This window comes from Pinus tabuliformis, chromosome X (assembly GCF_031772625.1).
Source record: "Pinus tabuliformis cultivar Carrire ecotype Pingquan chromosome X, CPIR1, whole genome shotgun sequence".
Taxonomy (NCBI): Eukaryota; Viridiplantae; Streptophyta; class Pinopsida; order Pinales; family Pinaceae; genus Pinus; species Pinus tabuliformis.
The window spans coordinates 145,845,641-145,989,819 of NC_142308.1; the positions used below are offsets into that span (position 1 = coordinate 145,845,641).

The 144,179-nt window shown below is 41.6% G+C and overlaps 2 protein-coding genes across 7 annotated transcripts; both read left to right on the top strand.

The window, feature by feature from the left end:
* Window positions 1–13,711: 13,711 nt before the first annotated feature.
* LOC149138877 (uncharacterized) lies at window positions 13,712–79,810 on the top strand. 6 transcript variants are annotated; one of them, XM_089447167.1, is made up of 4 exons: window positions 13,712–13,884; window positions 14,206–14,538; window positions 16,647–16,932; window positions 78,068–79,810. In XM_089447167.1, the coding sequence occupies exons 3-4, from the start codon at window positions 16,827–16,829 to the stop codon at window positions 79,528–79,530; spliced, it is 1,569 nt and encodes a 522-aa protein (XP_089303293.1). In that variant the 5' UTR covers window positions 13,712–13,884; window positions 14,206–14,538; window positions 16,647–16,826; the 3' UTR covers window positions 79,531–79,810. The 6 variants fall into 6 exon arrangements, with proteins under 6 accessions (XP_089303293.1, XP_089303294.1, XP_089303291.1 ...); XM_089447168.1 differs by having other exon boundaries at window positions 13,712–13,880; window positions 16,639–16,932; XM_089447165.1 differs by having other exon boundaries at window positions 13,712–13,880.
* On the top strand, window positions 79,526–84,447 carry LOC149138878 (uncharacterized). Its single transcript, XM_089447164.1, has 2 exons — window positions 79,526–82,024; window positions 82,379–84,447. The coding sequence occupies exons 1-2, from the start codon at window positions 79,796–79,798 to the stop codon at window positions 83,771–83,773; spliced, it is 3,624 nt and encodes a 1,207-aa protein (XP_089303290.1). The 5' UTR covers window positions 79,526–79,795; the 3' UTR covers window positions 83,774–84,447.
* The last annotated feature ends 59,732 nt before the right edge of the window (window positions 84,448–144,179 follow it).

Below are 144,179 nucleotides of genomic sequence, written 5' to 3' on the forward strand. Positions count from 1 at the left end.
GTGTGTGAGTGATAATAGTCCTTCATTGGGCTGTATGAGCTGATGACATGGGTCTACTGGTGACCTAGAATATGCACAATGCTACCAGTGATTCCATATTTAGGATGCTTTTAAGCTGTAGTAGTTGCAATTACAACAACAACATATGAGAGGGAGTTGTAGTGCAGATCCGGGGTTGCCAATAGTATGGCAATGTCAATAACAACAAAGATGAAACATCAAAGTTTTGCAGTGGTTGGTGGGCAGTGGCTAGACATCAACAATGTGACAAAGAGTGGTATAGAGACAGGGTGTTATGGCAGGGTGTGCAACACTAGAACACAATCCTCGCTAAGAGGGAGTGTTAGTTTTTGTAGCATCAGATGTGTTATAGTCTTGAAACTTTGTGGAGATGCTAGAATACATGAGTTCTACATAACCCACAAATCATTTCTAGAAATTCCACCTTGAAGTGTCTCAATTAGATTATTAGCCGATTTTTAAATATTTCCTAAGTCTAAACTTAGGGAGTATGGTTAATTAATCAATGTTAATTGAGATCAGATGTGAATCATCTAGAAACTCACACAGATCTTTAGGAAATTAATCTAGACCATAGATTATGCTTTAATATTGGTCGTTGGTGCCCTAATAGAGGATTATAAGAAGAAGTCGGTGAGTAGATGGAGAACACACTTGAGACACTTGTGGAGTTCGATTTCCTTGGCAGTTCAATTTCCAGAGAGCAACAATGGTTGTCAAAAAGCCAAAGATCGAAGTAGAGACAATGCGGGCAAGGACATTGAGGTTGAACGAAGTTTCCCAGATCCAGCGAGTGCATTTGTAGAGAAGCCAAAGTTTCTATAGGAGGTTGCACAGTCTTAGCGCATAAGCCTCATAAGGTAGTTCAATCTGCTGAAGAGGGAAAGTGTTTTCACTTCCAGAGGTGAGACAAAGGTTCTAGAGTGCCAGAGAGACGTTTTCCGAGCTAGCAGCAGGCAAAACAACTTGATTAGCACGCGATTCAGGTAGTAGTTGCAGTACGAAGCTTCAGGTTGACGTAGGGCCCATGCAACCTAGTTGGACAACTTGCTTTTCAGAGGAAGTCCAGTGCCATAACTGCTCGAAGTGATGGTAATTTACCTCTAGATATTTTTTCCAGTATTTTCTCTGCAGGATAGCCAAATTTCAGCATCCAGATTATTTTACTCATAATTTCTCACTACTACATAATAATAAAACCCTCAACTGTTGCACCGGTTTTCCCAAGTTGGGTTTTTCCAGGGGCATTTGTGTAAAAATTATTATTTAAATTTTATGTGTGTGTGCGCTATATTTTTCAGTTTCCAACGTTATTTTCTTCCGTAGTTTATTTGTGAAAATCACAATGTGAATGATTTGATATTTGTCGTAGTAGACAACATATAAATTTTTAAATAAATTAATAATGAGAAAAATAAATTCCATTTGATGTGATAGATGAGATTTTCACATGGTATCAGAGTGTAAGTGATTAGCCGAGAAGCTGGGAATTTCGTTATTCAAAGGGAGCAGCAGGCCGAAATTCTCAAGGGTTGTGCAATACCTAGACAGGAAAATCGAATTGTTGGGCAAGTGTTCAATTTTTCAGTTGCAAGTTGGCAGAAAAGGAAATTTTCCCAAGATAATGATTCCAACAGTTAGAGGGAGCAACAACAACTCAGATTTTTGTTGAGCAGATTCCTTGGTTGGACGCAGAGGGTTTTGCAGCAATAAAATTAGCGTCGAGTGGAAGAGAAAAACACACACAATAGAGGGAAAAATTCTCTCAGGGGACTTTGAGTTTAAGAGGTTCGATTTTCTAGTTGCATATTGGTAGGAGTTGCGAGCAAATTTTATCACTCCAGCACGGGGTGTGAATCGCAGTTCTAGCAGCCAAGCATAGGGAAAGAGGGAGTTTTCGACAAGTTTGTTGAAATGGAAACAACTGGGCTTGGAGATCAGGATAGGTTGGAGGGAGCCTCCAACTATGTCATCTGGAAGGATACATGTCCTTTCTTTTATATGAGTATGGCCTGAAAGCCTACGTAGACAATGTGGTAGCAGTTCCCCAGGATGCAGATAAGATGAAGGAGTATAGAAAGGAAATTGCGAAGCAAAAGCAGATGATTTTAGATGGAGTCTGAGATCATATAGCCTCACATATTTCTGGTAAGAATAATGACAGGGAAATGTGGGTAGCTATCTCCACGCTATATCAGAGTTCTTCCGAGTATTGGAAGATGTTTCTGCAAGAGAAGCTGAGAACCATCGGGATGTAGAAGGGTGAAGGAATAGATCCCTTCCTCACCTGGATTTAGGAGATCTGTGATCAACTAGCAGTTGTTGGGGAGGTGCCCCAACCTATAGAGCTTGTACAATTGACACTAAATAGTGTCTCAAAGGGCTGACCAGTGTTTGTCCAAAGCATATTAGGCATAGACACTTTGCCTGTTTGGGACAGAATGTGGGTTGATCTACAACAGGAGGAGTTGAGTCGAGCTATAGTAAAGAGAACCATCAATGGTAGCAACAACAAGGGCATGAAGAGTGATAAGGAAGAAGAGAATGTGGCCCTTGCATCAAAGGGTCCTAATCAGGAGTAGGGGGAGCAGAAGAAGAAGAAGAAGAAGAAGGACCTATCAAAGGTCAAGTGCTTCAGATGTGCTGAGCTTGGTCACTACAACATGCAGTGTCCTCTCAAAAAGAAGGATAATAAGGAGAAGTAGGACCAAGTGACGATGTCAACCGAGATAGACAAGTTGTCCTCCAGGTTGGAGGAATACTTTGCTATGATGGCAGCCATACCTCTAGGAGCGAGGTGGGGTGACATGGAGCTATAGTCCAAAATTGTAGAGATTGGGCAAGATCCTTGAGGCGTCCTCCTCATGGATCATCACCTTACTATGGGCATCCACAGTATCCAGTAGGAAGATGGATGAACATCAATGATGCAGTTAGATCCAGAGTGACAGTTATAGACTAGTAGCAATCGAGTGCTGAGGAGCGCAGTGCAGTGTTAACAAAAGAGCATGTGGCTTAATGCAGAGTTGGAAGCAACGCAGATTCTTCAGTGGACAGTGCAGTAGCCTATAGAAGTGAAGACTTGGGAGACAAATGCATCATACTGAACACAATTGATTCAATATTTAGGATGCTTCTAAGTTGTAGTAGTTGCAATTGAAACAACAACATATGAGAGGGAGTTGTAGTGCAGATGCAGGGTTGGCAATAATATGGCAGTGTCAACAACAACACAAATGCAACATCAAAGTTGCGCAGTGGTTGGTGGGCAGTGGCCAGACATCAACAACGTGACAGAGGGTGGTACAGAGACAGGGTGTTATGGCAGGGTGTGCAACGCTAGAACACAATCCTCGCTAAGAAGGAGTGTTAGTTTTTGTAGCATCAGATGTGTTATAGTCTTGAAACTTTGTGGAGAGGCTAGAATACATGAGTTCTCTAGAACCCATAAATTGTTTCAAGAAATTCCACATAGAAGTGTCTCAATTAGATTATTAGTCGATTTTTAAATATTTCCTAATCTAAAGTTAGGGAATATGGTTAATTAATCCGTATTAACTGAGATCAGGTGTGAATCATCTAGAAATTCACACGGATCGATAGGAAATCAATCTGGGCCATCGATTATGTTTTAATCTTGGTTGTTGGTGCCACAACAGAGGATTATAAGAAGAAGCCAATGAGTAGATGGAGAACACACTAGAGACACTTGTGGAGTTTGATTTCCTTGGTAGTTCAATTTCCAGAGAGAAACAATAGTTGTCGGAAAGTTATAGATTGAAGTAGCGACAATGAGGGGCAAGGAAAATGAGGTTGGAGGAATTTTTCTAGATCCAGTGAGTGCATTTGCAAAGAGGCAGAAGTTTCTCCAGGAGGTTGCACAGTCCTACCGCATAAGACTCAGTGGGGAGTTCGATTTATTGAAGAGGGAAAATGTTTTCAGTTCTAGAGGCCAGACAAAGGTTCCAGAGTGTCGGAGAGACGTTTTCCCAACTAGCAACAAGTAGAATGACTTGATTAGCACCTTATTCAGGCAATAGTTGCAGCAGGAAGGCTTTAGGTTGACGTAGGGCCCACGCAAGCCTAGTTGGACGACTTGCTTTTCAAAGGCAGTCCAGTGCCATAATTGCTCAGAGTGAGGGTAATTTCCCTCTAGATATTTTTTCCAGTATTTTCTCAGCAGGATAGCCAGATTTCGGCATATAGATTATTGTACTCAGAATTTCTCACTACTACATAATAATAAAACCTCAAATGCTGCATCGGTTTTCCCAAGTTGGGTTTTTCTAAGGACATTTGTCCAATTATAACTGTGTAAATTTTATGTGTGTGTGTTTTAGATTTTCTCAGTTTCCAACGCTATTTTCTTCCGCAATTTATTTGTGAAAATCACAGTGTGCATTATTTGATATTTGTCGAAGCAGACAACAAATAAATTGTTAAATAATTAACAATTAGAAAAACAATTTCCAGTTGATGTGATAGATGAGATTTTCACATGGTATCGGAGCGTAAGTGATTAGCCGAGAAGGTCAGAAGCAGAGAAGGGAATTTCATTATTCAAAGGGAGCAACAGGCTGAAATTCTCAGGGGTTGTGTAGTACCTCGACATGAAGTTCGAATTGTTGGGCAAGGGTTCAATTTTTCAGTTGCAGGTTGGCAGAAAAGGTGATTTGTCCAGGATAGTGATTCCAATAGTCAGAGGGAGGAACAACAACTCAGATTTTTGCTAAGAAGATTCCTTGGTTGGACGCAAAGGGTTTTGCAGCAACAAAATCGACGTCTAGTGGAAGATAAAAACACTCACAACAGAGGGAAAATTTCTCTCTGGGGACTTAGAGTTTTAGAGGTTCGATTTTCCAGTTGCAAATTGGCAGGTGTTATGTGCAGATTTTATCACTCTAGCAGGGGGTGTGAATAGAAGTTCCAACAACCAAGCATAGGGAAAGAGGGAGTTTTCGACAAGTTTGTTGAGATGGACACAATTGGGCTTAGAGAACAGGATAGGTTGGAGGGAGCCTCCAACTATGTCATCTCGAAGGTTAGGATGTCCTTTCTTCTAGATGAATATGACCCGAAAGCCTACGTCGACAATGTGTTAGTAGTTCCCTAGGATGTAGATCAACTAAAGGAGTACATAAAGGAAATGGCGAAGGAAAAGTGGATGATTTTGGATGGAGTTCGAGATCATATCGCATATTTCTAGTAAGAATACTGACAAGGAAATGTGGGTAGCTCTCTCCATGCTATATAAAAGTTCTTCCGAGTAGCGGAAGATGTTTCTCCAAGAGAAGTTGAGAACCATTAGGATGCAGAAGGGTGAAGGAAAAGATCCCTTCCTCACTCGGATTCAGGAGGTCTTGTATCAACTAGCAGTTGTTGGGGAGGCGACCCAACCTACAGAGCTTGTACGATTGACACTAAATAGTGTCTCAAAGTACTAACAAATGTTTGTCCAAAGCATATTGGGCATAGACACTTTGCCTGGTTGGGATAGAATGTGGGTTGATCTGCAGCAGGAGGAGTTGAGGCTCTAGTAAAGAGAACCATCAACGGTAGCAACAACAAGGGCATGAAGAGTGAGAAGGAAGAAGAGAATGTGGCCCTTGCATCAAAGGGTCCTAGTCAGGGGCAGGGGAAGCAGAAGAATAAGAAGAAAAAGGACGTGTTAAAGGTCAAGTTCTTTATATGTGATGAGCTTGGTCACCTCTCAGAAAGAAGGAGAAGCAGGACCAGGTGGCGACATCGACCGAGATAGACAATTTGTCCTCCAGGTTGGAGAAATACTTCGCTATGATGGAATCCATACCTCCAAGAGTGAGGTGGGGTGACTTGGAGCTATAGTCCAAAACTACAAAGATTGGGCAGGATCCTTGAAGTGTCCTCCTCATGGATCATCATCTTGCTATAAGTGTCCACAATATTTAGTAGGAGGATGGTTCAATGTCAGCGATGCAGTTAGATCCAAAGTGACAGTTGCAAACCAGTAGTAGTTAGGTGCAGAGGAGCGCAGTGCAGTGTTGACAAAAGAGCAGGTGGCTTAGTGCAGAGTTGGCAGCAATGCAGATTCTTTAGTGGACAGTGTAGTAGGCAATAGAAGTAAGGAATCATGGGACAAATGCATCATATTGAACACAATTGATTCAATATTTAGGATGCTTCTAAGTTGTAGTAGTTGTAGTTGCAACAACAACATATGAGAGGGAGTTTTAGTGTAGATGAAGGGTTGGCAATAGTATGGAAGTGTCAGCAACAACACAGATGCAACATCAAAGTTGCGCAGTGGTTGGTGGGCAATGGCCAGACATCAACAACGTGGCAGAGGGTGGTACAGAGACAGGGTGTTATGGTAGGGTGTGCAACATTAGAACACAGTCCTCACTAAGAGGGAGTGTTAGTTTTTGTAGCATCAGATGTGTATAGTCTCGAAACTTTGTGGAGAGGCTAGAATACATGAGTTCTCTGTAACCCATAAAATGTTTCAAGAAATTCCACATAGAAGTGTCTCAATTATATTATTAGCCAATTTAAAAATATTTCCTAAGTCTAAACTTAGGGAATATGGTTAATTAATCGGTATTAATTGAGATAAGGTGTGAATCATCTAGAAACTCACATAGATCAGCAAGGAATTGATTTGGGAAATTGATTATATTTTAATCTTGGTCGTTGGTGCCTCAACAAAGGATTATAAGAATAAGTCAATGGGTAGATGGAGAACACACTTGAGACACTTGTTGAGTTCGATTTCTAGAGAGCAAGAACAGTTGCTAAAAATTCAGAGATCGAAGCAAAGACAATGAGGCTGGAGGAAGTTTTATAGATCCAAGGAGTGCATTTGCAGAGAGGTTGAAGTTTCTCCACCAATCTATGCATTCCTAGCACAGAGGCCTCAGTGGGTAGTTCAATTTGTTGAAGAGGGAAAACGTTTTCAGTTCCAGATGCTGGACAAAGGTTCTAGAGTGTCGGAGAGACATTTTCCTAGTTAGCAGCAAGGAGGATGACTTGATTAGCACATGATTCAGGAAACAATTGCAGCAGGTAGATTCATGTTGATGCAGGGCCTGCAGATCCATTTGGACGACTTACTTTTTAGAGGTAGCCTAGTGTCAGAATTTCCCAGAGTGAGGGTAATTTCCCTCTAGATATTTTTGTTAGAATTTTCTCTGCAGGATAGCCATATTTCGACATCCAGATTATTCTACTCAGAATTTCTCACTGCAACATAATAATAAAACCCTCAACTGTTGCACCATTTTTCCCAAGTTGGGTTTTTTTTTGGGACATTTATCCAAAAATCACTGTGTAAATTTTATGTGTGTGTGTGTGCTAGATTTTATTAGTTTTTAGCGCTATTTTCTTCCGTAGTTTATTTGTGAAAATCACAGTGTGAATTATTTGATATTTGCCATAAGAGACAACAAATAAATTGTTAAATAAATTATCAATTAGAAAAATAATTTCCAATTGCTGTGATAGATGAAATTTTCATAAACGAGTTGACAACTAACATGTGGCTTATGTTAGCCACATGGGCGCCACGTGGCATGCCCGATGTCATGGCATTATTTCATTGGGCATGACTTCAATTGGTCACATTATTGATCCAAGAGTTAGATCGGGACAAATCTTATATCGTTGGAATTGTATCAACTAGACAAATGTAACGACATCATTTGTTTTGAGTTTCGAAAGGGTAGAAGAAAGAGAAAAATTTAGACCCCATTTCCATAATGTGACTATGGGAGTCAGGTCATCATAGTGACTGCCTCCTGCTTGGACGAGGAATAGTAGGCGGTATGTTACACCTAGCTCGGTTGGTTCACTATCCAACACTTAATTAAACTTATGCAATTGCAATCTATTAATAATTGAACATGAAAAACCATATTTTGTAAAAAAATGGAAGGATACAACTATTATGTGGGGTCTCTCGTTTCCCGTCACTAGAGGTCCATGATAACTCAGCTCCCTCTGATGGAACCGTTCTTGTCTCTTCGGATCTTCGTTCATCTGTTTTACCAGAGAGCATTGACCGGTGTCATCTCTGCACAGAAGAAGACCGAGCTGCCCTTGCACCCTGCAGATTGGAGTTTGCTTCTCAGGAGAACGTTCTTCCCGGTGCCTGCGTTGAGGGAAATCACTCTGGGGTTAATGAGTGCTCTCCTCCTGTCGCCAATCATCCAGAACGCAATTCTTTTCCAGGCGTAAGACAGGTTTCGCATGACAGCAACCTGGTTGTGGGTATCTCGCTGTCGATGCGGAAGAACGTTGTGCCAACTTCAGGTTCCAACCCAGCGCTGAGCGTTTCTGATCCGGTGGTTTTAACTACGCTTTCACCTAATGATATCTCCGCTTCCTCGTTGCGTAGAAGGACCTCGAAACCAGGAGTTGATTTGGCAGGCCGGTTTGGTGTGGTCAACGAGGGTTCTGATCCGGTGGTTTTGAGTACGCTTTCACCTACTGACAGCTCCGCTTCCTCGGTGCGTAGAAGGACATCGAAAGTGGATTTGGCAGGCCGGTTTGAGGGTTCTGATCCGGTGGTTTTGGGTACGCTGTCACCTAATGATAGCTCCTCTTCCTCGGTGCATAACAAGACCTCGGAGCCCGGAGTTGATGTGGACAGCGAGGGTTCGATCCCCGTTCCCCGCTCTTCTCTCTTCGTTAGTGATCCTGCGGGTTTTATGTTATCATATAATAATATCAATAATATTAATATTAATTATAATAATAATAATATGAATAATCATAATAACATTAATAATAATAATAATTATTATTATTGTATTAATAATAACAATAATAATTTTAATAATAATAATAATAATTATTATTATTATAATAATAAATTCATTAATAATAATAATAATAATAATTGGATGGTCGAGATTAATAATGATTCAGTATTTAACACAAACATTTCTAACATGGAAAATAATAAGAATAATAGTACTAATGGTATTAATAATCTTCACCTTTCTTCTCATTCTAATAACAGGGTTATAAATCTTTCCAGTTTCTCTTTTCCCCCTTCTGTTTTTAAAGTTCTGGGTAAAGGATTAAATTTTGCCTTAGCCCCTAGAAAAATCCTTGTGGAGGATATTATTTGTGACATAGAGTTTGGGATCAGAGGTTTACCTGATAGGATCAAGGATACTATTAGGCAGGATTGTGCGGTTGTCTTGAGAAAGGCTAAGCCCCCTAAGAGCAACCTTAGCAAGGAAGAATCAATAGCTCTCAGATCCTTAAACCAGAACAAAGATATCATTGTTCTAAAGGCAGACAAGGGTGGTGTTGCCGTCATTCTTAACAAGGTTGATTACCGCAGCAAGATGTTGGATCATCTTCATAATAGTGGTAGCTACAAAAAGCTTCCCAAAAATCCTTTAAAGAAGGTTGCTAGGAAGGTGGCTCTTGCCATTAAATCCATTAGCTCAATGAGTTCCCTGCACCATAAACTCATTGAGAGCAATCCTATCACTCCTAGAATCTATGGTCTCCCCAAGATTCACAAGGAAGGAGCTCCCTTAAGGCCCATTGTCAACACCATTGGAGGTCCTACCTACCTTCTTGCTAAGTTCCTTGCGTTAAAGCTTAAGCCCTTAGTTGGTCATACGGAGTCCTTTGCAAAAGACTCTGCTTCCTTTATTGAGGAACTCAAGGACATTAAGCTTAAACCTGGGGACATTCTTGTTAGTTTTAATGTTGTCTCCCTGTTCACTTGCATCCCTATTAATGAGGCCATGGAGGTGATCAACCGCCTAATAGATCCTGACACTACTAGGTTAGTTGAGATCTGGAAGTGAGTTGAGATCTGTCTCACTTCCACCTTTTTCAGTTTTGAGGGGGAGTTCTTCGAGCAAACCTGTGGGGTTGCCATGGGCTCACCCCTTTCCCCTGTCATTGCTAATCTTTTTATGGAAGATTTTGAGTCCAAGGCTCTAAACTCTTCCCGGCTCTTGCCAAAGCTTTGGAAAAGGTATGTGGATGACACCAATGTCATCTGGTCTCACGGCCAAGAAGAGTTAGATCTCTTCTTCGATCATCTCAACAATCAATCCTCAGCCATTAAGTTCACTAAGGAGCAGGAAGTTGATGGTTGCCTTCCGTTCCTTGATATTCTTATTTCTAAGAATAGTGATGGTTCCCTCACCCACCGAGTTTTTCGGAAGAAAACGCATACGGAGCAGTATCTTCATGCCAGTTCCCACCATTTCCCGGCTCAAAAGATGGGTGTTCTCAATACCCTTGCTACTCGGGCCCTAAGGATCTCGGACAAGAAGAGTTTTGAGAAAGAAAAATCCCATCTGCTTGATGTCTTTGTTGAGAATGGTTATAGTAGATACATGGGTCAGAAGGCTTTCCTTAAAGCTGCCAAGAATTCTCTGACTAAAAGGGAACCGAAGGAACGAATTCTAGGTGTCCATCTTCCATATGTTCAGGGGACCACTGATAAGATTGGAAGGATTCTCAGGATGCATAGTGTCCCTGTGACCTTTAGGCCCCTGAACACCATTCGTATGTCCCTCAGATCAGTGAAGGATCCTATCGACCCTAAAGATATGAAAGGTGTATATATTATCCCCTGTTCCTGTGGGACCCCCTATATTGGGGAGACTGGTCGCTCCATTAATCAAAGGATTAGTGAGCACGCAGCGGACCTTAAGCATAGGAGAGCTAAGTCTTCCGCTTTAGCTGAACATGCTGAGAAAACCAATCATCATGTTTGTATTGAGGAGGCTAGTGTTATTGCTAAGGTTTCGCACTTCCATCATCGGAAATTTAGGGAAGCGCTTGAGATTGAAAAGAGGCCAAGCAATCTCAATAGAGAGGATGGTTGGAAAATCAGTAGGTGTTGGGTCCCAACACTCTCTTCCTAGTCGTTTTTTTCCGGCGGCCCCCCCTCGCCACCCTCCTTTTTCTTTCTTTTTTTTAACCATCTACTTTCTTAATTAATGTATTATTATTATTATAACCATCTACTTTCTTAACTACTTTATTATATATATATATATATATATATATATATATATATATATTTTTTTTTTTTAACTTAACATTATTTTCTCTTTTTTTTTTTTTAAGTTAACTTAACATTATTTTCTCTCTCTCTTTTTTTTTTCATTATATTTATTAATTTTAACTAACTTGTTTCTTAACAACCTATTAATATTACTTTATATATTTATATATGCATATAATTTATTCATAGATTATAAGAAAGGTCCTTTATGTAACTAATTTCCATTTAAATACTAAATAACTTATAATTTTAATTATTTAATAATACCTTTTTAAATAACTATTAACACCAATTAAAATTATTTTATATATTTTTATATATATTTTAAGGGATTGGTCACTGAATATAACTAATTTCCATTAAATTATTAAAAAAATTTTTGACCCCGGTCCAAAAAGTCAAAATTAGCCGTTGGAGGCTCTACTCAGACTATTTAACATGCTAAGCTGGATCTGTTTCTTCAACTTGTCCTGACGATGAACCACACTAGTTGGTTCGAAACGCGTCGACAAATGGTATTTCATGTGATTTTCGCCGAAAAATCTCTCATAAACTTGATATGGATCACAGAAGCCTCAACTCTACAACTATTATGTGGTCGAGCATCACTATGATTTGACACCCTTTTTATATATACTATAGGTTACAGTATTACACATGGAGCACATGACCCAACAACATTACATCAACAAACTAGTGCTTTAGCTACTCATACATAACACTAGTTGATATGTCGCAATGTCCTTGCCATAATCTACCGTCACGTTAACCGTGCCAAGTTGGGCGCATCACGATTCATCCCTCTAGATTTGGAATAGGTGTCTGCAGGCCACATCACAAATACATTTGTTCATTGCTTGTCCATCTCAACTCATCTTTGTTTGTGAACTTGTGCCAAGAATGGTTTTCCCAAATTGGACTTGTCTACAAGTCGACTCAACTTCTCACTTTTCCTACCTCATCTGGCTATTGTCTCATGAACTCATTCTAGTCTTGGTCATAAGGAAACCCAAGGTGACTAGTTTTGCCACATTCTTGGCACCAGTTTGGAGTGCCTTAGCTCCTTGGGTGAACTTCCCTTCTTGCATAATTCACCTCAAATCCTTGTGTGACCTCTTAACTGAATGATATATTGTGTTCCTCCCTTGTTGTTGTCTTTAGCTTGTCCAAGTCCTAGAATATATAAGTGCCCAAGTGGGTCAATGAAGCATCATGTTCGTTAGTCTTCCCCCAAACTCACTCTTCATATTCCTTGAGTTGACCCTTCACATTCTAGTCGTCCATTCCAGTCGTAGGACATCATGCCATTTAGTGAAGGTCATGCCAATGTACCAATTACCTAGACAATCTTCCATCTTGCCTTGCTTCACACGTAATCATCTTCAAGTCACTTCATTCCACAAATGAGGGGAACAAGTCTTCCTAGGTTGCACGTCTCAATTGTACTCCAAGGCATTCCTACTCATTCCTCCTATAAAGGTGTCACCATCTCTAACTTGTTTTATTTGAGCACGTACTTAGCCAATCATTACGTTTGACAACCCTAAATTTTGTAGTTCGTCATCTTGTCAAGGCATTTCGGGTGCACACCACCTGGTTCTAACAGGTGGCCTTTTGAGAAGTCATGATTACTAGAGACAAACCTCAAAGATGATAATTGATGTTGTGTGGTTTTTTTCTTTAGTTTCAATCTCCTTTTTTCACTTCATTGCTAGTGAGTATTGGTTCACATTCAACTACAAACTTCAATATACTTTGATTTTTAAACCAATGAGATATAGACAAAATTAAGAGCCCCACTTTTTCTTCCTCCCACACTCATTTTTGAGACAAACTAAAATTCTTTTCATTGAATGTTCCCCATAATTATCCGTTTCTATGCCATCCCCACATGTCCATTTAAAAAAGTTGGATATGCTAAATAAATTAGTCAACTTTAACCACAAATATATCAATACCTTTCAACAAAGATATAGAATATCCATAAAAATATTATTAATAATATAATAATGGCTTCGAGTATGCCCTAAAACTATTTTTTGCTTGGCTAAAAACTCGTCTTCCTCTTGAGGTAAGGAAACAGATTAATGACCCAAAATCTAGAAACAATTAACAAGAATGAAAACTAATAAATTTAACAACTATACAATACCTTAATACTTTCCCGAGAGTCAAAACGTTCACTAATCAATTTAACAACTATGTAATACTTTAATACTTTCCCATTGTTTAATAAATAAATAAATAAATATATAATATATATATATATATATATATTTGTTGGGATGTGAATATGCTTGCTTCCTTTACTTCCTCGATCAACATTCTATCTTGTCATTGGTAAAGTTCAATGAGATTGCTCCCTTCCAACGTTTTCCTTTACACCATATTTTTCTTTTCCCATCTACCCCACAACCACAAGTCAATACTCAGAAAAGATGAAAATGAAGGGTTCGTAGTGAGGGACCCCAAGGCATCTTCTGACGCGGCATCACAAGACAAAATTAACACATTTGATCGTTCGACAAGGACGGCTTACCAGTCGTGATCACCACGCAACAACCGTGCGCCGTACGATCAGATTCCTGATCGGATGGACGATATCGGTTTCATTTAGTTGATTTTAAAGCCAGTCAAAAAGGAAAATTTATTTTAATTTTACTTCGGACAAAATTCCTATCAGAAAATGGCGTCAGGGAAGGCCAGTTTTAAACCTGTGAATGCAGAGAGAATGAAGCGCAGGGATGCAAAACTTGACTCTATTTTCAGCTCTGAAGAAAATCTCAGTGAAAGAGCGACTGGTGCATGTCGAGTTCGGATCATGACAACCAGAAACGTGTGTTCGTGGTTGTAGTATTCTGTCGTTCTGGTTTTGTTTTACCGTCGTTTCTTTTGCGGTTTAATTCTTATTCAAGGCATATTCAGTTAAATTATTTGTAAAATATTTCGCATTTTTATAATTTTGGTTCGCAAAGCAGCTGAGTGGACACAAACAGTAAAAGTCTGGTTGGAATCGAATAAATACAAGTAAAGTTTTGCAGCATTCGTCTTAGCTCGGACATTTTACCGTCTCTTTTGCTGTTTAATTCTTATTCAAGGCATATTCGATTAAATTATTTGTAAAATATTTCGTAATTTAATAATTTTGGTTCGCAAAGCAGCTGACGGGACGCACACAGTATTTTATGCCGAAATACGGTGGCTAAAGTGACGAGGAGGACGCGGTAAAAGTGCGGTTGGAATCGAACAAATACAAGAAAAGCTTTCGCAGCATTCGTCTTAGCTCGGACATTTTACACGAACTCCTGCTGGTCCGCCCCAGAAAAGTGAATTTATCTTCAAAGGCAGGGGATTCGATCCCCTGACCTTTCTGTCGTCTCGATTTCTGGACTTTGAACTACGAAGGCCGGAGGAATTCGCTATACGCACCACAGTTTAAGATATCAAACCTCTTCCCCGCGACAGACTTGACCTGCCTACTGCACGTTATAAAGGTTGGAGTCGAGTTGTTTATGTCATCCTTTAAATTTGAAGGTCCTTCGTGTCGGAATCCTGTAAAAATGAAAAGCGAGGCTTGTATTCAAAGAATTTTGGTTGTTTCTTGGGTATCGAAAATAAATCTTTGGTTGATTCTTGGATATTTAAGATGGAATCCAGTTCCTGTAATCACTCTTTAAATCTTAACATGCGAATCACATGCATACTTGTCTAGTTTGTCTTATCTCGTTCTTCTGTTCAATTCGGCGCGCACTGTGGAAATTTGATAGCGTGAAGAAGCATTTTGGCAAATTGCTTAGCATTTAAGCTTCCAGAGAAAAAAACTTTAATTGTTACGGGCTTTAACCATTTTCCCTTTCATTGTTTTTTTAGCTACCCGACAGAGTTTATCAGCTTATGTCTTCTTGCAATACGGATCTAAATAAAGATGATGTTTGATGGAAAAATAACAAAACAAAGGGAAGCACAGTTTATTGTAACCTCTTTTGTTTTGGTTTTTGAGGAAGTGTTTTCTTTAAACTTAGAGAGAAATGAGCGTGATAACTGGCGTGAATAGGCCGGACATTACAAGCGGCCTGCTGGTCACTGAAACGGACTGCAAGGTGCAAATCACTGAATATAACACTTTTGTTCGACTAAGCCCCTGATCCCAAGGGGCAAACCACTGAACATAAACACTTTGTTTGGCTAAGCAGCTGGGGCACTGTTATGTCAAAATATCTCAGAACTTATCCTTGTTCCATAATTTTGTTAAACTGCGGGGTAGTCTTCTGTAGAGATAACCCCGGATTTGCACCCAGCTCTTTTGACACTGGAAAATCCTTTTGCACCTGGCCTAAAATTTGACACTGAAAGACCGCACAAAACCCAAGGAGGAAACCATTGAACATAAGTACTATCATTTGGCTAAGCTGCTGGGTACTCTTACTTCAAGATAGCCTTGGATTAGCACCGGCCTGATCGGCTCATTGACGACTTTGGAGAAATTGAACATTTGCAAGTGGCCTGACATGCGGGCAACTTCACTGCTGAATCACGACACCCATCGTCAGTTTACTGTAACTTTACTTTTCCATTTCTATTTTCAAATTTCTGTTTTGTAGGAGCAGCTGCATTATAAGACTCCAACAAGGTCCCTGATATTTCTGAAACTGTAAATTTTGCCAATTTTCCCTTCCATAGAGTCATAAGGGCTATTTGCTAAATTGCTTCCGGAATCTAAATTCCCTCAAGAAAAGAGACATTTGTGTAGGGTATTCTGCTCCGGTGAATTTCAAACGTCCATTTCCATTCTATCCCTTTCAGAATTGCTTCACAACCAACATTCTGAACTAAAAAAATGACAGGATGTCCTTTAGGCCATCGCTTGGTGATATCCTTGTCCGTGCATATACAAACGTAGCCTTTTTCGCTGTGGGTGGGGCTGCTAATAGTAATGAATTGATGCTGGACATTCATGCTTGTCAATTTCTTATTCATTCAGGGGTTTGTTCCATCCCCATTTTCAAGTTGTCCATTTGTTCTTTGCTTCCCTAAATTTACCATATAGGGAGGACTAGATGGTGTATCCCGGGTATATTAGAGAAGACGAGGAAGACATCTGCATAGTTGTAAGGTGTGATCCTTTCCTATGGATCAATCTCCTTTCTGGTACTGAAAAGGGATTTGTTGAAATTCACATGGTTGTGTTGGCCGCCTACTATAATACTCGCACGAATCATGCTGGTTAGCATGTCATCAAGGATTGCTCATTTGATCCGTTGCTGATTTGACATTCCTTACCCACTTATCGGCTTTGTGAGCTTTGCAATGGCCTTCGGAAGATATTAAAAAATGTGTGATAAAACACGAAATACAGCAACGTTAATGAATTTCCGTTTCAGTCTTCTCCTTGTCAAGGTTTGTCATCGCATGCAAACAGGTTCAAACTTAAATTGTACCATAGAATATTGAGGCAAATTTGACATTTAATAATTTTAACGGCAAATTCGTCCTGATATTAGAAATTACGCACGGCAAGGTTTTTGCATTCATAAGTCTTTAGTCAATACAGCCAATCATGAATGCATTTTACTGATACTTTTTACACGTTCTAGTGGTGCAGGTGCTTCCTCCGGCTTCTTGTTGCGTGAAATTTCAGTGCCTCGTGGTTTTCGAGAAATAATTGTAGTTTTAGACCTCCTGAATCCGATATCAGGGTTATGCAAATACCATTTGAGGTTTTACGAGGGTGATTCATCGGGACCAAATCTGGTAGTTGCAACTCACTTCCTGGCTTGAAGAAATGGAAGGATTCATGATGGACAGCAACGTTAATCATTCACATTCTGGGCGGTGGGATGGCCACGTAAGTCCAAAACACTCGAGATGGCTTAAGGACAACTTGGCAGGTACGAGACATTTGTAAGACGCTATGTATATTCTGTTTATTTCATATGGATGAATTAAAAAACAGAGGCGCAATGTAATTTGCTGGTGTGCTGTAAAATGTCGATTAACCATATCTGCATTGGTGATCAAAGAGATTTTGCGTTTGTAATGTCATAGATAGAGCAGATTTAATCTTACTTTATTAGTAGTAGACAGTGGATGCAACTCTATTTTCCAAGAAAATCCACTTCTTTGAAATTTAGAGACGATTAAGTGTCACTCACATGCTGTCTGTAATATTATAGATGAATCCTCTCTAGTGCATCTTTTATTCTGTTCCAACTTTTAGCTGGTGACATAATAGCTGAATTCTATTCCTACTTATTTTCTGACATGTGTTACAGCTCATGTGTTACGCTATGTATATTCCGTTTATTTCATATGGATGAATTAAAAAAACAGAGGCAAAATGTAATTTGCTGGTGTGCTGTAAAATGTCGATTAACCATAGATGCATTGGTGATCAAAGAGATTTTGCGTTTGTAATGTCATAGATAGAGCATATTTTCTCTTGCTTTAGTAGTAGTAGACAGTGGATGCAACTCTATTTTCCAAGAAAATCCACTTCTTTGAAATTTAGAGACGATTAAGTGTCACTCACATGCCTGTCTGCATGCCTATTATAAATGAATCCTCTCTAGTTCATCTTTTATTCTGTTCCAACTTTTAGCTGGTGACATAATAGCTAAATTCTATTCCTACTTATTTTCTGACATGTGTTACAGCTCATTCAGTCATCGCTAACAAAAATTGTTGTATACTGTATTACATTTCTTTTTGATATGAAAAGAAATTTACTGGTTCAAGAAATAAGTAGATGCGAACGGCAGGGTGCGTTCTGCTTAAATACAAGAGTTTTGAACTTTACACATTAAAGGATACTCATAGATTATCTGTCTTAAAGTATGCACCTTGACAAACCTTCTGAAAACCTATAACTTCTACATTTCATGTCATCCCAAAGAAGAGCTGATAAAAAACTCAATTTGATTCTGTTTCAATGTTCTGGCTTGTTCAATTTCGAATCTCCATGGTGGGATGGAATTTTTATGATTCTGTGATCGAAGATTCATGTAGTCTGAAAAACTTCCCTCTTGCTTCCTTTTATTTTTCAAGAATCTCAATTCATCCTTGATCCGGCGGCTCTGAAGCTAACTGTATTAAGGATGGCCACCTCTTTGTCAGATCTGACAACCTTTTGCCATTCAACTTGATGGAAGTGGTTGATTTTCCTTTTCTCCAACTGCTCTAGCATCTTCCCCAACTGATCATCAAGTGAGTAGGTCAATGGTTGTAACAAGAGGCAAAATGAGGGCTATGAGAGGGGACACAAGGCCAAATAGGCCTGCGGCTCCAAGAAAAGAGCCACTAAGGCTCACGACACGGGGCTAGAGGCCTTGTTAGGGCCATGGTAAGGGAGGAACAAACCTGTAGGGTTTGCGGTAGAGCAAGAGAGGGAAGCCGAGGGTAGACAAAGGAGGACAGAAGGCAAGCAGGGGAGGACAGAGGGCAGGAGGGCTAGGAAATTGCCAGGGGAGAGGGAGAAGAAGGCAGTGGAGGGGAGGAGAGGCCCTAGCAGGCCTGCGACATGGAATAGGAGGGAGGTTGAGGGCTGGAATAAGGTCCTTAGGCCTGTGACCTAAGGAAAAGGGCCCCAAAAAGGGCAACTAAGAACCAAAGGAGCGCTGACGGCTAAAGAAGAAGGCCCTAAGGGCTTGTGGCCCTAGGGATAAAGGAAAAAATGCCTGTAACAAGGCCCAATCAGGCCCTAATGGGTGACCTCAAGGCAAAAGGAGGGCCACGACAAGGTTTGGAGGAAAACGCTAGGCCTATGAGGCCTCAAAAAAAATTTCAAACCCTTGTCAAAAGTGATTATTTGCTTTAGATCTTCAAATTTATTAAATTTCACTGCAAAATCCTTGATGCTAGCCTTGCAAACAAAATAGAGGCTAGATCTTATCCTCAAGGGCCTAGATCTAACTCAAAACCCCAACACTTCTCGAATAACTTGAATTTCACTTGCACAAACAAGAAACAAAAATACCCAAAACCCCAATATATACAAAATAATAATAAAAAATCCAAACCCCAGTGGTTGCAAAACAAGGGTTAGAAAAATTTATTTACAAAAAAATCTTCTACAAAAATAGTTTGCAAGTTATATACAAATCATCGGAAAAGAACACCATGAACTGAACCCCAAAGTCTATTATTATGATATTTCAAACGTTCCCAGCAGATCAATGGAACAACACCAACGTTACAGTCAAAGTTTTCATCATCGTGACTTGATAAGCAAATATCTTCTAATTTATTGTTTATAGATAAATCCTCCAAGTGGAAAGTAACGACTAGTTGGCTTGATCCCCGTCAAAATAATCTCACCTGTTGATAAATATTGTGGATCATTTTTTAATCTCTGCCGTCGAAAATATTTATTTTTGAGAAATTTTCGAATTTCCTATAAAAACCATTTTTTATTAATCCAAAAATTAATTTTTTGGATTAATTTCCTCAAAAAATTTACTTTGATTTAACCACTAAGGTCCAAAGGGTCAATTTTTCTTAAAATATCCATTTTTTTTGCCTTGGTTGGGGACCTCCAAAAATCGACTTCTTTTTGACCCACAAATTTTTTGATCATTTTCCACTTGGAGAAATTAATTTCTCTAGAATTAATTTTTTGAGTCTAAATTAATTAATTTTTTGGCTTAGGATTTAATTTTTATTTTTGTCAGGAAAATTGTTTAATTGACACTTGAGGGGATTAATTGATTTTCCACCCTCAAATACTTTAGCCATCGTGTCTGATTGCGAGGGACCATGCACTAAAATATTTTTTACATCAGATAATTACAAATTCAACCCTCAAAGGGGGAATACCCATTCGTTATAGACCCTCAAAATAATTACCCAATTTTGCGACACAATATGATCTAGTAGACCAAGTGATCTGTAATAAAATAATTTAGCCAAATAGCTTAAATTATTTCCAAATCACTTTTACAATAGACTCGATTAAAAACACTAGGACTCACTTAAGACTTTGTCAATAAATTCCACCTAGCTTTGGGGTTTAAGCTGGAGGGAAAAACTCTGCCGATTATCTGTGTTTAGAAACACACATAATTCGGTGAGACGAAAAACCTCCTAGGATGAAATTTGTCGCCAAAATCATAGGCTTACCTAGGTTGTTACATAATTAAACGGTCGTACTAGCATCATTTACATTACAATTTGCAAAAATTGGGTTTACAATGACATAAGAATTCGCTGGCTGATGATTTTGAACTTTGAAAAATTCTGTACAACTGCTTCCTTGGACTTGTGACAAAATAGGTGCAACATCTGACTCCATATGGAAACACGTTGCTTCATCGAAGTGACGTGAGAATCCATAATCTTGTAGCCAAGAAAATAGAAATCCATCAAATCTATATCCTCTCATAATCAAAATCATCATGCATATAGAACATCCGCATGAATAAAAAGATTTAAACTAAGTAAAGACACAACATAAGTGCATAAATGAAAACTAATTAATGACATAAATGAAAGGGAGTAGGGTTAGAGATACTATATAAAGATGCCCTATGGCATTATATGTCTTCAATATAGTGCATATTGAGCATCTGCTGACTTTTAGGCAGGTCTGTGGGTTGCTTCTCTGATGTGTCGTGCTGAATTTTGAAGATCTTGGGATTTTGACTTATCCGTATATTGAACTGCTCTCGACCATCAGATGCATTAAACCTCTTCCTTCTTCTTTTACGCCTTTTACTTTTGTTTTCGACAGATTGAATGCTAATAATGGGACCAATGTAGATTCTCTGTCTGATCTAAAAAATGCTTGGATGAAAGATCTGAAGAATCTGAAGTATGCCCAATCTTATTATGAATATACTCTATCAAAGATGACACATAAGTTTGACCTTTCTCGATTTCTTTTTCAACCATGGCACTTCTAATTACCCTGTCTTTAATAAGGCAAGTGACTTCCGCGCAATGAGATGGGAATCACTCTGAGGCTTATGATTTGTCAAAAGTTCCTTGTTTCTTTCATCATTTGATCTATGTATGCTAATAGTCATGCTACAGTGACTTTTCCATCTTTTGTATCTTACTCTAAAGAGTGTTCTGTTCAATTCTCATGGCGTTCATTTGATTGGAATGTTCAACCTTCATAGCACTGATTTCCCTTGGCATGGTTTTCCTCCATGGTCAACAACTTATTCTGAAGACATATATGACCAACTTCCATATCTTTTATTATTTTGACATGACTTTCCTCCATAGCAATCAAATGGTCTTGCATGATTTTCAGTTCCTCAACATGTTGGTCTTCTATGGCTAATAACTTGTTCTGAAGACTGATTTCCTTGTCTTGCATAAAGTTCATTTCTTTCTTATGATTTTCCTTTATGGTGCTCAGCTCCTCAAAATGCTTTTCTTCTACGGCTATCAACTTGGTGTGCATGGATCTCATTTCCTCAGAGTGATTCTTTTGGTTGAGTTCTACGGCTTTCATCAGCAAAGCTAGACTAAATTGCATGTCTCTAAGCTTTTGAGTCAATTCCCTAATAAGACCCCCTTAATCATTTGTTCTGGCCTTTCCACTATCAAGGATTCTTCTTGCAACAACACAAGTGGATTCATCATGGAAATGGTCACAAGGTCTGCAATATGGCAAAGGATGAAGTGGCACGCTCTCTTGAACCCTTTCTACAATAGTTGGGTCTTTTGCAGGATCATTTTCATCTTTCTTCATAGTATTAGAGGCACAAGGCGAGCCCCCTTGATCATCATATCTATTCTTAAAAGCATCGACGATGGCATGTAAAGAGTCAAAAGAATTGTCAGGAAAATCACAAAACCAATTCCTAGCATATCTTCCAAGGAAAGGACAAAGAGTCGCATCTTGACATCTTCATGACTATATCGTACAAAGCCACAAAATATTTCCATACAATGAGCAAACCTTAAGAGGCGATTTCTAGCAGTGAGTGCATTATTACTCGTGAAAGAAGGCAATTTATTAATGACATTTTATGGAATATCATGAGGAATGTTAGTAAAACGATAAGGGGCAAACAAGTCATTCATGATGACTTTCTTTAAAGGGAAAAGGGGCCAATGGACGTTAGGGAGAGATCCTTGTTCAAGAAAAACAAGAGATCCACAAGAAGCGAGCTTCTAGCAGAAATTCTTGCAAGAAATGAAACAAGTGGAGTCGCAACTTGAACATGAATCTAACTGTAAAATCCAAGAGGAAAAATGTTAAATTGTAGGTATGTTCTATGCTTAGAGCAATTTATTTCAATTTTCACAGTTAGCTCAATATCTTTTCCAGATTAGCAATCAAATCAGCGTTAAAGTAAACTGCAGATAGAACATAAACATAAATCACAGAAGACAAGCCAAGAGCAATTTATTTCAATTTTCAAAGTTAGCTCAATATCTTTTCCAGATTAGCAATCACATCAGCATTAAAGTAAACTGCAGATAGAACATAAACATAAATCGTAGAAGACAAGTCAAGACAAGAGGACATAAAATGTGGCTCTAGCCAGAGACAAACCCCAATGTGGGGAAACCCTTGATCAATTCTTCTTATATGTTCTTCAATAGTTCAGCAGAGAGAGAGAGAGATAGTACGTTTACAACAGAAGTCAACACTTTGACTTATCTAGATAAGAGCATAGATCATCTCTAAGAAGATGATACATGAGATCAGTTGAAGACATGCTGCTTCAACTGATTCTCCAAGGTGATTCCTTCACCTATTGTTGTGCTGCATTTCGTCATCATGCTGCACCCATCATCACTATGCTGCATCTCATCATGCTTCATTAATCATGACTGTACCCATCACTGTACTGCATTATGTGCCATTGCTGCACCATGTTGCCATACTGACCTATGTGCTGGCTGCACCTTGCTTGCTTGTTGCCCCTTGCTTGCTTGTTGTCCCTAGCATGCTTGTTTTCCTTAGCAAGCTTGTTGTTGCATGCTAACTGTCCTTTGCATGCTAGTTGTAATATTGCATGCTTGGTGTATTTGCTGCTAAGTACCATACAACTGTCCCAATGTTAGTTAGCTGTCCCTTGCATGCTGCTCTCCTTCAGAGACAGATGCTCTCGCTGTTCCGGCAATTCTCGGCAGTTCTCGCTGTTCCCGACAGTTCTGACAGTTCCGACTATTCCAGCAGTTCTGACAGTTCCCGATAGTTCTGGTAGTTCCTGACAGTTCTGGCAGTTCCAACAGTTCCCGACAGTTCCAACAGTTCTGGCAGTTCTGGTTGTTCCCAGTAGTTCTGGTAGTTCCCGATAGTTCCGACAGTTCCGATTGTTCTCGATAGTTCCGGCTTCTTCCCTTTGCGTCAGCTTTCGCGGCTGTTTCGGCAGTTCCCGATAGTTCCCAACAGTTCTAGCTTCTGCCCTCTGCGTCAGCTTTCCTGGCTGTTCCGACAGTTCCCGGCAATTCCGGCAATTCCGACAATTCCGGCTGTTCCCGGCAATTTCGGCAGTTCCGGCAATTCAGACTATTCCCGGCAGTTTTGGCAATTTCGGCAATTCCTGACAGTTTCGACAATTCCCGCTATTCCGACTTTTCCCAGCAGTTCCCGATAGTTCCAACAATTCCCGACAGTTTCAACAATTCTCGGCTATTCCCGGCTTTTTCGGCAATTCTGGCTTTTTCCGGCAGTTCTGGCTTTTCCCGACTTTTCCGGCAGTTCTCGGCAGTTTCGGCAATTTTGGCTATTCTTGGCATTTCTGGTAGTTCCGACTTTTCCGGCTATTCCCGGCGGTTTCGACTTTTTCCCTCTAGATTAGGGCAGCGTTATCCCTTAGGATCTCTCCTCCTACTAAAACCTAAAGACAAGTAGAGAGGAAGAGATCCCAAGTGTGTTTAAATGACTTAAAGTCCACCTCTATTTATACTAAAACGTTGAGCACAAGTGGGGTTTACTTGGTTGCTGGCCGACCTTGACGAATTGCCCCATAACACAAATAAATTCATATCTCCATGAATACTTATCGGAATCAGATGATCTTTAGATCAATCCTACACCTCTCCATGAGAGGGATCCAAGAAAAATATCATATTCCATTAATAATATGACCCACATGGAATTTGACCCTAGTTGCCAATTTTAACACTCCCTCTCAACTAGGGAGAACTCCATCCGATGATCCATATGTCCGATTGTACTATCTCTGCCATCAGTGCCCTGCATTGCTCTTCTAAGCTCTGCTGAGCTCTACTTTGCTCTGCTATGCTCTACTCTGCTGAACCATGAAGAAGAAGAATTGCTCGAGAATGTCTCATACCATTCTCTACTGACTCGAAGTCAGTTTCATCTGAAGAGAGTGTGACACATCACTCTTATTGGCCCGAAGTCAGTTTTATTGATCCCAGATCAATATCACAAGAGAGTGTCTCAAACCACTCATACTAATCCCAGATCAGTTTCATTGATCCCAGATCAATGGAGGTCATCCTAGCATAGGGAGTACGGTAGATACATCGATGCGTCCATCGATAGTACTACTATGGTCCCTAACCCCATTTCCCTGCTCATTGATCAGATGAGAGGTACTTCCCATGAGTCCCAGACTGCATGGGTAGGATGCCTCAACAGGAGAACTAATCATCTTGTCCATAGGAGAACGAATCATCCTGCCCCACAGTCACCACGGGAGAACTAATCATCCTGGCCCACATGAGAACTAATCATCCTGTTTCACAGTTGCCACGGGAGAACTAATCATCCCGGCCCATAGGAGAACTAATCATCCTGTTCCACAGTTGCCACTGCAGAACTAATCATCCCAGCCCATAGGAGAACTAATCATCCTGTTCCACAGTTGCCATGGGAGAACTAATCATCCCGGCCCACATGAGAACTAAACATCATGTTCCACAGTTGCCATGGGAGAACTAATCATCCCGGCCCATAGGAGAACTAATCATCCTGTTCCACAGTTGCCACGGGAGAACTAATCATCCTGGTCCACAGGAGAACTAATCATCCTGTTCCACAGTTGCCACGGGAGAACTAATCATCTCGGCCCACAGGAGAACTAATCATCATGTTCCACAGTCGCCACGGGGTATCACAGGGGAAGGTTGAACCTGTCATCTTGTACATAGCGCACCACCAGGGGAGGGTGAGTCGCCCTGTGGTTGTATGTTGCTCCAGTAAGTACCCCAAGCCCCCCAGAGCTCCCAGAGCTCAATGCATGCAACATGCAGGACCCTTATAAGAAGGTCTCTCAACGACTCCAAGTCATTCGGGAAAGTCACATATTTGACCTTTCCCTGGGGCTTTGACAAAATGTCTGTGACCTGTACATCAGTCTCAATGCGATGGAGCCTCCTCGCTCATCGACTTACCATATCCCAGATAAGGCAGTATCTGATGTCTATCTGCTGGAGCAATCATCGAATACAGGATTCCTCAATAATCGAATCCCCCCTCTGGTTGTCACAGAGAATCACAGTGGTATTCATCATGTGTACAAACAACTCACTTAAGAGCTTCTGCAACCATGCAGCTTCACACGAGATCATACTCGTAGCTATGTATTCGGTCTCGGCGGTGCTTATAGCAACCGACTTCTGCTTCCTGCTCATCCATGATATCGAAGCAGAATCCAAAGAGAACCAGCATTGAGAAGTGCTCTAGTGATCCTCCACACTGCCTGCCCAGTCAGCATTTGAATAATCATGCAGTTTCATATTTCTGACAGTGTATCTCAATCCATGAGAGATTGTGCCCCGAAGATATCTCAGAAGATTCTTGGCACCAATCCAGTGAGGCTCAACCAAATATGAGCTCACCATGCTAATTGCAAAACATATGTCCGGACGGAAGTTCACCAAGAACATCAACGCGAATGAGTTTATGAAACTCAAAGGCATTTCCCATATCTGGTTCGACATCACTACCATATAACTTCTGAAAGTTAAGATCCTCGAGGTAGTCACAGGCTTGCAGTTTATCATTCCACATCCGGAATCCAACTCCCTCTTGCTTCTGCAAGTGAGAGGGTTTACACCTGTTTGAAATAGGTCGTCCTTAGAAGGTGCTGGTATGAGAGGTCTATCATCCACAACCTTCAAACAATGGTTTGGATCAACTTCACTCTTAGTGAATCTCAGCTTCATCTGACAGCTATCAATCCTCTCATACTACGCCTGGGGAGTTTTGCTTCATGCCATAGAGGGCTTTCTTCCACCTGCATACGTGAGATTCCTGATCATGAATCTCAAACACCTCGGGTTGTTCCAAACCTATGAACCTGCTACATGAGGGGAATGGTCCCCTTGTAAGATTTTCCTTCGGTACATCTCAGACATGTACTTTCATGCTCTTTTTGAATTCAGGCATCCCTGTCACCATTTGACTCACAGACCTCCGGTGCTATGTGTCAATGGACATGGTCCCCAGTGGACTTCCTGCAACTTGATACAACCCTGAACTCAAAAACATCTTTGAAAAGTCTATTTTCAAACACGTACCTTTCCATCGATGAGTGCCACCGTGTAACCTTTGACTTCCATTGCCGAAATGGACACCAGGTTCTTCTTGCGATTAGGTACATAAAAGAGATTTTGTAAATGAATCGAGTTACCCTCATTCAATTGAGGGGTAACATTCCCTACACCCTTTCCGGGATAGGTGGTATCGGCTCCAAGTATAATCCCACGATTGTTTCCATCTCTACCAAATTAGAGAGTGCACCCTACTATATAATGAAGTGCCTTGAAGCACTACAATCAATAAGCCAGATTCCCAAAGAATCTGAAGGAGAGGGCCAATACAAGATAACGCTTCTTTATCTTATCAAAAACAACATTTGATTCTTCATACCTGGGGTTCCTTGCCTTCTTTGAAGAGTTAGCCATTTCCTTGATGACCTGCATTACCTGTCATTCCTTTGATCATTGAAGATGTCCCTAGAATGATTGTTATCTTCATCAAGGGATGTGTCTTTGCCATTCGGACACTCCTTCGCATAATGGCTGAACTTATTGCAACCAAGGCATCTGCCTTTCCTTCCACCCTTAGATCCGAACTTCCCAATGAAGTGATCTTTAGGTAGGCCATCAAAAACTTATGCTGCGCTATTCTGATAATATTCTCTGCTTTGACTTACCCTCGGTGAATTTGAAGAGGGATGAGCAATCCACTGATCCTTTTGTCCTTTCCCAACTGTCTTCGGTGATTGCTCTTTCACTCTTGCTTGGGCATTGTCTTCACCTCAGCCCCGATACCATGTTAAATTTTAGGTATGTTCTATGTTTAGAGAAATTTATTTCAATTTTCACAGTTAGCTCAATATCTTTTCCAGATTAGCAATCACATCAACATTAAAGTAAACTGCAGATAGAACATAAACATAAATCGCAAAAGACAAGCCAAGACAAGAGGACACAAGATGTGGCGCTAGCCAGGGACAAATCCCAATGTGGGGAAATCCTTGATCAATTCTTCTTATATGTTCTTCAATACTTCAGCAGAGAGAGAGAGAGATAGTACGTTGACAACAGAAGTCAACACTTTGACTTATCTAGATAAGAGCATAGATCATCTCTAAGAAGATGATACATGAGATCAGTTGAAGACATGCTGCTTCAATTGATTCTCCAAGGTGACTCCTTCACCTATTGTTGTGCTGCATTTCGTCATCATGCTGCACCTCACCGTGCTGCACTGTTGCGCAGCGGATCCCCCCATAGCAAGTTTTGGGGCTTAAAGCCCAAGTTTTGGTCAATGTATTGTAAAGACCCCGCAAAATGCGGGCGCGGAGCACGAGAGTCTAGGGTTGTCTGCCCTAAGATAATGTAATTCAGTGTAGAGTGTGTCGGCCTACCCATGGTCCGTGGACCATGGGATTGTATAAATAGAGCGAGGCTCTAAGGGGAAAGTCGGTTTTTAGTCTTAGTCTTAGCTTTGAGAAGTATTATGGGTTTCTGAATAAGGAATTCGTTCTGAGTTTGTAAGTCCGAGTCTTGGGTTGTAGTAGTAGGGAGAGGCTCTGCAGCTGTGTGCGTAGAGGCCTGGTAGAGTCCGTCGCTGTGTGTGCGGACCCCTGCAGCTGAGTGTGCAGGGCGGAGCTGGGATTGTACTTGAGCAAAAGATTAATAAAAGATAAGTTGATTATGGAATGCTATGTGTTTATAATTTCTGTGATATTTATGCATCTCTTTACAGTTTATGATTGCGCGCACTGGTTATAAATGTTGAATGATTAATAAGAATATTGGGCCCACATAATTAAGTTAAGATCTATAATAAAGGCACAATAAGGATAAAGGATCTAGACCGCATCTCTTCGCGCCGCTACAGATCTACGTGGAAGCAGTTGCACAAGTCGCGAAGGACAGGCGGCTGCGCGGAGCAGCGCAAGCGCGCAAGATCGGTTCGCGAACTTCACAGACTTCATCAAGACATCCCTAGGGTGCGGAAACCTGGTTCTAGCACCCTCCCATACTACCTCGGGTGACACCTCAATCCGCGCATCGCGGACTGTTGCCAAAAGGGTCGGTAGTACCGAGATTTGCTTGGCTAAACTCACTGCTGAACCTGGGTCAGGCCCCAAGTAGCCAACAAATGGTTCTGTTGCCGGGACCAGGATCTACCTAAGGGATGTCTGATGTCGTGCCATTGGAACCCTACAAAGGAGGAAATTGAAGAGTGGTTGGACAAGAAGCTTCACGAGTTCGTGACACAGGAAAACAGAACTCCGTAGATATTCGAGAAGAGGTGGCTAGATCGCTACGTATATACGGAAATTCACGAGATCTTCACGTCTTTCTCTTCTGAACTGTATGAGTGGATCGCGAGGTTAGCCGACAGCCAGGGAAGGTACAAGCTCGATCAACCGATAGTGTGGACTCCAGAATTAGTGCGCAGACTAGAAACATCAGAAGATAAGATCACGTGAGTTGTGGACCATTGGCTCAACCAGATAATAGGGTGAGTTATCATTGAATTTGCAATAGACACAACCGTGAGCTACAGCGAAGCAGAGCGACGTTTTCTCAAGGGACCGCGAGGTAGGTACATTAAATCCCTGAATACCTGGATTAAGATGCTGTTATGTGAAAAACAGGTGATGCGAATACATTAATGTTTGGAACAATGCGGAGCGGAAGAATCTACAAAGGTAGCGGGGAATTAGGAAATAGTCCCTTGATTTCACCTTTGCGAGAGAGCGAGGAAGAGCTCGCTCGGGTCTCTCCGAGAAGTGCGATTAGTTTGATAAGGTAGCGCATTCTGCAGTTACCACCTCCACTTACGCCACCACCCACGTCACCTCCTTCACCTCCATCTCCACCCACTCCACCTCCACCACCCCCACAGTTCAGCATGGCGAGCGTGATCAAGCTACCCGTATTCAGAGGAGTAGGAAATGAGGATCTGGATCAGTTCTGGTTCGTGGTAAGAGCAGTGTGGGAAGCACAAGGGGTCACGGATGACAACATTAAGAAGGCCACATTGGTGAGCGCGCTGTAGGATCGCGCGTTGACATGGTATATCAAGCACTCGAATGATCACCCAAATGCAGGAATAGTAGAGATCCAGAATGCGCTGAACAGAGAATTTAGCCGGCCGAAATTAGAGACGCAATCAATCATCGGATTTAAAGAGATCGTGATGCTTCCAGGCAAGACCCCATGGGATCTAGATTAGCGGCTGAAGAGTACGATCCACGAGGCTAATATGACGCTCACAGACGCGCAACACCGTGCATGGTTTGTGGCATCTTTGACACCACACCTGAGGACGACGCTGTCATAGCAGAAGCTTTCGACCCAGGCCGAACCATTGGAAATGGCGATGAGGTTGCATGAAACACCGATACAGGATCCGGGGCTGGGAGTTCAACAAATCCACGCGCAGCTACAAAATCTCTGCTTGGAGATGTAGAGTTTGAAGCAGGATAGGGCACCGTGGCCGGAGGCGTGCGCGGAAGTGTGGTGCATAAAATGCAAAGGCCAGGGCCATGACAAAGACCACTGTCTAATATTCGCGAACTACTTGGCAGGAGGGGGACCGATGCTGTTGAGACCATAAGCACACGCAGGGTCGGGTATGACCACCATGTTATGTTGCGCGATCTGTCAGATAGGAGGAAAACACACGACGGACAATTGTCATCTGTTGCAGAAGTATACACAGACTCCGCAGCAGCTGTTTTGTAATTTCTGTAGGTCGGTGGGCCACGACGAGCGTACTTGTCGCAACTACGAGTTGATGATGGAGCGGACCCTAGCCTATAGAATGCAGACATAAACGTGAGGCCTCGACCTAGCCACGGGGATGGCGCTGGATTTCAGGGCTGAGGTCGAGGACGAGGAGGAATGGGGCCAGGAAGGGGCCGTGGACAGTTAATTTGTTACAATTGCGGAGGACCAGGGCACTACGCTCACGATTGTACCAACCCAACAAGAATATCTTGTTCGTACTGTGCTCAGTTTGATCACGAAATGGTAGATTGTCCTACGTTGATCGCATAGATGCGCGAGAAAGGGGTACTACAGCCTACTCCGACTCAGAATATCCAAATGATGAGGTCTGAACTGCGCGAAGAAGACCCCAACGTGAACATGATGCTCAGAAGTGGCGCGACCATAGGGGAAGATCAGGGGAAACAACCCGAGGAAGATACATGGGTTTGCAAGGCTCCTTCAAAGGAACCTGAGTTTGACTTAGAACGCGCAAAACAGACATTTATGGAAGCTAAGAAGAGCTTCGCGAAGGCCTTTACTTCAGGTAGTAAGCCAGGAATGGATCCTTCTATGCTTAGTACCTTTTTAGAGACATGCATGAAGCTGTTGCGCGACAATAAGGCAGTTAAAGGACTACAAGAGCTGATTACTAGGTGCGCAGGGTCGGGTGAACCGCGCGTAGTCCGGAAACTGGGAAAGCATACATTGCGCACTGGAAGGGAGATGAGGTTGACGGCGCAGATTGGAGAATACGAAATGGATTAGGTAATCTTGGACCTGGGGTCTGACGCGAATGTGTTACCTAAGCAGACATGGGAACGCATGGGCAAGCCCGCGTTACAATGGTCCCCTATTCAATTACGAATGGCGAACCAATAGAAGATTTTGCCCATGGGGAGGTTGCAAGGGGTAACAGTTGATATCGAAGGCGCGAGCATGTAGACGGACTTTGAAGTAAGAGAGATTGTTGATGACAACAATCCTTATCCCGCGTTTCTAGGGATAGACTGGGCCACTTATATGAATGGCGTCTTCAACCTGAAGAAGCGGAAGAAGATATTCGAAAAAAAGTCCCTACGCGTAGTAGTTCTGCTAGATCCAGCCGAAGGAACGCGCTACACTGAACCTATGCGCGACGATGAGCTAGATTGCATTTACCAGATAACGGCGCAAGACCAGGATCGGGTGAACCAGACTGCAGATGGGAGAATTTTGTGGGAACGCGACAGTTCCTGTACTTCAGATTTAGATGAAGAAGTAGAACGTTGGCAGAACTGGTTGCACGAGGTGACGACACTAAATTGCAACATGATGATTAGATCATTCTGTCGCGTAACAACAGAAGCAAGGGAACCACCAACATATGATGACGTGACAGTGGTAGAGGAATTCCTGGACAAGGTTGAAAACGCAGTACCGGAACAGCAACAATATGCTACGCTGGAAGGGATACTGTGCGCGACACCTGTACGGGGATGGAGTACACGACAAGAGACCATGGTAAGCTGGCGCGTAGGTAAAAGGCGGATGCGGGTACGGGTTGGAAGCCCCCGTCGCTGAACAAGAATCGGGCAGCCAGGACAGAGAAGTCTGCGCACCCACCTGTGTCGATGGGTGCAAACGTGTGCTGTGCAAGCACATCCCAAACTAAGGATCGACACTCGGAACCAGCTGCAGCAGCAGGAAAAGCACCGCGCACCGCAAAAGTTCCACATAGAAGCATTCAAGAGGGTACGCGGGATCTTGAATAAGGTTCACCAGGCCAGACAGACTGATTGGGACCAATGCGTACCAGCGGTTCGATGGGCCTCTAGGGCCATGTACAAGAATCTGAGTGCAGAAATGATCCTAAAGATGACGAGCAGAGTCGAGGCCATAGGTTTGGGAGGAAGGAATCCTCACATAATTGGAACGAGTCGTAAGGACCCAGACGAAGGAATTATGCCGTCGCGCGGGGCCAAACATATGCAGATTCAGGAAGCCATTCGGCAAGGGCACTTGAAAATTCGTGAACTCGAAGAAGATCGAGTACGACTAAGGAAGAAAAGTAGGATCTTGGACGAAGAAATCAACAAACTAGAAACCGAAATTACACAGGCAGGCCGCGCCGAGAAACTAAGTCCGACAGAACAAAAGGTAGGCAACCACACTACCACATTGGAAGGATTTGGGGTTTTGCTGCCATGGCTGTGGCCGCACCTCACTAGACAAAGGAATCAGGGGAGCGCGCCGTGTAAAGAAGAACGCGAAGCGCTGACTGACATCAGGGTAATTGCGGGGTACCCGCGGACTAGGATGGAAGGTGCAGGGAAGCCTCGCGCGGGTGGAGTAACCACCTGACTATCCGTAGAAAGCACAGTCTCAGCGCTCCAAGCAGTTGGAAGAGAGCGCGGGACTATAAAAGAGTTTGTATGGAAGCGGCGCGATAGGAGGACTGCGTGCAGGGCCAGTTTGTCCCAAAGGTCGCGCTCATGCATGGGAGGCCACGCTGTCGCGCAGGTAGACTGGGAAGTGACCGTTGGGGTCATTGTTCATGATAAGATATCCCCTTTAAGACAACAAGGAGCGGGCGGCGGGAAATTAAGACACGGTGTCAGAACTCGATTTGAAACGATCTACCGCCATTCTCGCATTAATGAGCTGAATATGGGGGAACGGTTGAATTTGAATTCAAAAGGGCCTATAAATCACAGGGGGCTCTCCACCGAACAACCCTTGGCGTTTTGAGAATTCAGTTGTTGCGTTATCAAGTGGGTATGAACCTGACGAATTTGGAGGTTGTGAGAGCAAGTCCGTGGTTTGAAGCATTGCCGAAGGAGACACAGGATTCCTTGGTCAGAATAATGTCAACAACCAAGGGAGCCGCGCAGAGCCCTATGTCACCGGTGGGGGATGCGCCGGAAATCCCAAAATCGCCCCGAACGCCGAGGACTAAAAAAGATCCACAAGGAGCAGGACTGGTCTGTATGTCTCCGCGCAACCCGCGGTTTGGTAAGCTGTCCATGGAAGAGAAGGGCAAAACGGTTACCATTGAGAGCGATGATGAGGAGGATGTCCAAGCATTTGTAGAAGAGATTGAACCAGAGGAAGAAATGGAGGAAGACATCTCGCCAGTACGCATCGCAGCAAAGCTGCCCAAGTATGTCCCTCCGCGGAAAGGGAGGGTAAAGGTACCTAAAGATTTGGATGCCCTTAAAAGCACACTCAAAACCCTGTTCCTCCCCGAGGGAATTCTATTTGAAGGTTCGGCTGTGGGCCGCGTACCCACGATGAAGTTTGAAGACTGGGACCTCGTGGATAGCGAAAAGTTCCCTCATTTGGAAACTAGCCAACTGATGAAACAAAGCAAGGAGGGGGCAGTTACAGCGCTGCAACCACGGAAATGGTTGCGCGGGGTGGAGGAGGCCGGGCTACTCCACCTCCTATGGATTCCACACTTTCATCGGGCACCAATCACGATATTTGTCATCAAGCAACTGCTTTGCTTGGTGCACGATGGGTACTTGTGGCTGGAGGAGCCCATTCCCATCACGACGGAGCTTATACATAGGATTTCTTGGCTTCCCTGTACAGGAAGGGACCCCGCGGAAATAGTTGGCACAAGTGGAGACTTGGCGATTGCAGAGGCCATGAAAAAGAAATATAAGTTGGAGAAAAAGCAGAGGGGTTACGTTATTACTAGCATTCAAAACAAAGGGGTTTGAGTCGCTACCTAGTTGCTGGCAGGAAAAGTGATGAGAAAATGCCGTGGCAATGAGGTAACAACAACGGTCATCGCGTTGGCCAAGCAATGCGCAGACGGGGTATAGTTCAACTGGGCGCAGTTCCTTTGCGAGGAGTTCTTGATGAACTGCAGGGAGGCCCAGGAGCAGGGTAAGACCTTCCACTACGCGTGGCTGCTCTTATCCATCCTGTTGGTTGCAGGGGAATTGCTTGAGGATAGTCAGTTTCCTCCCCTTGACCAGGACCTGCCAGAGGCAGCAAAATACGCGTCGCTCTGGGCGACAAGGCACGCCACGCGCATCCGCAAGATCAAGATCTTCTGGATACTTATGGAGGCGAGCATACAAATGTGGATCAACAAACGGTCGCGCCTATCCCCCACGGTATATGACAGTCTGCGGAGCTTTGCAGACTTTAAAGCAGATATGCACAATGTGTATATCAGGGCGCAGAAGGATCTGGAGCAGAAATGGACCACGCTCCCCTTCATTGCAATTGATGACGTTGTTTTCGCGGTGCTCGACTCATGGCCACTGGAATGGCGCGCACCAGATCTGGCGGTGCGTGATGAGACGACGATTCAAAAATAGAAGGATGCCGCCAGGCTGCTAGCACAACAGAAGCAGAACGAGCAGCTAGCTGAAGAAGTACAGGCTTCCCGCGAGGCCGCGAAGGAAAAGGCAGCAACAACACCAACATCTGAGGCAACCACGACGCAAGAAGAAAGAGGCCCGGACTTGACCACAGGACAAGGGACAGAGGACACAGCGGCAGGCGCGGACCCACACACATCATCCACACAGCTAAAGCGGCCGCACAGTACAGAATGGACAGGGCCCAGGAAGAAGACCAAGGCTTCCAAATTGGATGGGGAACCCATTACACTGACCGAGGGTGACCTATACGACGGTGACCTATACAACATCAGTGATACAGTTCGCGAGGTCACCAGGGAGGCGCTCCAGGAAGCAATGACGGAGCAGCAAAATGTGTTGGGGGTGCTCAGGGCGCAACTCCAGGAACTTCAGGTGTGGCCCCCACAACAGGGAACGATAGCCGTCTATGGGGCTACGGGTACATCAGCAACAGAGTAGTTGCTGCGAGCCAAAATGGCTAATACCGTCGTGTTGCCGGAAGGAGCACTGACAATGGACAACACGGAGGACAGAGCTGCGGTAGGCCGGCTCAAGGGACTTGGCCTAAACTTGGCTGCCCTCCTGCGAGAGATATTATACCAGCTGCAGGATGGAGTGACGACAGAGCTTCGCGCTAGGGAAGGATGCGTAGGTAGATGCTCAGTGAACAACGAATCAACATCGAGCAACTGAGCCTCCAATGCGATGAAGCGGTAGCACAGACTCAGCAGTTGGAGCAAATCGTCGAGGAAGCATGTCACCGCGTCCCCGAGCTAGAGATTGCAACAGACTTACCAGTAGGTATACGGATCCACAAATTGGCCAGTGGATTCCGCGAGGCAAAGGAGGAAGCAACGAGGATCCAGCTGGACCTCAACCTGCAGATCGCGGAGCTGTGGCTGAAGGCGCAGCCCTCTACACCCCCAGAAGTCAGAGAGCAGCGGCACTGCGCCATTCAATTGGGGTTGGAAGCAATAGAGCGCGCTATACAGGATTGCACGGGCTTGTTAGATCAGTCACTCGTCACCCTCACGTCACTGCAGGAAGACCCAACGCTACAGCGTTTAGAGACAGAAGCGCGGGAGTTGCAGCAGGCCTATGACAATGTCCGGGGGACCGCGCAAACGGTCGCCCTTACTCAGCGACTGGCCAAGATGAGGGAGGCCCAGGCTCTAAAGGAACAGGTGGACGCCACGCGTCAGAAAGAAGCAGTGCTTAAAGCACGCATCCAGCCTTGGCTTGAGGAAGCATTCATGGTCACCGCCAAGATCGAGGGAAAGCTGGCACAGATGCAGGGCATATATGCACTCAGGCAAGGAATTGCACTTGACAATGACGCATCGGAGATACGCGCACAACTGGTACAGCGGACAGCGAAAGAATGTGCTGCGGACGTCAGCGAAGTGCAGAAGTTGCTGGATGGACTCCGCGCGAAGATCACCGCACTAGTTGAGTGACTCGGGATGAGTCACGATGATTGTGTTGGGGGCCTGTTGGGCAGCGGATCCCCCCATAGCAAGTTTTGGGGCTTAAAGCCTGAGTTTTGGTCAATGTATTGTAAAGACCCCACAAAATGCGGGCGCGGAGCGCGAGAGTCTAGGGTTGTCCGCCCTAAGATAATGTAATTTAATGTAGAGTGTGTTGGCCTACCCATGGTCCGTGGACCATGGGATTGTATAAATAGAGCGAGGCTCTAAGGGGAAAGTCTGTTTTTATTCTTAGTCTTAGCTTTGAGAAGTATTATGGGTTTCTGAATAAGGAATTCGTTCTGAGTTTGTAAGTCCGAGTCTTGGGTTGTAGTAGTAGGGAGAGGCTCTGCAGCTGTGTGCGCGGACCCCAGCAATTGAGTGCGCAGGGCGGAGTTGGGATTGTACTTGAGCAAAAGATTAATAAAAGATAAGTTGATTCTGGAATACTATGTGTTTATTATTTCTGTGATATTTATGCATCTCTTTACAGTTTATGATTGCGCGCATTGGTTATAAATGTTGAATGATTAATAAGAATATTGGGCCCACATAATTAAGTTAAGATCTATAATAAAGGCACAGTAAGGATAAAGGATCTAGACCGCATCTCTTCGCGCCGCTACAGATCTACGCGGAAACAGTTGCATAAGTCGCGAAGGACAGACGGCTGCGCAGAGCAGCGCAAGCGCGCAGGATCGGTTCACGAACTTCACAGACTTCATCAAGACATCCCTAGGGTGCGGAAACTTGGTTCCAACACCCTCCCATACTACCTCGGGTGAGACCTCAGTCCACGCACCGCAGACTGTTGCCGAAAGGGCCGGTAGTACCAGGATTTTCTTGGCTAAACTCACTGCTGAACCTGGGTCAGGCCCCAAGTAGGCAACATGCACCCATCATCATTATGCTGCATCTCATCATGCTTCATTAATCATGACTGTACCCATCACTGTACTGCATTATGTGCCATTGCTGCACCATGTTGCCATACTGACCTATGTCCTGGCTGCACCTTGCTTGCTTGTTGTCCCTTGCTTGCTTGTTCTCCCTAGCATGCTTGTTTTCCTTAGTATGCTTGTTGTTGCATGCTAGTTGTAACATTGCATGCTTGGTGTATTTGTTGCTAAGTACCATACAACTGTCCCAATGTTAGTTAGCTGTCCCTTGCATGCTGCTCTCCTTTGGAGACAGATGCTCTGGCTGTTCCCGGCAGTTCCGGCTGTTCTCGACAGTTCCCGACAGTTCCGGTTGTTCCGGCAGTTTTGGCTGTTCCCGACAGTTCCGACAGTTCCCGGCAGTTCCCGACAGTTCCAACAGTTTTGACAGTTCTGGTTGTTCTCTGCAGTTCCGACAGTTCCCAATAGTTCCGGCAGTTCTCGATAGTTCTGGCTTCTGCCCTCTGCGTCAGCTTTCGCGGCAGTTCCAGCTTTTGCCCTCTGCGTCAGCTTTCCCGGCTATTTCGGCAGTTCTGGCAGTTTCGGTAATTCCGGCTGTTCCCGGCAGTTCCGGCAGTTCCCGACAGTTCTGGCATTTCTCGGCAGTTCCGGCAATTCCCGGCAATTTCAGCTATTCCAGCTTTTCCCTGTAGTCCCGGCAGTTCTCGGCAGTTCCGGTAGTTCCGACAATTCCTGGCAGTTCTGGCAGTTCCGAATTTTCCCGGCAGTTCTCGGCAGTTCCGACAATTTCGGCAGTTCCAGGCTTTTCCGACAGTTCCGACAATTCTGGCTATTCCCGCCAGTTCTGGTAGTTCTGGCTATTCCCAGCAGTTCCGACAGTTCCGACTTTTTCCCTCTATTTTAGGGCAACATTATCCTTTAGGATCTCTCCTCCTACTAAAACCTAAAGACAAGTAGAGAGGAAGAGATCCCAAGTGTGTTGAAATGACTTCTCCTCCTACTAAAACCTAAAGACAAGTAGAGAGGAAGAGATCCCAAGTGTGTTGAAATGACTTGAAGTCCACCTCTATTTATACTAAAACGTTGAGCACTAGTGGGGTTTACTTGGTTGCTGGCCGACCTTGACGAATTGTCCTATAACACAAATAAATTCATATCTCCATGAATACTTATCGGAATTGGATGATCTTTAGATCAATCCTACACCTCTCGATGAGATGGATCCAAGAAAAATATTAGATTCCATTAATAAGATGACCCACATGGAGTTTGGCCCTAGTTGCCAATTTTAACAAAAAAAATCGAAAAGTTAGTTAGGGAGAAACATATGGATATTAAGGAGGGCTTCCTGTCTGAGAAAAATGAATTCTTACTAGAATGTAATTTGTTCAACTGAGCTTTGAGAGCAGGGTTAAGAAAACTACAAGAATTTCTTCTAGTATAAGCTCTTGTAAATAGATGAATAATTGGAGTTGCCACCCAAATAGGAAACCGACCAGAACGTCTAGGTGCTAAAGAAGATGAAAGGATTAGTGAGAGGACAAAGGATAAGGTGATGAAAAGATGAAGAAATAATGTCACAATGGCGCCATAAAATGTGGCGTTGATGGGATAAGGAATATTGAAAGAATGAAAGAATGTCACAAGGACCAAGGACAAAAAAATCTATCCTTAGCAATGGCGCCAAAAAATGTTGTCACTCAGATTATACATGCATGGTGCGACAACGACTCAGGGTGGGGGTTGTCACTCTGATCCCTGCTCACTCCATTCTAGCTGTCTCCCAACAGTAGGCTATGGGGGGCATTGCCTATGGAATGTGAAGATGAAAGACAAGTTGGCAACCAACAAGTCCGGGAGACACGATTGAATGGCCTAGCCACTTGGTTAATTTTAGCAAGATTTACAGATTCAATTTAATTTATATGTGAGACTAGTGCCTTATGGATTCAACTACTTGCTTTATATCAATTATGGACCAAATGATCGACTGAACAACTGTTGCATGATGAATGCTTAACTATCCTAGATGAGATGCAATTCCTATGACTTAGGTGAAATGCAAGATCTTGGTTAATTTTAATTAAATGCCTAGCTGAGTGTATCCCTTGATCTTTATTTATATTGGGCCTAGTCTCTAGAGTAAGTGGCATAGAGAAGTCAAGGTGACGCAAGCAATGGCTTGGTTAACGATCCCTCTCCTTGAAATCTAACTAACATACCAGGTGCCTCCCGCGTTGCAGAGACTGTGGCTTTGACAATTGCAAGGTCACCGTTTTAAATACTAGAGAGCCTATACTTCTCAAGCAAATATGGAAAGGTGTTCTTATCTCTCTATCAACCAAGCTTATGCTTGGAGGTGAATTATTAATGCAAGACTAGCTCTAGGATGAGAATGCAAGATTATTGAGTGATTCTTAAGGTGAGATTGTTTAATGTTCCTTTAAGTACTTGATTATGATTGATCTTTAGTTATGACAATAAGTATTAGCAATGGTAAATAAAAGACAATCTCAACCACAAGAATTATGTACCACTTTTACAATTGCCAACAAGATACAAGACATATCCATGATACAATTGCTTAATAATCACAAGATATATGCTCTTAAAGAAAAGATCACCAATATGCCAAAGGTCCACAATAGATATCAACTATAAATATAATGACAATCAGAGCACTTATCTACTTAGAGCAATTAGCCAATGAGACAATACAAGATGTCATGATGATTAGACAATCAATGCTCTTATGCAATTAGAAGCCTTTCAAGATATACCAACAAGATAATGCCAATATTGCAATTAGATTCCTCAATGGCAATATACTCTTAGATTTATTCACTTAGGCAACCATTCAACAAGATTATTGGCTTATGAGATTAATGTGTGAGTGAGCTTATTAGTGCAAAATTGAAACTTATTGAGCTTACACAAGTTAACAAGATGTTAGTGCCTTTGAAATAATAGAAGCAATACGACAATTAGCCCAACAATACACTTCAATGCTAGCCATCCTTTCTACAAAATGTGATTATCGTGAACAAGTGCAAGTTTCCGATCTTATGGTAACAAAAAGCAAATGAACTATCTTACTGCAAAAACACTTTTCCAATTACCAAATTCTCAATGTGTCAGGCCTTCTTATGATGCTAATGCCACTGTTTATGTCAGATCTTATGATGCCTTTCCAAATAATAAGACAACCACACAAAATTGCAAATTATACCAAACAATGAATGCCCAATTTTTATGAGTGACCTTAGCAAATATGTTGAGTGTGTTATCAATGATTTTATGTTGATTTTATGAAAATTTTAGCATTGTAAAAATAATATTTAGATGGTTGTGCCAAAATAGTGAGGGAAATAAGGGTTTAGAGGGAAAACCACTTAGGCCCTATGCCTAGAAAATGACTAGAAGAGTTGCCCACAATTTTTCCAAGAGAATCGCTACCTGCAATCACAATAATTTGACCAATACCTCTGCAAAACGTCAGATCTTACCTTCAGAAAATTCAATGATAATCCACAGTGACAAAAGTGAGGCAAAATGAGGGCTATGAGAATGACACAACGCCAAATAGGCTTGCGTTAGGGTGAGGGGTCATAAGGCCAAATAGCCCTGTGGCTCCAAGAAAGGAGCCACTAAGGCTCATGACAGGGGGCTAGAGGCCTTGTTAGGGCCACGGTAAGGTAGGAACAACCATGTAGGGCTTGCGGCAGAGCAAGAGAGGGAAGCTGAGGGCAGACGAAGGAGGACAGAGTGCAAGCAGTGGAGGACAAAGGTTAGGAAGGCTAGGAAAATGCCACAGGAGAGGGAGAAGAAGGCAACGGAGGGGAGGAGAGGCCCTAGCAGGCTTGTGACAGGGAATAGGAGGGAGGTCGAGGGATGGAATAAGGCCCCTAGTCGTGTGGCCTAGGGTAAGTGCCCTAAAAAGGGTAGTCGAGAGCCAAAGGAGCGCTGACGGCTAAGGAAGAAGGCACTAAGGGCCTGTGGCTATAGGGATCAAAGAAAAAATTTCCTGCGGCAAGGCCTAATCAGGCCTAATGGGTGACGTCAAGGCAAAAGGAGGGCCATGACAAGGTTTGGAGGAAAACGTTAGGCTAATGAGGCCTCAAAAAAAATTTCAAACCCTTGCCAAAAGTGATTATTTGCTCCAAATCTTCAAATTGATCAAATTTCACTGTAAAATCCTTGATGCTAGCTCTGCAAACAAAATACAGGCTAGATCTTACCCTCAAGGGCCTAGATCTAGCTCAAAACCCCAACACTTCTCTTCTTGAATAACTTGAATTTCACCTGCACAAACAAGAAACAAAAATACCCAAAACCCTAATATATACAAAATTTAAAAAAAATTAAACCCCAAACGCCGCAAAACAAGGGTTAGAAAAAATTATTTACAAAAAAATATTCTACAAATATAGATTACAATTTTATATACAAATATACGATGTTTGTGAAAAATAAATATTTTTTGAGGAAATAATTTTGTAAATGATGAGCAATGACAATAGATAAAATGTGTTTCGAAAGTTATGGTGTTTCTCACAGCCTTAGCGAAGTAAGAAAATCAAACAAAATTCTCAGAGCCCAAACAAGGTTGACTCTTCTCCAAAGTCTGTGAACTTGGAGTCCAAGGGTCGAGGAACCTGCAAACTCTATATATTTCTTCAAGAAAACTTGTTAGACATATGGCGAATCGGATCACCTAAGATAGAACCAAAATCTACTAATAGAATGTTCTTGGAATAAACAAGCTTATAAAATTTAAATCACAATATAAAAAAGCATATATCCAGCACATACCACAGATCATCGAATAAAGAACACCATGAACTGAATCCCAAAGTCTTTTATTATGATATTTCAAATGTTCCCAACGGATTAATGGAACAACACCAACGTTACAAAGTTACATAGACCAGAGTCAGAGTTTTCATCATCGTGATTTGAGAAGCAAATGGCATCTATTTTATAGATAAATCCTCCACGTGGAAAATTCTGGCCTCGTCAAAATAATCTTGACCGTTGATAAATATTTGATCATCTTTTAATTTCTGCCGTCGAGAATATTTATTTTTGAGGAATTTTCGAATTTCTCACAAAAACAATTTTTTATTAATCCAAAAATTATTTTTTTTGGATTAATTTCCTCAAAAAATTGACTTTGACTTAACCACTAAGGTCCAAGGGTTAAATCTTTCTTTAAATATCCATTTTTGCCTTGGTGGGAGACCTCCAAATATTGACTTTTTTTGACCCACGAATATTTTGGTCATTTTCCACTTGGAGAAATTAATTTCTCTAGAATTAATTTTTTGACTCTAAATTAATTAATTTTCTGGCTTAGGATTTAATTTTTATTTTTTCTAGAAAAATTGATTAATTGACATTTGAGGGGATTACTTAATTTTCCACCCTCAAATAGTTTAGCCATGATGTCTGATTGCGAGGGACCATGCATTAAAATATTTTTTACATCAGATAATTACAAATTCAACCCTCAAAGGGGGAAATACCCATTCGTTATAGACCCTCAAAATAATTACCCAATTCTGCGACACAATATGATCTAGTAGACCAAGTGATTTAGCCAAATAGCTTAAATTATTCTCAAATCACTTTTACAATAGACTTGACTAAAAACACTAGGACTCACTTAAGACTTTGTCAATAAATTTCATCCTATCTTTGGGGTTTAAGCTGGAGGGAAAAACTCTGCCGATTATCTGTGTTTAGAAACACACATAATCTGGTGAGACGAAAAACCTCCTAGGATGAAATTCGCCGCCAAAATCATAGGCTTACGTAAGTTGTTACATAATTAAACGGTCGTACTAGCATCATTTACATTACAATTTGCAGAAATTGGGTTTACAATGACATAAGAACTGGCTGGCTGGTGTTTCTGAACTTTGAAAAATTATGTACAATTGCTTCCTTGGACTTGTGACAAAATAGGTGCAACAATGATATTAGTGAGGCTATAGATTTGTCCTTGGACGTTGTTGCCATTATTCTATAGCAATGATGATGGTGGGGTTTCCTCCATTCCTCGCACAACACTTTCATGACTTTGTTAACCATTGTCGCTAGCCCTTTGCTACCCCTCGTGGCAATTTTTTTGACAAGATGCGTTATTGTGGGCTCACAAGTCGTGGGTTATCCCTTGACAACTTCAATGATGGCTTTCCTTGAGGGCTACTATGGTGGGCCAAAGATAGAATGTAGACCTTTCTTGGGTGACTTTCAAATGGGGGTGTATGGGTGCCAGGTGATAGAGAGTTGTGTTGAGGGTCATGTGGGTTGAGGTCACGTCAAACCACAATTGTGGCCTAGAAGTTTTTAAGCTGAGTTGACATTAAGGAAAAATAAGAGGGGCAGTCGCAAACAAGGGCTGCATGGAACAAAGCGCAATAGGGTTTGATGAGACCAATGTTGCAAACATCTGCATTGGAATAATATCAGCAAGGGTCTGGAAAACCAAAAAAATGTAAAAATCGAGAAACTATTGGTAAAAATTGACAAACATCAACTAGGCAAAAAAATCGGGATGTTTGCAACATTGGATGAAACGATGTGCTTGGCTTTGTTGATGTGAGTGGTAGCTTCAAAAGGTCTTCTACATGGGCTTGGTGTCTTAGCTTGTGGAAGACGTTATTTTGCCTCTTCTAGTGATTTATGTCTTCTTTCCTAAGTCTAACTTAGAAAAAGTACAATAACTAAAGTGAATTAATTATTGTGGACTATTGAGTTAGTTTCTAAGGATAAATAATTTAATTATTTAAGTGACATAGAAATAATATCAACCATTGATCTCCAAGATAGTTCTAGAAGGGAGATTGGGGTTAGGGATTTGGACTCAATGAAGATTATAAAGGAAGCCTAGCGAGGAGATGAAGACACACAAAGAGCACAAGTTGTGAGAGTGAGTCATCGTTCAGAGAAAGCGATTTTCTCTAAGTCCGAGTGGCTCAGTGGATCAATGTTCATAGAAGGAGAAGTGCTAGTGGGTTTGTGCGAATCTAGGAGGGTCGAGTTGGAGGAAATTTTAGGGTCGAGTTGCTAGAGGATGATTGAATTTATTTGGAGGAGGTTGAGTTGCCGGAGGGTTGAGTTTTCCCTAGTGCACATCATTGGCACGTAGGAGAGCATAGGTCGAGTTGTTGGTATTGTAGTTGGGTTGAGTTCGCCAGGCCAATTTCATTTGGAGGCCAATTTCCTTGAGGCCAAGTTACCTTGGGCCGAATTCATTCGGAGGGAGTTGTGTTACAAGTTTTAGGGTTTTCTATTTTTCTTTGTATCTTTGTGGGTCGAAAAACCTAGATTTTCAAGATAATGAAATGACGGAGAATTTTTGCGGGTGATTTTATTTTGCAATGTGTGATTGATTTCTCTAGTTTATTTTCGTTGCATATATATTTAATTCTAGAAGTTAAAAATACCAGTGATTTTATTTTTTGGTGATTCAGTGATTATTTGGGTAAATAAAGAAATTGTTGGGGATAAATAAAATTGTTGTGAGAAAATAAATTTGGCTGGTATTAGAAATTTAACATGGTATCATAGCTATTTAAAAGGGTTTGAAAGGGAGACCTGAGATCATGAGGGCTTGCAACAACGAGTTTTCCTTTTTGCAGTTGGGTTTTGTGGCTGTGGCCGGTGTGTGGAGATGACATCATTGAGCAGTTTGAGATATGAAGACAGGTTGGACAAGGCATCAAATTCCTGTCTTTGGAAGGAGCAAATTACTTGGATTTTGAAGATGAATGGTCTTTGGTATTTAGTTAGCATAGACATGCAGGTTCCTTCAGATCCGAATCTTGCAGCAGAGCATAGAACTAAGGATATGAAAACGAACTGCATAATTTTGGATGGTGTGAGGGATCATATAATTCCTTACATATCAGGGAATGACGCCAATAGATAGATGTGGGTAGCTCTGACCAACCTTTATTTGAGTACAAATGAGAACAAAAAAATGGTACTGCGGGAAAAGTTTAAAAGTATTAAAATGAACAGATCTGAGACCATGACATCTTATCTCATGAGGGTCCAACAAGCTCATGATGAGCTCGCAATTGTTGGGGAAATTGTGCATGATTCAAAGTTTGTCAAAATTGCTTTGAAGGGGTGCGTAAAGCAGTGGTCTACTCTTGTGGATGGGATTCTTACTCATCCTTGATTGGAGCCGGTTATGGGATGACTTTACCCAGAAGGAAATTTGGGAAAACTCATTAACTGAAGGACAACAAAAGGGCGATGAAGAGAAAGATGAGCTTTCTCTTGCTGCACAAGTGAAAAAGGGCAAAGCGAAGGCCAAGCAAAACCAGGGTGGAGGAGCATCTTCACAGAACAAGAAGGAAAAGGACATGAGCAAAGTAAAATGCTTTGCTTGTCATAAGTTCGGGCATTTTGCTAGTTAGTGTCCTAACAAAAAGAAGGGCAAGGGTAAGACTGCTACAATAACTACTACACAGATGGAGCAAATGGCTGAGAAGTTTGAGAAAAACTTCACCCTAGTATCTTGCCTTTTTGGAACCGTCACGAGAGGTGTCTGGTTTGTGGATAGTGGAGCATCTTGTCATATGATGGGATCTCGGGACTTCTTCACCAACATGACCAGGGGGTCCAGAGATGTAAATGTGGAGCTTGGTGACAAGGCCAAGTATGCAGTCAAGGGCATTGGGAGTATCGAGTTCTAGATGGACTCAGGTGGCATCATGGAGGTGAACGAGGTATTATATGTATCGGGTTTGGAGAAAAATCTCCTTTCAGTTTCAGCCATGGAAGACAGAGGACTGGAGGTTAGCTTTACGGGAGGTGAAGTGGCTGTTGGGTCGAAGGGGACTGATTTTAGCAAGAAGCAGGTGATTGGTAGAAGGGAGAGAGATATCTATTTATTGAGAGGGCAACCGGTGAAGGCTCTCATCCATGAGAGTGACAGCTAGAGCGAGATTTGGCATAGGAGGATGGGGCACCTACACTACATAGCTCTTCCTATGGTGTAGAGGATGGTTACTGGTTTTCTAGAGATTTGGGTGGAGCAGGATGAAGTGTGCAAAGGGTGTGCGCTTGGTAACCAGGTAAGATTGCATATCCTCACAACGAGACCGAGTCTAAGGGCGTGTTAGACTTGGTGCATTCAAATATTTGTGGTACTATGTCTCTGATGTCGATCACAAGGTCCTTATACTTTGCGACATTCATTGACGAGTATTCCAAGAAGACTTCGATCTACTTCCTAAAGACCAAGGATGAGGTCTTTGATCGGTTTCAGGAGTCTAAGTCTCTTGTGGAGAACCAAACAGGGAAGAAGATTAAGGTGTCGAGATTGGATAATGGGGGCGAGTATACCTCCATGCTCCAACGAGTTCTAGGATTTTCCCAGGGAGGCAGGAATTAAGAAGGAGCTCATAGTACCTTACAACCCTCTGTAGGATGGGGTTGTTGAGAGGAAAAAAAGGACTATCGTAGAGGCAACGAGGGAAATGATCTATGATCAAGAGTTGCCTATGTTTTTGTGGGCGGAGGCTTGCAATACAGTTTTGTATGTGCAGAACAAGAGTCCTCATAGGGTATTGGAGGACGTGACTCCTAAGTTATTTATAGGAGTGAAATTGGATGTGTCATTTGCACATATTCGGTAATCCAGTTTATGTCCATGTTCCTACAAAGAAAAGGACTAAGCTGGAGCCCTTGTTTGAGAGATGCGTATTTGTGGGCTACAGTGAGGTCTCAAAGGCCTATTGAGTCTACATTCCAAGATAAAGGAAGGTGATATTGAGTTAGGATGTTAGATTTGATGAGGGCAAGACTCTTAGGAGATCTCATGAGAGGGAGCCAACAGTGGTAGAGGAGCGGGAGCAAGAGGCTCCTAAGACTGAGCAGGGAGTAGTAGCACCAATAGGGAAATAACTACCAGATCTAGAGGATGAGTTGGATATTTCTTTGAGCTCTACCAGGAGATGGACGAGATGGGCTGAGTAGACATTGAGGGATGCTGAGGAGCATGTACATGCTCCTAGCAGTAGTTTGCGGCAAAGCAGACCATCGACCAGATATTCCAATTATTTGGCATTGATGAGAAGCGTCAACGAGTCTAAGCCTTCCACTTTTGGGGAGGCTATAGATGAGCAGGTCTGGAGAGATGCCAGGTTAAGGGAGTATATCACCATCATGAGCAATGATGTTTGGGACATCGTTTGAGATTGGAAGGGAAGTCCGTGATCACTTCTCGATGGATCTACAAGATCGAACATGTAACTGATGGTAGTATCGAGAAGTATAAAGTGTGGTTCGTGGCGAGAGGGTTCTCCTAGAAGGAGGGAGTGGATTACGAGGAGACGTTCACACTTGTCGCCATATATGCATCCATTAGAGCAATTATGTCTACTGCTTTAGAAATGGGGTGGAGGATACATCAGATGGATGTGAACACTTCTTTCCTCAACTGCGTATTTGGGGAGGAGGTGTATATTGAGCAGCCTTAGGACTTTGAGGTGTACGGTAGAGATTCCCATGTATGCAGGTTGAAGAAGGCTGGGTTGAAGCAAGCTTCACGCACATGGTATGCCAGGATCGATGGATATCTTCGTGGTTTGGGCTTCACCAAGAGTGAGGCGGGTCCCAACTTGTACTATGTACTTGTTGAGGATGAGTTACTTATCTTGGTATTATATGTGGATGATCTCTTCTTGACATGATCAGAGAAGCTCATAAGGATGTGCAAGGAGGATCTTGCTTCAGAATTTGACATGGAGGACATTAGCTTGATGCATTACTTTTTGGGATTGGTGGTGTGGCAACAACCAAGGGAGATTTTCCTTGGGTAGGGCAAGTATGCAATGGAGACCTTGAGGAGATTCAGGATGGAGGATTGTAGGCCTATGTCTACACCTATGATCACTAACCTAAAGAAACTGAGCACTTCTAAAGGTGAATTAGTGGATCCCACACTGTACATGCAACTGATAGGTTCCATGATGTATCTAGTCAACACTAGGCTGTATATATTGTGCTGTGAACACACAGCTAGTTCATGGTAGAGCTAAGACAGGTTCATTGGGTGGTAGGTTGCAACAAAGTATGTGTTGAGATGCCTAAGTGGGACAGTTGGCTTTGGTTTGAGGTATGTTAGAGTTGGAGGAGTGGAGCTGTAGGGGTACACAGATTTTGATTGGGTAGGGATGTGGTGGAGTCTGGACCAAAAGTCCACATCTGGATGTTGTTTCAACTTGGATCAATCATGATCTCATGGTTTAGCAGGAAACATCATTCAGTGGCACTCAGTTCGGTAGAGGCAGTACATGGTAGTGAGTATGGTGAGTTGTGAGGCAGTGTAGCTTCGCAAGATGCTTGCGGGATCATTTGATTTGCAGATGGGGCCAACGATGATCCACTGTGATAATCAAAGTTGCATTAAGCTCTCTGAAAATCCTATATTTCATGATCAGTCCAAGCATATCGAGATTAGATATCACTTCATCAGAGACAGGGTCCAAAGGGGTGCTGTGAGATTGCAATACATTTCTACAGAGGAGCAGGTGGCAGATGTTCTCATTAAGCCTCTAGTGAAAGGGAAGTTTGTGAAGTACCGAGATAAGCTGGGGGTGGTGGAGAATCCCTTCCTTGCTATGAGGGAGTGTTGATGTGAGTGGTAGCTTCAGAAGCTCTTCGACATAAGCTTGCTATCTTAGCATGTGGAAGACATTATTTTGCCTCTTCTAGAGATTTGTATTCTTTCCTAAGTCTAACTTAGGAAAAGTATAATAATTAAAGTAAATTAATTATTATGGATTATTGAGTTATTTTCTAAGGATAAATAATTTAATTATTTAAGTGACTTAGAAATAATCTCAACCGTTGATCTCCAAGATGGTTCTAGAAGGGAGATTGGGGTTAGGGATTTGGACTCAATGAAGATTATAAAGGAAGCCTAGCAAGGAGGTGAAGACAGACGAAGAGCACAAGTTGTGTGAGCAAGTCATCATTCAAAGATTTCTCTAAGTGCGAGTCGCTCAGTCGACCAGTGCTTAGAGAAGGAGAAGTGGCAGTGGGTTTGTGCAAATCTAGGAGGGTTGTGTTAGAGGAGATTGTAGGGTTGAGTTGCTGGAGGGAGATTGAGTTTATCTGGAGGAGGCTGTGTTGTTGGAGGGCAAAGTTTTCCCTAGTGCGCATTAGTGGCATGCAGGAGGGCACAAGTTGAGTTACTGGCAGTGTAGTTGGGCTGAGTTCTCCAAGCCGATTTCATTTAGAGGCTAATTTCCTTGAGGCTGAGTTACCTTGGGCCGAATTCATTTGGAGGGAGCTGTGTTATAGTTTTCAGGGTTTTGTATTTTTCCTTATATCTCTGTGGGTCGAAAAAGCTAGATTTTCTAGTTTATGAAATGATGGGGAATTGTTGTGGGTGATTTTTATTTTGCAATTGTGTGATTGATCTCTTTGGTTTATTTATGCTGCATATATATAATTCTAGAAGTTAAAAATACTAGTGATTTTATTTTCAATGATTCAGTAATTTGGGTAAATAAATAAATTGTTAGGGATAAATTAAATCGTTGTGAGAAAATAAATCTAGTTGGTATTAGAAATTTAACATTGGTAAAAATTGACAAACATTGGCTAGGCCAAAAAATTGTTATTTCACGATTTTTTTGTGATAAAATCAGGATGTTTGCAACATTGGATGAGACGATGTGCTTGGCTTGGCTTGATGGGACGATGGGCTCAAGAGAGACCAGAAATGAGGATGCATGACCCTAGGTTATGATAGGGCTTACAAGGCAAGGGAGCTAAGGCAAGGCTTGATGGAATGATGGGGCCAAGAGAGACAAGACAAGAGAAGGGAGACGAGACAAGAAGAGAGATGAGAGGCGAGAGTGCATGGGCCAAGGATACAACAGGGCTCACGAGGTGATGGGGCTAAGGCAAGGCTCGACGAAACTTCAATAATGGTGATTTATTGCACCCCTTGGAGCCAAAAAGAGGCAAGGCTTGAGAGAAAAGACAAGTAGCTAGTGCCAATTGATTTGCAAGTGTGATAGGTCTAAGTAAGAGAGAGAGGCATCAACTTCATTTTGAAAAAAAATGTAATGTGCCACCTCTTGCTGTAGAACAAAGGAAGAAAGCATTGTCCTTGTAGGAGAGTTTAAACCCTAGGAAAAAACCTAGAAAAGTGTGCTAGCCTTGAAACAGGGTTAAAACTTTAAACCCTAGGAAAACCCCAAAAAATGTACTAGCACATCTTAGAAAAAATGTGCTAGCTGTGAAAGAGGGTTTAAACACTAGGAAATCCTATAAAAATGCACTAGCCGTGAAGGAGGGTTTAAACCCCAGAAAAATCAAGTTTTATGCGGGGACATGTTCTTGAGGGTAGGGTACGTGCTCTTGGTGCTCTTGGGATGTTTGCAAGGAATACATTCTCGCATGCCCCCTTTTGGGGAGATGTAGGGGGACATAGTAGGTAATGCCCCCCCTAAAAGATTGAGACACTACCATACTCCCATTGGACCAAGGTCCATTGTTTTGAGGAAAAGAATGAGAAAAAATCAAAATTAAAATAAAATGTATGTAAACCAACTGCACAAGTAGATGTGGTGGAGGGACACGATTAGGCACAACTAGGGTTGATTGGTGTGCCATTAAGTTTTCTAGAGAATGAAGATGATTTTGATTTAAATAGCAACATTCCTATATTTGGCCCTTATTCCTTCATGTAGTGGTTGGATGTAGAGTCTAGTTGGGCATTGCCTTGAGTAGTGATTTTTATTGGTCATTTGACTCGTTCTTAGATCGATTATCCTAAGACATAGATCTATATCTTCTAAATTTACTAAATATAATGAAAAATACAATGGTGATAGTTATTTGTGAATTGTGATTATTATGTTATGTTACGTCATTACATGTATCATTTACAAGTTATTATGTTACATGTAATGATGTATGGTATTGGCACATTGTTATGTGTAAGGTTTCAATGCTTGATGTTTTTGTTTGTTTGTTAATATATGTATATATATTTTTTAATTTTATTTTATTTATTCGAGGAAATATTCAAGCAGATCCACCCGAAGGGATCACATCTGACTGGCTTATTATCAAAGCCTAACCCCAGGGCGTCGAGGAGAATTGACCCAATGACCTCCCATTAGTGAGGTGCTTTAGTGACGGGAACTCGACCAATTGAGCTAACCCTCGGGGCTAATGCTTCATGTTTCAATTTTCATATATTTATATTTTAATTTTTTAGTATTTTGGGTGAGATCCACTATGTTATTGACCCCAATCCCCATATGGTGTTCTCTAAAATTTGGGGGGTGCTTTCACACATCACTTGTATGTGTTTCCCCACCTCCATGTCTCCTTGTCTTTTTAAATTGGTGGAACATTAGGAAAAACCTTAGGAAACCCTAGAAAAATGCATTAGCTAACAGAGGCTTAAATCCTAAACAAAACTCTTGGAAACCCTATAAGAAGAGGTGATTAAAAAATCCCAGTTTTTCCGTCTCAAGAAAGCAAAAATTATTCTAATATTCAGTCTATGGGCTTTATGATGCTTTTGAGTTTGGAACTTGGTATTTGGGTTTGTTGCTTGGTGTTTTGGCAGCCAACTCTATTTTAGAGCTTTTTGATCTATTGCTAGTCATTGTGGTTGCTGCATAATAAGCAACACACCTTTTTGTATTAAAGTGATGTATATGTTGTTAAATTAATAGGAAAAGGAAGCTTTAATGTAAAAAATCTTTGGATAAACTGTTGAATTGAGCTCTTGGAGGAGGGTTTTAAGTTGGTTACAAACATCTTCAATTTCTCCTGATATTTTTTATATTTTTCGAGTTTTTTAGGTTGTCAAATTTTCAGATATTTTCCTAGTTTTCCACGTCCAAGTTTATGCTTACCGATAATTTTTGATGTTTTCCCCTATATTTTTGATAAGCTTATTTCCAGGCCCTTGATGTTGTACTCCCCTACATGATATTTGTAACATTGGTTTAAACCATAGGTGAATCCTAAGTAACCCTAAACATAAATGATTTGGTAACCCCAATTTTACAACCTATATTTGATGCCACTAGCCGAAAATCTTTGGATTAGCTATTGAATTGAGTAAATAGTTTCATACTTGCTCTATCTTGAGAAATGTAGCTCAAGCATGAACTTCTTGCACATGTTTCAGTGTGAACATGCTGGAAGTGCTTTGTGACATTTCAATGGCGATCACTTCGAAAAGGTGGTCACTAATTCTATTTTGTGATTCACTTAGATAAATTGAAATATCTTATGTTTTTTCAGTTGAGTCTAATAAAGTGCATTTAATTTCAACCTTTTAAACTCAAACTTAGATTAAGGCCTTAGAGATTAGGGTTTTAGAAAATCATAAATAAGACTAGATAGAGAGGTATTGTTTATTGTTTACAGTTGAATAGTTGAGTAGATAAGCAACTAGATGAGAGACTGGAAGAAGATCTATTAGCAGTCAAGCAGGTTGATGTTACCCACCAAAAAGTGGGTAACCCGTAGGAGAAATTTTTCTCCTCCTTGGGCAGCCAACCAACCAACAACCTTATTGATCAACACTTACATGATCCCATGGACCCTCCACATATATGCTACAGTCTCCCATCTGAAATTCCTCTTTGAAGGAAGGTGGGTCATCCATTGACCTATACTTTAACCATTTTGTAATCATGTGTTTTTCTTATTGTTTTGGGGCATACTAATATGAATAAAGGGGTGATCCGAACAATAGATCGATTTTGATTGTATTCTTGTTACCTCATTTCACCTAACAGATTAGTCTTTGTTCTTAGTCTAGTGGGACCTCCTATGAGGCCTTAAGGTTATAGGAAGGACACTACTGGGGAGGCTTTGATTGAAGTAGTGTGCCCACGCTATTCCATACTTACCATTTTCCATCATTCCCTCTATTCCATATCCATTCTTTAGGTAGGTGGCATTGGTCATGGGGATTGGCACCTTCTCATTCTCATCCTTGTCGCTGGGCCCAAAAACATTGCCTTGGAGGTTGATGCAACTAAAAGAAAGATAAAAACAAAGAAAACCTCAATGAAAGAAAATGATAAAATGCAAAATATGATTGGGACACAAATTAACGTGTGGGAAAAATCCTAGCATGAGCTCTACCCCTATCATTAGCCATCACCTAGTTCTTAGAGCACTTGATGCTCTATTCATCAAAAGGAACCCTTGTATTTTCCCAACCCTTATGAGCAATAAACCACTTTATCTTAAAGGGTAGTGTTACCGCTCAAACTAGTAGGGGACCTAAGGGGGATCTCTAAAGGGCAAATGCTAGGCCAAGGGTAACATATTATGGAGTCACCGATGAAGGATAAGTCAATGAAATGATGTGGAGTGACCCAAGCAATCCCTTTCCCGGAAGGGTTAGAAGGATAAGGCTTGCTTGCTTCCTAAGCAAAGTACAATGTCTTCTAGGGAAAGGAGAGAAGGATTCAAGGGTTAGGTTTATGGGATATGACTTATGAAGGAACTTCCCAATCCCTAAAATCCTTATTGTAATTGGTATCTCGGATGGTTCTTGAAGAATTGTCTTTTCAAAGGAATGGGACCACACGAGACCAAGTGGACCCGGTCTAGGATAGGGGAATGAGTATAGCAACCAATGATGTTCTTATCCTAGACAAGGTGGGGAAAGGATCAAGGAAGATTTTTCACTTGAAGGTGTTGATTTGATCCTATGAGGTACTAACCTTGGGGATGCTAAGGCAAAGTTTGATCCCGAAGCTAGGGCTTGGCTTTTCTCCCAACTCCACCATCAGAATGGCTTCAAAATTGGAGGAGACCTTGAGGAAACACCAGTGCAGGAGACCGTAGGAGATCGAACTTTTTGGAGGGCTAGCTTGTTGGGAAATTGATGCCCTAGGTGCCCCAACTTGGCTAGACCTGGAAGAAGGTGAAGGAATGTGATTTTTGGTGACCACCTTTTGGTAGATTAGTGCCTTAGTCTTTGGGAGAATGGAGTCTATGATGAATATGAGTAGGATTTCTTGGTTCCTAGTCAAGGAGGCCTCAATACCACTTCGCTAGCCTTCTAGGTCAAGGAGAAGCAATCTTGCATCTTTTATTCTTCGATGCACAAAGGGAATGGCTTATCAAGGTCAAATTCTTTGATAGAATTACCCCTAGGAGGTTTCGTTCATATTACATGGCCCATACATTGAGAGATACTATAATAGAGACAAAATTCCATAACTTTAAGCAGTAAATGCATGCAACAATTAGCCCTAGAACAACAGAAATCCCAGTCCAATGTATATGACAAAGTAAAACAAGAATAACATTAAAAGTATGTACTTGCAACCTCTTTCTTGTTGAACACTCAAAGTTGAACTTGTCTTTAGGGCTTCTTAGTCATTTTATTTTTAAAGTGAGTGGGAGAAAGCTCATATAAATAGAGCCTCTCCCTCACTTCTTATTTTGTCATCACACAAGTGTATTTGTCCTCTCTAAAAGATTGCAAACTAGCTTCCTCATTTTCTACTTGGGCATAATGTGATTTTTTATGGATGCAACTTGCTATTGGATGTGACTTTTGCTTGGAGACCCTGTTTTGGGATTGAAAGAAGTGCTATTATGGAAGAGCCTGTAAGTTTATTGTCGATCATTGATATTTTGCATGCTTTGAATGTTTAAAGTAGGGTTTCTATTGTTCCATGGCTAAATGCTTATCACTGATGAAACTTTGCTTCATAATTGTATGTAAAGTTGTGTTCTTCATAGTCTATTAAGAAACTCTTAGTGCGCAAATCTTATAATTAATTTCTCCCCTCACAAGAATAGTAACTAGTGTTTTACAAGTGGATGTTGTAGAGCATCCCCCCTTACTTCATCATAGTCCTTCCTTGGTATTTTGCTCCATTGAGACTCCATTTACCCTTGTAGGTTAAGGTGTTGGTCATCTCAAAACTAAATAAATTTCCCTTAAATTTTCTCTCTTCTAGACGACTAGGGCAGTTGCTAGGGTTTTAGGTCAAATTTGTGTGGGAAGTGTTGTTTTATTGCCTAAGAGTGGCTCTAAATTATAGGTCAATCTATCTAAACTCTTTAAAAGCAAAATCTAGCATTGTAGGTTCTCTTGCATGCCTTAGAAAGGTTGACATCACCGCCATTTATTGGTGTTTATACACATCTAATAGCCCTAAAACCTTTTTGCTTGCATCAACTCTAGTCTCTATTGGAAACCTTTGTTTCTTTCTTATTGAATATCATTTGTAGGGTTTTTCTAAGGCTGCTATATGCCATGGCATGCCCTAATATCGAATATCATTCAAACCCTAACTTATAGTAGCCTTGTCATGGGTATAACAATTGAGAGCTTGAACCTTAGCTTTGGATATCTTGGTCATCTATGGCCTTGCCAAGCCCTTTATCTATCCTTAGACCTTCAAAATAAGTCTCTTGGAGCCCTAGTATTATATTACCTTATAGGTGGCATATGGAAGCCTCCCTTGTGGTTGATGTTACCCACCAAAAGGGGTAACCCTATAGGAGAACTTTTCTCCCATTTTGGACAACTAGCCAGCCAACAACCCTACACACTTGCTCATTGATGATGATATGCCATTGTCCTCTGCCATCTGCACTTGTCATACTCTCACCATTTGGCATTCCTCTTGTTGGAAATACTGGGGGGGGGTGAATTAGTATTTCTTTTACAATTGTTGTATTATACCAGTTAAGATCACTCAGTTACAGAACACACGATGTAGAACAAGAAAAGTAACCTTATTAATGAAAAACAATGAGGACTCCAATCCTTTTATACAAAACTCAAGCTCCAACTTGTCCAACAAAAACTTTAACTCCTTAACGATCCAACCCTTACAACCCAAGTTCCAACCTGGTCTCAACGAGGCGCAAACCTCTTATGAGGGCTCCAATCCTCAAAGGCAATCCAGGCTCCAACCTGGTTTCCTACAAGGCTCTAACCTTGTGTGGGGACTCCAATCCTTTAGGGCTCCAACCCTCTTTACTTGCTTCAATCTTTCAAGGTAGCTTCAAGTCTTCCAAAAGCTTCTTCAACAAGACTTGAATGATCTCTTCAACGATACTCCAACAATGCTTCAAGGATGTCTTCAATACTACTCCAACATTGCTTGACATATTTCTCCACGATCTACTTCAACAAATGCTTCTAGATGGTTTCCAAGATACTTCAAAGTCTGGTTCAATTCAATGTCAACTTCAGCAAGGCTTCAAGACTCATTGAAGTTGTCTCCAAGGCTCTTCATGTCTTCCTGAGGTCTGCTACAAGAGATTATTCAAAGTCCACAAGAGAGAAGCTCCAATAATTTCAAATCTGCTCCAACCAGGCTTCCAAAGATGCTTCAACAAGGCTTCTCCAAGGATATCTTCAATAGGCTTCAACAATGATGGTTTCAATACTGCTCCAAAGAGGCTTCAAGGATGTCTTCTTCAAGTGGTTAAGATCAGCTTCAAGTGTCTGCTTTATAAGGTCCAAATTAAGCTTCCAAATAACCCCAATGCCTGCTCTCAAAAGGGAATGAAATCTGCTTCAAGTAAGTGTCACGGTTTCCTTTCAAGGTGGGCTGAAAACTGCTCTAAAGTGATTATGAACTTCAGCTGCTCTGGTAAGTCTGCTTGATTAAGGTATCTTCTTTTATGATGAGGACATTGATAAGGTATTTTTGTAACATGTTTTTTCTTTTAATTTAGTTGTAACATTTTTTTGACTTATTTTTGGCATATAATCTTCATTGCGTACTGGTGTTACTGGTATGATTATTGGGTCTTCACTTGGAATTCCCATCATTTGAGCTGTTGCATTTGAGTATGTCTGTCAGACTGAGGATCGCTCTAAAAACTCCAACATATTATTCATTAGTGAGAGACAAATTTATTACAAGGAGAAACAGTTCTCCATCTGCGTGTGCTGTTAGTTTGCCCAACGACCTTTTTGTTTCATATTTACCACTAATTACAATTTACCATAATCTTGGAGGATTAAGGTGTCTAACATTCCCCCCCTCGCCCCCCTTAATCTGAAGGGGTGTTTGTGAGCCCAAGCATTGTTTTGAACATTTCAAAATTTTCTCTTCCAAGTGCTTTGGTGAAGATGTTTGCAATTTGCTCATTTGTGGAATAATGTCTTAAATGAATAGCTTTGTCCACTACATGGTATCAAATCAAATGATACTTAGTGTTGATGTCCATGGTTCGAATAATGTCTTAAATGAATAGCTTTGGCCACTACATGGTATCAAATCAAATGATACTTAGTGTTGATGTCCATGGTTCGATCATGGAATTTGGGATTCTTGGGCAACTTGATTGCATAAGTATTGTTGACAAGTAGAGGAGTTGAGTTCACTTGTTTCTCCTTCAAGTCTTCTAGTATTTTCTTGAGCCACAATTTTCTTTGTTGCTTTTGCAACTGCCACATGTTTTGCCTTTGTTGTGGAATCTGTTGGAACTGACTATTTGCGTGTGTTAAATTTGGAAACTAGGGCCAAACTCCACCTTAGACAACTCATATGATGCAACTGATATTTTTATTGGATTCCACTCTCTGAGAGGTGTAGGATTGATCTAAATATCATCTCATTCTAACATGTACAAATGGAATTATGAATTTATTTTGTGTATGGACAAATTGTCAAGGTCGGCCAACAAACTAATGTGCTCAGAAGCCCAACAATCACGTTTATTCACCCTGAACGTTTGCATATAAATAGAAGGTGCCTTTGCCTCATTTGGACATCACTCATCTTCTCATACATCTCTCTCTCCTCATCTAATTGGGTACAGATTTCTGGGCTCCTCTCTCTCTCCACATGTGCGAAGAAGAAGACAAATTTTCTGTTTCAGCTTCGACCAAATTTCAGGGAAGTTTGACTAGCGCTTGACTAGCAACGTTGACCTTGTTTGACTGCGACTTTGGTGGGATAATTTTTGCTTGGGCAGGCCGCATTTCTGGGAACAAAAATTGAGGCAATCCGTACTTTTTGACCGAGCTGTTTTGGAGGTCAAATTTTGCCTTGTTGACTAGCGTTGATTTTTTGGTTAGGGATTTATGTGGCTGCTGTTTGTTTGGATAGATTTCACTTTGATTGGGCAAGTGAATATTGCATATTGTACTCTCTCTCTCTGCTGAACTTTTGAAGAATAATAAGAAGAATTGATCAAAGGGTTTCCCCACATTGGGGTTTGTCCCTGGCATGCACCACATCTTGTGTCCTCTTGTCTTGGCTTGTCTTCAATTGTTTTTATTTATGTTCTATCTGCATTTATTATCATGTTAATGTGATTGCTAATCTGGAAATTGATATTGGGCTAATAAGAAAATTGAAGTAAATTGCTCTTAAGCATAGACCATACCTTTGTTATCTAAAATTAACATGGTATTAGAGCTGAGGTGAAGACGAAGCACGAGAAAGAGTGAAAAGAGAAATCACTAAGAAGAGCAATCACTGAGATTTGTTGGACAAGGACAAGAGTCAATGGCCTTCGCATTTACTTCAAGCCGGATGACAAGCTCAATGATAAGTTTGATTATCATGCATGGAAAATGTCTCTTGATTTGACTTTGGAAGAGCAGTATGTTATGGATTATGTGGAGGGAAAGATTTCCGAGCCTCCTTCAAATGCATCGACTGCCATGAAGACAAAGTACAAGAAGGGTGAAGTCAAAGCAAAGAAGATTATCAAGGATTCTATTAGCAAGCATTTGGTTGCATACATCTCCGATTTGAACACATCTAAGGAAATGTATGATAGGTTGGTTGGCACGTTCAAAGCTAGCAATGCAAACCAAGTTCTCTTTCTCAAAAACAAATTGAAGGACATAAAGATGGGAAGAGGTGAAGATATTCAATTCTACTTTATGAGGATTACCTAGATAAAAAATGATCTTTCGATTGGAGAAGCTATTCCTGATAGGGAGCTCACTCTCATTGCCCTTGGAGGACTCCCTCGTGAATGGCATGTGTTCAACACTACTATTCTCAACAACGACAGGATTCCAGGTTTTGAAGAATTGTTGACTAGATGTTCTCAAGAAGAGACAAGGATGATGGAAATGGATATGCCTTCAAATAGGAATGATCTTACTGCATTCTCCGCTCATGCTAAAAAGAAGAACAATGCAGGTTCAAAGAAGCAATGTCAAGGAAGACCGGGTTTCAAAATGGAAGGAAGGGAAGATGCTTCATTTGCAACAAGTTTGGTCACTATGCTAGGGAGTGTCCTAATAGAAGGGATACACCTCATGATGATGACAACCACAACAACAACAATTTCAGGGGCAACAACAATCAAAGGAATGGCAGATTCAACAACAGAGGAAAAAGGAATGCTCTTGCTACTCAACATGGAAATCACTGCCCTCCCAAGAGATCAAGAAACTCCAGGTATGATGAATCTAATGTTGTTGATAACACGCAAAAAGAACTTTATCTTATATCTTCTCTCTCTACTACATCTCCCCGGACACTTTGGGAAATTGGTTGATTGATAGTGGTGCCTCAAGGCACTTCATTGGGTATAAGGAAGCTCTTTCAAATCTGATTGAAAAGGATACAAATTTGGAAATTATCTTTGGGGACAATGCCGCCTATCCTGTGAAGGGAGTTGGGAATGTTACTCTTCAATTGAATTAAGGTAACACCATTCATCTACAAGAAGTACTATATGTACCCGATCTAAAGAAGAACCTGGTATCTATCTCAGCAATGGAGGACAAAGGATTCAAGGTGGCATTCATCGATGGAAAGGTACCTGTGTGGAATTTTTTTTTCAAAGATGCATTTACACTTGGATTTAGGGTTGATAGCCTATATCAAGTTGGAGGAAGTCCACTGGGAGCTATGTCTTGCAACACATCGCTTCAATTCAAATTATGGCACCGGAGGTTTGCTCATCTACATTATAAGGCTCTACCTGATGTGAAGAAGATGGTGACAGGTATGCCCAAATTTAAAGTAGAACATGAAGGTGTTTGTCAGGGGTGTGCTGAAGGAAAGCATACAAGGGGACCATTCCCCACAAGTGATAGCAAGACTACTGACATATTGCAATTGGTTCATTCTGATCTATCAGGTATGATGCCCGTGAACTCTTTGGGAGGATATTTATATTATGCTATCTTTGTGGATGATTTCTCTCGCAAGACTTGGATTTATTTCTTGAACAAGGATGAAGTATTCTAATGGTTCCGTTCTTTCAAAGCTTTGGCCGAAAATCAAACTGGGAAGAAGATCAAAATATTGAGGACCGATAATGGAATCGAATATGAATCAAATGAGTTCAATAACTATTGTAGAAAAGCTGGCATTAACAGGGAGACTACTACCGCACATACTCCCGGGCAAAATGGTGTTGCTGAAAGGAAGAATCATTCTATTATAGAAGCCACTCGTGCCATGCTTCATGATCAAAGCCTTCCGAAGTTCTTATGGGTTGAAGCTGCCAACACTGCTGTGTACGTTCAAAATAGATGCCGTCATCAAGCATTGGACTCCAAAACTCCCGAAGAAGTTTTCACCGGTGATGTTCTTGGTGAACTCTAGTCTGGACATATGTTTTGCAGTGAATACATTGAGTCAGTTTATGATCGAGCCTCATCACATATAGTGGATTGTTGCCAAGAATCTCTTGAGATATCTCCGGGGCACAATCACATATGGACTGAAATACACTGTCGGGAATGTGAGGCTCCATGGTTATTCTGATACTGACTGGGCTAGCAGTGCGGTGGATCGTAAAAGCACATATGGATGTTGCTTCTCTCTAGGTTTTGCTTCGATATCCTGGATGAGCAGGAAGCAAAAGTTGGTTGCTTTGAGCACTGCTGAGGCTGAATATATTGTTGCTAGTATGGTCTCCTGTGAAGCTGTTTGGTTGAGGAATCTCTTTAGTGAGCTGTTTGGACATGTTCTGGATACCACCGTGATCTTCTGTGACAACCAAAGTGGGATTCATCTTTTTGAGAATCTCGTGTTTCATGACCGCTCCAAGCATATTGATATAGTACCACTTTATCCGAGATATGGTACAACGAGGAGCAATAAGGCTTCATCATATTGGGACTGATGATCAGGTCACAGATATTCTTACGAAGCCCCTCGGAAAGGTCAAATTCTTAACCTTTCGTGGACGACTTGGAGTCGTGGAGAGACCCTCTTATGAGGGTCCCGTTTGATTTGGATATTGAACTCTGGGAGCTCTAGGGGGCTTGGGGTACTTCTTGGAGCGATGAACGACCATAGGGTGAGTGGTTCACATTCCCCTAGTGGTGCGCGATGTACAGGGTGAGTGGTTCACCTTCCCCTGTGATACCCTATGATGGTTGAGATATGCATAGGATGAGTGGTTCACCTTCCCCTGTGATATCCCATGATGGTTGAGATATGCATAGGATGAGTGGTTCACCTTCTCCTATGGCATATGAGTGGTTCACCTTCTCTTGCCGATACATCCTACCCATGCAGTCTGGGACTCATGGGAAGTACCTCTCATCTAGCCAATGAGTAGGGAAATGAGGATAGGGACCATAGTACTACCGATGGACGCATCATGTACCACTGTACTCCTTATGCTAGGATGTTTGATATTGATCTAGGACCAATGGCATTGACTTCGAGTCAGTGGAGAGTAGTATGATACACTCTCGATTATTGGAGACTGACTTCGGGTCAGTGGAGAATGGTATGATACATTCCGATCATTTCTTCTTCATTATTTCAGCAGAGCGGAGCAGGGATGATATGGATGGTATTGATTGTCAGATGGTTTGGCAGGTGGATTTCTTCCTAGTTGAGAGGGAGTGTTAAATTTGGCAACTAGGGCCAAACTCCACCTTAGACAGCTCATATGATGCAATTGGTATTTTTATTGGATTCCTCTCTCCGAGAGGTGTAGGATTGATCTAAATATCATCTCATTCTGACATGTACAAATGGAAATATGAATTTATTTTGTGTATGGACAAATTGTCAAGGTCGGCCAACAAACTAATGTGCTTAGAAGCTCAACAGTCACGTCTATTCATCCTGAACGTTTGCATATAAATAGAAGGTGCCTTTGCCTCATTTGGACACCACTCATCTTCTCATACATCTCTCTCTCCTCGTCTGATTGGGTATGGATTTCTGGGCTCCTCTCTCTCCACACGTGCGAAGAAGAAGACAAATTTTCTGTTTTAGCGTTGACCGAATTTCAGTGAAGTTTGACCAGTGTTTGACTAGCAGCGTTGACCTTATTTGACTGCGATTTTGGTGGGATAATTTTTGTTTGGGCAGGCCGCATTTTTGGGCACAAAAATCGAGGCAATCGTATTGTTTGACTAGCATGTACTGCAAAAGGGTTTGACTACTGTGTTGACCAAGTTTGACTGAGTTTTTCGGCACTGTTGGAGGCCGATTTGACTAGGATTGACCAACCTGTTTTGGAGGTCAAATTCTGCCCTGTTGACCAGTGTTGACTTTCTGGTTAGGGCTTTCTGTGGCTGCTGTTTGTTTGGACAAATTTCAATTTGGTTGGGCAAGTGAATATTGCATATTCTACTCTCTCTCTGCTGAACTTTTGAAGAATAATAAGAAGAATTGATCAAAGGGTTTCCCCACATTGGGGTTTGTCCTTGGCATGCGCCACATCTTGTGTCCTGTTGTCTTGGCTTGTCTTCTACTGTTCTTATTTATGTTCTATCTGCATTTACTGTCATGTTAATTTGATTGCTAATCTAGAAATTGATATTGGGCTAGTAAGAAAATTGAAGTAATTTGCTCTTAAGCATAGAACATACGATTGTTATCTAAAATTAACAGCGTGACCTCTAGGAGACCACTGATGATCCCTAGACTCACGAGATATCCTGAAGTTGATACTCCATTTTTCTTGTTCCCATCAAAGTCATAATCAAAATGTATAATAACACTGAAGTTGTCCACCTTGGTGTACTTGATTCCATAATCTTGAGTTCACTTTAAGCATCTGAGGACTCTTTTTGCAGCAGACCAATGTCCTTCATATGGTTTTTGCATGAATATGGAATGGATGCTAACAACATATGACTCTATGAGATATCTAGTCTGGTTGTGGTGAGGTAGATGAGACTTCCTACAAGCTGTCTATACTTCGTTGCATTCTCAAATGCATTCCCTTCTTTCGATGTAAGCTTCAAATTTTGTTCCACTGGAGTGGGGAGAGCGCTGCACTTTGCCATATCAAATCTGTTCAATAGTTCTCCATTGTACTTTTGGGAAATGAATATGTTTCTGGATTTTGAATGACTTCAATACCCAAGTAATATTGAAGATGTACCCAATCTGTCATATCAAAACCTTTCTTTAGTTCTTTCTCCACGAATGCAATATAGGTTTCATTGTCTGTAGTTATTAATAGATCATCTACATATACTACAAGATACACAACTGTTTTTCCAACCTTTTTGACAAACAAAGTTGCATCATCAAGATTGTAGTGCTTGAAATTTAGCTTCAAAAGATACTCGGTTAGCTTTTCATACTATGCTTGTGGTGCCTGTCTTAGACCATACAAGGATTTGATGAGCTTGCATACCTTCTAGTCCTTTCACAACAAAGCCCTTAGGATGATACATAAAAACATTTTCTTTCAAATCACTATTCAAGAACGCTGCCTTCATGTCCATTTGATGGGTTTTCCATCCATTTTGTGCTGCCAAAGAGAATATGGTCTAGATGGTCACCCACTTCACTGTGGGAGCGAAGGTTTACTCATAGTCAGACCTTATTTTTGTGCAAATCCTTTTTCCATGAGCCTTGCTTTGTTTTTGTCAAGTGAGTTGTTTGATTTATACTTGTTTTTGAAGAGCCACTTGCAGCCAATTGGTTTGGTTTCGTATGGAGGGTCCACCAACTTCCAAGTTCCATTTTTGATGATTTCATTGTATTCCTTTTGCATGGCTTCTTTTCATTCATCAGGAGAAACAACTTCTTTGAAGGAAATGGGTTCAAAGTTAGTGGACAAATTCAGTTCACAACTATATGAAATATCTATGTCATCCACATCACCTGAATTTGCACCTCCATTGTCATCTCTAGTAGAACTCTTAGTTCTAGTCTTTCTGATCTCATCAGGATGGACACTTTCAAGTGTCTTGATCAACTACTTTGGCTGTTTTGAAGGACTAGATGCCTCCTCTAAGGGTGTGGCATCATCAAAGTTCAGCCTCACAAATCTGCCTATAACATCATCGAAATCTGATGAGGTTTCTGGAACATCGTCATGAGGAGGAGTTGATTCTGTAGAGGGAGATTCGAAAGATTGACCTATAATTGGGTTCCACCCTTCAACATTCAAAATCTCATTGTCAAATTCATGATATGTCTTCATTGGTGAAATCCTTTCTAGATCACGCTGTCTCTCAACGGATTCATCACTTTTGGTGGATTCAAGAAATATGACATCTCTAGAAAGTATGAATTTTTATTTGCCTCATCATGAAGACGATAGGCCTTGGTGGTATTCGAGTATCCCCAAAAAATGCTTTTACGACTCCTTGCATCAAGTATGTTTCTCTGCTGTTTTGGAATCAAGGCAAGTGGAACCAAAAACCCTGAGATGCCTGATGGAGGGGGTATGGCCATACCACATTTCGTAAGGCGTCTTCTTTTGAAGAGCATGTGATGGACCCCTGTTCTTTACATAGATTGCACACAAAATTGCTTCAACCCAAAACATAAATTTTACATTCTTAAAGAACATCATGGAGCGGACCATATTCAACAATGTTCTATTCATCCTCATTGCACCATTTTGTTGAGGATTGTATGAAACTATTGTTTGATGTTGGATCCCATGTTGTTAAAGATAGGATTCAAAGTCATTACTAGTGTATTATTTGCCATTATTAGTACGAAGGGCACCAATCTTAGTTTGTGCTTCATTTTCAATCCATACATGAAAGTTTTTAAATGTTTCAAATGCTTTAGACTTGTCTTTCAACAAAGATACCCAACACATTCTGGTATAATCATCAATAAATGTCATGATGTATTTATTTCCATTTGTAGAAGGTACAAGCATAGGACCACACAAATCTGAATGAATCAAACCAAGTTTTCTACATGCTCTAGAATTGGATTCATGGAATGGTTGTTTGCTATGTTTTCCAAGAATGCAGGAAAAACATTGCTTTAGTTTTCTAGGAATAGTTGGAAGACTAGAAACACCATTATTTCTCATCAAACGAAGATTGTCATAATTAATGTGTCCAAATCTAGCATGCCAAAGAAGAGTTGAAGACATTGTACGTTCATTATGCTGGGTGAGATGGGTAGAATGTTGTGCCGAAGATGTGAATGTCCCTTTTAACTTGAGCAATTTATCTTCTTCCTCTCCAACCATCAAGATCTTATTGTTGAAAGTCCTTATCTCAAGCTTTCCATCAAAAATATGAATGGAGTGTCCTTGTTGGCGAATGTGCACAAGGGATATTAGGTTCCTCCGCAATTGTGGAAGATAGAGAACATCATGTAGGACAAAATTTGATAGTCCATGCAGCTTGAGTTTATTATACAAATTCTCAAAGGCTTGAGACTGGATCTGTCAGCAAAGTATACCACGCCATCTATGTTTTCATCAAATTTCTCAAATTCTTCTCTCTGAAATGTCATCTGGAAAGTGGCACCTGCGTCAAACAACCATGTGTCTCTCCAAGAAGTAGATGCAATGTTAAACACATCCTCATGCAAACTAACATTACAGTGAGTAACGATATAATGAGTTGATTATGGTGCGTTACCTTTTCCTTGTTCTAGAGCTTTTTCTTTTTCTTCTTGTTCTTTGATCTTCTCCTATGGAATTCTGCATGTTTTGGCTTCATGTCCTTTCCTCCCACAACGGACACAATGCAGATTAGGTCTCTCTATCTAATTTTGTCTACCCCCTCTCGTTTGAAGTTCCTTCTTCCATGTCCTCTTTCGCTGCTGTCCCCTTTGGCAGAATCAGTCTTTCCTTTTTGGGCAACACATACAGCCCCAATGGATTGTGATGCTTGCTCAAACTATTTTTCTCTTTTTGCAACATTCTCAACTAGGGAGTCAAATTGTGACATCCCCTGGTTAATATTTTTCCCATTGTAAATAAATTGTAATTAATTAAAGGGTTGAGAGAAAGGGACACAGATTCCAGATTGCTTGAGGAAGGAGATTGCTTGAGGGAATGGTTGTTCTAAATATCAGTCTTGGTTGGTTGAGAAGTTTTAAATGGGGGCTAATTGTGCAATAAATTCAATAGAATAGAAGAGGACATGCCCAAGTGTCCTATAGCTCCAACTGTAAGCAACAAAGAACAAAATTGAAAAGGGCAGCATGAATTTCACTGTTTAGTGTGGTTGACTGGCGTAGCGCTGGAAAAGGGCATACATTTATCTATTTGGGGAACGATTCCCACATGATCATGCATAGGCATACACAACAGAGAAAAAAAAGGACACTCTCTCACCCTTGTGCACTCAGAGACAGTGGAAGAAAGTGCACAGGCAGTGGAGAAGAACACGTGAAGACATAAGAAAGGTTGCGATCATAATTGGTAATCAATCAAGCTTTTTAAGATAAAACTAGCTGAAGAACCCTCATATAGATTTACTGGGTGAAAGCATTATAGAGAGCAGTGGCTTGCCTGTAAGGCAGAGGAACCCACTGGAGGCTTGTGGATTGATGAACCTATTGGATTGGGAAGAGTCACTCGGGTGCTTGTGAGGGTTGATGAACCACCAAGTGTTGCTTTGGGGCTGAAGCTCTGGTGCTTGAATCACTGATGAACCACCTGGAGAGGTGATATCTTTACCCAACAATAGCGTATCCACTGATGAACCTTCCTTGATGTGGACTCTCTTCTCTTGAATGCGAGTTGAAATCTCTCTGTACTGTGGTATCCTGGCATGGATGCAATTAGCCTTGAGGGAACGACCCTGGAAGATCTCTGCAGGGAGCAATTTGGGAACCTGCCAGGGTTATGAGCAACAAGGTGACATGGGCATGAAGGGCGCACACCAACATACACACACACACACACACACACACACACATACAGGAACAATGCTAATTTATAGCTTGGGTCTTGTGGGCCTTCGAGGAGGGTCAATTCGTGACCTGGGTGTGAGTGGGTCGACAACTAAGGTAACACTGCCATGTGGCGGTGAGAGGTTGACTGGGATAGCCACGCGGGCACCACATGGCAGGTTGGTAAAGTGGCGCTAACTTAATGACTAGTCTTTGGACAGTCATATCTTTTGATCCGGGAATCGGATTGGAGTAAAGTTTATATCGCTAGAAAGGTCTTGGCAAGACAAACACAACGATGTTAACCAATTTAAGTTTTGAGATGGTTGAAAAAAAAGATGTCCAAAAAATTTAGACCCCATTTCCATGATGTGACTATGGGAGTCGGGTCAATCCAATAACTACCTCCTTCTACCTTTGGTTAGGCCCAAGGTATGTAGGGGCGCGTCACACAAATGTCATGTTTTTCATTTGACCACTTGCTTGCAGAGATTGAAGGTAGTGAGAGTAGGTAGGATAGAGGTCCTTTATGAAGGTTGTGAGAAGGATATCTATCTTAACTTCGGTGGCGTCTATGTCATGCATGATAGCTTTGATTTATGAGGCTAGTGCCATGGGGTCATCATCTTTCAATTCAAGATTAAAAAGCTTCACAAGCAGCAGTGTGAGTTCTAATTCTGAATTAGAATGATACAGATCTTTCAATTTTTTAGGTGCACCATATGAATCAGTGACTGAGACATTGTGTTTGCTTGCCTCCTCGCTTACTGTAGCATTGACGAGGGAAAAAAATTTCTTGTCCTTACTATTCCAAATGGCAAAGTTCTTTGGTAGATGTAGGCTTGGCTGCTCCTTCCTCCTTCAAGTTCACTTCTGATCCAAATTCGTTGTCAACATTTTCTGTGGCTTCACCTTCGCAAACTCTGTCCCACAGGTCATTAAAAATGAGTGTGCTCTTTATCTTTCTGAGCCTCTCTGTGTAGTTTTCTTTATCGGTTAAAACAACGCCAAGTTGCCAACTATGGAATTTAGTGAATGCATTTTGCATCCAACAATGCTTGAAGCAGTTGTCAGATCAGATAAAAAACAATAATCAAATGCATACATAAATATAATAGACAACAATAAAACAAAATTTGCAGAGAGCAATAGAGATAGCAAAAGATTCTGCCATTCCAACTAATAGCATAACTTTATATATGTATGAAAGAGAGAGACTCTAGCTGGTTTGCTTTCTCTATATCGGTTTGTATCTTTTGTTTTTTCTGTGTATTTGTAGTCCTTGTGGTAACCGCATTGAGTTGGCTTGCTTCGTTACAATGATTTTGATTCATTTTTGGATTGTCTGGAGGGCTTATACCACAAATATACCCCGCAATTTGAGTCTTAAAGTCAGCTATGCGAATGAATTTAAAAAAAATATGTTCTTCGGCATAATGTCTGTATAACCAAGCATAATGTATATAACCAATCTTCAGAGTTAACATAGATATGATTGACTCAGATAGAGATTTGTGGCAAATATTGGCCTTACATTCCAATCTGTTGTAGAACCAAAAGCGGCCTACTTATATGGACTATTTGTGGTGACAATAAGCTCACCAACGAAATGCAGCGTCAACAGTTGGCGAGGGATTTAGTTCCCATGCATTTCCTGCATTGCCTTCACATGATAGATTTGGAATATCCAGGACAAAATCCAATCGTTTATATCTATGTTACACAGGGACCCATACCCTCCATAATTCATGGCGTTTCCTTCGTTCCGACGATCCAGGGACTTTGGAACTCATTGGAAACATTCTAAATTTGCCGGAGACTCCATCGGGGATTTGCGGACTTTAAGGCCGCCCCTAGCCGTCCCTCGAACAATCGAGGTCTTTTTGGGGGCTTCCAAAACGTCCCTCGATAAATCAGGGACTTTTGGATGTCTCCAATATAATTTCAATTTACAACTTAAAAAAATATTAAAATTTTTCATTTTTTATAAAAAATCAAAACTTAATTCCAAATTGTAAATAAAAAAATTTAAAATTATATCATTTACCTACCCTAGCGCATACCTAAGTTCATAAAGGTAAAACACGACCCACATAACATGTTGATTTCATTTACAATTCAGCTGACATGGAGAGTTCCAAGCTTCACGCAGGCGGGTTTTCTTCACGCACGCAGGAGGGTTTTCTTCACGACGGGTAGGCAGTTTTCAGTGTTTCACGCAAGCTTTCGGGCAGGCTTCACGACAGGGGTGCACGCCCACCTGGACGCAGGCTTATCGCCCAACAACGAGCAGCCTATACACCCAACAACCTTCACGCCCAACAATTTACACCCGTCAAGCCTAGTAGTTCATGCCCTTCACGCCCAACAACCTTCACGCCCAACAATTTTAGTATTTTATTTTGTAATTTGAATTTCAAAATAGTAATAGTTCTAATTTTAATTTATGATTTCGATTCATGTTTATGTTGTATTACTAAATTTTATTTTATTTTTATTTTTTTAATAAATATAAAAATTAGTTGCCGCACTTGTCGTCCCCAACCGACTGTCACTTGAAAATTTGGGGGTGCACTCTAGCCATCTTGAAAACTCGTCCCTCCGTCCCCATAGAGAGTGCAACAAAGGTTTATGCAAAACCGGATCTCCTATGCCTTCTGGTTATGGTGCCAATGGGTTTGATCCCCGTGCAGTCAAAGGGCTTTCTTATCTACTATGGTACACACAAATTTTCTAGACAAGCCTACCATTTAGTAATTGCATCAGTTGAAAAATTAAACCAATATATATCGATGAGATTAGCGTAGAGGTAAACTTGCATATTCTGTTCATTGTTCTGCATGTCGGAGTCGCTATGAACTCGAGCGGTGCATAACAAACCTAAGGTAATGCAACCCAACCATGAAATCTGTACACTGATCAGTTGGTGCACACTTATGTTCGGATTTACAATGCAAATCCAATGATTCTCAACGCGCTCTGCAATACCAGAGTGGAAATCATGGTTAGCCTTGGCAACATATACATGGCCACAATGAATGCCTGCCCAGACAAGGCCCGCCAATTAATGCCTCTAGGTACTCCGCTTTGATACCATGTCAGACTGAGGATTGCTCAAAAAACTCCAACATATTATTCATTAACGAGAGATACAACTTTATTACAAGGAGAAACAATTCTCCAACTACGTGGGCTGTTAGTTTTCCCAACGACCTTTCTGTTTCATATTTAGAACTAATTACGATTTACCATAATCCCTAAGAATTAAGGTGTCTAACAATGTCTTCACTTCAATTGGACTGGAATCTTTCTAAATCGTGATACTTTTAGGATCAATGTTTGTTTCTTTTTCTTTAGTTTATGTCATATGATAAGCTTTTATTGAGTTTCTTCTCGAGAGCTTCATTTTCTTGTTCTAATTTGTGCCTCGTAGCTTTACTGTTAAAATTGGAAACTAGGGCCAAACTCCATGTGGGTCATCTTATTTATGGCAGCTGATATTTTTTTTCATCCCTCTCATCGAGAGGTGTAGGATTGATCTAAAGATCATCGGATTCCGATAAGTAATCATGGAGTTATGAATTTACTTGTGTTATAAGACATTCGTCAAGGTCGGCCAGCAACCAAATAAACCCCACATGTGCTCAACATTTTAGTATAAATAGAGGTGGCCTTCAAGTCATTTCAACACACACTTGGGATCTCTTCCTCTCTCTACTTGTCTTTGGGTTTTAGTAGGAGGAGAGATCCTAAGGGATAACACTGCCCTGATCCAGAGGGCAGAAAGCCGGAACTGCCAGAAAAGCCAGAAAAGCAGGAACTGCCGGAAAAGCCGGAACAGCCGGAACTCCTGGGAATAGCCGGGAACAGCCGAAACTGCAAGAACTGCCAGGAACTGCCGGAACAGCCGGAGCATCTGTCTTCGAAAGAGGGCAACATGCAAGGGACAACTAACTAACATTGGCACAGTGGTATGGTACTTAGCAACAAATACACCAAACATGTAATGTTACAGCTAGCATGGAAGGGACAACTAGCATGCAACAACAAGCATGCTAAGGACAACAAGCATGCTAGTGACAACAAGCAAGCAAGGGACAACAAGCAAGCAAGGTGCAACCAACACATAGGTCAGGATGGCAACATGGTGCAGCAATGGCACATAATGCAGTACAGTGATGGGTATAGTCATGATTAATGAAGCGTGATGAGATGCAGCATAGTGATGATGGGTGCAGCACGGTGCAACGCGGTGAGGTGCAACATGATGACGAAATGTAGCACAACGATAGGTGAAGGAGTCACCTTGGAGAATCAGTTGAAGCAGCATGTCTTCAATTGATCTCATGTATCATCTTCTTAGATATGATCTATGCTCTTATCTAGATAAGTCAAAGTGTTGACTTCTGTTGTAAATGTACTCTCTCTCTTTGCTAAACTATTGAAGAACATATAAGAAGAATTGATCAAGGGTTTCCCCACATTGGGGTTTGTCCCTGGCTAGCGCCACATCTTGTGTCCTCTTGTCTTGGCTTGTCTTCTGTGATTTATATTTATGTTCTATCTGTAGTTTACTTTAATGCTGATGTGATTGCTAATCTGGAAAAGGTATTGAGCTAACTGTGAAAATTGAAATAAATTGCTCTAGCATAGAACATACCTAAAATTAACATGGTATCAGAGATGAGGTGAAGACAATGCCCAAGCAAGAGTGAAAGAGCAATCGCCGAAGACAGTTGGGAAAGGAAAAAAGGATCAGTGGATTCCTCATCCCTCTTCAAATTCACCGAGGGTGAAGTCGAAGCAGAGAATATTATCAGAATGGCACAACAGAAGTTTCTGATGGCCTACCTATAGATCACTTCATTGGGAAGTTCAGATCTAAGGGTGGAAGGAAAGGCAGATGCCTTGGTTGCAATAAGTTTGGCCATTATGCGAAGGAGTGTCCGAATGGCAGAGACACATCTCTTGATGAAGATAACAATCCTTCCAGGGACATCTTCAATGATCAAAGGAATGACAGGTAATGCAGGTCATCAAGGAAATGGTCGACTTTTTCAAAGAAAGCAAGGAACCCCAGGGATGAAGAACCAAATGTTGTTTCTGATAAGATAAAGAAGCGTTTTCTTGTATTGGCCCTCTCCTTTAGATTCTTTGGGAATCTGGCTTATTGATTGTAGTGCTTCAAGGCACTTCATCAGATAGATGGGTGCACTCTGTAATTTGGTAGAGATGGAAACAATCGCGGGATTATACTTAGAGCCGATGCCACCTATCCTGGAACGGGTGTAGGGAATGTTATCCCTCAACTGAATGAGGGTAACTCAATTCATTTACAGAATCTCTTTTATGTACCTGATCGCAAGAAGAACCTGATGTCCATTTCAGCAATGGAAGTCAAAGGTTTCAGGGTGGCACTCATCGATGGAAAGGTATGTGTCTGAAAATAGAATTTTCAAAGATGTTTTTGAGTTCAGGGATGTATCAAGTTGCAGGAAGTCCACTGGGGACCATGTCCATTGATACATAACACCGAAGGTCTGTGAGTCAGATGGTGACAGGGATGCTTGAATTCAAAAAGAGCATGAAAGTACATGTCTGAGATGTACTGAAGGAAAATCTTACAAGGTGACCATTCCCCTCATGTAGCAGGTCCACAGGTTTGGAACAACCCGAGGGGTTTGAGATTGATGATTAGGAATCTCACATATGCAAGTGGAAGAAAGCCCTCTATGGCTTGAAGCAAAACTCCCCGGGCGTAGTATGAGAGGATTGATAGCTGTCAGATGAAGCTGAGATTCACTAGGAGTGAAACCGATCCAAACCATTACCCGAAGGTTGTGGATGATAGACCTCTCATACCGGCACCTTATGAGGACCACCTATTTCTGACAGGTGCAGACCCTCTCATTTGCAGAAGGAAGAGGGAGCTGGATTCCGAATGTGGAATGATAAACTGCAAGCCTCTGACTACCTCGAGGATCTTAACTTTCAGAAGTTATATGGTAGTGATGTCAGACCAGATATGGGAAATGCCTCTGAGTTTCATAAACTCATTTGCATTGATGTTCTTGGTGAACTTTCGTCCGGACATATGTTTTGCAGTTAGCATGGTGGAGCTCATATTTGGTTGAGCCTCACTGCATTGGTGCCAAGAATCTTCTGAGATATTTTCAAGGCACAATCTCTCATGGATTGAGATACACTGTCGGAAATATGAAACTGCATGATTATTCGAATGCTGAGTGGGCAGGCAGTGTGGAGGATCACTAGAGCACTTCTCAGTGCTGGTTCTCTTTGGATTCTGCTTCGATATCATGGATGAGCAGGAAGCAGAAGTCGGTTGCTATAAGCACCGCCGAGACCAAATACATAGCTACGAGTATGATCTCGTGTGAAGCTGCATGGTTGCAGAAGCTCTTAAGTGAGCTGTTTGTACACATGATGAATACCACTGTGATTCTCTGTGACAACCAGAGGTGGGATTCGATTATTGAGGAATCCCGTATTCGATAATTTCTCCAGCAAATATACATCAAATACTACCTTATCTGGGATATGGTAAGTCGATGAGAAAGGAGTCTCCATCACATTGAGATTGATGTACAGGTCGCTGACATTTTGTCAAAGCCCCCGGGAAAGGTCAAATCTGTGACTTTCCCGAACGACTTGGAGTCGTTGAGGGACCTTCTTATAAGGGTCCTGCATGTTCCATGCATGAGCTCTGGGAGCTCTGGGGGGCTTGGGGTACTTACTGGAGCAACACACGATCACAGGGCGACTCACCCTCCCCTGGTGGTGCGCTATGAACAGGATGATTCGTTCTCTTGTGGGCCAGGATGATTCGTTCTCCGTGGCAACTGTGGAACAAGATGATTCGTTCTCCTGTGGGCCAGGATGATTCGTTCTCCGTGGCGACTGTGGAACAAGATGATTCGTTCTCCTGTGGGCCAGGATGATTCGTTCTCCGTGGCGGCTGTGGAACAGGATGATTCGTTCTCCTGTGGGCCAGGATGATTCATTCTTTGTGGCGGCTGTGGAACAGGATGATTCGTTCTCCTGTGGGCCAGGATGATTCATTCTCCGTGGCATCCATTGACAAGATGATTCGTTCTCCTGTGGACAGGATGATTTGTTCTCCTGTCAAGGCATCCTACCCATGCAGTCTGGGACTCATGGGAAGTACCTCTCATCTGAACAATGAGCAGGGAAATGAGGATAGGGACCATAGTAGTTCTATCGATCGATGCATCGTTGTATCTATCGTACTCCCTATGTTAGGATGACCTCCATTGATCTGGGATCAATGAAACTGACTTCGGGTCAGTAACAGTGATGTGACACACTCTCTTCAGATGAAACTGACTTCGGGTCAGTAGAGAATGATATGAGACATTCTCGATCAATTCTTCTTCTTCATGGTTTAGTAGAACAGAGCAGAGTAGAGCATAGCAGTGCAGGGCACCGATGGCAGAGATAGTACCGTTGGACATATGAATCAGCGGATGGAGTTCTCCCTAGTTGAGAGGGAGTGTTAAAATTGGCAACTAGGGCCAAACTCCATGTGGGTCATCTTATTTATGGCAGCTGATATTTTTCTTGGATCCCTCTCATCGAGAGGTGTAGGATTGATCTATAGATCATCCGATTCCGATAAGTAGTCATGGAGTTATGAATTTATTTGTGTTATAAGACAATTCGTCAAGGTCGGCCAGCAACCAAATAAACCCCACATGTGCTCAACGTTTTAGTATAAATAGAGGTGGCCTTCAAGTCATTTCAACACACACTTGGGATCTCTTCCTCTCTCTACTTGTCTTTGGATTTTAGTAGGAGGAGAGATCCTAAAGGATAACGCTGCCTTGATCTAGAGGGCAGAAAGCCGAAATTGCCGGAAAATGCTGGAAAAGCTGGAACTGTTGGAACTGTCGGAAAAGCCGGAACTGCCATAAAAGTCGGAATTGCCGGAAAAGCCGGAACTGTCGGGAACAGCCGGAACTGTCGGGGACAGCTGGAACTGCCGAGAATAGTCGGAACTGTCGGGAACAGTCGGAACTGCCGGGAACAGTCGGAACTGCCGGGAACAGTCAGAACTACCAGAACTGCCGGGACAGTCAGAGCATCTATCTCCGAAAGAGAGCAGCATGCAAGGGACAACTAACTAACATTGGGACAATTGTATGGTACTTAGCAACAAATACACCAAGCATGCAATGTTACAGCTAGCATGGAAGGGACAACTAGGATGCAACAACAAGCATGCTAAGGATAAGGACAACACGCATGCTAGGGACAACAAGAAAGCAAGGTGCAACCAACACATAGGTCAGGATGGCAACATGGTGCAGCAATGGCACATAATGCAGTACAGTGATGGGTATAGTCATGATTAATGAAGCGTGATGAGATGCAGCATAGTGATGATGGGTGCAGCATGGTGCAGCGCGGTGAGGTGCAACATGATGACGAAATGCAGCACAACGATAGGTGAAGGAGTCACCTTGGAGAATCAGTTGAAGCAGCATGTCTTCAACTGATCTCATGTATCATCTTCTTAGAGATGATCTATGCTCTTATCTAGATAAGTCAAAGTGTTGACTTTTGTTGTAAACATACTCTCTCTCTTTCTGCTGAACTATTGAAGAACATATAAGAAGAATTGATCAAGGGTTTCCCCACATTGGGGTTTGTCCCTGGCTAGCGCCACATCTTGTGTTCTCTTGTCTTCTGCGATTTATATTTATGTTCTATCTGCATTTTACTTTAATGCTGATGTAATTGCTAATCTGGAAAAGGTATTGAGCTAACTTTGAAAATTGAAATAAATTGCTCTAGCATAGAACATACCTAAAATTAACATTTACACTTCTTGGCTTATGAAAGTAGTTTTTGACTATGATCTTTTAAACGATAAGTTTATTCATTTTTATCTGAGATAACTTTGGCAAATTCTTTCCGCATCCTTGATACTGACTTTCAATTTTCTTGGAATATCACATTCGAGATATCTCTAAATTATTCTGTTAAAGGTATTATCAATTTTGACTTCATTGTAATGTCCTGGAATGCCATCATCTTCTTATAGGGAAACATCAATTTTTTTCCTCCATGTTTAACATGAACGTACCCAATTCTTTAAACCAAGATAAACAGAAAATTATGTCAATCTCTTCATTAAACATTGTTATGGCATTGAATTGGATATGCCATTGACCTGATGGGGCATTGGTGGCTGCTACAGACAAATGGCGACAACTAAGACGAGCAGGGTGACTGTGCTAGTATGACAACCGTTCGTACGACTGCAGCTTCAGCTGTCAGCTACAGGGCAGTGGCTGTGTGGACACGCTTGATGGCGGTTGTGCGGACACAATGAATGGCGGCTGCTCACTGGATGGTGGTTGCTTGCTGGCTGGTGGTGTTGGCAGTGGTCAGCGGCTGCAGGGTTGCAACTTTTAATTTTATTACTATATATATATATTATTTTCTTCAATTTTATTTATTTATTTAAATATATAATTTCTTTTTTATTTTAATATATAAATTGTTTTTGTAAGCTTGGCAAGACTACATCTTCATCATGTCCAATATATCACCCCGATCGGGGTGGGGAATTGAACTGGTGACTTCACATCAAGGAGTGCCTTAACAGAGCACCCAATCACCATCTATCCAAGACCCTGTGGACTATTTTTTATATATAATTATAATAATAATGTTATTATTAATTTATTATTATTGTTGTTGCTCTCTTTTTCTCTTTATTTAAATTTTTTCTTTTGAGTTTTTGTTTTTAATATATTTACTTTTTTCTTTTTTAATATATAATTTTTTTTATTTTTATTTTTATTTTTTTTAATATTTTTTTGTTCTTGGTTTTAATTGTTTTTGTTATTTAATGGCCAAGGGTTTGAATGTCACAAAACCTGCAAAATAGAGAAACTCCAAAATCTTTGTGTGGCTATGACAATGAAAATTTTGACCAAAGGTTGACGGCCAAAGGTCGGGATCGGAAAACAAGACTCTGGTACCAATGTAACGAACAAGCTTTGTATACTTACGGATATTCAAAATATTTGGAATATGTAAATATCCATTATAGGACAAGTAATATTTATATATAACAATGTTGAATGTATAAGAGATATGTTGGTTACAAATGATGACCCTGTTTATAATACATATAGTATATACTAGGAAAGGTGCTCTTCACAAATAATCATGTCCTTTAGGACATGTCTCTTCAATATATTAATTATATATTTATGTTTATGACAAATTGACATCATTCTTATAAACTCTATAAGTTCATTGCTTCCACCTTACTTGATTGAATGTTGTGTTTATTGGAAATTTAAATATCCAATTGTGGTATACACAAATTCTCTTGCATCCATTGTATTTTTTCTGTTCTTTCTTTGTGTAAAGAAGTGTTTTGATTATTTTAAAAATTTGCAACTATTTAACGTTACATCTTAGCGCACACCTTGCCTGGAAAGCTGAGAAACCAGACCAGTAGCACTATGCACAAATGACAACAAAACCACTGCCTAGTGTGTGGGGGGTGTTTCTTGTCATGCTTGCTGCCAGAGTCAACAGCTAGGTTAGGGTTTTCTTTTATTGGTGGGTTTCACACATCTCCTTCGCATTCTTGCCCAACATCTTTTTCACCCTTGATATACTCAGATGTAGACTTTGATCTGCTGTTGTACAGTCCTGCTTGTGCTGATTATGTGGACATTGCTCCAGTCACCAGTGGTAAACGGAAGTCTGAAAATGCTCCAGCTTTATGCAACCTTCATGGCTAGTCTCTGTATCTCGTAGCACAATTTGCATTTTGAATTTCTCATGTGGTTTGTAATACAGTTTACATAATTTTTTTTTCTCATTGTGTCAGAATAGAGGGTACCTTTTGGTTTGTGAATTTTGCTACATTTGTAACTTTTGTATGTCATTTTGTTCCCATATAAAATCACAATGTGAGCTTCTAGAGAAGATCCATTTTATGTACTAACTTGCCTCTGATATTAAAATAGAAAGTAGTTTTATGCTAATTACTTTTGCTTTTCCACAGATATGGATCTCAAAGTTAAAGACATGATGAAACTTATAGAAGAAGATGCAGACTCCTTTGCCAAACGTGCAGAGATGTACTATAAGAAACGGCCAGACCTTATTAGTTTAGTTGAAGAATTTTACAGAGGTTATCGTGCTTTAGCAGAACGATATGATCGCATTACTGGGGAGCTACATCATGTTCAGTGTAGTATGGCAGATGCATTTCCAAACCAAGTGCACTATGCAATGGATGATGTTTCTCCTAAAGCTTTGTTTATTATTAAACAGGGCCAGGGTCATTTGGGGAAAGAACCCGAGGGTTTTGATACTTTTTTGACAGAGACAGGTCGCGAATTTCTTGATAGTAAGCAAACTGTAAATTCTTCGGCTTCCTCAGAAGAAATGGGAATGGAAATTTCAAATCCAAAAATGAGTCCTCGTTTTCGGATGCAGAAAAGGACAGGAACTTCATCTGGGCAAATTGAAGTCCAAAATGAAATAACAAAATTGCAGAGAGAAATAGTAAGTTTGCAACAAGAGAAGGAAATATTGAAAGGAGACTATGAGAGAGGTTCTGAGCAATTCAGGGTTGTTGAGGAACAGTTATTAAAAATTCAAGAAGAACTGCAACATGTTCAAGAAGAGAACCACAAGCTCAATGAGGATTCATCATCACATGTTGCACGAATCAGTGAACTTGAGGGTCAATTGTGCATACTGAAGAAGCAGAAAAATGAACATATCGAGGAAGGAAAGGCTTTGAGTCAAAAGCCAAAATCTGAAACTCAAGAGAATGATAAACTTGTCTTAAAAATTCTGAGCTTGGAAGCAAAATTGGAATCAGAGAGACAAAACATCCAGACAGAACTTCAGTATGAATGCTCTACTCCTGAACACAGAAATAATGGGCAAGCCCTTGCTAATTTACAAGAAGAACTTTTCAAGTTTCATCATGAGAATCACAATCTCAGGGTACAGGTTATGACAGGGGTCCAGCAGTTGCAAAAAGCCAATGAAGAAATCCAGAACTTGCGGCAGGCTCTTTTAAAATCACAAGCAGAAAATGACACCATGATTTTTCAGTATCAACAAAGCCTGAAGTTGTATGAGTCTGCTGAAAATAGGGCAAAGGACCTGCAGATTAAAATGGCCCATCTAAACGAAGAAAACAAAAGAATCAAGGATGAAATTGCAGATGGAGTTCTTTGCTTGAATATTAAAGAGGAAAGAACACAGAACTTGGAGAGAGAGAAAAATGCTTTTCAACAGGATATTTGGCACAGAATTCAGAGGACAACTTCTTTACAAGATGGACCCATAACAAAATATAATGAGGAACAGGATGTTGGCATTAAACTTCAAGATGAGTCTGCACAAATGTTGAAGTTTGATGCTGTTCTTAAAAACTACCAACAGTCAATGAGTCAATTGCAAGAACACCAAAAAATGTTGTCAATTGAACTCCAAAGCCAGGAGTGAGAGGCTGAAGGATGCTGATAAACGAATAAAGGTTTTAGAGGAAGAGATTAGTCATTTACAAGAAGATAATTGCAATCTTAAGGAGAAATCATCATCTGCAGTTGTTTCTATTAAGAATTTAGAAAAGGAAGTCTATAAACTGGAAAAAGACAAGAATAGTTTGTTAAATGAGGTCACATTTCGAGTGGACCAGAGGAATGCACTACAGCAAGAACTTTATTGCTTGAAAGAAGACAGAAATGACCTTGACAGAAGATTTCAGACAATGCTGAAACAAATTCATTCCTTGGGGCTAGATGCAGAGAGCATTCAGTTAGTCTGTATTAATTTGCAGGATATTAGCCAGAAATTGAGGGAATACAGGCAAATAGGTGTGGAGGATAATGCCAATGTTCCTCAAGTTCTCCAGAAAATGGAGGAGTTCATGAAGAAAAATGCAACCCTTGAAAATTCAGTGGCATCTCATCATTTAGAATTAGAGAGGCTTGAGTTAGAAATAAAGCTCCTTCAACAAAATGTTCAGACCTTACAAGAGGAGAAGGTTGACATAATGGCTGAATCTAATCAGCACAATGGTCGAGTCAAAGAGTTGGAAGCGGAATTGGAAAATGTCCACCATGCTTATACCAAATTACAAGGAGACAACCAGCAGCTCAAAGACGAATTGGCAGATGCGCTTGTACATATGAAACACCTTGAAGAGCAAACATTCAATTGGCAGGGAGAGAAAGAAGCACTTCTGATTAAAATTGCAGAAAGTACTCACCAGGCAAGTCACTCACAGAAACGTGTTGATTTGTTGGAAGCAGAAGGAAAAGACCTGAAACACAAATTAGAGGAAGAAACAAGTAATGTGCAAATGTTAGAGATTGAAATAGATAAATTACAGCAGGTAATATGTCAAATGGAGGGTAGAAATCAGGTATTGTCGGATGAGTGTCAAAGGCTCATTGAAAATTGCAGCTCTGCGAAGGAAAAGTCAATAGAGCTGGAAAAGATAAATTCCAAGCAACAAAAAGAGCATGATATCTTTCAAAATAGCTTTTCAGCTGCAATAGAATATCAAAGGGAACTAGAAATAGAGATTGAAAAGCTGCAAAATATGCTTGATATGCCTTACAATGTTGAAGGAAAAGTGAGCGATGCTAATTCAAATGGCATGAAGTTGTTACATGGGATTGTTGAAAATGTCAAAAAGCTGCAAACAGAACTGTCACATCTACAAGAAGAAAATAAAAAGCTTCGAGATGATGTATCAGAAAAGACTGCACATTTGGAACAACTTCAAAAGGATATGTCTGTTTTATGCTCTGAAAAAGAATCCATCAAGGAGGAGACTGCTGCTGAGATCAACAAATTATCAAATCTTCAGCAAGAAATATTCGAATTACAGGCAGAAATGAGAGCTTTACAAATGAAGTTAGAGGATGGGATGGAGAGAGAGAGAAATCTAGAATCAGATCTTAAGAGTCTACAACAATCTTTGGTGAGTTCAAGAAGTGCACACTGTGCACTGGAAGATGAATGTCAGAGAACACTTGAGAAATACAGTTCTACGAAGGCATGCCTTAAAGAGTCAGAGAGCATGCTTTTGGAGATGGAACTGGAAAATCAGGCACTCCTTACTGAAACATTGGCACAAATGAGTCTTGTCACCATGCTTGAGAACGTCATTGTTGAAAAGGATGCGAATATACAACTAATGCAGAAACAACTGAACACCTTCCAGGAGAAATCTTCAGAACTTCAAAATAGGCTGCAAAGCTGTGCTACGAAAGCAGATATGCAAAAAGTTGAGAAACTTCGAGGATCAACACATGTCTTACATGAAGAGGAGCAACAGAGAGATGCAGACAATGAGTTCATTGTAATACAAGGACACCAAAAATTGAATTTGCAGATGCAAACAGGGTCTGGGTATGTTAAAGAAATGGAAGAACATGGGTACCATGGAGTAGCTCAGGAGAGAAAAGGAAGATTTGCAAAAGATTTTCCATCTTTCCAAACAAAAGATACAACATTTGAAATATCCAGTGATGAGATATCCTGTAGCGCTATTCAGGCCCGTGACTTACAAGGAGTTGTGATTCAACAGCAAGAACAAGGACGGAAGCCTATAGAACCAAGAGAGCACAGCCAAGAATCAGATATCAAAGCTGGGGGTCATCAGGAATCTCTGCAATTATCACAGTCAGGGGATATATTGTTTGAAGATGGGCATTGGAAGCATATTGATGAATTCCAGAACCCCAAGACAAGATCATGGGAATGTCAGAAAGGGAAACAAGGGATAGAGGAAGCACAAAGTTCTGCAGGAATTAAAGAATCTGAGTTAATGCTTGATCATTTGGAAACAGAGAAGAAGATCATGGGATCCAAAGCTTCATCAGTCCTCAAAGTCTGCTTGGAGGAAGATGTTGGTGCCTCAAAAGAACAAAGTGAAAGTGATTTATTTCAAATTGAATCTCGACAAACTGATGTTCAGAAACTTCAGGTAATGATCCCAATCTCACATACAAATGAAAAGTTGTTTATCAGGTCTTCTCGACTAGTCTATGTTGTGTAAGTTAGGACTAAGAGTAGCAACTTGCTTCAGGGAAATTTGCCAACAATCAGTGATTAGACTAGCGGTATTCTACATTACAGAACTCATTAATAGGAGGCATTTTTACCCCATTCAGCTTAGGATTCTTCATATTAATCATCCTGTTAATCTGAGTGGAACTGCCCTTTTTCATGTTTGTGTCACTAGAAACCTTACCCATTAAAACACAATCCTGGGAATAGTTGCAGGTGTACTCAATTTAATGAAAACTATGTTTTCATAAGAAAATGAACTGTTTTACAGGACCATTTGCAGAGACAATTCCATGAAGCTGTAGGTCAGCTGCAAGTAACAGAGGCAGGAATGTGTAGTGAAGTAGAGACTCAAGCTTGTGAATCAGATATTCTTACAACATGTCAATTTGTAAATGAGAAAGTAGAAAAGAATCAGTTGCTTAAAGATCACTGCCAGGACAGAATTAAGGAACTCTGTGATGCCCCGGCCAGATTAGAGGGCACAAAAAATGATAAAATGCAGCAGCTGGAATCTGAGAACCGGTTGCTTAAGGCAGAACATAAAAGCAATGAATATAAGATTGTTGAGTTTCACAAGGAGGAAAGAATTCTCGAAAATGGACTGCAGTCTGGGTTTAATGAGGTGGAAGATTTCAATGCCGAGATTCAAGAAACAGGGGAACTTGAAACTCAAAATCTTGATACAGAATTAGAGGGGAAATTGCTGCTAGCAGCTGCTGATGTGGATGGATCGGGAACCAGGAGTAGGCAGGTAAAAGAACTCCAGGCACGGATCAGAGAACTGCAGGTTATAATAAGAGATTTGCAGCAAGAAAATATTAAACTGAAAGGTCAGAGATGGAATAGAAGTCCAGTTGCCAGCATTATGGGAATGAAAGAAGAGCATCCCTATGTGAAAGCACTGAAAGGACAAAATTTGAGATTAACGGTTGTAGAAGGGTCCGTCAATGATCAAGAGGAGAAAGAGGTTATAGTCCATGAAGTCAAAACTGGGACAAATATTGAGGAAAAAGTCAGACATGAAATCTATCTTTTGCAAGAACAAAATGTCAAATTTTGGACTAGGGTTGATTCTGTGACTCAACAAATCCAAAAGTTCCAACTCACTTTTGAAGAATTACAAGAGAAATTTCAGAAGATGATGCAAGATGCTAAGCGACCAAAAGAAGATAGATCGAGAGGAGTAGAAAATAATGCCATTGAGAAGAAGTTTCGAGAGTTGCAGGATGAACTTCTTCAGTTTCTGGAACTTAATGATATGCTAACAAAAGAGGTTCAATATAGATTTGCTTCTATAAATAGAATACATGCAGAGATTGCTGCTACGAAGGGAGGCTGTTCAGGAGATGAAGGTGAAGAAATAGAGTCTGCCCTGAGCCAGGAAGAGGGGTTGCAAAGAGAAATTCTAAGCATCCAGGAACAAAACAGCAAAATTGCAGATAGGCTACAGGCTGGATCAGATAAAGCACGAGGCTTGGAATTTGAGGTAGAAAGGATTCTACTGAAGTTTCAAGGAGAAATGAAAACATCAATCTCTGGTCATTCCAAGAAGGAACATATTAGTAGAGTAAGAGTTCCGTTGAGAACTTTCCTCTTTGGAAAAAAAGAGCATGGACAGAAGCGACGAGCTTTTTGTGCCTGTACACCTGTTACTAACGAGTAAGTTGAAGTGTGCAAGGTACCATTCCTAATCACCATTGCCAGATTTTTTACACTCTACAATGAGTCAAAGTATCATGTTCAATATCATGAACTCCAAACTTGTGGATGTAAAGTTTTAGTGGCACTGTGACACATGAGCAACCTCTATGAATTGGAGGAAAACTAGAGAGGATGGTGTCCATGTTTACCGAGATATTTGTAGCCAAGATAAATTGGACTAAACGTGAAAGACCAAAATCAAGCACTCAGGGGAGGTTGGGTTAATCACGGGGACTCAGTTTTTAAAATGTAAGATGTGCTTTACTGAGAGCCAAAGGCAGCATGCCTTCGATCCAGGCGTTAGTTTATTTTCGAGGAGCACATTCTCAGGTGGGGATGCTATTGTAAATTTTATGATTTTGAGGTTTATTTCAGTTCTGGCAATTACTTAGTATTTTAAATCAAAATTAGTTTCTCAAGAATTCTTCCTGCAAAAAAATTATACATGTAAGTAGATGTTGGATCTATCAATCAACTTGGGTCGCTATTATTGGGTGATCTGTGATCTGGGGACTTTCCTTTAAATGTATGTTACATCATCGAACATCTATTGTCAAAGAAAGTCTTTGGCATGTTTGTAGTTGGTTTCTCCAGATGATATAAACGGTAGTAAATAAAATATGATCGAATTGAAAATTTTGTGGCTTATGTATTCTACTGCATTTTGTATTCAAATGTAGCAAAGGATCGAGTGAAAGCATATGAAACTGTTAAAGAGTTAAAAACTCTTTTAACTCTTGGACAACTTGTGCCTTCCGACTTTGCAAATACATAGAGATTTTGATCTTCTTCTGTGAGCTGTCCATTGGTCAAATCCTAGGATACATGCCATTACTATGTTCATGAAACTTCAAGAAAACAACAATGGGAAATAAACTATTGATCCATTCTTCGTCTGTGGACTTAGTCTTACTTGTATGTCACTCCTCTTACTGTAATAGAAAGGGGGAACACATCACTTCATTATCATTAACACGAAGAGAAAGCAAGGAGGGTACATCACCTCATTATCATTAACACGAGGAGAATCCATAGAGAATGTAACCTCTTGTTGTGTGATTCAACATTTGGGTTTATGTAGCTGTTGGAGAATGAAGTGAAGGTAGGGTTTGCTAGTGATTAGTGGGTGGTGCCTTAGCTAGTGTTTGCACTACTTGTATTCCTTTTACAGTTGTCTTTGAGTCTTTGTGATTGTGTGATATATGAGATGGAAGATTTAGGGTTTATGTGAAGTAAACCTTGGAAAAGACTTGGATGCAAGGGGCTGCCTTGAGTTCTTAGCATGAGTTAGACCTAGGGTTTTTGGGATGTAACCCTAGAGCAAGATTTGTAGCATTTGGATGTAATTGGAGTTTTTATGTTGCATACCTAGTGAGTCTCCTTGATAATTTGTGGGATGCAAATTGGAGATCATATGGTGGATTTGGTGTTGATACCAACATGTTGTGGAGCCTTTGATGTGGTTAGATAGTTGGGTGGGATGTCTTGCTAGGTCTTTGTATTGTTGGTGGATACCTTAACTAGGGTTTGAAAAACAGTTGGAGAGCCCTTGCTTGGAATGAGTCAAAGGGATTTTTTTACCTACTTGAGATGAGTTGAGGTATTGTACTTTATTTTCATTTTTTCAATATACTAGCCTAGATCCATCTTAACCCCGGATCTATCAAATGTCAAGAGGGATCAAATCTCTCGAGGTGCAAACCTATTTTTTGAGTGAAAAATTTGAGGAAAGGTTTGCACCTCGAGAGACTTGATCCCTCTCGGCGCTTGATAGATCTGGGGTTAAGATGGATCTACGCTGGTTTTCGTGCGCGATCATACAAAATTTGTTGAACATCTAATTATTTTGATCTTTTTAAATATGCTAAATATGTCTAAGATTAATTTGGTCAATTTAATTGGGCTGAGAGGCGCTCTACAATGCAGTATGGGGTAAATCTCATGTAAACATGTAAATGTATATGTAAACATTTAACATGTAATGTTTAACATTTAACATTTTTAATCTAATGTTGGCCCTATATAGAAATCAATCTAATTATTATTATGTATAAACACAATATAAATTTAAAATATAGAGAGGTTTATGAACACTCAAAAAATAGGTATGGTAAATAAATAACAATATAAATAAATTGGAGGTATGGTAAATAAATAAAAGCTCTTTTTATATTTACTCCATAAACCTCTTTATATTACGAAAAAAAAGTTTTTGTTTCGGTGAAGCCTATGGGCCAAATACCATTTTAATACCATGGGCCAAATACCATACTAAAAAAAGAGGTTTTATTTAGATGAAGCATATGGGCCAAATACTATGGGCCAAATTATTATTAATACCGTGCAAAAAGACATTATTAACCCTAATATTATTATTAATAAAAATAAAGATGGCACATGGTATTGCCCCATGGTATTGAGAACCAATGGCATTGATCCATGTAGCATATTTAAAAGGGCGAATTAAACCAACATAGATCCATCTTTACTCTGGATCTATGAGATCCATCTTTACTCTGGATCTACGAAGCGGCGAGAGGGAGTGCTTGGTAGATCCAGAGTAAAGATGGATCTATGTTGGTTTTAAATTTGCTTAATTACCTCAGTTTGTTGAGATGGGAGAGGCTGTTAATAATTTGAATGATGAAAAATGATGAAATAAAAAATTCGAATGTAAAGTGACAATGTAACAATGTTGAATGATAGAAAATGCGAATAATAATAATGTAATTAATTACAAACAATCTTCATTGTGATGAATCTCACACTGTTTTCTTCTACTGTTTTTATTGTCACACCTATTAGTTTTGCCATATTTTCATATCAAACATACGAAAATGGCACTTGAAATCATAGATCATTCAAATATTTAGCTTGATCTACTGTAGTAAAAATCATACCTTGTCTCACTTTCTCTCCAATATTAATAGTAGCTTTCTCCAAAGTCAATCATTGTGATTTATGGAGTGTTAAACCCCAAATAATTTTCAATGGTAGTTGTTTTCTTTTACGTCATTTGAATGAAGTGATTAACAATGTTGAATGATGGAAAATGAGAATAATAAGAAAGAAGCCAATTACAAATAGTTTACAACAAACATTTTGGGTAGGTGAACGTTTTATTTATGATGAAAATTCAAGTAATGTATTTATCGCTGAATCACTGTGACACAGAAGTCAATGCACATCATCAATAAAATTTATGTGCTTACATTGAAATCAATGCATAATATTAATCTAATTACTTTGAAATTAATGTACATCATACATATAGTTGCATCAAATTAAAAATCAACATCCACACTGAAATCAATGCATCTAGTGCAAACAATTTATAGGATTAGAAATAAACATCTATACTGAAATCAATGCATTTAGTGCAAGCAATCAAATAGGATTAGATATCAATATGTACATTGAAACCAATGCACCCAGTGCAAACAATCAAATAGAAGTAGAATTCAACATTTACACTGAAATCAATGCATCTAGTGCAAGCTATCAAATAGAATTAGAAATTGACATCTACACTGAAATCAATGCATCTAATGCAAGCAATCAAATATGATTAGAAATCAACAACTACACTAATCAATACACATATTTTATGGAAAAACCAAAATATTCATGAATTTCTAGATCTAACTTCTATGTATGTATTTGTCTCTATGTGTCTCTTTTTTCTTCTTTCTCTTTCCACCTTTCATCTCTGTGTCTATCTCCCTCTCTCTCCTGTCTCTCATCCTCCCTCTCTCCACCTCTCTGTCCTCTCTCTATCTCTCTCTTCTTCCCTCTCTCCCCATGCCATCGATATCTATACCTCCCTTTATCTCTCCTTATTTGTCTATCTATCTCATGCCCTAAATACATGTCGCTCTCTCTCTCTCTCCATATTTATCTCTCTTCCTCCCTTCCCTTTTGTCTCTCCTTTATCTCTCTATATCAACCCGCAAACATACTCTCTCCCCATATCTATCTATCTATCTCTCCATCTTCCTCACCCTCTCTCTCTCTCTTCCTCCCTCCCTCCCTTTGTCTCTCTCTTCTTCCCTCTTTGCCTCCTCCATCTATATCTCTATCTCCCTTTGTCTCTCCTTTGTCTCTCTATAGCGCCCCCCAAACATATACTCCCTTTTGTTGATTTTTGGTAGCATCGGATATGCTTTAGCCATGAAAATTGGTGGAGTACATGAGATCTCCAAGACCTAGAAATCGTTTGGGGAAATTCCACCAGGATGGAGAGATATTAAAATAATTAATATTTTTAATGGGGTTCCTAAGTCTAAACTTAGGAAAATTAAAATATTAATGTGTATTAATATAATATGGGTGAGAAAGTTCTAAATAACAAGGATTAAGCCAAATCTAATCTTAGCCGTTGATTAGGGATTTAATCTCGGCCGCTGAATCGTCAACAAGAAAAATATAAGAGGAGGCTTGAGGGTCAGTTGGAGATACGCCAAGTTGATCAAGAGTTTGATTTATGGGGTAGGGTTTGCTGAGAAATTGAGGGGTAGAAGGCCGAGAATACATAGCAGAGAGGTAGAGAGAGTGTCAGAGAGACATCGCAAAGCCTTAGAACGCTGACACAACGGCAGCCAGGACTAATGCAGAGGCAGTAGAGGTTGACGCAGGCAGCGCAAAGGGCTGCAGAGCTGACGCTCGGCTGAAGAGGCAACACCGAGGAATTTTCGTGGGGCAGACTGAGAGCTGGTTAGTTTATGTAGAGCCGTAAAGGGTGATGTAGTCCCTGGAGGGTGACACAGTTCCGAGGGTAGCTTGGAGCAGCTTTCGCAGTCCAGCGAAGGGCGCAGTCGAAGTCACTATGAGACTATTCATCCGGTTGCTGATTAGCCAGAATATATCTTCTGTAGGTCACTAGGCAGTGGGAGATGTATCTTCTATCTGCACTCAGCTGTATCTTCTGCACTCTAGCAGTGGCCCGAGAGATCTGTAATAGAAGTCACTCTGGCTGGACAGAATATATGTTTCTGGGTATATAGGATCCATAAACAACAGGCGTCGTCGAGAATATGAATGACGTCTTTCGACGGATTAGCTTCTGCTTTACTGTAGTCAAAGTATCTTAGGAATTATTAGGCCAATGCTTCGAATGAGTCGATGGATCTTGGCTGAGATAAGTAGATAGGTAGGAATGAAGGCAATAGTAGATCACCGTATACGTAAGCTGCTAAACCAACACGGCTCTAATCATCAAGGTGGATGGGCACCAACAGATAGACTGGGATACTGCCATCAAGGTGTGATTCTCCGCTATCGTGCACTCAGCTAGAGTAAGGGATGTAGGTACATAGAATGGATGGCATAACATCAGGTTTAGTACTGCTGTTCTACTTTATAGCATTACGTTCCGATCTTTAAAGCACCAATCGTGGCTATAATCGATCACTGAAACTAACCGGTTAACTCAACTGTATCACTACCAAATACTCAGATTGGGAGTCAACATGTGTTGGTCATCAAGAAGAAAGCTAGGTCGATTCCGCTCAGCTGTATGCTTATAACTACTATTGGCCAGAATCATACAAAGGTTGTAATGATAGAAAGAGTGATGATGATAGCACTAATTCAAGCTAGATACACCAATAAGTAGGTTGTTAATGCCCGGAATAAAGGCAATCATGTACTGGTATTAAGGTACTTGTTGGCTTGTTGGGGCCTGACCCAGGTTCAGAGGTGATTTAGCCAAACAAATTTCGGTACTACTGGCCCTTCCAGCAACAGTCCGCGGAGCGCGAATTGAGGTCTCACTCGAAGTAGTATGGGAGGGTGCTAGAACCAGGTTTCCACACCCTGGAGATGTCTGATGAGTTCAAGTGGTCCGCGGTTCGACCCTGCGCGCACGTCGCTATGCGCACTTACCCGTACCTCGCAACCTGAGATGCTGCCTTCACGCAGCCCTACTCGGGAGTCCAACGCTGTTATTACCTAAGTCCTTACTAGGGTTCCACTGTTAGTTGATTAACTTAGCCTACTTGTATGCGTTAAGTTATACTTAGCAATGTAAATCATTCATACAAGTGCGCGCAGTAAATAAACAATATGATTGCAATTTATATCAAACAGGTAATAACCCAAGAACAGATACATGGGATTAAGATAAAACTTCTCTTTATTATTATCCTCCTCGGTTACAGACTCGACTCCACCCTGCGCACTTAGCTGCAGGGGTCCGCGCACTCAGCTGCAGACAACTAGGCCTCTGCGCACTCAGCTGTAGAGCCTTCTCCTACTCTACGACCCAAAACACACTTAGACACTTAGACTCTTGCTCTTCGCCTCTACTTTTCCATCTATTACTTCGCTACTTTTACACTTAGAGCCTCACTCTATTTATACAATCCCATGGTTCGCAGACCATGGGTAGGCCGACATTACATTTACAAGACTAGGGCGGACAACCCTGTGACTCTATCATACATTTCGCGCTCCGTGCCCGCAATTCGCGGAGACTTTACAACAATATTGGGTCAAAACTTGGGCTTTGAGCCCCAAAACATGCTTCGGGGGGATTCCATGCCCAATAGGCCCCCAACACAAACATCGTGACTTGCCCTCGAGTCACTCTGTCAACGCGACGATCTTGGCACAGAGTTCCTCCAACTGTCCTCGAACTGTGCTGATGTCGGCAACGCACTGAGCCGTTGCTTGCTGAATCTGTTGCATCCTCTGTTCTGAGACCTCCGTGTCTGGGGCGCTTCTCTGCATTAACGTGTGCATCCCCTGTATGTGCGTGAACTTTCCTTCGATGTTTGCCGTGATAGTGAAAGCCTCGTCGATCCACGACTGGACGCGCGCTTTGAGAACTGCCTCCTTATGTCGCACCGCGTCCACCTGCTCCTTCAATGCCTTAGCTTGCTGCATCCTTGCAAGCCATTGAGTGAGGACTACTGTCTACGCAGTTCCTTGGACACTGTCGTATTGCTGCTGGAGTTCTCGTGCCTCTGTCTCCAGGCGCTGGATGTTGGGGTCCTCCTGCAGAGTTGTGAGGACCTCAAGTGCTTTCTCCAACAACGTGGTATAGTCTTGCACTGCACCTCCAATTTCTTTCAATCCCGCTGCGCTAGCGCTAGCGCTGTTCTCGGACCTCCGGGGGAGTCGTAGGCTGTGCCTTTAACCGCAGCTCAATGATTTGAAGATTCAACTCCAGTTGAACCTTGGTCGTTTCTTCTCTAGCCTCGCTGACTCCGATTGCTAACTTGTGGATTCACACCTCTACTAGTAGATCTGCTAGGATGGCCAACTCTGGGACGCGTCGACAAGCGTTGTCTACCACCTGCACCAACTGTTGATTCTGCGACACCAATTTGTCGCGCTGGAAGTTGAGTTGTTCCATGTTTATCTTTTGCTCGCTAAGAACTTGGATCGCGCGACTCTCCCTAGCGCGCAGCGCTGCCGTTATCCCATCCTGTAGTAGATACAATGTCTCACGCGGAAGGGCAACCAAATTAAGGCCAAGGCCTTTGATCATGTTAACCGCAAATCTATCGGTCTCGTTTGCTGCTACTAGGGCCCCTTCCGGTAACACTATTGTGTTTTCCATTCGTGCGTGCAACATCTGTTCTGCTGCCGAGGATCCTGCTGCAAGGTGGGTCGAAAGGGTACCCACCTGAGGGGGCCACACCTGTAACTCCTGTAGCTGCGCCTTGAGGGACCCCAACACAATGTGGTGCTCCTGCATAAAATCCTGAAGGGCCTCATTGGTGACATCGCGAATCGTTTCGCCGATGTCATGCAGATCACCTTCAGTTAAGGTGATCGGGTCAATGGCCAATTTCGAGGCCTTGACCTTCTTCCTCAGTCCTGCGCGCTCTGCCATGTGTGGGAGCTTTAGCTGTGTGGACGCGGTCCCTGGGTCCGCGCTCCCTTTTGCTGTTTCTACTTCCTTTGCCTCCTGCCCATGCGAGGATGTTTCTTGTCCCTCGTCCTCATTTGCGGTCACTACCTTTGCCCCCTGTGCTGCTGCTGCTGCTTTTGCGACCTCCTTCTGTTCGGCGGCTTGCTGTGCCACTTCGCGCGCTGCCCTTACCTCAGCTGCTGCTGTTTCTTTCCGCCTTTTCTCGGTCAATTGTGTGACGCGCAGCTTGGCATCATCCTTCTTCTTCTGCGCTGCTGCCTTCTCATGTTCTGCAAGATCTGGGGCACGCCATTCCGGAGGCCATGTCTCCAAGACATTAAAAATGGCATCGTCAGTGGCTACAAAAGGTAGCTTCGTCCAATGCTTTGCCGGATCCTTACGCGCCCTGATAAAAATGTTGTGCATATCAACTTTAAAGTCTGCAAAACACTGCACACTGTTGTACACCGTGGGCGACAGGCGCGGCCTGCGATTGATCCACATCTGGATGCTCTTCTCCATGAGCACTCAGAAGATTTTGGTGTCGCGTACCCGTTTCGCATCCTTTGTGGCCTAGAGCGAAGTGTACTTCGCGGCCTCCGGTAATTCTATGTTAACGCTGGGGAATTGACTGTCCTTCGACAGTTCCTCTACGAGCATTATGGATAACAACAACCACACATAGTGGAAGGTTTTGCCCTGCACTTGGGCTTTGCGACAATTTTTCAAAAATTCATCGCAGAGGAATTCGGACCAGTTGAACTGGACCCCCTCCGCGCACTGCTCGGCCAGTGCGACCATCGGCGCCGGTACCTCATCAGCGCGACACTTCCTCATAACTTTGCCGGCCAAGATTTGGGTTGCTATGCGTACCCCTTGTCCTTGATGCTGGAGATGGCGTAGCCCCTCTTCTTCTTCTCCAGCTTGTATTTCGTCTTCATGGCTTCTGCGAGGGCCAAATCACTGCCCTTTCCTTCGGCTATGTCGCGGGGAGTCGAGAAATGCGGTGAATGAGGTCTGTCGTGATGGGGATAGGCTCCTCCAGCCATAGATACCCATCATGCACCAGGCAAAGCAGCTGCGTGATGACAAAAATGGTTATGGGCACGCGGTGGAAATGCAGCATCCATAATAAGTTCAACAGCCCGGTCTTTTCCACACCGCACAACCACTTCCGCGGTTCTAACGTTGTCACCACCCCCGCAATGTTCTGCTTCATGAGGTTCCCGATCTCCAGTTGAGGGAACTTCTCGCGGTCAGCGAGGTCCCAATATTCAAACTTCATGGTTCTAACGTTGTGACCACCCCCGCAGTGTTCTACTTCATGAGGTTCCCAGTCTCCAGGTGAGGGAACTTCTCGCGGTCAGCGAGGTCCCAATATTCAAACTTCATGGTTGGCACGCAGCCCAGGTGCGTGCCTTCAAACACAATGCCGTCTGGGAGGAGCGGGGTCTGGAGTGAACTCTTAGTTTCGTCCAGGTCCTTCGGCACTTTGGTCTTTCCTTTCCACGGAGGGACATATGCGGGTAGTTTTGTTGCAGAGCGTGTAGGTTGAATATCCTCCTCCATGCCTTCGTCTTCCTCTACGATGATCAGGGCCTGCAAATCTTCTTCTTCCTCATCTATTTCTATCGTGACAACTTTCCCCTTTTCTGCCATCGATTGTTTGCTGCACAACAGGTTCCTCGGGGACACGCATACTGGAGCCATTCCCTGTTTATCCTTCTTGGGTCTTAGCGTACGCGGTGATTTGGGGATCTCTGCTACAACCCCGACACCTTCTGGAACATCTTCCACCATTGGGGTCTGTGCGGCCTCGCCAGCGGTTACCTCTTCAATTCCCAATCCATCCTTAGTTGCGATCATCGTATCTAGGCTATATTCTGTTACTCGCGTATTCAGGGGCTCAATTATCGCTTGGCTCTCAATGCTCAGTGCTCTGCTCAATCGCTCAATTCTCAAATGACCAAGTGTTGTTTGCTGGCCAGCCCTTTGTGTTTTATAGTGCCTTTTGAATTCGAATTCGACCGTTCCCCCCAATTCCAGTCCATTAATGCTTTCTTGGCGGCAGATTTTCCCAAATCTTGCCCATAAATTGCGTCTTAAATGCCCACCACTCGCTCCATTTGGCCTCAAGTCAAGCATCCCATTGTGAATAGTGACTTCAACGGTCACTTTCCGGCCAGCCCATGTGGCAGCGCAACCCTCCGTGCGCAGTCGTGGACCTTGTGACGCTTTGCTTCTGCGCACATCCCTAATACCGCGCAGCACCCGGGCAGAATAGTTTATAATCCCGCGCTTCCTTTCAATTACCTGGAGAGCTAAGACTGTCCTTCCCGCGGATAGTCAAGTGGTCGCACCACCCGTGTGGGGCTCCATCTCGTCCTCCACCATGGTTCGCGGAGAATCCTCACCTTCCATTGTTGTGGTCGGCATCGCGCACTTTACTACTTGCAACGCGCTACCCTAGTCACTACGTTTGGCGATATGCGGTCCAAGCCAAGGCAACAGACTAACCAATTCACGACGATAGTGCTTAAACTTGTCAGTATGATTGTACGCACCTTGCCTTACCATCCTAGGTTCTTCGACGAAAAACACTTCCTTTATCTCGTCCTCCAGCTTCTTGACCTCCGTGTCCATCATAACGCTTTTCTTCCTTAATCATACCCTTTCTTTTTCAAGTTCGCAGAGTCTAAAGTTTCCCCATCGGATTTCTTCCTCAAGTCTTATGTGTTTTGTTTCTCGCGGCTGTGTGATTCCTTCGTTCCGGGCTTTGCGGACCGTCGTATCTACGGGTGCTGCTATGCGCGGACTAGGCTTCGCATGCTCCATAGGGATTACAGCCCCTGCTTCATACTTCAGCTTTGGAAGTGCTTGCGTGGTCAGGGTTTTGCACATGGTCCTATAAGCCCATAGAACTGCTGGTACGCGCAGGTCCCAGTGCGTTTCACCTGGTGGACCGTGTTCAACACTTCGCACACCTTGTTAGAGGCTTCCCCGCGGATAATCTTTGGTGCACTCAGTCTTATCATACTTCGTCGTTCGCGCCGTCATCTTGCCCGCTCTTGCTTATTGTTCTTGTTTTCTATCGTGAGGACGGTGTGTGTTCGTGCAGGTTGCGTACCATACGCCTATACTCATCTGGAGAGGTGGGCGCGCATGCTGTTTCGTCCGTCATACCCGGCTTCCATCCGCAGCTGAGGCTTTCCAAATCGTATAAGCATCACCCTTCTGCATTCGCGCCAGTCCTCAAAACGCTGCTGGCGCGTACCCCACCACCTTGCGGGCGTAGCGCAATCCCTAGTTCAAAGCATCGTACCGTTGCTGTTCCGGCACCTCTCTTTCAAACTTGGTCAAGAAATCATCTACTTCGCTCAACCCCTCATACATAGGAAGATCTTTTACCTCTGTTGTCACGCAGCGCAGTGATATTACCATCATGTTGCAATTGAGCGTGGTTACCTCGTGTAACCGGTTCTGCCATCGTTCTATTTCCTCGTCCGAATTTGAGGTGCAGGAGCTTTCGTGCTCCCACGAAATCCTGCCATCCGCTGTAGGATTCACCCAATACTGTTCCCGAGTGGTTATCTTGTAGATACAGTGTAGATTGTCGTTGCGCACTAGCTCTGTGTAGTGTGATCCTTCCGTAGGGTCTAAAGGTACCACTACGCGTAGTGACTTTTTCTCAAAAATCATCTTGCGCTTATTTATATTTATCATTCCATTCATGTGAGTGGCCCAATCTATTCCTAGTAGCGCGAGATAGGGATCGCTGTCATCGACAATCTCTATCACTTCGAAATCTGCAAGCGCGCTCGCACCTTCGATATCTATCGTTTTTCCTGGAAATCTTCCCATCGGTAGGATCTTTTGCTGGTTTGCCATTCGCAATTGAATAGGAGACCATTGCAACGCGGGCCTGCCCATGCGCTCCCATGTTTGCTTTGGCAGTATGTTCGCATCCGATCCTAAATCCAGAATCACTTGATCCATTTCATATTCCCCGATTTGCGCAGTCAATCTCATCTCCCTTCCTGTTCGCGTTGTGTGCTTCCCGAGCTTCCGGACTACGCGCGGTTCTCCTGACCCAACGCACCTAGTGATGAGTTCCTGCAATCCCTTTACAGCCTTGCTGTTGCGCAACAACTTCATGCATGTCTCCAGAAAGGTAGTAAGCATTGATGGGTCCATCTCTGGTTTTCATTTGTCTTTACTACATGAAGTGGAGGCCTCTGTGAAGTTCTTCTTAGCTTCCATGAATGTCTCCTTCGTGCGCTCCAAATCGAACTCTGCTTCCTTTGTAGGAGCCTTGCGAACCCAAGCACTCTCTTCGGGCTGCTTTCCTTTGTCATCTCCTGTCGTGATACCGCTTCGGAGCACGATGTTTACATTTGGGTCCTCCTCGCGCGACTCAGACCTCATCATTTGCAGGTTCTGAGTCGGGGGAGGCTGGAGCGTTTCTTTATCGTGCAACCTTGCTATCAGTGTAGGGCAGTTCTCCATCTCATGATCAAACTGGGTACAATATAAACATGATTCCCTCGTCGGATTTGTACAATCGCGGGGATTTGTACAATCGCGGGCATAATGCCTTGGCCCTATGCAATTGCAACAAATCAGCTGTCCGCAACCCCTTCCCGGTCCCATTCCACCTCGAACTCATCCGCGCCCCTGAAATCCAGTGCGCACCATCCCCGCATTTTGATCGAGGGCTCGCGTTTCAGCTTGAACTCTGTAGGTAGGGGTTCAATCCATCATTAGTTCGTAACTTCTACAGGTGCGCTCATCATGGCCTACTGATTTGCAGAAATTACAAAACAACTGTTGGGACGTCTGCGTATACTTTTGTAATAGGTGGCAGTTATCTGTAGCATGCTTCCCTCCTATCTGACAAATCGCGCACCATAGTGCAGGCGCTGCGCTCAGTCCTACTGGTGTCTTTAGTCTCAATGGCATCGACCCTCCTCCCGCCAAGTAATTCGTGAAAACTGGACAATGGTCCTTCTCATGCCCCTGGCCCTTGCATTTTATGCACCATACCTCCTTGCGCGCTTTTGGGCGAGTTGTCCTGTCTTGTTTCAAGCTCTGCATCTCGAGACACAAATTGTTCAACTGCCCCTGGATCTGTTGGAATCTCAGACTAGGATCTTGTATTGGGGTGTCGTGTAGTCTCATTGCAATCTCCAAAGCTTCAACTTGAGTGGATAGCTTCTGCTGTGACAGCGCCGTCCTTAGATGCGACGTTAGTGACGTTACAAACCATGCACGACGCTGCTCATCCGTTAAGGTCATGTTGGCTTCGCGAATCATACCCTTCAGTCTCTGATTCAGCTCCCAGGGGGTCTCGACTAGAAGCATCGCAATTTCCTTAAACCCGATAATCGATTGTGTCTCCGATTTTGGCCCGCTAAATTCCCTGTTTAGCTCAACTTGGATATCCGCGATCCCTGCGTTTGGATTGTCATTAGAATGCTTAATATACCACGTCAGTGCGTGATTCTGCAACACACTTACCAACGTTGCCTTCTTTATGTTGTCATCCACGACTCCTTGCATTTCCCATACAACCTTTACCACGAACGAAAATTGGTCTCGATCTTCGTTCCCTACCCCTTTGAACACCGACAATTTAATTGCGCTCGCCATATTGAACTGTGGCGGTGGCGGAGGTGGTGTGGGCGGAGATGGGGGTGAAGATGGTGAAACTGGTGGTGGTGTAGGTGGGGGTGGTATGCGCGGAATTCGCTACCTTATCAGACTGATCGCACTTATAGGTGAAACTTTCACAAGCTCTTCCTTGCTTTCTCGCAGAGGCGAAATCAAGGGGCTAGTTTATATTTCTGCGCTACCTTCGTTTCTATAGATCTTCCCACTTTGCGTAGCCCCAAACATCAATTTATTCGCATAACCTGCTTTTCACACAATAGTGTTTTAGTCTAGGTGTTCAAAGATTTAACGTACTTACCTCGCGGTCCTTTGAGGAAGCGTCGTTCCGCCTCGCTGTAGCTCACTGAAGTATCTACTGCGAACTCGGTGATAAACCCTCCTATGATTCGATCGAGCCAATGGTACACAACACGCACGATCTTATCTTCCGAGGCTTCTAGTCTGCGCACCAACTATGGAGTCCATACAATCGGTTTGTCGAGCCTACATCTTCCTTGACTGTCTGCTAGCTTCGCGATTCACTCGTACAACTTAGAGGGAAATGATGCAAAGAAAATTTCGTGGATTTCCGTATATAAGTAGCGCTCTAACCACTGTTCCTTCGATACTCGCGGATTCTTGTTTTCCTGTGCCACGAGCTCGTGAATCTTTCTGTCCAGCCACTCTTCAATTTCTTCCTTTGTCGGATTCTAGTGACACGACATCAGACATCTCTTGTGTAGATCTCGGTCCCAGCAACGGAACCATTTGTTGGCTTGTTGGGGCCTGACCCAGGTTCAGAGGTGATTTAGCCAAACAAATCCTAGTACTACTGGCCCTTTCGGCAATAGTCCGTGGAGCGCGGACTGAGCTCTCACCCAAAGTAGTATGGGAGGGTGCTAGAACCAGTTTTTCGCACCGTGGAGATGTCTGATGAGTTCAAGTGGTCCGCGGTTCGACCCTGCGCGCACGTCTCTATGCGCACTTACCCATACCTCGCAGCCTAAGATGCTGCCTTCGCGCAGCCCTACTTGGGGGCTGAACGCTGTTATTACCCAAGTCCTTACTAGCATTCCATTGTTAGTTGATTAACTTAGCCTACTTGTATGCTTTAAGTTATACTTAGCAATGTAAATCATTCATACAAGTGCGCGCAGTAAATAAACAGTATGATTGCAATTTATATCAAACAGGTAATAACCCAAGAACAAATACACGAGATTAAGATAAAACTTTTCTTTATTATTAACCATAATAATATAAATATAATAATAAATAATAAGTAATTTATCTAATGGTTAGTTAGTTAATAATGAAAAGGCATGTCTTAGAGACATGCCTGTTCGTGAAATGGTACTTACCGAGTTATATATACAAGACCTTATTCTCATTTGTACTCACGTTACATCAATTCTTTATACAATATACAATTTAAAATTACTATCCTACGATGGATGTCTTTGTCTACGAAATATTTTAAATATTTCCGCTGCGTATATGACTTTTGGTCGTTACATTGGTACCGTTTGAGTGCATACTTTACTCATATCATCCACCAAACATCCCACATCGAAAGGGGCAACAATCACGTTTGGCACTCAAACGGTGTGACTGCCATGGAATAGTCTCAACCCCTTTGAATAATAATTTGGTACATATTAAAGTTACAAACAATACAATTACTATAATTAATTAATTTAATTAATTAAAAAAACAAAAAAACATTATTATTATTTAATTAAAAAATTATTTAAAAAAAAGAAAGCAAAAGAGTAAATAAAAATTAGAAAAAAGAAGGAAATATATATATATATATATAGAAAAAAAGGTAAAAAAATATTGTTACAAAGATTGAGGAGGCTATTTTTACCCTTAAAGCTCATCCTGAGAAAGAAAGAAAATGGAGACCAGTAATGAAGGAAAATTTCTAGAAACTTCACGTAATTATGTTTCAGTGCTATTTAGAATTAAAGGGTTTATTGCGGGAAAATATGTCACTATTGCTATCTCCCCTGCCGAAGATAAAAATTATATAACACATGAAATCACAAACCAGTTAGTGATTCCAGAGTCAAATATAATCGAAAAAGTAGACTGTTTTGGCAACAAAAAATATGACAACCAATTTACAGTTAAACATTGAAGATTATACATTTATTTTGCAATTTTCAGTTCAAACATTATGGAGCAATCAATGTGACATTATTTTGGGTTCGCCATGGATGGAAATCTTAGGTTCCTTCATCTTGAATACGAAAAATAAGTTTTTAACATTTTCCTACAGGAACAAGAAAATAACACTCCAGGATGTTACGCTGAAACCAAATTCAGTAACACCAGAAGACATACAAGATATTTCAAAAATGATTTTTCAATAAGGTAAACAAGTACTACAAAATTTGCAAAGATAAACAAACAAGATCACTACTAACAAAAATGAAGAGTTTCTTGGCTTAAAGACCATAGTGAAAACTTACTGACACAAATAAAAAAGCTTAAGAAGGACAATAAGTCATTAGAAAACAAGGTACAACAACTTATCTAGAAGGAAACATCAAATGTAGAGATTTTGGTTGACGAAAAAACAACAAACACTGATCCCGTTAATATCACAACTATAGAAAATGACAAGCTAGCTGAAGTAAAGATGTGCTCAGAAATTGCAGTTCTAGCAACAAAAGATTCAAGTGAAGATCTAGAAATTAACCATGCAACTTCCATAGCTAAAGGAAATCAGGGACTTCAAATAAACAAGAAAACAACACAAACAAGATAAGGGAAAACCAAATCACTAGAATTCCTTATCGACATCCGAATCACAAGAGTAGACAACTCAATCAAGCTATGTATTTAGAACATAAACAGTGACTTGATGTTTCAGAGAATACTAATGTCAGTGCAATCCATTCATGTGATAACAATTCATCACAAGTTTCCAATCACTACAAGGTTCGACTGAAGATTAATTTAGGATGGTCTGATCCCTTCTCAGTGCGACAATTTTGTATGTCACTTAGAGGATCATATCAACTTGTATCGATAAATATCACTGTTCCGAAACGAGAAGACATTCGTAGCAGAAAAAGAGATCAAGCCATTTCATCAACAAACTTTGAGGACAAAGCTTTTTGAAGGGGAAGACAATGTTATGAACATAAATGATGTAAAAATAGATAAAAATACATAATAAATAATACCCATAATAATATAAATATAATAATAAATAATAAGTAAATCAACTAATGGTTAGTTAGTTAATAATGAAAAGGCATGTCTTAGAGACATACCTGTTCGTGAAAGGGTACTTACCTGGCTATATGTACAAGACTCTCATTTTCATTTGCACTCACCTTACATCAATTCTTTATACAATATACAATTTAGAATTACTATCCTACGATGGATGTCTTTGTCTACGAAGTATTTTAAATATTTCTGCTGCGTATACGACTTTTGGTCGTTACACCCTCCCTCTTTCTCTTTCTCTCTTCCCCTTTTATCCTCTCTCACTCTCCTTCTCTCTCTCTCTCCCCTCCTACTCTCCTCTTTCCCTCACTGTCTCTCCATCTCTCCCTTGTCACTCCCTCTTCCTCTCTACCTTTCTCTCTCTATTCCTTTCTTCTTCCCTCACTCTCTCTCTCTCTCCTCCTCTCTCTCAATTCCTCTCTCTTCCTTCTCTATCCCTGTGTCTCCCACCTCCCTCTATCTCTGCCCCCATCACACACTCTCTCACCACTCTCCAACTCTATCACTATCTCCCTCCCTATATCCTTCTCTCTCTCCCCCCTCTATATCTATGTCTCCTCTCTCTCTCTTCCCCTTCTTTCCCTATCTCCATCCTCTCCTTTTCTCTCTCTTGCTTCGTCTCCTCTCTTTCTTATTCCATATTCATCTCCCTTCTCACTCCTCCTCTCCACCTCTCTCTCTCAATGTCTTTGTTCTTCCTTCCCTCTTTCCCCCTCCAAATCCATCTCTTTCTCCCTCCTTCTCTCTCTCCCCTCCTCTCTCTCTTCCTTGCCCTCTCTCCCACCTTTGTCTCTCTCTCCCCCACTCTATTCACCCTCCATCTCACTCTCTCTGTCTCTTAAATCCGATCCCATTGTACTGTATTTAAGAAAGTATCTCAATTAAAAAGACATACTTGGTTGTAAAATATTAAACTTGTATTTTGGATCAATCATGTCAAAAAAAATACAATAATAAAAAACTTAAAAGAATCATGCACTATCTTTTCTCTATCATTGTTAGTCACTTTGCTTTCTCTCTTTGCTTGGATCCTTGGTTAAGATGCATCTATCCCAGTTCTTTATAATATTATTTATATTATATAAATTTCACATATGTATATATAAAAGTATTCTAATTTTTTATTTTATTAAAACCTCGATTTAATCTATTATTTATATTATATAAATTTCACATATGTATATATAAAAGTATTCTAATTTTTTATTTTATTAAAACCTCGATTTAATCTCTATGGAATATTTTTAGTAGTTGTGAGGATGGAGGGATGGAGGGTTTAGATATACTCAAAAGTAATTATAACCTTTTTGCTTTTAGATTTAATTAAAAAATGTCATAAAATTAAATTAAAATAAAATATTTATAAATATTTTGATTGTGAAATAAGTTATGGTTTTTGGGCATGTGGTATTGATAAGCCATGGTATTGGCCCATGGTATTATGATTTTCTTTTATCTAAAAAATTGTTCGTAATTTTATTAATAAAAACAAAATTAAAATATAACAAATTAAATTTTATTATTTTTATTACTTGGCTCAAACCAATTTATTGCACTAAGAATGACTAAAGAGAACATGGAAGATTGTGTTGTTTTTTAAAGTTATTATTATTATTAGTTATAATATAGTTGACATTAAAAATGTTGACATACAATCTTTCTTACATTACATCTAACACCTACACATACATCCTATACTGGGCTGTAGAGTGCCTCTCGGCGCAATGCAATGTACTATTGTTGTTGTAAATTTATGTTGGAAATCTAAAAATGTTTGGTTTCTCATGTTGAGTAATTTCATCACTGTTTCATGCGCTGATTTGCTGGGACAGTGGCACTAAGATTTTATTAGTTGTATCATGCATGGGTTAAATTGAAAATTTATTTATTGTTGTTACAAATTTGATGCTATAGAAGTAATTTCTTGTATCTATGTGTTGGTTGAGATTGTGCCATAAGCACTATGATATTCATCTCTCCTTCAAATACATTAATATCTCTTCCCATAAAAATTTGCTAAGTGCATTTGCAAATTTTGGGCACAAACTTAGGAATTTTTTAGGATGAAAGTTAATTAATTTAATTTTGTGTAGTAGAGAAGGCCCCAAACATTAGACAAAGGGAGTAATTAATCACATAGTGGGATGTGGGGGCCACCCCATGAGAAAATTTGCACTCCTTGAGGAAGTCGAATTGGAGGGAAGCATAGTTATCAGAATTTGACCGGTTGTCGAACCGGTAGGCCCTTTCGGATCGAGAACCAGTTTGAACCATACAAAAACCGGTAAAAAAACTAGATCAAAAAACTGATTGAGAAAAAATACATAAAATATTCGAATTTTAAAGAAAACCATATATATTCATGTGCATCCATATACATTCAAATAATCTATACACAAATATGAAAAAGTTCTCATTTATATAACAAGTAAGATTCGAATTTTAAAGAAAACCATATATATTCATGTGCATCCATATACATTCAAATAATTTATACACAAATATGAAAAAGTTCTCATTTATATAACAAGTAAGAGTGCATAATATGATAATACTAAAATAAAACTTAGTGCAATACATGTCTCAAACAAAACACATCAAGATACAGACTCTAGATACCATATGATACATCAAACTACAATACTATTAGTACTAAATTACTAATCAAAATCAACATCCTCAGCCTCCCCCCCCATCTTCATCCTCACAATTAGTAGTAGCAGACTAAGGATTTGTAGTGACATTTTGACTTGATTCCCTTGGTCCTGAAGGGGGCGCTGGAAGTGGGTCCAAGTCCATCCAAAGAAGATTTTCATTGTCAAATGCTGGTTCCTGGGTCTCAACAACCCACTCTGATGATGGATGAAATTCATCCAAAGTTATGTTGCTTGATTCAGATGTCTTGTTTAGTAACTGGTTTCACCTCAACCTAAGATTGTACTGAACATAAGCCATGTCATTCAACTATTTTTGCTCCAAACGGTTCTTCTTGTTTTGTATTCGCTAAAAAACACTTCAATTTCGTTCACACCCCGAAGTCCCAACTGAGAAAAATATTAAACAAATAAAAAAATAAAAAAAAAATAAAAAGATTGCTTGAATGGGCCCGCATGAGTTGTTAAGCAACAACATTAAACCTTCCAATTTGACAAAAATGGTCGGTTCGGTATCGAACTAGTCGGTTTCGTAACAGAATCGACCGGGTCAGTATCGAATAGGTCATTTCCGGTCTGTTGCCTTGGTCCGAACCAGTTTAGAGTTGAAAAAGGTCGGACTGACCATTCCAAACTAGCTTGGTTCGGTCCTAATAACACTGAAGGGAAGAGGGAAGAGGAAAGGAGGTCGAATTGTGGAGCCCACAAGGAGAGAACAGAAGCAACAACTGTAAATATGATAAGTGACCTCCATTTTGGTACCTTTTGACAATCTAACTTTTGAACACAAGTTTTCTTGAGCTATTTAGCCAAGCAAACCAGTGTTGTTTACCACAAGGAATTCCCAGGCAGGAGCCTGTGAATTCCACCACTACCTTAGGTTGACTTCAAGTGCCTGTTGGAAATACTGAGAGGGGGGTGAATCAATATTTCTTTTTCCGACTATTGTTTTACCAGTTAAAACATTTATATTCAGAGCACAAGATGAACAACAAGAATAAATGCTTTTATTAATATAATCTTTGCAGTAAAATAGATACTATATATAAGTGGTTGCAATCAGTTGCCAAGCACCAACTTGGACTTTTGTGAGGCTCCAACCTCCAGAGCTCCAACTCTATTTCGCCAAGGCACCAATCTTGGACTTAGGAGCACCAACTCCCAAGGACTTCAATCCTTCCAGTTCTTGAGACACCAGTTCCAAGGACACCTATCCTTCCTACTTCTGAGGCACCAATCCCAAGGACTCCAATCCTTCTTACTTCTAAGGCATCAGCCCCAAGGACTCCAATCCTTCTTACTTCTGAGGCATCAGCCCCAAGGGTTCCAACCCAATCTTGTCAAGGCATGTTTGATAGTAATGTTCTGCTCTCAGAACTCTTCTTTACTGAGTTCTGTCTATTTATAGCTTCACTGTAGTCTCCATGCTACAACATCAATGACAACCAATCTTCTTATGAAGGAGTCTTTACAACTCTTCATACTGCCCACACAGAGTCTCCAATAGCCTTCATGACCTCTGATAATGTCTCCACACAGCTTTAGTGAGTCCACTGTTAGTTGCACTAGGCTCTGCATAAGAACCAACTTTCTGTTCAAGCATATGTTCTTATTGTCACAGTGAATGCTTCAGCATGACTGTTTCTCTGCTGGCTACTTCTCCCCTTCGACTGTCTCCTGTCCTGTTGGTCCTTCGGCCCTTTTTCTGTTCTGCTGGACCCTCTCAAGCTGCCTCTATTTCCTCCAACTATTTCAACAACACAACCACCACGTTCAACACACCTCTGTTCTCTGTTTTCCCTATTTTCATGCATTCCTCATTCCTCTGTCCATCGGTTTCCTCTTTTCGCTGGCTCTTTGGCTTCCTCCTCGGTCTCTATAGTTTCCTCTGCCTGGCTTGATCTTCGGTCGCTGTAGCTTCCTCTGCGCTGGCTTGTCCTCTTCGGCACTTTGGTTTCCTCTGTGCTGGCTTGTCCTCCTCGGTGCTTTGGTTTCCTCTGCATTGGCTTGTCCTCTTCGTGCTCACCAACACTCCTGGGACACATTTATTCAACGGCGAGGACCGAATAATACACAAAGAACACATATTCCATGTTAAAATTGTAACAACGCTCCTTTTTTCAATCATCATAGACATACACAAGACTTTGCAGTTTAACATAGAGACTGTACCAATCAGGACGGCCCTTGCCTGCCACGTCATCATCGCAATCGCAGTCGGATTTTGTTCAGGCCTCGTGAACTATCGAGTGCGTTTTATATGCATCTTTGGCCTTTTTAACCAATTATATGTGTTAATGCCGTGGATCGAGATTTGGCCGATCGGACGATCAGGATTTAATCATCATATCGGCGATCGACAGTCGCAATGCCCTTATATCGACGCTATCCCTTGGCGGAGGTCTGATGCGATATATCTAATCGCTATCGGCGATTACAATGGACCGCTTAACACTTTATAACTCCCGCTCTCGAAGTGCCGATGCGATATATGTCGAAAATCGCAAATCGCAAAGGTTCAGGTCTAGACCTTAACGTAGACCAGTCACTTATAACGATGCAATAATATGTGCCAGACCCGATAAGACTCAACACTCCTGTTCAGAAAATCTCAAGTCCGCTTTCCCGAATCCGCTAAGTGTTTAGTGTGATTTCTCTTTGTAAATGGCATTCGGCGATAAACAAGTAAATACACAGGGGTGATGCTATATGGGTTCTACGGACCCGATAGCGTTAAAACTCCGCCTATAAGAATTTACAATACACCTATGATTTCCGCCTCCAATAGTGTAATATATATATATATATATATATATATATATATATATATATATATGAGTTTTGGCCTCCAATAGTGTAAATGCATATGTATATGATTTTTGGCCTCCGATAGTGTATTTGTATATATATATATATATACATACATACATACATACATTTTGGCCTCTCGATAGTGTTAATGCATCCATATATGCTCTCCGATAGCTCTGTTTTGCTCTTTGCTCCTCTGATAGCTCTATGATAGCTCTGTTTTTCTCTCTGCTTCCTTCGATAGCTCTGTTTGCTGCGTTTGCTCCTCTGTTTGACCCGTTTGCTCCTTCGATATGTTCTTCTTTGGCATGTTGATTCCTCTTTTGATGACTTCTTCCTCTTGATTATTCTTGGGAATGTATTACATGCAATGCTCCTCCGATATGGCTCCTCTTGCTCCAATGTGGCTCTTCTTGTTCCAATGACCTCCTCTTGATACCTTCAGACCTTGATGGCTTTTGCCTCTTCCGACATGCCTTTCTTGCTTTGATATTCTGCAATATACCTCTCTTGCTCTGATATTCTGCAATATGCCTCCTTTGTTAACTCCTCAGTTAACAGACTCTTGCTTATGGCTTGGCTATCATGATGGCCTTGCTCCTGTCTCTTCATGGATCTGCTCCGCTTCCCCTTGGCTTCATATCATCATCTAGTATCTAGAATATTGCCATATTGACATCAATGACAACCTAGGTCAACAATCTCCCCCTTTGTTATTGATGGCAATATTATTCTTCTCTCCCCCTTTGACATCAATGGCAAAGGAGTGCTCTAGGACTTCCCCTATCACACTGCTTCTGTTTTTCATGAATGGTCGATTTTCATGGGTCTGTGACTCCCCCTGTCATAGTGCTCTTCTTCTTTTTATTCAAGATAGAAGGATTGATGCTTTATCATCAATTATCACATTATTCCCTCTTCATGTCTCATAACTACTTTATCATGGCTTCAACATTGCTTAAAGATGCTCTACTTCAATGCTTTCAATCAGATTGCAAATAGCCATACACCAAGTGTCCAAGTCCAAGTTTTTATGCTTCAATCCATATTGCTGTCTCCACAGGCAGAATTGAGAGGCCTTCATAGTCCGAATCAAGAGAAAATGCCACTAAGATTGTCTTTCTTGCTATCTTTCTTCAGATTTGAGTTCCTTTGTGTCTCTATGCTTATCCTTAAGTCACTGCCATCCAGTGTTCAACATCATTGCATTTGGATGAAGTGGTGAGAGGTTATGCCTTACTGTTGCTATATTTTCTCAGTGACCAGTGTTAGCATAAGTTATATTTGACTGCACAACATTCTCCTTTCTATGAGCCATCTTTTCCTTGTGTTCTTGTACATATCTCAGCAAGTTATTTCCCTAGTAGATTTAGATATTCAATCTGTGACTGTCTTTTAAAATCATTCTACTGATTTGCATCTTTTTGCAATGCTTCAGTTTGTTATATGCTGCCAGCTGCTCTTACTTCAAACTCCATTCCAGATGTATCTATTTGTTTGAAGATTGCCTCTATTAGTGTCCATAATTTATCTGTTCTCACATTAAATCCCCGAGTCAAGACATTTAGCATCTGTAATATCAACACCATAGTTATTTGCCCTATTTCTCTAGCATTAGATGACTTTCTCTATTGCTCCAAATACTACTTAGTGATTAAGTGGAAAGCATCTTTAACAACAGTCCAAAGAATGGTTACAGGATCATATTCTTCAATGGAGTACCCCTGAGAAATGATCTTTATCAAAGAATGACTGTTAATATAGCTCAACAAGGATTTCATAGGGACCCTTTCACTAATAGCTTCTGCAATAATGATCAAGGATCACAGGCTCCCCCTAACTGTATGCATCATCTCCTTTTGGCAGAGTCTTCCCATCAAATGCTTAGATTGTCAAAATTCAGGCCAATGACATATGCTGTTGGCTAGAGAGTTCAAGGGACTTTTGGATTGTATTTGCTTCCTTCTCCATACTTGTGTAACTTTTTTCTTTTGCATGGTTCTAGCTTGTGTAAGAGCCCATGTTAAGTTACAATCATGTGCCATATGACCAATGTTATGACACTTGAAGCATTCTACATTCTTCATGGATAAGAATTCATGATTTCTTCCCGCAAAATTGTTTCTTGGAGATTGTTGGGGACCATAATATCTATCTCTATGAGATGGTTAGGGACCATAACCTCTATCTTTATGATATGCTTTACAGATCAAAATTTGTACAAGAATAACAATAAAAAAAATGAACTTTGGTACCCGGGAGATGGAGATGTCCTTGATTTACTTCTGAAGCCTTTCTTCCTTGAGATCCTTTGATGATAACCATTGCTTCTTGCATCTTTGACATCATCTACATTTCTTCTTGGAGCAGGATTTCTTCTATTGTAGCCTTGATTTTTCTCCTCACCTTTGCTGGAACTAGGAGCATCACCATTTCTTTCTGGCTTCTTCACATCCCTTTTGTTTGAAGCATTATCATTCTTGTTTGATGATTGACCTACATACCCGAGACCTGATTTATCAAATGGACATCTGTGATAGCTGAGCATGTCATCCAAGGCCTGAGAGATCTTCAAGATTTTGTTCATCCCTTCAACCTTTGTTTTGAGGAAGACAATCTCTTCTTCCAATCTTTCACACTCATTATTCTTCTTAGCAAATCGTTTCTTAGTTTCTTCCTTGATATGAGTAGCTTTATCTGCTTCTATTTTAAGAGAGATGATATCTGACTTCATTTTGAAGATTTCTTCATTCTTTGCTTCACTGCTCTCCATTTCTTCCTTGATCCTTGTAGCTTTACATGTTTTAGCCTTGAGAAGCTTGATGTTAGATTTTAATTTGAAGACTTCTTCATCCTTTTCTTTTAGTTGACAGATCATGGTGTTTCTTTCCTTTCCTGCTTCATCAACCCGTCCTTCTATGACTTCCAATGCTTCCATGGTATTTTCAGCTCCTTTTGCTTGTTTCCTTGCTTCTTGTAGTTGATATTTGAGAGAGGAGATCTCTACCTTGTACTGACCAATCTCTTCTTCAAGTTTGTTCAAGCTCTTATGCCTTTGTTCAAGTTGACTTGATAAGGTATCTTCCTGTTTCTTTGCTTTATCCAATTGATTTGTCATGGATATGACTTCTTCATGATGATTTCTTTTGCTTTGATGAACTTCCTTCTTAAGCTTGGCAAGCCCTTCATTCCTTTCTTGTACTTGAAGCTTGATGAGATCAACTTTCTTCCTTGTTTGATATTGGTCACCAACTAGTGCTATCTTCTTAAGTTCCTCATTTTCCTTTTCAAATTGTTAATCTCTTCCATGGCAGTGATAAGTTGAGTGAGGAGTTCTTCTACAAAATCTTTTTCATTTTCTTCATCTTCTAGGTCTGCTTTAGCCTTGATGTCATAATTCTCATGTTCAACTTCTATGATGGGTTCTGGATTTCCTTCTAGATTTCCATCATCTTCTTGACTAATGGTGATGGTCAATGCTCCTTTTGAGTGAAGGTCATGAAGTTTGTCCCATATACCCTTTGCTGATGAATATTTTCCTAGATTGTTCTTTACAGAATCAGGTAGCTCATTCAAGATTGCCTTTATTGCTTTTGAATACTCCCTGGATTTTTCATCCATCCTACTATCAACAATCATTGACTTTCAGATTTCAATGCCTTGAGTCTGTAAGAAATTCCTCATTCTTGCTTCCCATATATTAAAGTTCCCATTGAGCCTTGGAGCCTGCTCAAATTGATTGTCTTCTATTTTAGTAGTAGAGGGAGACACATCCTTAGGAGGACTGGAGACTTTCTTCGTTGACTTCGCCATTTGTGCTCTAAGATCAACCTTCAAGCTGTTAGGCTTTGAATGAAGGTACTGGCTTTGATACCAATTGTTGGAAATACTGGGGGGGTGAATTAGTATTTCTTTTTCCAACTATTGTTTTACCAGGTAAAACAATTATATTCAGAACACAAGATGAACAAAAAGAATAAATGCTTTATTAATATAATCTTTTCAGTAAAATAAATACAATATATAAGTGGTTGCGATCATTTTCCAAGCACCAACTTGGACTTTTGTGAGGCTCCAACCTCCAGAGCTCCAACTCTATTTCACCAAGGCACCAATCTTGGACTTAGGAGCACCAACTCCCAAGGACTTCAATCCTTCCAATTTCTGAGACACTAGTTCCAAGGACACCTATCCTTCCTACTTCAAGGCACCAATCCCAAGGATTCCAATCCTTCTTACTTCTGAGGTATCAACCCCAAGGACTCCAATCCTTCTTACTTCTGAGGCATCAGCCCCAAGGGTTCCAACCCAATATTGTCAAGGCTTGTTTGATAGTAATGTTTTGCTCTCAGAACTCTTCTTTACCGAGTTTTGTCTGTTTATAGTTTCACTGTAGTCTCCATGATACAACATCAATGACAACCAGTCTTCTTATGAAGGAGTCTTTACAACTCTTCATACTGCCCACACAGAGTCTCCAATAGCCTTCATGACCTCTGATAATGTCTCCACACAACTTTAGTGAGTCCACTGTTAGCTGCACTAGGCTCTGCATAAGAACCAGCTTTCTGTTCAAGCATATGTTCTTATTGTCACAGTGAATGCTTCAGCATGACTGTTTCTCTGCTGGCTACTTCTCCCCTTCGATTGTCTCCTATCCTGTTGGTCCTTCATCCCTTTTTCTGTTCTACTGGACCATCTCCAACTGCCTCTATTTCCTCCATCTGTTTCAACAACACAACCACCACGTTCAACACACCTCTGTTCTCTGTTTTTCCTGTTTTTATGCATTCATCATTCCCCTGTCTATCGGTTTCCTCTTTTCGCTGGCTCTTTGGCTTCCTCCTTGGTCTCTATAGTTTCCTCTGCGTTGGATTGTCCTCTTTGGCGCTTTGGTTTCCTATGCGCTGGCTTGTCCTCTTCGGCGCTTTGGTTTCCTCTGCGCTGGCTTGTCCTCTTCATGCTCACCAACACTCCTGGGACACGTTGATTCAACGGCGAGGACCGAATAATACACAGAGAACACATATTCCATGTTAAAACTGTAACAACGCTCCTTTTTTCAATCATCATAGACATACATAGGACTTTGCAGTTTAATGGAGAGACTGTACCAATCAGGATGACCCCTGCCTGCCACGTCATCATCGCAATCGCAGTCGGCTTTTGTTCAGGCCTCCTGAACTATCGGGTGCGTTTTATATGCATCTTTGGCCTTTTTAACCAATTATATGTGTTAATGCCGTGGATCGAGATCTGGCCGATCGGACGGTCAAGATTTAATTGCCATATCAACGATCGACAGTCGCAAGGCCCTTATATCGGCGCTATCCCTTGGCAGAGGTCCGATGCAATATCTCTAATCGCTATCGGCGATTGCAATGGGCCGCTTAACACTTTATAACTCTCGATCCCGAAGTGCCGATGCGATTTATGTCGGCAATCACAAACCGCAAAGGTTCAGGTATAGACCTTAACGTAGACCGCTCACTTATAGCGATGCGATAATATGTGCCAGACCCTATAAGACTCAACACCCCCGTGCATAAAATTTCAAGTCCGCTTTCCCGAATCCAGTAAGTGTTTAGCTTGATTTCTCTGTGTAAATGGAATTCGGCAATAAACAAGTAAATACACAGGGGTGATGCTATATGGGTTCTACGGACCCGATAGCGTTAAAACTTCCGCCTATAATAATTTCCAATACACCTATGATTTCCGCCTTTGATAGTGTAAATGCATATATATATATATATATATATATATATATGAGTTTTGGCCTTCGATAGTGTAAATGCATATATATATCAGTTTTGGCCTTCGATAGTGTATTTGTATATATATATATATATACGTTTTGGCCTCTCGATAGTGTTAATGCATGCATATATGCTCTCCGATAGCTCTCGATAGTGTAAATGCATCCATATATGCTCTTCGATAGATCTGTTTTGCTCTTTGCTCCTCGAATAGCTCTCTGATAGCTCTGTTTTGCTCTCTGCTTCCTTTGATAGCTTTGTTTTCTCCGTTTCCTCCTCTGTTTGACTTGTTTGCTCCTCCGATATTTTCTTCTTTGGCATGTTGACTCCTCTTTTGATGACTTCTTCCTCTTGATTCTTCTTGGGCATGTATTACATGCAATGCTCCTCCGATATGGCTCCTCTTGCTCCAATGTGGCTCCTCTTGCTCTAATGTGGCTCTTCTTGTTCCAATGACCTCCTCTTGATACCTTTAGACCTTGATGGCTTCTGCCTTTTCCGACATGCCTCTCTTGCTCTGATATTCTGCAATATACCTCTCTTGCTTTGATATTCTGCAATATGCTTTGATATGCAGAGTTTGTTAACTCCTCCGTTAACAAACTCTTGCTTATGGCTTGGATATCCTGATGGCCTTGCTCCTATCTTTTCATGGATCTGCTATGCTTCTCCTTGGCTTCATATCATCATCTAGTATCTAGAATATTTCCATATTGAAATCAATGACAACCTAGGTCAACAATCTCCCCCTTTGTTATTGACGGTAATATTCTTCTTCTCTCCCCCTTTGACATCAATGGAAAAGGAGTGCTCTGGAACTCCCCCTATCAAACTGCTTCTGTTCTTCATGAATGATAGATTTTCATGGGTCTGTGACTCCCCCTGTCATAGTGCTTTTCTTCTTTTTATTCAAGATAGAAGGATTGATGCTTTATCATCAATTAGCACATTATTCCCTCTTCATGTCTCAGAACTACTTTATCATGGCTTCAACATTGCTTAAAGATGATCTACTTCAATGCTTTCAATCAGATTGCAAATAGCCATACACCAAGTGTCCAAGTCCAGGTTTTTATGCCTCAATCCATATTGCTGTCTCCACAGGAAGAATTGAGAGGCCTTCATAGTCCGAATCAAGAGAAAATGCCATTGAGATTGTCTTTCTTGCTATATTTCTTCAGATCTGAGTTCCTTTGTGTCTCTGTGCTTCTCCTTAAGTCACTGCCATCCAGTGTTCAACATCATTGCATTTGGATGAAGTGGTGAGAGGTTGTGCCTTATTGTTGCTATATTTTCTCAGTGACCAGTCTTAGCATAAGTTATATTTTACGGCACAACATTCTCCTTTCTATGAGCCATCTTTTCCTTGTGTTCTTGTACATATCTCAGCAAGTTATTTCCCTAGCAGATTTAGATATTCAATCTGTGACTATATTTTAAAATCATTCTGCTGATTTGCATCTTTTTGTAATGCTTCAGTTTGTTATATGTTGCCAGCTGCTCTTACTTAAAACTCCATTCCAGAAGTATCTGTTTGTTTGAAGATTGCCTCTATTAGTGTCCATAATTTATCTGTTCTCACATTAAATCCCTGAGTCAAGACATTTAGCATCTGTAATATCAGCACCATAATTATTTTCCCTATTTCTCTAGCATTAGATGACTTTCTCTGTTGCTCCAAATACTATTTAGTGATTAAGTGGAAAGCATCTTTAACAACAGTCCAAAGAATGATTACAGGATCATATTCTTCAATGGAGTACCCCTGAGAAATGATATTTATCAAAGAATGACTGTTAATATAGCTCAACAAGGATTTCATAATGACCCTTTCACTAATAGATTCTGCAATAATGATCAAGGATCACAGGCTCCCCCTAACTGTATGCATCATCTTCTTTTGGCAGAGTCTTCCCATCAAATGCTTAGATTGTCAAAATTCAGGCCAATGACATATGCTGTTGGCTGGAGAGTTCAAGGGACTTTCGGATTGTATTTGCTTCCTTCTCCATACTTGTGTAACTTTCTTCTTTTGCATGGTTCTAGCTTGTGTAAGAGCCCAAGTTAAGTTACAATCACGTGCCATATGACCAATGTTATGACACTTGAAGCATTCTACATTGTTCATGAATAAGAATTCATGATTTCTTCCTGCAAAATTGTTTCTTGGAGATTGTTGGGGACCATAATATCTATCTCTATGAGATGATGGCTGGGGACCATAACATCTATCTTTATGATATGCTTTACAGACCAAAGTTTGTACAAGAATAACAATAACCAAAAAATGAACTTTGGTACCTGGGAGATGGATATTTCCTTGATGTACTACTGAAGCCTTTCTGCCTTGAGATCCTTTGATGATAACCATTGCCTCTCGCATCTTTGACATCATCTACATTTCTTCTTGGAGCAGGATTTCTTCTTGGAACATGATTTCTTCTATTGTAGCCTTGATTTTTCTCCTCGCCTTTGCTGGAACTGGGAGCATCACCATTTCTTTCTGGCTTCTTCACATCCCTTTTGTTTGAAGCATTATCATTCTTGTTTGAGGATTCACTTGCATACCCGAGACTTGATTTATCAAATGGACATCTGTGATAGCTGAGCATATCATCCAAGGCCTGAGAGCTCTTCAAGATTTTGTTCATCCCTTCAACCTTTGTTCTTCCAATCTTTCACACTCCTTATTCTTCTTAGCAAGTTGTTTCTTAGTTTCTTCCTTGATACGAGTAGCTTCATCTGCTTCTATTTTAAGGGAGATGATATCTGACTTCATTTTGAATATTTCTTCATTCTTTTCTTGACTGCTCTCCATTTCTTCCTTGATCCTTGTAGCTTTACATGTTTCAGCCTTGAGAAGCTTGATGTTAGATTTTAATTTGAAGATTTCTTCATCCTTTGCTTTTAGTTGACAGATCATGGTGTTTCTTTCCTTTCCTGCTTCATCAACCTGTCCTTCTATGACTTCCAATGCTTCCATGGTCTTTTCAGCTCCTTGTGCTTGTTTCCTTGCTTCTTGTAGTTGAGATTTGAGAGAGGAGACCTCTACCTTGTACTGACCAATCTCTTCTTCAAGTTTGTTCAAGCTCTTGTGCCTTTGTTCAAGTTGACTTGACAAGGTATCTTCCCGTTTCTTTGCTTTATCCAATTGATTTGTCATGGATATGACTTCTTCATGATGCTTTCTTTTGCTTTGATGAAATTCCTTCTTAAGCTTGGCAAGCTCTTCATCCATTTCTTGTACTTGAATCTTGATGCGGTCAACTTTCTTCCTTGTTTGATCTTGGTCACCAACTAGTGCTATCTTCTTAAGTTCCTCATTTTCCTTTTTCAAATTGTTAATCTCTTCCATGGCAGTGATAAGTTGAGCGAGGAGTTCTTCTACAAAATCTTTTTCATTCTCTTCATCATCTAGGTTTGCTTTAGCCTTGATGTCATAATTCTCATGTTCAACTTCTATGATGGGTTCTGGATTTCCTTCTAGATTTCCATCATCTTATTGAATGATGGTCATGGTCAATGCTCCTTTTGAGTGAAGGTCATGAAGTTTGTCCCATATACCCTTTGCTGATGAATATTTCCCTAGAATCAGGTAGCCCATTCAAGATTGCCTTCACCGCTTTTGCATTGTACTCGGATTCTTCATCCATCCTGCTATCAACAATCACTGATTTCTAGATTTCAATGCCTTGAGTCTGTAAGAAATTCCTCATTATTTCTTCCCATATATTAAAGTTCCCATTGAGCCTTGGAGCCTGCTCAAATTGATTGTCTTCTATTTTAGTAGTAGAGGGAGACACATCCTTAGGAGGATTGGAGACTTTCTTCCTTGACTTCGCCATTTGTGTTCTAAAGATCAACCTTCAAGCTGTTATGCTTTGAATGAGGTACTAGCTTTGATACCAATTGTTGGAAATATTGAGAGGGGGGGGTGTGAATCAGTATTTCTTTTTCCGACTATTGTTTTACCAGTTAAAACATTTATATTCAGAACACAAGATGAACAAAAGAATAAATTCTTTTATTAATATAATCTTTGTAGTAAAATAGATACAATATATAAGTGGTTGCGATTAGTTGCCAAGCACCAACTTCGACTTTTTGAGGCTCCAACCTCCAGAGCTCCAACTCTATTTCGCCAAGGCACCAATCTTGGACTTAGGAGCACCAAATCCCAAGGACTTCAATCCTTCTAGTTCCTGAGACACTAGTTCCAAGGACACCTATCCTTCCTACTTCTGAGGCACCAATCCCAAGGACTCCAATCCTTCTTACTTCTGAGGCATCAACCCGAGGACTCCAATCCTTCTTACTTCTGAGGCATCAGAAGGGTTCCAACCCAATCTTGTCAAGGCATGTTTGATAGTAATGTTCTACTATCAGAACTCTTCTTTACTGAGTTCTATCTTTTTATATCTTCACTGTAGTCTCCACGCTACAACATCAATGACAACCAGTCTTATTATGAAGTAGTCTTTACAACCCTTCATACTGCCCACACAGAGTCTCCAATAGCCTTCATGACCTCTGATAATGTCTCCACACAGCTTTAGTGAGTCCACTGTTAGCTGCACTAGGCTCTGCATAAGAACCAACTTTCTATTCAAGCATATGTTCTTATTGTCACAGTGAATTCTTCAGCATGTCTATTTCTCTGCTGGCTACTTCTCCCCTTCGACTGTCTCCTATCCTGTTGGTCCTTCGACCCTTTTTCTGTTCTCCTGGACCCTGTCCAACTGCCTCTATTTCCTCCAACTATTTCAACAACACAACCACCACGTTCAACACACCTCTGTTCTCTGTTTTTCCTGTTTTTATGCATTCCTCATTCCTCTGCCTATCGGTTTCCTCTTTTCACTGGCTCTTCGGATTCCTCCTCGGTCTCTGTAGTTTACTATGCCTCGCTTGATCTTCGGTCGTTGTATCTTCCTCTATGCTGGCTTGTCCTCTTCGACGCTTTGGTTTCCTCTGCGCTGGCTTGTCCTCTTCGGCGCTTTGGTTTCCTCTGCGCTGGCTTGTCCTCTTCATGCTCACCAACACTCCTGGGACATGTTGATTCAACGGTGAGGACCGATTAGACGGTCAGGATTTAATCGCCATATTTGTGATCGGCAGTCGCAAGGCCCTTATATTACTATCCCTTGGCGGAGGTCCGATGTGATATCGCTAATCGCTATCGGTGATTGCAATGGGCCACTTAACACTTTATAACTCCCGCTCCTGAAGTGCTGATGCGATATATGTCGACAATCGCAAATCGCAAAGGTTCAGGTCTAGACCTTAACGTAGACCACTCACTTATAGCGATGCGATAATATGTGCCGGACCCGATAAGACTCAACACTCCCGTGCATAAATTTCAAGTCCGCTTTCCCGAATCCGCTAAGTGTTTAGCGTGATTTCTCTGTGTAAATGGCATTCGGCGATAAACAAGTAAATACACAGGGGTGATGCTATATGGGTTCTATGGACTCGATAGCGTTAAAACTTCCGCCTATAATAATTTCCAATACACCTATGATTTCTGCCTCCGATAGTGTGTGTATATATATATATATATATATATATATATATGAGTTTTGGCCTCCGATGGTGTATTTGTATATATATGTATATATATATATATACGTTTTGGCCTCTCGATAGTGTTAATGCATGCATATATGCTCTCCGATAGCTCTGTTTTGCTCTTTGCTCCTCCGATAGCTCCCTATAGTGTAAATGCATGCATATATGCTCTCTGATAGCTCTGTTTTGCTCTTTGATCCTCCGATAGCTTTGTTTTTCTCTCTTCTTCCTTCGATAGCTCTGTTTTCTCCGTTTGCTTTTTTGTTTGACCTGTTTGCTCCTCTGATATGTTCTTCTTTGGCATGTTGACTCCTCTTCTGATGACTTCTTCCTCTTGATTCTTCTTGGGCATGTATTACATGCAATGCTCCTCTGATATGGATCCTCTTGCTCCAATGTGGCTCCTCTTAATCCAATGTGGCTCTTCTTGTTCCAATGAACTCCTCTTGATACCTTCAGACCTTGATGGCTTCTGCCTTTTCCTACATGCCTCTCTTGCTCTGATATTCTGCAATATACCTCTCTTGCTCTGATATTCTACAATATGCTTTGATATGCCTCCTTTGTTAACTCCTCCGTTAACAAACTCTTGCTTATGGCTTGGCTATCCTGATGGCCTTGCTCCTGTCTCTTCATGGATCTGCTCTGCTTCCCCTTGGATTCATATCATCATCTAGAGTCTAGAATATTGCCATATTGACATCAATGACAACCTAAGTCAACAGTGCCACCCTAGGGGAGCATTGTTATACATCTGAGGGTGTACCAGAGGTATTCTACAGGTGAAATCGAGCTATTCTGGGGAAGACTGGGTGCATAAAGGACCACACAACCCATAGAAGGAGAGAGTTACAGATCATAGATTGTTTCAGGGAAATTAGAGGCCATTTCCTGAGTATTTGGCAACATTTTTGCAGGTGACTTATATGCTGATTTGGTGGTAGCACTTCACGCTGAAATTGTTTTCTTGGGCATGTGAAAAAATGGCTCATTGGGGGTCTGTGTCGTCACTAGAGGAGCAACATTTGTTGTGGAGGATAGACCAGAGTTGGGGATGAGTTGTGCTAGGGTACATAAGGAAAATTATTGGAGGTATTGATCAACTATTTTGGTGGGAATTTGGAGCAGAATTTTGTGGGGGGGGGGGGGGGTACGAATTTCCCATCTATGGGAGGAGCTCAATCTATTTGGGGGTAAATTCAAAAGGTTGGAATTAGGCCCAAAAATTGTTGGGTTTTTATGGGTATTTGGAGGAGAGATCCCAGTTAAATTTGCTGTATTTTCCGAGTAGTATTCAAGCCCGAAATCCCATTTTGTTCAGCAGTACGTTTTATTACTCAGATGATAATTGCACCATTTTGTGGGGTTTCCAGGTGGTTTGGGGTAGATTCCTTTCTGGGTTTGGTTGAATACTTTTGGGAAAAAATACAACTTTATTTTCAGGCGATTCCAGGTACCACAAAGGATCATTCTCATAATTTCTAGTGCAACAACAATTGCTAATGCGCAGAAGGATATTGGGCCAAAGTTTCCTAGCTCTTGGGGGTCATCTCTTCTGCCTGGGTTTGCTTGAGCTTTCTTATGCAAGCCTAGGTTCACTTGTTCCTTGCTATATGTACACAGTTCATAATTTAATAAAATGACTCAACATATTTGCCCAGTTTCCAGGTGTTTTTGATGATGCATGTGTATTTGTGATTTTATTTGCTATAACCTAGTTCATGTCTTTGTTATTAGCTATAAATTTCAATTTTGGGATATTACAGTGGTATCAAAGCATGATCTTGGCCAGCTGTGGGGAGGCTAGCAAGATGATGGAGGAGTTGATGATACAGAGCCAACAATTGGTGACGCAAAACCAACAGATTCTAGAGGGGATGCAAAAAATGATGCATAACCAACAGAGAAGCCAAGCACATGCACGCACATCTCAGTAGTACAACACCCATACGTATGACTAGTCTATCCATCCTACCATGCCTCATTGCCTGGATGAATAGGAGAAGGAGAAGCATAGTTCAGTGGTTGGATCATCATGTAGAGGAGGGCAGTTAGAGGGTGAGGCTAGGAGGTGATTTTGTTGGTGGAGACTTGGCTTTAGACATCAGGAGCCTTAGGAGGAGGTTGATCATGAGGCTGAGGGTACACAAGATTACGAGGAGAACGTAGATATACCTAGTGTGACGAAGAGTTGCCCTTGTTAGAGACCCCCTTGATAGCTTCGATTAAGACAATGACAGGGAGAGTAGAGCACACACCCATGGGGCCATCCATTGACGAGGTGCCAATAGTCATAGAGGTATCGAGAGCTGTGACAAACTTTCCAGGTGGTTTCTACCTATAACAGAAGGGTGAGGATCTTATGCAGGATAAGATATTTGTGGAGGCACAGTTAGTGCCTCATATTGAGCCCATGGTGGAGGAGTATGAACAGTCACCTTTTGAGTCAACCATCAATGAGGGGCAGACAAATGATTCAATAGCCAATAGAGCTGTAGTACTTTCAGACTATAACCCACTTCAGGCATACATAGACGAGACTTGTAGCACGGTTAGGTCACCTCTGCCTGTCAGAGAGAGAGAGGCATAGTTATCTATATCACTCTTATGTGTTGACAAGACAATGAGATGACACAACATGAATTGCGCAGGGTACAAAACTAACAGGGTGGAGGTGTTACATATACTGGTGTTCTTGTAGTCGATCCCCCTCACTGGGTTAGATAGTGAGAGGTATTGATCTAGTATTCGATGGAGCGGGTTAGTGTTATAGACATTTTTGTGCCTTACAGCATGAAGCATGAAATGTCCATAATCTAAGGGATCCAAAGTCCCTAAACATGTTGTTCCTACCCCTAGAGGAACAAGGCCAGCAAACCACAGCACTTAATAAAAGTTCTCCACCTGAAAACACTCAAAAACAAGGCAATTCTGGATCATGTCAACTGCTCCACTGAGCATCTGCGCTGAATGTCAACTGCTCCACTGTCTACCTGCGTTGAATGTCAACTGCAAAGAAGGCTACCTGCGCTGGGCGAGTTTGGACATGTGGCACAGTCATTCCTCAAGGTGTCAATGCCCAGGAAGCTTCCAAAATGACACTTGGATCAGGGAATTCGACTGGTGATGAGTAAGAGGTTCTAGATCTCCAAGTGGAAGCAAGAACCTCCAAGTGGACTCAAGAACTGAAGAAGAACTGGAGTGGGAGAGGACACTAGTCACATCTCAGGCTGACTCATCCTCTCTCCAAACTCCTATATATGGATCTCTCTCCCATGAGATCCAGGGGGCTGGAATCTTGTGAATGTAAAGAATTGCTGTTGGTTTGAGTTTAGAACTATTGGGTGATTTGCTTTGAAGGAGGTGAAGAGGAGATTTCTTTCTGCTGGGAAGATACTGGATTGGGCCTCTTATGGTTGTATCACTTCCTGAACCTTACTTCTTCCATTAATAAAGCATTTGAGGTTCTTCTATATGCATGTGTCTCAATGGTGTATTGTTATACTTGTGTATTTGATTTATTCTAATCCTTGAATCAATTATGAATGTATGCTTCTTGTAGTTTCCCTCTCTTGCCATTTTGCAGGATCTTGGTGTAGCTGGGCCAGTGAAAGAGCAAGGAGCTGGGGGCAAGCAGCAAGGAGAGAAGATTGGATCAACCATTAGCGAAAGACATCGGTTAGTGGATCTCTTTCTCCCCTCTTTTACATCTCATAAAGAAGTAATCTCAGATAGCTTTGCTTTGATTGTTGCTAAGGAACTATCACCCTTAGAGTGGGATAGGGTCATTCCGTATTGGATACTTTTCCCAACAACAAATTGGCGACTCCACTGGGGATCGTATCTTGTTGGTTGTTTGTGTTTTTGCTATTCATTTCCTAAACACAGGGAGTACCGAATCGAACTGCATTTGGATCTTTCAAATGCAAAGTAGAGGGCAGCTACTCTAGCTCAGTTTCTGGGCATGTTTATGATTTGAAGAGCTGATCCACAAGGACTCTGAACAGCTCTTAGTGATAGCTTTTCATCCTCCTTTGAATCATCCTTTAGTGTGTACTTGATTGGTAGCTTTAATTTGGCCAAAAAATGTTGATTTTTGAGCAATCTGTGACCCGGAAACCAAGAGAAACGAGAGTTTCTCTCTTCATTGCAGGCACTGTGAAGGCAGTCTGCATTTCATCGCAGGTCCCGAAGGGGCTACCTGCGCTGAATGTCAAACTGACAGTGTTCTACCTGCGCTGAACCAGTGTGGCCTTGTGCAGCTGGGGTTCTTTGTCCTTTATTGCCCTGTTTTGATCTCTGTTTTTGCAGCCTGTTATCAGTCAATGTACCTATCTGAAACCACCTTTCTTTGCCACTATTCCGCCTCGGTTGTATAAAGAAACTGTATTTGTTCTTTGTGTATTTCTTACATCATTTGCAGTTTCCCATAACGAAAGTAAACTAGTCTTGCTGTGGCCTCTTAGATCTAGACCTGTGATAAGTGTCGTTCTGATCTTAAGAGTTAGTTTGTTTGCTGTTCATAGCTGATTGAGCTTTTGCTTTCGTCATATGGTTTGAATTTATGTATTTCTAGTGTTGAAACAAGTAAATCTTAAGGTGTCTTTTGATTTTGGACAAAAGCTTGTTTGCTTTCACTTGAAATTGAATTCAAAGTTATACAACAACTTTCTTTTTGTAGTACACCAACATTAAGAAAGAGAAAAGAAATACCTGCATTGTGCATGTGCATTTTGACAGCTTGCATGTTGATTTAGGAAAAAGTGCATTAGTGTGTGCTCTATGATCTGTGTGAAAAGATGATGTCTTTCTTTTCCCTCAGTAGTTAAGCTTTTCATAAGTTGAAAAGATTGAAAAAGCTTGCTTCTCATCTTTAGACTGCATTTAGGAGTTGTACCATACATCTCGTGGTGATCCATAAAGGCAAACTGCTAAACAAGATCAACCTAAAATAAATTGAATTTACATAACAACGCTTTGAAACATAACGCAAACACATAGAGGTCTAAGCTAGAGACGTGTTTCGGCGTCGTTAAACGTGATATCTTAGCGTTGAGTGGTTGGGTGATTCCTCCACGGTGAAGCGATAAGTATCAATACGGACTTGTGCTCCCACGTACCGTCGCGTATATATTGGGAGACCCCTATAGGAACAAAGCCTTTATCCATAGGAAGCCGTGTCGGCCGCCCTACTGATCGCAATGCAGTGAACACAGCATTCACGAAGATCGACCACCCGTACCGTAAAACGTATTCTGTGGTTTTGCGAAAAGTTTGGCACACCCTCTGCCTAGAACTCCAGAGTAGTTTCTTTTGGCCTTTTTCAAACTCTATAATTGAAAAAGTCCATCCGAGCATTTGTCACTTCGGGCTCGTTAAAACATCGAAGGAGACTAGAGTCATCTTTAGCTTTTTCTCGACTCTTAAAAAGTGAAAAAGCAAGTTGTGTCTAAAGCGTCGTTATAAAATTTATTTTAAAACGGAACATAATCACCTCCTATTCCTGCGTTGATCTGTAGGTTGAGAACATGGAACGCACCAACCAAGGAATTCCCCATGATGGAAATCCTAGTCCTTTCTCCTCTTGGGGAGAAGTTGGTGCGCCCCACATGGCCACATTGTCGCTTCCAGGACTGACGATTGGCCTTCCAATCTGGCTATTCTCAACCAATGTAGTTCAGAACACCATGGTTCCTGAACAATCGAGTCAACAGTTAGATCAGTCTAGAGCTGCCCACCAGCCTTCTACTTCCTATAACTCTTCCTCCAATCCTTCATCTTCGCAAGGTAGAGCTGGCAAAAGCCAAGCTCCCATGGAGAAAAAGGAGAAGAAGAAGAGAGAGAAGAAGAAGAAGGAGCCTAAGGCGACTGGGGGCAAGCAAAAGACATCTGACAAAAATCCACACACAGCACAAACCGGGCCTAAATCGCCATGTGTCATATGTAGAGGAGACCACTTCCATAGAGATTGTCCCTGTATTCCCCGGATACTAAGGGACTGGTCCCCTCGTTTGCACAGTTCGGGAGCATCAACCTCTGATAGCCATGTTGAATGCTTACCGTCAACCAGCGAAAGTGAAGGTTCAAGACAAAGAGGGGGAGCAAGATCCCCCTGCAGACTGTGTGAAGGCGATCACGCCATCCACCGTTGTCCCTTCTTAGACGAAGCGAAGAGAGTTTTGGAAGATCGTCCGGTTTCACCGTTGAGACTTCCTCCTGGATACAAAAAACTCGTGCCAAGTCCTTCGTTGGTTGAGAATACAGCTGGCTCGCTCAAATGGTCAGCTGAAGCGTCAATCATTGAAAATGAACCTACTGAATCCAGACCGGACGAAAGTCTAAAGGTCGAAACGGCAGTTGACCTGGTTCTCCCTTCAGAAGTTTCATCTTCAAATGACACCGTCACTGAAGATTCATCTTCAAATGACACCCTCACTGAAGAGAATAAGGATGACACCATCCAGATTCTTTTCATCAACACAGACTCTGACGAGCGGCAGGGCAATGCGCCCATTCCTTTATCGCAGGAAGGAACATCGTCAGGGTCATATCCGGCCGTGTATTCGGTCCCACCACCAAGCAACCTGGTTGTGTCCTTTGATTGGAACCAACTAGGCAGACCCCGGTTGCCAGCCAGTATACCATTCAGAATCATAGTCCAAATATACAGAATGGTAATGGCTGGCACTATCATTGATGAAGGGGTGTCTGTGAGTATCCTTTCCTCTATTGCTTGGAAAGCACTGGGTTCCCCGACGCTTTTGCCTGAGATAAGAAATCTCTCGGGTTTCGATAAAGGAACCAGTCGACCATTAGGGATCCTCCCCAATGTGCCCATAACATTGAAAGGGAAGGCCGTTCAAATGAACGTGATGGTCGTTCAAGGACCCTTGGATTATAACCTACTCCTTGGACGAGACTATATATATTGCATGGGAGCAATAGTCTCCTCACTCTTTAGAGTAATGTGTTTTCCACACGAAGGAAGAATGGTCAAGCTCGTAGACCAACTTTCATTTCCGGGATCACGCATCGCAAATAGTCACATACCAACCCTGAATGGTCTATTCAATCAAGAAATGTCTCCACCCCCAGTCCTTCTTCCCGATGAGCGCGAGTAATCCGGGAGGATATGACTGGAACCCAGGGGGCATGCATCCTAGCCTGCTTCGGCAGGGGAAATTTGGGTATAAGGTAGAATTTCCGCGAGAGAATATGACTAGTCCGTACCCCGTCCGTGGATGGAAGAGGGGTTGTTCTAGAATAGGATTCTTTTGTCAAAGTTACGTGTTTGACAACAGTCACTCACCTTTGTCTATTTCGGTAGGCATCGCCGAGGAAGTGTTTTGTTTAACGAAACAATCTTTAGGTAACCTGAAAAAGGTAGGCCAAGGAAGTGTTTTATTTAACGAGACAATCTTTGGGTAACCAGAAAGAGGTAAGCCTCCCTCAGTAACACAAATGTTTTGTCTTTGAGTAGTGTTCTTCTCTTGTCGCAAGTAGCTGCTCTCTTGTCGCAAGTAGCTGTTCTCTTGCGATCTTCCGAAAAATATGTTGAAAGCTGGGCTGAAGAGAAGACAAGTATCGTATAGACCCGTTAAAATTAACGAGAAGACAAGTATCGTTAAAATTGGACTAGCAAGACGACAAGTAGCTGTGAACACCCAAAGAAAAGCAGAGGTGAGAAAGAGGAGGGGCAACCTTGAAATTGTATTTTATACCTGGGGGAATGCAAACCTTTTGGAATGCAAGCAAAGAACGGTTATTTATCTGTTTTTGGGATTAGCCGTTTCCGAACTTACATAAAGAAAGGAGCGGAGCAAAGCTTAGTGAGATGAAGCTCCATAAAAAATAGAATCTTGAGGGGACATTTCTTATCTTATGACTGGTAATTCGAGCAGTTTTAGCATAAAGTTCATGCTCGTTAAAAAATAAACGCAAGATCCGAGCAGTTTTAACGCGGTCTTCATGCTCGTTAAAAAATAAATATAAGCAGTGAGCAATGTTCCCTCCAGAGTTTAAGCTCATTTTTAAATAAAAAATGAACCTATCCCGGTAAATAACCACTGTGATCATAAATTTATCAGCCATAAAAAGCCTTGGTCGTGTTTGCACCTACCACCTCCACTTTCATTTGGCCGATCATTCACCTCCATATGATTGTTTACCCATTTTGAGGAACAGCTGCGAAGAGTGATTTCACCTAGCCATCCTTGTGACACTGCCGTGATTGGAAAATTCCAACCTATACCTGGAATCAGTTGCTATCCCTGTTTATCACTCGTTCCTCAAAAGACGAGTCTTCTTTAAGCTCTTTTCAACTGACTCATAAAATATGAAAAGATTGCCGAGTTTTGGCCTTCCAGCTCGTTAAAGGACCGGAAGAGCTATCCCTCCTCTAGATTTTAATCTTTTTGGACCTGAGGGATTATTGCACAAAAAGATCGAGCGCTTGTCTGGTTCGGCTCGATAAAACTATCGAACATTCATCCCTTATGTATTGTTTTATACTTTTTCGGACTTAAGGGATTAGATGACGAAAAAGGACCTTTGGAGTTAACTTTACGTACCTTTTCAGACTCTCTAAAAATGAAAAGGACCGAGTTGTCTTTGTCGCTAGACTCGTTAAAATGCAGTAAATAGTGACAAACTTGTCTTTAGACGAGAACGAGTTTCCCTATCGCTAGGCTCGTTAAAACATAGCGATGGGCTTGCCCGAAGGGCAGGTTATAGAACAAGCATATGTTATCCTCCTCAAGCTTGACAAAAATAAAGAGGTACTGGTCAGAAATGACTGGGGAAAAATTGGGAGAACCTCAAAGCTTTAATGGTAGCAAGTCGCTCTTGAACATGACACTTTTCCTCCGTACCACATCGGGTTGGGTTGTTTCATTCACCGGTCTCATCACCATGGTCTCGCCAAACCATCCACATTTGGGGTAATGCTACCGATCCATCGCATCAGTGTCGTTATATGTTCAAGAGATGTTGTTCAGAAAGAGTCAACCGTGTCCCATCCACTACCATACATCATCTTTCATCCTTTCATGACCGCCACCCTGAATCATATTTCACAGATCGTTTTCACCTCTATCACAATCATTAGCTCCGTTCCGTGTCACTGATGTGGGATCCATTAAGGCCCTCCTTTGACGGATCGCTTCTTGTCGACTTCAGCTCATTATCCAAGAAGTTGATCTAGGAACAACCCCCTCAGTACTTTGAAGCTTGCATGCCTCAATGGCAAGTTTCTCACTTCCGGCGACAGGTATACATCAATGACCTTCGACCGAAAGATTTTGCGTGGTGTTCGACGCCAAGTCCTTTATTCACACCACGTGGATTGTACTGCCGTACCTTGAGGGTCATCATCATTATTGGTGATTCCTCTCGCGCTTGTTAACAGTTTACATCATTGACTGGTAATCAAGCGATGTCTTTCCATGTTCGACTCCAAGAAATTCTCACATGGATCGACTTGTACTTAGAGTGAAGATCGGACGAGTTTGAAGACCCCAGATCTAGTTTCATCCATCCGGGCTGCGATATATATTCAGGAAATAAAGACATTGACATGTGCAGCAGATGATCATCCTACTCAAAGGATGATAATTTCAACAGAGAATTATCAGTCTACCATCAGACGATTGTTTGTTCTATGTACAGAAAAATATATTTATAAAGCTGAGCATGGGAATGCCCGCCTCAGCTAGATCATGAAAACAGTATGAAAAATAATGTATTGTATTGTATCTTATTACAGGTCACCTCTCAGCGATTGAATGAACTTCGGATCCTCCTGATAAAGCATTTCACCCGATAAACGACCTCATACTTTAGGGGGCAACTGTTATAGACATTTTTGTGCCTTACAGCATGAAGCATGAAATGTCCATAATCTAAGGGATCCAAAGTCCCTAAACATGTTGTTCCTACCCCTAGAGGAACAAGGCCAGCAAACCACAGCACTTAATAAAAGTTCTCCACCTGAAAACACTCAAAAACAAGGCAATTCTGGATCATGTCAACTGCTCCACTGAGCATCTGTGCTGAATGTCAACTGCTCCACTGTCTACCTGCGTTGAATGTCAACTGCAAAGAAGGCTACCTGCGCTGGGCGAGTTTGGACATGTGGCACAGTCATTCCTCAAGGTGTCAATGCCCAGGAAGCTTCCAAAATGACACTTGGATCAGGGAATTCGACTGGTGATGAGTAAGAGGTTCTAGATCTCCAAGTGGAAGCAAGAACCTCCAAGTGGACTCAAGAACTGAAGAAGAACTGGAGTGGGAGAGGACACTAGTCACATCTCAGGCTGACTCATCCTCTCTCCAAACTCCTATATATGGATCTCTCTCCCATGAGATCCAGGGGGCTGGAATCTTGTGAATGTAAAGAATTGCTGTTGGTTTGAGTTTAGAACTATTGGGTGATTTGCTTTGAAGGAGGTGAAGAGGAGATTTCTTTCTGCTGGGAAGGTGATGCTGGATTGGGCCTCTTATGGTTGTATCACTTCCTGAACCTTACTTCTTCCATTAATAAAGCATTTGAGGTTCTTCTATATGCATGTGTCTCAATGGTGTATTGTTATACTTGTGTATTTGATTTATTCTAATCCTTGAATCAATTATGAATGTATGCTTCTTGTAGTTTCCCTCTCTTTCCATTTTGCAGGATCTTGGTGTAGCTGGGCCAGTGAAAGAGCAAGGAGCTGGGGGCAAGCAGCAAGGAGAGAAGATTGGATCAACCATTAGCGAAAGACATCGGTTAGTGGATCTCTTTCTCCCCTCTTTTACATCTCATAAAGAAGTAATCTCAGATAGCTTTGCTTTGATTGTTGCTAAGGAACTATCACCCTTAGAGTGGGATAGGGTCATTCCGTATTGGATACTTTTCCCAACAACAGTTAGGTGTTAGGATGTATCCATGGCCATCGTTCGGAAGGGGCCGTGGGTTACTAGAGGGGCTCGAGGGCTAGACTATTTTTGGGATCCAGGTGGGATTCCCCATCACATTATGGAGTCAGTCAATGATGGTAGTAGTTGTGTGTTGGACCTATGGATTTAGTGCACACACATCCACATATTTCCATCAGAATTCCTAGCAACGCTAATGGCTGGCTGGGTCGACAAGGGGGTATGTAGGCCCCATGAGTTGTCCTAGCATGTGGATCAAGCATGGAGTCACAGGATGATCAACATACTCTGGCAGGGACTGATTAGGGGAGGTGGCATTGGCAGGCCACCAAATAGACCATTGTACAAGGATGAGGATTTTTTGCGGTTATGTGGGGTGCAAAGGATGCCAGGCAACTACACCTTAGTGACACCGCCACTGGCACGTAGGTAAGTTTTCTTGTCAGATTTCTCCGAGATGATTGAGAGGGGAGGTCTACCCATTCGAGGTCATGGAGGTGTGGTAGTAGAGATGGTGATCCTGACAGGATGCAGGTTGCTGCACACCGACTTAGCCTCTGACCGTGGCATTCTGTGGTGTATAGAGATATGTAGCGATGAGTGTCTCTTGAGTGTATCCATATGGAATTGCATACAATCATAAAGGAGTTGGGTGTTCTCCATTGATGCCCTCATCACGAGCAGTAGGGTGCAAGGGACTCACCTGAGGTGAATAGGTGTGACCTAGAGTATCATGGAAAAGAGAGGAGTTTTACTGTTGGGGAAAACAAACTATACACATGTTGGCACGTGGAGGTGTAGGGATGACATGGTTTATTGTAGAGGTAACATATGCTTTGCCCCCAAGTCCCCACTTGAGGGTATGATTGTGGGGGATTTGTATGACACACCTTCGATAGGACATTTTGAAGCCTTGCATGGGCATGTGGCGCAGGGGATGATAGACCCTTTCTATAGGAGGGCACATAGGCTTCTAGCAGTTTTTGGGTACACCATCCAGAGATGGGATGGTAGAGTTTGTCGTGTGACCATGAAGGAGTAGGGCCATGGGGTATACATTAGATTTACCTTGATATATGGAGCCTATACCCACAGGGATCAGAGGTGACATGCAGATGGATCCCAACAGTTGTTAGAATTATGCCGATGTAGAATTGGGAGCTAGGGGTTCATTTGACGAGTGTATCACTCCAATTCAAGATGAGCGTGATCATAAAAGAGAGAGATCTAGCTCATTCTTGGATTAACACATGGGAGATCACTGAGGCTTTCTCCACGTGGTGAGGCAGGTATTCCTTGTTTTTGCTTAGGATCAAGGCTTGCCATGGAGTGGGAGGCTCGGGCATTGCTGAGTTGTCCTCACATGTTGGGAATAGCTTGGTTCATTACTTGTATGGTGGCCAAGAGATACAAGAGAGGAGGACCTAGTATGAGAGTGGTCGACAACCAGTTAGACTAGAGAGTCGCAACGTCAGCATGGCAATTTCCTTTTGCGATTAGCACAAGATCTCGACATCTCGAGGCTTGGTAGTTCAACTACACTAAGAGATGCACTAGTTTCTACAGGGGAAGATAATACATGTCTTCCATTGGGTTTTAGTTGTATGGGTAGTAGTTCACTCCCGAGGGATTCACTAATGACTTGGGGCACTTCACTAGTATGGTAGGATGATTGGCACGTGTGGTTCTTGGCGGTCATTGGCACTACTTAGTGGCAGGAAACAAAAATGGGGAGCGATGAGCCTCCAATATGGTTGTGGGATTCAGGGATCCATTGGGTTAGAGGACTACCTTGTTTTTGGAGGATCGTGGGGATGACATAGACATGATTGGATGCTCCTTCAGATGACAGGTCAGAGACCATTAGGATGATGACTATGGGTCAAGGAAGGCCTTTCTCACTATTGTTTCGACAGGAGACTGGGCATGGATTGGTAGAGGGTGACCTTGGCGGGGTGCTCTAGCAGAATAGACTTGCACGTAGTGGAGTTGCCCCTTATTTTATTTGTGGCGTAGGTTTATCGGAGTGGATGAATCTGCAGGGGCATGAGAGGGTTGCAATTATGACCATACTGATACAACATCCACTTGGTGGACTCACTTTTGAGATTAGTTTGGGACCCGAGAGCTACAAGGATGAACAATTGGGTTACATTTTGGGGAGACTGTGTTTTCACAGGGGGAGGTCACGTAGATTTTCCGTTGGGACTCCGTTCGATAACAAACACTTCACTTCCCAGGGACCAGTTGAGACGGGACATCACCCCACTTGGGTGGCTATATGACTGGCAGGATGTGGTTGTGATTGACACGCTGGAAAGAGGGATCTATTTTATGGGACTTAGGTTGTATCTTCAGGTGTTCCCTCTTGAGGTGCCTAGGATCGATCTTCCGACGGGGTAACTTTCCGAGCAGTTGACAAGGGTTTGGCAGTGTTGAGGTGCTTTGGTTATCCACATGAGGTGGGAGGACTCTCGCACCCCTACACCTTGGGTCTACGCATAGAGTGAGCGGTTATTCACATTGAGCGGGATCATCTGGATCCGTAGTATATGGGGACTCATTTACGAAAGGTCATTGCAAAGATTGGGGATGAATCAGTTGCAAAGATTGGGGATGACTCAGTGGCACATTTGGGACCTGTTGTAGTGGCTACAACCACCCTCCAAAATTTTTCCCATGATTCGTTTTGGAGCCTCACTTCTAAATCAAAACAACTCATCTTGCATTGATCCAGGTACTTGTGCTTTGATTGAGCCTCATCCTTTGCATCTTGGCTTATGTTTGCTTACTTGGTTTATTGTCTAACCCACAAGCCGATCTCTTGACTTGGTTTCCATCTAGTTCTAGGCTTGCCTTAGAGAACTGCGTAATCCTTGTGGGAAACCAACCTTGCTCTCGAGAATTGTGCAGTCGAAGCTAACAGTGAGCCTTGAGCCCAAAAATTGCGCAATGCTAGTTGACAACCAACCCTCAATTGAGAAATTGCATAGAGCATGAGAGGCATCCTAGAGCCACTCATCCCAAAAATTGCATAGAAGCCTTTATGCTAATAAGCTGCTCAGGGCATGAACCAGAACTGTGCAATCTCTCCAGGAAATGCATGAAAGCTTTTCCCGAAAAAGAAAAAAAAGTGGAAAAAATCCCTAAAATTAGGGATATATTTTTAGCAGCCTGAAGAAGGCACTTAAGTTATTTTGGAAACTATCGCCAAGTGTTGATTTTTCCTTGATTTTTGGCCTTCACGCGTTAAACCCTAAATTGACAAAATCGATTTAATCGATGATCCCAGAGCTCATTTACACATTTGATCTTGGAACTCTGGTATTCCCAAGGAGATCAAGGAACCTTCAGTGCGATCATCGTCGCTTTTCCAGATAAGTTTGGATTTTCTAGTCTTTTGCCATTTTTCTGTCGCTTTTGTTTGTTTAGCTTGTGAGAGTGTTGTTTCACTTGTTTTGTTGAATGACTGGAGGTGTTTTAACTTGTAGAAGTGTTGTTTCAATTTTTAGAATGCCTTTCCCAAGTGTTGCATGTATTTTCCCATTTTTTGCACCAGCGGTTCCCGCTGCGGTGACTCCCTTCACATGCTTTGTTTTCCTTCAGTTTGATTGATTCCTACTTGTTTCACTTGCATGCATCTTCACTTAGTTAGATTTTCACTCAGAAACACACCATCCTTCAGATCTGCTTGATATCACACTCCCCTTGGGCATATCTGGGTTCCCCTTGCATGTAACTTGTATTTCCTTGCATGCACTGCGCATTCTAGGAGCTCAAGGCCTCTGCCTTGGCTTCTGGAATTATGCAGAGGCTTCCCTCACCTTGCTCCAACTGCGTAGTTCTAGGAGCCTGGCCACTGAGATTGCGCAATGCACAGTCTCTCCCAGCCTTGTCCCAAGACTGAACTGTGCATTGCGCAGTTCCAGTCAGCAAGCCTTCCCACTGATTGCTGGGACTGCGTAATGCGTAGTTCCAGTAGGCAACCAGTGACCTATTTGAACCAAAATTGTGCAATCTCTCCCATCATGAGCCCAATTTGTTACTTGGTCTTGTCTTGAAGTTTTTTTTGGTTTTAAGCTAACATTTACCTATCATGAGTGTCCTCTCTATCTCCAGGTACAACAGTTGTTGAGCATCTCTCTAGCAATTACAATTAACATGGCATCCAAGAGAGATGGATAAAATGAAATCGTCGAGAGAAGTACTGGTGAAGCAGTTGAGCAGACATCAGTTAATCTACCAGTTTATGTAGACACTCAACTGTTCATTGAGAAGGGCACAACATTAAAATGGCAACAAATCAAGGATACTTTTGTAGAGGACTTCAAGGAAGACATAGAGGATCAACATGTTTACCTTAGCAACCACCGGTCAGGATTATTAAAGGTTGCATGCAGGTACCCCATATTCCCATGTGCAGACATTATCAGTTGGATAGTCTCACAAACAGATGAAAGGACTATGACATTGAGCAGTGCTAGTGGGATAGAGTTTGCCAATTTCAGGGTGGAGAACTTGCAACAAATGTATCATTTACCTCAGTCAATGAAGCACACCGATTCATTTTTCTATGATACCCATAACTTTGTGAACACTAGAGACATCGTCAAGCGCTGGGTGAAAGAGCCGTCAAAGTTCAGACAAACACCCAATCATGTTTACAAGACAAAGTCTCTTAGGAAGGCTTATCAATTCTTCATCATCTTTTCATGCAGAATATACGGTCAAGAGAACACATAAACATTTCCTGAAGGTTGGGCAGTTGTGATGGACCAGTTGGTGAATGATGGGAAGCCATTCAACTGATTAGATTTGTTGGCTCATGAGTTGAAGATCCATGTGGCTAACGACTGGAATCAGCCTAAGAATGAGGAAGCAAGATTCTACATGTCCGCATACTTACTTGATGCAATCTATGCCCAACAACAGTTTCCTCGCATGAGATGGACATGGACACCTAAGGAGACTGTCATCAATGTTTATTGCAAGTTGCTTTCCGACTGCAGCTATCAAGGAGTGATGGCAAAGCTAACTGACCATTTCATCATCCCATTTTACAAGCTAATATTTGAGCAAGATTCACCTTTCATGTCCCAAGAAACAATGGAGCCGCTAATGAACATCTCAAATTGGTATGCCTCACCAGGTGCCACCTTCATCAAAGTGGATGGTGGAGAGAAGCCTCCGCATGTTCTACCAAGATATGCCACTGACTAGTTTGTCATGCAAGAGGTCTCATATAACCTCTCCACAGGGTTGTCAGCAGGAATGCATAGGAATAAGAAGGCTCCATGGCCTGCTTTTCCTTTGCGGATCAGATGGTACAAGATTAAGAGCTTGAAAGATGCAGATGCAAAAGCTAAGCATATAGTAGGATTCAAGTTCAACACCAAAGACTTCAATATGTATGATCCTCACGGTATTTTCAAGGACCATGGTGCAAGAGTGTACTTTCCATGGATCCATGAGACATTTCACCAACACGAGGAGGACCCTTGGAGGTACTGCTACAATGCCTCCAAACTCCATGAGCCGGTCAGTATAGAAACAACTTGGAAAGCTGCTCTATAGACAACAATAGGACAGGAAGCAACAACAACAACAACAACAATAGGAAGCAATCCAATGTAGGACAAGGGAAAGAGGAAGATTTCTGAGAACCCAGAGGCAGAGCAAAGCTTCAAGATGAGGGCAGAGCCTATCACGGAGAAAGAAGCTTTGGCAGCAAAGGCAAAGAGGGAGAAAATGATAAAGAGAGCAGAGTGAAGGAAGATAGATAAGGAAAGGCTGCAGGAAGAAAAACTAAAGTTGCAGGAGACAGAGAAGAAGTTGAAGGAAGAACAGGAGCTGAGGAGGAGAGAAAGAGAAGAGAAGCAGAAACAGGAAGAAGAACAATGGTAAGGTGCGATGACAAAGCAAATAGTGCCCATACAGGTTGAGGAGTCAGAACAACTGACAACGAACGAAGAGGGTGAATAGATGCTGGATCAAGAACTTGCTCAACAGATTGAGCAACAAATTGAGGTGACAGACATGGAGTTGGAGCAAGAGCCATAGAACAAAGACACTGACCTTTTTCCGTGAGCACCAGAGATCACCTCTCAGTTCCCGCCACCTCCAATGTCAGAACCAGTCCTGAGTGAGAAGGAGAAGCTTTTCTCCTTGATGATGATCCAATCATGGATGTGTACAATCTATCATTTGATGACTTACATAAGAGGATTGTACAAGTGCGAAGGAAGCACTTCCTGAATGATCACACATCACCAACATTCATCAAAGAAAGGGTGATAGTGCCAGACATCAGAAAGCATCCAGCTTCCCTTACTGATGCTACCTTAGCCTATGCAAGATAAATGCACTCAAATGTTAAGTTCTTGTTGGCTGAAATGAAAAAATGGAAAAGAACTTGCAGGTTGCTAGGCAAGAGGCAGAACAACTTCGAGAGCAGAGCACAGTTTCTACAATGGGAGAGATGAGGAAATCGATACTCGCTAAAGTATCAACACTTGAGACTACCATGCAGAAGCTCTACAATGGATTTGTTACCATTTATAAAGCAGCTGTCTATGTGCATGGCTTATAGCAGCAGAGCAAAGAGTTTGTTCAAAATCTGAGGAACATACATGCTTCCACCACCCATGTGCAAGGATGGACAATGTGGTACAAAGGGGTCCCGCTTCACTCTCCAAAGAACATGAAGCCACAAACAGAGGTGGACAAAGCAAAGGTCCATATGTTGATCCAGAACTATGAGAAACTTGCCCCATTCGTCAGCAACATACAAGCCTCATATGCATGGTTGTACAAGAGTTTGGATGTCATCGTGAGAACACACATGATCTCATCAATCGGTTCCCTCACCGAAGCTAGACTCAAGAACCAAGTCCGATTAGAGATCGATGGGTACATGGAGTAGCTAAGGCGAGAGGCCACCAGGGATGACTTGGAACTGAGCACACATAACATGCAGAAGTACATTGGTGGTCCTTTCATGGTCAATGCCATGTTGCACATGCTTCAGGATGAGTTGGATATAGGTTCTAAGACCATATACCTGGATGCTATGGAGACAATAGTCCGCTATCAAAAAGACACCATAATGCAATTTGGGGAAATCATCACACAATTCCAATCTTGGCATCAATATGCGACCGAGAAGCACCAAGTGGAGGTTTCCGAGTTGGTATTTCCCCAAACTTCAGAGTCGTAGTGTTTTGTCTTGTTAGGCTATCTCTAGCCTATTTTGTTTTACATGGATACATGTGGAAAATGTAATATTATTTGTAAATATGTTGTAAGTGAAATTCCAAGTGTCATTAGTGGAATGTGAAAGGTCATAATGTTATGTAATTAGTTATTTGTAAAGAAGTTTAAGAGTCATGAGGGTAGTCAAAGAGTCACAAAGGGGAATGTCAAGGGTGACCACACCCTTTGTTATAAATAGAACCTCATAACACATAGAATGGGATTTTGGGAACCAAGATTTTGGCTAGACTTAAGCTTAGAAAAGGCTCGGGAGTATTGTGATGAGCCTTGGGTTCTCTACAACGTAGAGCAAGTATACTTCTTTGGAAGAGAAGGTGTTCTTGACTGTAATGTTCCATTATTGGGGCTAGTGGTCATCATTGGTGTATATATGGATGAAAATTTCACTTATAATAATAATAATGGAGTCAACACACTTTCATGCATATGTTGTTATTGTAGTTGGACTATTTTGGTTGCTTTAGCAATGTATGTTGTTTAACTTACACATTTACTTATGAACTACTTTGTATGCAATTGTACGAATCCTATTGAATGTGTGTTGTTGGATTAACTCGTCACTTTAATTTGTGGACTATTCCGCATTTTAGCTTGTGATGTCATTCTGATTGTGTGTTACTTTCAAGATACGTACTATTACAGAATTCTAAGGGGCACACTTCCTTTTCCCCTCTGTGTGTCAGAACCTTAATGAATCGCACTTGACTCTCCGTAGGTTCACACACTTGCTCTCACCCAAAGTTATCTTACTTATCTCTACGCGCTACCATAGTCAAGGCATTACACTACCACCCACAGCTAGGACTCCTACTCCAAAAAGTTTGAGGTCTAGTTGGGAATTCATATCAGGGAGATCCCCTGAATGTTGGCGGGTCCAACACTGTCAACATTTCCGACATTAAAAGGAGGGCTAGATGACAAGCTGAGCTCTTGAAGCCTGTTTTGAATTTTTGCACATATTTCATGACTTCCGTTGAAATCATAACCCCGACATGTTTTTCTCAAGCTGTTGATTTTGAAGCACTGACGAGCATTATAAATGACTTGTCCAAATATAAGTTCAATGATGATAACATAACTCCCTTGTTTAGGTACACACTTGCCTTTGCTAGATTTTGTGATAGGCATGATGTACCTATAGATGACATTGTCTGTGGGTTGTTCTCTTTCACGCTCAAAGGGAGCACAAAGAAATAATGTCACACATTGGCTGCAACCTCTATACACTCTTTTGATCACATGTTCAGAGAAATATGTTGGGCTTTTGTTCTGTATGACCATAAAGCACTTAATCAAAAAAATTTAAAATTGTGAAAATCACCTGACGAATCTGTTGAATATTTTCACGATTGTATTCTTCATTACTCCTATGAATTTCCTGAAGATGAAGTTAACTAGAATTTTTTGGAGGAAATATTTCAATACCTTGTTCACATTTTCTAAGAACCCACACGATTTAGACTCTTTTGAGCCTCTCCCAACATACCTCGTTATTAGAGCTTCTAAATCTAAGTCAAACAAGGTTTCTCTCCCAAGTGACCCTCCGTCCCCTTCTCCTCAAACAACTCTAGCTCCGCAGGTCGAGGTGGGATAAGTTGAGCATCCACCTGTTAATTTGTCACCATCTCCTCCTACCCTACCTTCTTAGATTTCTGTGCAGATTTGGTCAGCAAGCCTGATGGTTGTCATGTGGTTTCATCTCCTCAGTCTCCGTCCTCTGGTTCCTTTGATCCTTCAGATTTTGGTGTGTTGTGTTCATCCGTCTTGGATCTCACATGTGATGTTCACGAGGATCAAGTATTGAATGGAGTTGGTGTTGAACAACCAATCTGTGTTATCATTTTTGATGAGTATGTGTGGGAGTCTGAATAAGAATCTGCAGTAGAGGATGACCTCCTTCTGTCCGCACCTCGTTCACTTTATCTTGACATCTTCCACGAATCTGCTATTTCTGGTCCATCTTGTGCAAATTCATTTCCAGATTTTTCTATTTCTGATCATCCGCAGAACACGTTGGACGCCAATTCTTCATTTGATTGCGGAGAGGACTAATCTCTCTTCTTGGATCCTCCCAATCTCTCATCTTACATTTTCGAAAACATAGAGGGTGAAACTTGTCTTTTTTCATCATCCCCTCTTTATGATTCGCAAGGTCATGAGGATGCCGCTGTCCATCATCTTGAGTTTTCTAATTTTGGCTGGTGTGATCTTTTCATTCATTCATTCGATCATGATTTTGATTTGTCTACTGTTGATCTTTCTAAGCCACCGATCTTTGATGATCAATCTTATGATGAATTGGAAACTCCTCAAGCTGTCGAGGCACTTTAGCCTGAACTGATGGTTATGTCAAGTTCTAGTAGCCTTAAGGTTAGTTCCACTTCTGATAAAAAATCTGTTGAATCTCCCTAGGCTCCTCATCACTCGGTTGTTTACAATGAAAATCAATTTATTTCATAGTTGTCACATTCTCCATCAGAATCACACGATCTTATTTCTCATGCATAGGAGGAGTCATATGTAGTAAGCACTGTTGCGAAATAGATTTTTTCTTCTTCCCTTATGTTTTCTCGTTTGTCAAGTTCGAAGGTGTTTACATGCTTATTTTCCATGCGCAATGTGACATGACACCATCATACGTCCAGAAAGTGTCTTTCATGTGATTTACATCTTTACTTTTTTGTGGATGCATTCAAGCTTCGAACGTTTTGGATTACATTTCTTGTATCTTTCTTGTTTTGTTTGCTTGCATATTTTTCTTGTCAATCATGTTGTCGCCTACATGGGCCAACCAATGTGCGGTGGATGCATTGGAAATATCACTTCACGTGAGCTGGCCGATGCTCTGCATAGGTTAGTAATAGGAGTAGTGTTTTACTTTTCTTGTTTGTTTTCTTGATTTTCTTACTTTGTTTTGATTTGTCTTGCTTCTTTCCTTTGTTTGTTTGCTTCTGCACTCGTAGGTTAGTCCCGCATGAAACCGTGTTTGGTTTCTTAGACAATCAGGGTAAAATACAACATGAACTTGTACAACTATCCACCCTCGGTTATCTGTCTATTCCTTCTCCTTATGAGAATCTTGCATTTCTTTTAGTCGATGATACCCTGATGGAAAATATGTTCCTTTCAGAGAGAGTCATGGTGAAATCACGATGCTTGCACTCTTAACTAGTACCGCCTACTCTAATCGGTTTTCTATATTTGGTTAACCCTTGTCAACTCAGTCAAGTAGAGTAAGGAGAGGGGGAAAACCTTAACAAGTATGTCAAAGGTATATATAAATATCCTTCTTTGAAGGGACAACCTCTTCTTCTCTCAATAAGTTGAGATCCCTTTTCCACCTCATGAAATAAATAAGTGCATATGCACAATTTTTTGAAAAATGAAAAAAATAAAAAATGAAATAAAGGGAAAAAGAAGAGAAAGGATTCCTGCGTAGAGAGGTGAAAAAATAACTCCACGGACGTATTGTCCAGGTTCGTTGGTAGCAGAGCAATGCTTTTGTTCCTGAAGTGACTCCACCAAGGTATTGTCCTGGACTGCTGGCAGCAGAGAAACACCACAGATGAAACTAAAACGTTGATAGTCTATATTACTTGTTTATTTATATACCCATCATCCCTAATCAAAACAAATTAGTTTGACTTGGCTTGGTATGTGTGCTTCCGATAAAGAGAATGGTAGGGACTACATCTTTAACTCAAGCTAGTGAAGAAGCTATGATAATCGAAGAACTGAACAATACTTCTGGAAGAGTTAGACTCGCTTTGCATGAGACAAGGTCCATATAGAGAGCTGGAGTTCTACCAGTGTGTCACCAATGTTTTAGCGGCTACAACCACCCTCCAAATTTTTTCCCATGCTTCGTTTTGGAGCCTCCCTTCTAAATCACAATAGCTCATCTTGCATTGATCTAGGTACTTATGCTTTGATTGAGCCTCATACTTTGCATCTTGGCTTGTGTTTTCTTACTTGGTTTACTGTCTAACCCACAAGCTGATCTCTTGACTTGGCTTCCATCCTGTTCTAAGCTTTCTTTAGAGAAATGCGCAATCCTTGAGGGCAACCAACGTTGCGCAAAGCATGAGAGGCAACCCAGAGCCACTTAACCCAGAAATTGCGTAGAAGCTGCTCATGGCAGGAACCAGAGAGTTGCCCGGTTCCTCCCAGAACTGCGCAATCTCTTCGGGAAATGCATGGCAACTTTTCCTGAAAAATAAAAATAAGGCAAAAAGCGAAAAAAATTCCCTAAAAAAGAGGGATATATTTTTAGTAGCCCAAAGGAGGTGCTTGAGTTATTTTGGAAACTAACACCATGTGTCACTTTTTCCTTGATTTTTGGCCTTCATGTCATAAACCCTAAATTGAAAAAATCTATTTAAGTGACGCTGCCAGAGCTCATTTTCACATTCGATCTTGGAGCTCTGGAATTCCCGAGGAGATCAAGGAACCTTCGGTGCGATTGTCGTCGCTTTTCCGGGTAAGTTTTTCTTTTCTAGTCTTTTGCCGCTTTTTTTGTCACTTTTGCTTGTTTAGCTTGCGAGAGTGATGTTTCACTCGATTGGTTGAATGATTGTTGGCATTTTAACTTGGTTTAGCTTGTAAAAGTGTTGTTTCAATTTTTAGAATGCCTTTCCCAAGTGTTGCATGTATTTTTCCATTTTTTGCACCAGCGGTCGCCGTTGCGGCAACTCCCTTCACATGTTTTATTTTCCTCCAGTCTGATTGATTTCTGCACTTGTTTCACTTGCATGCATCTTCACTTAATCATATTTGCACTCATCACCACACCATCCTTCATATATTCTTGATCTCACACTCCCCTTGGGCAGATCTGGGCTCCCCTTTCCAAGATATTGTATTTCCTTGCAGGCACTGTGCATTCTGGGAGCTCAAGGTCTCTGCCTTGGCTTCTGTAATTACATAGAGAATTCCCTGGCCTGGCTCCAATTGTGCAGTTCCAGGAGCCAACCTCACAACTTGGCCATTGAGATTGGGCAATACGCAATCTCTCCTGGCCTTGGCACAAGAATGAACTGTGCATTGCGCAGTTCCAGTTAGCAATCCTTCCCAATGACTGCTAGGACTGCACAATGCACAGTTCCAGTAGGCAGCCAGTAATCTCTGTGAACTAGAATTGCACAGTCTGTCCCATCATGAGCCCTATTTTTTGCTTGGTCGTGTCTTGAAGGTGCTTTTGGTTTTAAGCTAACATTTTCCTGCCATGAGTGTGCTCTTTGTCTCCAGGTAAAGAGGTTGTTGATAATCTCTCTATCATTTACATCTAACATGGCCTCCAAGAGAGCTGTATCAAAGGAAACCGTTGAGAATAGTACGGGGGAAACAATTGAGCATACATTAGTTAATCTACCAATTTATGCAGACACTCAACTGTTCATTGAGAAGGGTACAACATTAACATGACAACAAATGAAGGATACTTTTGTAGAGGACTTCAAGGAAGACTTAGAGGATTGACATGTTTACCTTAGAATTCACTGGTCAGGATTATACAAGGTTGCATGCAGGTACCCAATCTTGCCATGTGTGGATATTATCATCTGGATAGTCACACACACAGATGAAAGGGCTATGAAATTGAGTAGTGTTAGAAGGATAGAGCTTACCACTTTCAAGGTGAATAAATTTCAACAAATGTATCATTTACCTCAGCCATGAAGCACATGGATTCATTTTTCTATTCCACCCACAACTTTGTGAACACTAGAGACATCATCAAGAATTGGGTGAAAGAACCGTCAAATTTTTGACAGACACCCAATCATGTTTACAAGACAAAGTCTCGTAGGAAGGCTTAGTTCTTGATCATATTTTCATGTAAAATATACGGTCAAGAGAACACATAAACCTTTCCTGAAGGTTGGTTAGTCATGATGGAACAGTTGGTTAATGATGGGAAGCCATTCAATTGGTCGGAATTGTTGGCTCATCAGTTGAAGATCCATGTGACTAATGCCCGGAATCCGCCTAAGAATGAGTAAGCGAGATTCTACACGTCTGCATACTTACTTGATGCAATCTGTGCCCAACAGCGATTTCCTGCTATGAGATGGACATGGACACCTAAGGAGACTGTCATCAATGTTGATTACAAGTTTCTTTTCGACTGCAGTTATCGATTAGTGATGGAAAATATAACTAACCATTTCATCATCCTGTTGTACAAGCTAATCTTTGAGCATGATCCACCTTGCATGTCCCAAGAAGCTATGGAGGCGATAGTGAACATTGCAGATTGGTATGCCTCACCAGGTGGCACCTTCATCAGAGCGTATGGTGGAGAGAATCCTCCACACGTTATACCAAGGTATGCCACTGACAAGTTGGTCATGCAAGAGTTCTCATATCACCTATCCACAAGGTTTTCAGTAGGATTGCATAGGAATAAGAAGGTGCGATGGCCCGCTTTTCCTTTCTGGATCAGATTGTACGAGATTAAGAGCTTGAAAGATGCAGATACTGGAGCTAAGGAGATGGTAGGATTCGAGTTCAACACCAAAGACTTCAATCCGTATGATCCTCACAGTATTTGCAAGGACCACTGTGTGAGAGTGTACATTCCATGGATCCACAGGACATTTCACTGGCACGAGGAGGACCCTTGGAGGTACTGGTACAATGCCTTCAAACTCCATGAGCCGATCAGTATAGCAACAACTTGGAAATATGCTATACAGATAGCAACGAGATAGGAAGCAACAACAATAACAAGAATAGGAAATAATCCAGTGCAAGAAAAGGGCAAGAGGAAGATTTTCGAGAACCCAGAGGCAGAGAAAAGATGAAAGATGAGGGCAGATCCTATCACGGAGAAAGCGGCTTTGGCAGTGGAGGAAAATAGGGAGCAACAGATAAAGAGAGCAGCGTGAAGGAAGAGAGATAAGCAAAGTCTACAAGAAGCAGAACTAATGTTGCAGGAGATAGAGAAGAAGTTGAAGGAAGAATAGGAGCTGAGGAGGAGAGAAAGAGAAGAGAAGCAGAAACAAGAAGAAGAACAAAGGCAAGGTGAAATGACAGAGAAAACAAAGCCCATACAGGTTGAGGAGTCAGAACAACCGACAGTGGAAGAAGAGGGTGAACATATGCAGGGTAGGGAACTTGTTGAGAAGATTGAGCCACTGATTAAAGTGACAGACATTGAGATGGAGTAGGAGCCATAAAACAAAGACACTAACCTTTTGTCACGAGTACCAAAGGTCATGTCTTAGTCTCCACCACCTTCAATGTCAGAACCACTCCCAAGAAAGAAAGGATAAGCTGTTCTCCTTGATGATGATCCGGTCATAGATGTTTACAATCTATCATTTGATGAGTTGCAAAAGAGGATTGTACAGGTGCAGAGGAAGCACTTCCCGGATGATCACACATCACTTGCATTCATCAAGGAATGGGTGATAGTGCCAGACATTAGAAGCATCAAGCTGCCCTCACTGATGCTACCTTGGCTTATGTAGGATCAACGAGCTCAAATGTTAAGTTCCTGTTGGCCGAAAATGAACAAATGGAAAAGAACTTGTAGGCTGCTAGACAAGAGGTAGAACAAATTCGAGAGTAGAGTGTAATTTCCACAATGGAAGAGATGAGGAAAGCGATACTCGCTGAAGTGTCAACACTTGAGATTACCATGCAAAATCTCTACGATGGAATTTTCACCGTGCATGAATTAATTCTCTGTGTGCATGGCTTACAACAACATAGCAAAGAGTTTGTTAAAACTCTTAGGAACATACATGCTGCCATCACCCATGTGCAAGAATGGAAAATGCGGTACAAAGGAGCCCCACTTCACTTACCAAAGAAGATGAAGCCACAGGCAGAGCCAGAGAAAGAAGAGGTATGGATGTTGATTAAGAACTATGAGAAGCTTGCCCTATTCATCAACAACATACAAGCCTCATATGGGTGGTTGTATGAGAGTTTGGATGTCATGGTGGGAATGCACATGATCCCGTTAATCGGTTCCCTCACCGAGGCTAGACCCAAGAACCAAGTCCGGCTAGAGATCGATGGTTACAAGGAGCAGCTAAGGCGAGGGGCCACCAATGATGACTTGGAGTATATAACACATAACATGCATAAGTACGTTGGTGGTCCTGTCATGGTCAACACCATGCTACACATGCTTCAAGACGAGTTGGATACAAGTTCCAAGACCATATACCTAGATGCTATGGAGGCAAGAGTCCGCTATCAGAAAGAAACCATCAAGCAGTTTGGGGACATCATCACACAATACCAAGCTTGGCATCAATATGTGACTGAGAAGCACCAAGTGGAGGTTGCCGAGTTGGTCTTTCCCAAAACTTCGGAGTCATAGTGTTTTGTATTGTTAGGCTGTCTCTAGCCTGTTTGTCTTACATGGGTACATGTGGAAAATGTAATATTATTTGTAAATATGTTGTTAGTGAAATTCCAATTGTCATTAGTGGAATGTGAAAGGTCATCATATTATGTAATTAATTATTTGTAAATAATTTGAAGAGTCATGAGGGTAGTCAAAGAGTCACAAAGAAGAATGTCAAAGGTTACCCCACCCTTTGTTATAAATAGAACCTCATAACTCATATAATGGGATTTTGGGAGCCAAGCTTTTGGCTAGGCTTAGGCTTAGAA

Excerpts from the sequence above, each read along its gene's own strand:
- LOC149138878 (XM_089447164.1), top strand. The coding sequence starts at position 79,796 with ATGCTGAAACAAATTCATTCCTTGGGGCTAGATGCAGAGAGCATTCAG. Across the intron at positions 82,025-82,378 it reads CTGATGTTCAGAAACTTCAG|GACCATTTGCAGAGACAATT; the intron begins GTAATGATCCCA and ends ACTGTTTTACAG.
- LOC149138877 (XM_089447167.1), top strand. The coding sequence starts at position 16,827 with ATGGAAGGATTCATGATGGACAGCAACGTTAATCATTCACATTCTGGG. Across the intron at positions 16,933-78,067 it reads GCTTAAGGACAACTTGGCAG|ATATGGATCTCAAAGTTAAA; the intron begins GTACGAGACATT and ends GCTTTTCCACAG.